At 39.0% G+C, this 105,033-nt stretch overlaps 6 protein-coding genes across 9 annotated transcripts; 4 read left to right on the top strand and 2 right to left on the bottom strand.

The window, feature by feature from the left end:
* Positions 1–6,474: 6,474 nt before the first annotated feature.
* LOC137274292 (probable G-protein coupled receptor 34) lies at positions 6,475–7,764 on the top strand. Its single transcript, XM_067807428.1, has one exon. The coding sequence runs from the start codon at positions 6,475–6,477 to the stop codon at positions 7,762–7,764; it is 1,290 nt and encodes a 429-aa protein (XP_067663529.1).
* Positions 7,765–26,568: 18,804 nt separating this feature from the next.
* On the top strand, positions 26,569–30,216 carry LOC137274288 (uncharacterized). The gene is made up of 6 exons (XM_067807415.1): positions 26,569–26,898; positions 27,085–27,166; positions 27,649–27,876; positions 28,094–28,340; positions 29,816–29,859; positions 30,203–30,216. Exons 1-6 carry the CDS (start codon positions 26,569–26,571, stop codon positions 30,214–30,216), a joined length of 945 nt encoding a protein of 314 aa, XP_067663516.1.
* An 18,726-nt stretch (positions 30,217–48,942) lies between these two features.
* On the top strand, positions 48,943–50,216 carry LOC137274278 (orexin receptor type 2-like). Its single transcript, XM_067807402.1, has one exon. It carries the CDS (start codon positions 48,981–48,983, stop codon positions 50,214–50,216), a length of 1,236 nt encoding a protein of 411 aa, XP_067663503.1. The 5' UTR covers positions 48,943–48,980.
* A 6,487-nt stretch (positions 50,217–56,703) lies between these two features.
* LOC137295762 (Golgi SNAP receptor complex member 1-like) lies at positions 56,704–72,936 on the bottom strand. Its single transcript, XM_067827302.1, has 8 exons — positions 72,891–72,936; positions 65,703–65,805; positions 63,598–63,682; positions 62,819–63,018; positions 61,632–61,703; positions 61,197–61,226; positions 60,476–60,558; positions 56,704–59,620 (listed from the first exon to the last, which is right to left on the bottom strand). Exons 1-8 carry the CDS (start codon positions 72,934–72,936, stop codon positions 59,496–59,498), a joined length of 744 nt encoding a protein of 247 aa, XP_067683403.1. The 3' UTR covers positions 56,704–59,495.
* A 1,572-nt stretch (positions 72,937–74,508) lies between these two features.
* Positions 74,509–87,353, top strand: LOC137295752 (uncharacterized). Its single transcript, XM_067827289.1, has 4 exons — positions 74,509–74,815; positions 80,836–81,035; positions 82,184–82,297; positions 83,165–87,353. The coding sequence occupies exons 1-4, from the start codon at positions 74,594–74,596 to the stop codon at positions 83,244–83,246; spliced, it is 618 nt and encodes a 205-aa protein (XP_067683390.1). The 5' UTR covers positions 74,509–74,593; the 3' UTR covers positions 83,247–87,353.
* Positions 87,354–89,279: 1,926 nt separating this feature from the next.
* On the bottom strand, positions 89,280–103,956 carry LOC137295735 (B-cell CLL/lymphoma 7 protein family member A-like). Of its 4 annotated transcripts, none has more exons than XR_010957598.1 (9): positions 103,771–103,956; positions 101,828–101,886; positions 100,819–100,841; positions 99,053–99,140; positions 97,109–97,297; positions 91,765–91,917; positions 90,927–90,980; positions 90,392–90,756; positions 89,280–90,349 (listed from the first exon to the last, which is right to left on the bottom strand). XR_010957598.1 is itself a non-coding variant. In XM_067827264.1 (8 exons), the coding sequence occupies exons 1-8, from the start codon at positions 103,860–103,862 to the stop codon at positions 90,674–90,676; spliced, it is 741 nt and encodes a 246-aa protein (XP_067683365.1). In that variant the 5' UTR covers positions 103,863–103,956; the 3' UTR covers positions 89,280–90,673. The 4 variants fall into 4 exon arrangements, 2 of the variants coding, with proteins under 2 accessions (XP_067683365.1, XP_067683375.1); XR_010957600.1 differs by having other exon boundaries at positions 97,220–97,297; positions 103,771–103,948; XM_067827264.1 differs by having other exon boundaries at positions 89,280–90,756.
* Positions 103,957–105,033: the final 1,077 nt, after the last annotated feature.

Below are 105,033 nucleotides of genomic sequence, written 5' to 3'. Positions count from 1 at the left end.
TGTGTGCCATAGGCTTCGCGTGATTTTGTACAAACAGTGTGGAACTGTGCACAGTGTAGTCTATTTTGTTTTATTGGTTTGACTTTACCCAAATGGGCCTGCAGATTTCATTCAGGGCCTGTAGGTTTTAAGGCCTGCAGATAGCCGCAGGTCCTGATGGCCGGCTGGTAAATTAAAGTATTGCAAACACTGCTTCCGTTGTATCACAGACGTTAAAATATGGCACTTGTTGTTCCTTGCTGGGGCTCGACAACAAGGGTACAACAAGGACTGGTCTGCTCGGAGTCTGTATAGAGTGACTGAGTAGGGTATTCATGCTTCACTGCGGCGTGGTATCTCAGTGGGCTAGCACTATGAAACTAGCTTAAGAATGGGCTAGTACAAGCTGCCACACAAATATACCCAAGTATACTCAAGATGCAAATATACCCAAGTATACTCAAGATGCAAATATACCCAAGTATACTCAAGATGCAAATATACCCAAGTATACTCAAGATGCAAATATACCCAAGTATACTCAAGATGCAAATACATGTATACCCAAGTATACTCAAGATGCAAATACATGTATACCCAAGTATACTCAAGATGCAAATACACCCAAGTACAACGTTCACCCCAATCTCACCTCACTTCATCGTTACATCACGGTGTATCTGTAAGGTGAGTTTACTTTCAGTCAAGAACCATTCAATAACATACATGAAACAAGATGTTTGGATCAATTTGACAAGAAACCATTGTATTTCTGAAAAAGAAACATTAATAATTAACAGTGTCACTAATTGTTTGTACTGATATTAGAAACCAGCGTATCCATCGGCAACATATTTATGAGATCGACATAAATATTTTTATGAGATCGACATAAATATTTTTATGAGATCGACATAAATATTTTTATGAGATCGTCCGAATAGAGGCAGACCAAAAATCAGCACACGACCAGCACGAGATCGATACATCCGGGTATTTCATGAATGTCATCGACATGCTTCCTCCACCGACTCAACAGGACATTGACTGGATGTTAAGTGGCGCAACAGTTATTAGTGGGTTGGGAGAGTAGGACAAAGATAGAAAACCGGGCTTGTTTTGTCCGTGTATTGATATGTTTGAATCAGTGACAGCATACATGACTAACATGGATCCTGATTTCCACATCTCCCGATCGATTGTTGTTTAACGCCGCACTCCAGCTATATCCCTGCTATAATGTCCGTAAATAATCGAGTCTCGACCAGACAATCCAATGATCAACCACATGAGCATCGATCTGCTTTGGTTGGCTGGTTGTTCAACGCCGCACGCTAGACATATTCCAGCTATATGGCGGAGGTCTGTCGCATGAACATCAGCCAGTCTGACCACCCGATCCCGTTAGTCGCCCCGGATCTGAAGCTGACAGACCAGCTGTGGGAATCTCACATTTTCTTGACAAACTCGCGACTCGACAAATATATTACGTTTCATAGCCTCTGTAACTGTTTGGGAATGTCACAATTTTCACGTGCATTCTTCTTTTAATTCCCCCTCCGTGGCGTGAAAGGCCTTGAGATATTCCTGTTTGAAGCAACACAATTTCATGATTACATCGGTTGATCAACTTCCTGGTGGTGGGGCGGTGGGGTTGCCTTGTGGTTAAAGCGACGGAGCGTCAGGTCGAGGACCCGGGTTTGATTCCACACATGGGTTCAATATGTGAAGCCCAATTCCCGTGTCCCCCGTCTTGATATTGCTGGAATATCGCTGTAAGATCATAAAACTAACACTCACACGTATTTGATGTTAAACGTTTCATGAATATAAAAATTCACATTTGTAGAATGCAGTTCTTTTCAGAGTAAATAAGATTTGTATTCTTTCTTAGTTTACTTATGAAATTAAAATTAGGTCTTCAAATTGGATTACTTTAAGAGTGGTGTTACTATCGAATATAGTACTACGGGGTGGTGTTTTCAACGAGTTAAAAATCTGTTCTTTTCGTGTATATATTTTTGAAGATTCGTTACATGTGATATATGTATGCCCAATTTATTGTACTTTTTTCAACTTAATCTATTCTATCTACGTACTTCAAAGCTAAGCACTAATCCTTTATACCCATTTAAAGATTGACACTAATTTAAGCTATGTGTTTACTGATTTCAAGATAAGCACTATTTAATCTATTTTTCTATTAATTTAAAGCTAGGCACCCCATTTAATCTATTTGTCTACTAATTTAAGCTCAGCACGTATTTAGTCTATTTTTATACAACTCTAAAGTTCAGCACAAATTTAATCTGTTTGTCTAAGAATTTAATCTATTTTTCTAAGAATTTAATCTATTTTTCTAAGAATTTAATCTATTTTTTGTATGAATTTAAAGTTGAGCTCCAACTTTAAGCCTACTAATTTTAAGCTAAGCACTAATTTAATCTAATTCATCTCCAATTTTAAAGCTAAGCAATGATTTACCGTCTTCATTATTACAATGCATTTTACAGCTTGGGCAACTTGAACAGATGATATCTTCTTACCAAATATTCAGCCATTTTATACATTTTAGTCATTATGCCAGAACGTATTTACTTCGAAATATTGTAACTTGTTTGCAGTATCTTTCTTTGTAACTTGTGGAACATATTCTTACTACCCTGTATAAGAAATTGAAACAAAAATAATATTTATACCGAGGAGCAAAAGAAGCGCAACTCTCGCTTGTCAAGTTTTTTAAATACAAGACATAAACATAAACGCTTACTTTTATGAGATTTCATTTTCCCGAAACTTGCGTTTCTTTTCCTGTTAACTATAATTACTTTTTTCAAACATTTAGTTTTAAGTGCGCTTTAACTGCACTTTCCACCTTCTCATAATCTGCCACTTTTTAAGAAGTATATGTATCTACTTTATAAACAGTACATGATTCTAGTTTGGCCAGTTGCCTGGTACTGAAATAAATATTACTTATATACTTCCTTCACCGTCTAATGTGGGAGATTTAAGATACTGCCAGGTTCCGGAGTTGTGTGCAGTGTAACTGCAGAATGGAACAGCGTCATGTTATCTGCCGCCCATAAGCATCTGTCAAGGAAAACAGTCCTCATGTTTTGATTTTGATAACAATTTCTCCGAACCTGACATCTTTAGTTGTACAGGGAAAGACCGTATCCAATACCAGATCTACTGGAATGGGGTGTGTGCTTCCTTTAGTCCATGACTCGCTGACTCACAACTAAGCAGACGACATCGTGGAATGCTCACTGTCGTATGCTCCAGACCTGTCGTCGTCCAGCTACAAGTCGAAGCGATAAACAGGTGAGAAATTTGCACACGAAATCATTCTAACATACACGAGTACAATATCAGTACGCTTTTGACGAAATGACGGATGTTAAGAACTGTTTGTGGTCCTGGACACTTGTATGCTCTAGTCGCCTTACGGTTATGACGAACTAAACTTAGCGGCTCCTTGGAGTTTGTTAAGTTGCAGTTTGCTTGATTCGAACTTGCGAATACGATTTTTCGTCGCCATGACGTGACAGGGAGGGACGCAACACCTGCTCATTGAGGACGAACCACTCCCCGGTCTAACCAGAGCTTGATTCTTTACAATAGTCCCAAACGAGCAGACTCCACAGTATTCACTAAACTGTACTTCAGTTCCGTCATTGTGCTGCACGTGGGAGGAAATCTCAAATAATTACGACTTAGGTAGGACCCAGAAGCTATTGCTCAGTGCGACGTTAAACAACAAACAACCAACAAATATCCTGAAATGCACATGGGACATTTTTAAGAATGGTTTACGAGTTGACTCGCCTTCAAAGATATAGTCTCCCAAAAACGAAACGCGTACTGATATATTAAATTAGTGTTTGATTGTTACAAATTCATTATTATAATGCTGTTTATGTAAACTGGACGAAAGGGCAGCGCAAAAACACACCTTTGGAAACTTTAATGCAGTTTTGCGTTCGAGATTGTCAACATGCATGAAGATATCATGAAGAATGAGCGGTCGGCATCTGGATGATGTGGAGTCTCGATCTGCAGTTTCCCGTCCTCTCAACCTTCACAAGAGAATCACGTTTATGGGATCGCAATCAACAAACCAGTTCTACGCAGGATCGATCTCTAAGTCGTAGGCCTCGGATTACTACCGCAGCGCTGGATCTATACATTCGGAAACTTAATTCCGGTATCGACCTGTCCCAGAAACTACAACTGCAATGCCTGGTTTGAGGAGAGGGCCAGCGCAAACCATTCCTAATCGTTTACGAGGAGCTGAACATCGAGCTAGAAAACCCTATGCTGGTAGTAACAGCGACGTCAACAGGTCCAGTCGTGCAAAAGCGTTCGATTCATAGAGGATACTAAACGACCTTCCGTGTAATACCATTTTTATTAAACGAGTTAATGATTTGGTGATACTAAACCTTTTTCAAGTCAAGCAGGGTCTAGTAAAATCGCGACATCAACATTAGCATTTTGACGTCACAACTTTGAACCATTTTGACGTCATACGTCAAGCGGTAATGCACTAGTGTAATATTGAAGTGAAAATATTACACTGCTGTATCTTCAACGGGCGAGTAATCATGGAATCTACAAAACTGGCGACTTATATAGTTCAGTGACGTTTTCTGCTTCAGTGCTGTGATAGATGCGTAATTTAAGATCTATGCGTTTCTTTCGGGGGAGAGTATATTTCAAGGACATCGGTTGCTCAACCGAATGGATGCAGATTGCTTTGATCTATACTTACGGGAAAAAGTAAGTAAGTAAGCTCTAAGTAAGCATGCAGCAAAGCACTTGGCATAAAATATGATGTCACGTATCGCTCGTGGCAAGTGCACTTTATGCACAGTGAGCTCTTTGCATCGTTTTTGACACCTGAAGTACTCACCTGATATTGAAATTTGAAGAAGGGTTTGTGGAAAATACGTTAATTTCAATCAGAACTGCTCGTACGTCATGTAACGGATTACATAAAATCAGCGTCTCGTCGCAGTCGGTATGCTGGAGACTGGAATGACCCAAAATGAAGTGGCCAGACAGTTTGGTATGGAAAAATTATCTTATGTTCATGGAGACGTTTTCAACATGATGGGAACACGAGGGACTTGCCTCGGATCGGTCGTCCACGCGTGACGTCACGTGAGCAAGGACACGACTCCAGACTGCCAGTTTGACTGTCTGGACCATTCCTTGCTTACGTCCAGTCAGGTCAAGGACTGTGCGTAACTGACTGAGGGAGCACAATATCCGGTCCCGACGGTCTGCAGTCCGTCCACTTTTGCTACAACGTCACCGACAGGCACGTCTTGCCTTGAGCAGACAGCATCAGGGGTACTGGAGACAACACTAGGATGGTATTTTGTTCACTGACGAGTCGAAATTCCATCGGGATAGGTCAGATGGCAGGTGCACAAGGGCGTACAGACGACGAGGTGAGCGGTATGTTGACGCATACGTTGTTCAACATCAACTACTTTGGTGGTGGGAGTGTTATGATGTGGGGGAGATCACATTTCGTGGTCGGATAAGTTGTTATTGTCAGTGGCAGTTTCACAGGTCAGCAATACAAGGATGAAACCATCGTGCCTCGTCTGCAACCGTTCCTTCAAGGACAGAGAAGTAAGTTCACGTTTCTGCAAGATAATGCCAGTCCACATGTCGCTTGTGTTGTGACAAATTTCCTGAGACAGCAGAACATTCCGGTCAGCCGCTGGTGAGCTATTTCACCAGACCTATCAACTACCGAGCAGGCTTGGGATGAAATGGAGCGACGTTTACATCAGGGACAGAATGAGCAATTGACATTTGCTGAATTGGGAGAAACATTGGTTCAGACACGTAAAGCTTTCTTCAATTGCTCGGTGTCGTCTGTGTGTCGTCGTTGTCAAGCCTGCATCAACGCAGGGGGACACACACGATATTGAATTTGTGACTTCCTATACCATCCTGTCAACAGTTAAACAGTGATTAAGTTTAGTTTTACGCCGCACTCAGCAACATATCAGCAATACGGCGGTGGTCGTAAATAATCGAGTCTGGACCGGACAATCCAGTGATCAACAATGCACAATTGGAAACCGATGACATGTGTCAACCAAGTCAGCGAGCCTGACCACCCGATCCCATTACAGTGATTAAGGAAAGCACCACAAATCATTAAAGTATCTTTTTGCATTACAAAATTGCATAACATCAAAAATGCACAGTTGCTCTATTCCTGTAGAATATAATGTTTCATAGCTAATATGATATTATACTTTATTTCATTTCCCTTAATTCCTTTGTTCTATAATTGTTTACAGTTGATGCATTGGCTTTTTCATTTTTTCCTCGTATTGTTCTATAAACGTTTATAACTAATGTAATATTAATTTTATTTTTCACATTTCTTGGGTTTGTTCTAAAAATATTTACAGTTAATGCAATATTATGAAAATATTTCTTTTCTTTTAACAGACTCCAGAAATGTCTCCAGATATCTTTCCTGAGTATTTAACCAACCGTAACTATGACTATGCAATCAAAGCTCTGCCTGCCATCTTCTTCCTCGGAATTATAATGCTGGTAGGATGCGTGGGCAACTTACTGGTCTGCTACGTGTATCTGTTCAAGATCGGACGAACCAACGCCTTCGCCAACTTTATCCTGGCTCTTGGGGTCTTTGATTTAGTCAACTGCATTACAAACATCCCTTTTGACATGTTTCATTTGTCGCACCGCTACACCATAGGCACGTACAAAGTGTGCTACGTCAAGGCAGTGACAAACAATTTGATTTCGCTGTCGTCAGCAATGATTCTGTTTCCAATGACTTTAGACAGATACAGACGGGTGTGTCGACCTTTACATAGACAAATGACAGCATATGGAGCCAAACTGTCCATAGGGATATGTTGTGTTGCCTCGTGCATCCTGTCTATCCCATGCGTGTTTATTTATGGACCAAGGACCATAGACTACGGAAGCGTGAACGTTTCACTGTGCAGTATATCCGATAAGGCTGGGGAACTGGCTCCCCTTTACTTTAACGGTGTCATTCTTGTGATTTTTGTTGTCGTGTTTATCACGGTGGTTGTAGTGTATTCCCTTATATGGTATCAACTGTCCAAACAAACAAGATTCAGGGCGGCATCCACCAGTGGATATATTCCTAATGAGGCCACCCTTGAGAAGGATCATACTGGGTGCGAGAAAGTAGGGAAATTGAAGCGGAAGAGGACAGCTTCTGAATCCGACGTGTTTTCAAGACGGAAGTCCATGACATCACACAAACGGAATGCAGTTCGACAGAGAACGGTCACGATGTTCCTCATCAGCCTCGTTTACCTTCTTAGTTTTGTGCCTCATTTTGGAATCATGATTGCCAGCAAGTATTCCAACTTATTCGACAACCTTCCAACAGCCCAGATTGCCTTAAACAACATACTGCTTAGATGCTACTTCATCAACAGTGCCTCCAATCCCATCATCTACAGCATCTGCGGACTCAATTTCCGGCGTGCTGTGAAGAAGTCGTTCTCCAGACGTGAGAGTAAAACGGCGAGCTCTCAAGACAGCAGCGAACAGAAGCGCATACAGTGTGGTTCGTCACAGTCCTCGCAGCACACACGGCCCAAACCAAACACAATCACTCCAGGCTATCCCGTCACTGACCAAGCTCATGGTACCACTCAAGTCACCAAGCATACAGATGATGACACTGCTCTTCACGTTACCAAGCATACAGATGATGACACCACTCTTCACGTCACCTAGTATACAGATGATGACTCCACCCTCACGTCACCAAGCATACAGATGGTGACTCCACCCCTTACGTCACCAAGCATACAGATGGTGACTCCCCCCCTCACGTCACCAAGCATACAGATGATGACTCCACCCCTCACGTCACCAAGCATACAGATGGTGACTCCAACCCTTACGTCACAAGCATACAGATGATGACACCACTCTTCACGTCACCTAGTATACAGATGATGACTCCACCCCTCACGTCACCAAGCATACAGATGATGACTCCACCCCTCACGTCACCAAGCATACAGATGATGACTCCACCCTCACGTCACCAAGCATACAGATGATGACACCACTCTTCACGTCACATAGTATACAGATGGTGACTCCACCCCTTACGTCACCTAGTATACAGATGATGACTCCACCCCTCACGTCACCAAGCATACAGATGATGACTCCACCCCTCACGTCACCAAGCATACAGATGGTGACTCCACCCCTTACGTCACCAAGCATACAGATGATGACTCCACCCCTTACGTCACCTAGTATACAGATGATGACTCCACCCCTCACGTCACCAAGCATACAGATGATGACTCCACCCCTTACGTCACCAAGCATACAGATGATGACACCACTCTTCACGTCACCTAGTATACAGATGGTGACTCCACCTCTTACGTCACCAAGCATACAGATGATGACTCCACCCCTTACGTCACCAAGCATACAGATGGTGACTCCACCCCTTACGTCACCAAGCATACAGATGATGACTCCACCCCTTACGTCACCAAGCATACAGATGATGACTCCACCCCTCACGTCACCAAGCATACAGATGATGACTCCACCCCTCACGTCACCAAGCATACAGATGGTGAATCCAACCCTTACGTCACCAAGCATACAGATAGTAACAACATTCCTCAAGTCACCTTGCATGCATACTGTCACCATCCCCTCACGTCACCAAACATATAGATAGTGACACCACTACTCAAGTCATAAAGCATACGTCACCATGACCCCACCCCTCAAGTTACCTTGCATACAAATACTCACTCCACGCCTAAGGTCACCTTGCAAACACATAGTGACAGAACTCCTCACGTCACCAAACATACAGATAGTGACACCACTCTTCGCGTCACCAAGCATACAGCTATTGCCTCCACCTCCTAACGTCACTAAGCATACCGAGAGTACCATCACTCACGTCACCAAGCATACAGATAGTGACACCACTCTTCACGTCCCCAAACATACAAATATTGACTACACCCCCTCACGTCACCAAGCATACAGATACTGACTCCACCCCTCACGTCACCTTACAAGTGATTGGTTGTTTGCCATGCACCCACAAAGTATGCTACATGTCAATTCTTTCCTGTCCATAGATCTGTATGCAACCCTGAAAGTTAATTTTGGTTCCGCAATAATATATTTGTACATTTCAATACAGTGTTTGAGTAATATGTGTCTGAAACCCTTCATCGTGATGTTGATATGTACTCGTAATGGATTTATAGGCCGCCTCTAACTGTTCTATAGTTTTGTAATATTTAATGTTTGATGGCTTTTAGCAAATAAATAAATCTGCTTCAGATTCTTCTTCCGCATTCAGCTTCCGTCATATTGCCAATGTCCGATCGTTAACTGTCATTAAAATCCTGCTCTCGCTCCCGCAAAACAAAGACGGGAGGAAATCCGGAAGACCGAGATCCAGGTTACAGTTAGGAGATAAACATCAAATGACGACCAATGCATTGAATATTTGAAGAACGGGAATTTATTTGGAACTGACGACGTTAGTAAACATAGTAAACACAAAAGTAAACCAAAATGTCCATCTATGGCATCATGAAAATGGTGGAAGCGAAAAAAGTATCGATTATTTGGACGTATTAATACGCAGCGACTAGTCTTGCACTTTCAGGTAATGGAATACCATTCGATCATATTTTTCAACCAATCAGATTAAAGAACACAGTGACTTTTGGATTACAATTGGTCTTCAGCAGCCAATCCTTGACAGAATAGGCGACTTTAGGAATCGGGTGGTCAGTGGTCAGACCCACTGATATGTCATCGTGACCCAGTTGTGTGGATCTATGCTCATGATATCATTCATTAGATTGTCTGGTACAGATTCGACTATTTACAGAAAGTCGCCATATAATTTCGATATGGCTGGATGTTATTGTAGCGTAATTCTGAGGTAACCTTATACGGACATTGATGGCCTACTCGTTATTCCGAGACAAGCCGAATTCCATGGAGGTTGTGGGAAGAGGTGAGTAGTGACGAAGGTGGTACTTCGTGACCCGTTAAATTCCGTTCGTGATCAACTCGTGTTATTAAGGGGCAAGCCGAATACATTGGATGTTACGGTAAAAATAGGAGTGGTGACGAACGTGGACATTCGTGCCCGCTCGTGTTATTCAGTGGCGGTGGGGTAGACTAGTGGTTAAAGCGTTCGCTCGTCAAGTCGGATGTGTGAAGAGCTTCAGTGTGTGAAGACCATTTCCTTTTGCCCGGCTGTAATGTTGCTGGAATATTGCTAAAAGCGGCATAAAACTAAACTCACTCACCCACTAATCCGGGACAAGCCGAAAACCGTGGAGGTTACGGAAAGAGGCGAGTGGCGACGAATATTGGAATGGTAGTGCTATCACATCTCCCGTTTAAAGCTTGCGAGATCTTTGATCTGAGTTCGATGGCATTGTTGCCACAAGATCACCAGTATATGCGAAAACGCATAATAATCATTTCAAAACATATTCCAGGTCTGTAAATGTGGGCCTCTCCAACCCGGATAGGGAGATGAAGGACATTGTCGCCGCAACACAGCTGTTTCTGAGCGGAGATGTTAGTGTGCAAGTACTAGTAGTCATTTTACGACCTCATCAACAAGGTCAGTCTGTGACAAAAAATATACTCCAGGTCTGTCAATGTGGGCCTCTCCAACCCGGATAGGGAGATGAAGGACATTGTCGCCGCAACACAGCTGTTTCTGAGCGGAGATGTTAGTGTGCAAGTACTAGTAGTCATTTTACGACCTCATCAACAAGGTCAGTCTGTGACACAAAATATACTCCAGGTCTGTCAATGTGGGCCTCTCCAACCCGGATAGGGAGATGAAGGACATTGTCGCCGCAACACAGCTGTTTCTGAGCGGAGATGTTAGTGTGCAAGTACTAGTAGTCATTTTACGACCTCATCAACAAGGTCAGTCTGTGACAAAAAATATACTCCAGGTCTGTCAATGTGGGCCTCTCCAACCCGGATAGGGAGATGAAGGACATTGTCGCCGCAACACAGCTGTTTCTGAGCGGAGATGTTAGTGTGCAAGTACTAGTAGTCATTTTACGACCTCATCAACAAGGTCAGTCTGTGACAAAAAATATACTCCAGGTCTGTCAATGTAGACTTCTCCAACCCGGATAGGGAGATGAAGGACATTGTCGCCGCAACACAGCTGTTTCTGAGCGGAGATGTTAGTGTGCAAGTACTAGTAGTCATTTTACGACCTCATCAACAAGGTCAGTCTGTGACAAAAAATATACTCCAGGTCTGTAAATGTAGACCTCTCCAACCCGGATAGGGAGATGAAGGACATTGTCGCCGCAACACAGCTGTTTCTGAGCGGAGATGTTAGTGTGCAAGTACTAGTAGTCATTTTACGACCTCATCAACAAGGTCAGTCTGTGACAAAAAATATACTCCAGGTCTGTCAATGTGGGCCTCTCCAACCCGGATAGGGAGATGAAGGACATTGTCGCCGCAACACAGCTGTTTCTGAGCGGAGATGTTAGTGTGCAAGTACTAGTAGTCATTTTACGACCTCATCAACAAGGTCAGTCTGTGACAAAAAATATACTCCAGGTCTGTAAATGTAGACCTCTCCAACCCGGATAGGGAGATGAAGGACACTCTCTCTCGCCTCTATCCAGCTGTTTCTGAGCGGAGATGTCAATGTGCAAGTACACCTCATTTTACGACCTTACAAACAGGGGAGACCTGTGTTTCAGTTAACGTCATGCTACGTAACCTATAAAATACAGATAGTTTAAAATGAAAATTTATTTGTAAATACGATTTTCTTGAGAAACAAGAAATTGGAATTTCATGTAACCATAGTTGTTTGCAGTGTCTCATTTCACATTCACACGAGAAAATTCTCATCGGCTGAATTTGGGTGTCCCACTTCTTCTGCATCAGATCGCGAGTGTAAGTTCTAATGCTAGCTTTGTAGTCAGAATAAAGAATAAGAAGTGATGCCACAGATTTGTTGTGCTGCCATGGCAGAAAGATCGGCCATTGCATTCCCAGAAATGTCAACGTAAACCAACGGTAACCAACAAAAAACGATGTCGTACTGGCCAGTATACATTATACAGTTCAATAATTTCTATTAAAAGTGGATGTTTACACGATAATTTTTTAACTGCCTGAAGACAAGAAAGAGTCTGAATAGATTATATATTCTTTATGTTTAGAATGTCTTTGAATGTATTTGAGAGCCGATAATATGGCTTTTGATTCAGCTGTAAAAACAGAACTGCTATCCGGTAATCTAGAAGATATTGCTCTGGATCCAATGACAGTGGCGCAGGCTACTGCGTGTTTTTATTGATTAGATTATTGTTTTTAACAAATGATTCCATACGCACTAAGTGATCGACAGTACTCCTGTTCTTACGGAAACCACATTGGATATCTGTAATAAGGTTATTTGTTTCCAAGTACCAGACAAGTCTGTTATTTATCATGCGTTCCATGGTTTTGCAAACACAGCTAGTTAGAGAAATAGGTCGATAATTTGACAGATCCGTATGATCATGTCCAGGATTAGGTAATGGTAACTACTATAGCATCTCTACCACATGGACAAAACTGATATAGTTGCAAACTAAAGAAAATGTGAGAAAAACGTATATTTACTTTTGGGCGACGTGTTCTTCTGTCGCTGCCCAGCTAGGAAATAGAGTTGCCTTTGGTGGCAAATCTACATTGGCAGCGTCCACCCTGTGTGAATCACACGTCACAATTTATTTCTCACTGGCCACTTTCTGAGAAAGGATTTGACAAAATTTCAGTACTCATGAAGAAACGACAAGGACGAAAGAATGAAAAGCTCATTTTGACTTAAATTGCCTGATTTACACCTATATTAAAATATGATGGTTCATGTTTTTAATGAATAAATGTTTACTAAAACTATCACGACACACAAAAGGACTAAATTTAATTTAATTCGGATGATTTAAATCGATATATATCGAAAAATAACTCATTATACGTGGTTTATTTTAATGATTTTTTTGAGGTTGTAAATAAATGAAACTATGTTTACAGTGAGTGAGTTTAGTTTTACGCCGCACTCAGCAATATTCCAGCAATATGGCGGCGGTCTGTAAACAACCCAGTGACCAACAACATGAGCATCGATCTGCGCAACTGCGAACCGATGACATATGTCAACCAAGTCAGCCAGTCTGACCACCCGATTCCGTTAGTCGCCTCTTACGACAAGCATAGTAGCCTTTCGTGGCAAGCATGGGTTTGCTGAAGGCATATTCTACCCCGGGACCTTCACGGGTAAACTATCATGACAAATAAAAAGCCATTTGGACTTAATATGACTAATTCAGAGCGTTATTTTGACACGAATATTTAATCTAGCTCAAAATACATGGTTTGTAATGTTTTTGAGGTTGTGGATGAATGAAAGGTAACTTCCCTCTATGGCACTTGGCTCTGTCACATATGCCACAGGATCAAATTGAATACCGTGTTAATGAAATAACACTTTATCAGACAAATACGAGTGTCCCTCGGGGACACACAAAACGACCGACCATATGGGCATCCTCCCATTTGTTACACATGCCAGTTGTTACATACCCCAATGCACATAAGGTCACAGACCACTACACACACTATTAGTGAAGACGTCGACAGCCTATACTCCTAGCAGAAACAGAAAGAGAGCGTAGTGAGTGAGTTTAGTTTTACAAGACAATCCAGTGATCAACAACATGAGCATCGATCTGTGCAATTGGGAACCGGTTGACATGTTGAGTCTGACCAATCGATCCCGTTAGTCGCCTCTTACGACAAGCATAGTCGCCTTTTGTGGCAAGCATGGGTTGCTGAAGGTGAAAGAGAGCGTAACATAACTGAGTAGCACCACATATCATTTTATTGCCTTTTCATACGCAACCTGACTGTGTAACAACTGGTACGCGTAACAAATGGGAGACAACCACCATAGGTCACAGCGGGAAATTTTATCCAGGTCAATTAAAATCTCACAGGCCACAGAGTGTAGAGTCATAGAGGTACTAAATCGGCCAAGGGCACTGTGGGTTTCCTTAACTACCTTTGAGTAGCATAATAGCAGATAATGAACCTGCACTGCGCTTAAGTGAAACTTTGTGTCATACTGGCATATATCCCCTACAGGAGAGACAAAGTTTTCATTATGAATCTTCATCCCTGAAACACGACTCAACTGATGACACTTGACAGCTGCACAGAAAATCATTATCACAAACATACAAACATCACAACTGTATCCTGTTACAGTTGTGACATGTACACTGCTTAGCTTCCTGTCTTATTTCCTGAAGCAGTTGGGTACCTTGTTACTTGATTCACAGGCAAACTGTAGTGCAAATGGGCTGCGCAGCATAGAGAAAATGAATAGTCTTCATGTCAAAAAATCTCGCTACCATCAAAGGTATACACCCATTACTTCACTGGGTTGTGCTCTCACTTTTCCAATCCCATGTTGAACAATTACTCATGTGAAATATTTTTATTCCACATTTTAAGCGCAACTCGTGGTAGATCAGACCGTTCTTCGCCTCCATTCCCCCTTCCATCTTCCGGGTCAACGGAGTGAAGGAACATTAGGGTCTCATTCTGTATGGAAAAGTTACAGTTACCTCCCCTGCATTATTCACCCATTACGCCAGAAGTGTTTTTATGTAGAATATATGTGACGAAAATTCTAAGAACGACAGATAAGACAAATAAACCCCAACAGGTTCACGACAAAATTAAGTAATATGGTATTTCTTTTTAATTTCTGCTCATTCATGTTCCGTCACTCCGTTCAACTGGAAGCTGGCAGGGGTAATGGAGGCGAAGAACGATCTGAATACCAGTAAATATCTTGGAGTCTAAGATAAAATCAGTCTTGACTTGGAACAAGCTTGTAGTGACCAAAATCACGTCTTTTCTTTGCATTACCAACCATTAGCATTTCTGCAGGAAATACATATTTATACAATACTTTTTTTAATTTAACCTTCATCATGCTACTATAGTCTGGTTCATAATTATTGAGAATTTTTCTTCTTACTTTGAGCTATCCTAACACCTCAACTGATTCACTGATACTTAAAACTAAGTAATGGTATAAGGGAGGTAACTCATCTTGGCCTACTGAGTATAGTACAATTAGAGTTACCTCCCCTGAATTTGTAGCAGACGTCATTTTCCTCAGCACTGTCAACAATGTCTGCTGAAGATAAAAGAAGGTTGATTTTTGAGTTGTGTAATCAAGGAATTGATGATGTAAATACGTTGGCAGAGAGAACAGGAACTCCTCTTTCTACTGTGTATAGGATTAGGAAAAATTTTAAAGAGGGAAAGGATTTGGGGCACCAGAAAGGAGCAGGGAGACCCAGAAAATTGGACTTCTCAGATCGCGTCCGGCTGGGAATTTTAGCGTCTAAAAAGCAAAGGGCAAGCATCTCCAACATCAGGTATGAAATGATAGAAAGGGGATCAACAGTTGTATCAAAATCTACAGTTAGAAGAAATTTGATTGATCTTGGATGGGAGAAAAAGACTGGAATTCCTTCTCCTCTCATGAAACAAGAACATAAAGACAGGCGTGTTGAGTGGTGTTTGGCACATGAAAACTTTGACTGGGAAAATGTGATTTTTACTGATGAAAGCTCAATATGGGTATATCCCAATAATGTGAAAATATGGACAAAGTCTGCATCAGCACCGTTGTATCAACGACCTAAATACAGCCCAAAGTTTCATGTATGGGGAGGGATATCCTTATTAGGAACGACCCCGCTGTGTGTGTTTGAGGGAAATCTGACAAGTCAACGCTACACTAACATATTAGATAATTTTCTCCTTCCAAGTGCACATGTGTTTTATGGAAATGACTGGATTTTGCAGCAAGATAATGATCCTAAACACATCGCAAAACATGCCAAGCAGTGCTTTCAGGAGAAAAATGTGACTGCATTACCATTTCCTGCATATAGTCCTGACTTAATCCCATTGAGAACATTTGGGGGATGATGAAGGAATGTGTGAATCAAAAGGGGTTGACAGAAATTGAAGACATGAAGAGAGAAGTGGTCCGATACTGTGACAGCATAACTCACGAAACACTAACCTCTCTGATAGGAAGTATGCCTACCCGTCTTAGACTGTGCCGTGAAGCTCAAGGAGACTTGATAAAATATTAAATTGTTACCTACACAACATGAAAAGGTCAGTTCACTTTCACAATACATTCAATTTTATCTGATTTGTTCTCGTTTAATAATATGAAATGCTTTAGCTATTCTCAATAATTTTGAACCATACTGTACATTCCAAATGGGAACGCGAGAAGGTTCGGATTAGAATGTAAGTCTTCAGTAACCCATGCTGGTCGTTAGAGGCGACTAACGGGATCGGCGGGTCAAGCTTGCTGACTTGGTTGACACATGTCATCGGTTCCCAATTGCGCATTTCGATGCTCGATTATTTACAGACGGCCGACATGAAGCTGGAATATTGCTGAGTGCGGCGTAAAACTGAACTCACTCAATCACTTCAAATGGGAATGTGTTTTGGACGCTTTAGATGTTTCGCCGAAAGAAAGGATGATTTGTGATCTTCCATTCAAACGTACTTGAATTACTGAACCTAGGGCGTTATAATGTATTATATACCTCAATCTTCATGTAACGTTATTTCAAGAGTTGTTTTCTCTCAAGAATATCCCGGAAAGAGGTAGCAGGGCCTTGCAGACCCAGATAACACCCTCCTATCAGGACATTATTCTACATAGCACCCTCCTAAGAAGATGTTATCAAGAATAATGCCCTGATAGAATGATATGTTGTCTATGAGGCCCTGTTATCGCTTCGGCCAAATAAAACTGAATGAAAGCAAATATTATTTTCATTTTAGTTATTTCTGACCCGTGAAGGTCCCGGGGTAGAATAGGCCTTCAGCAACCCATGCTTGCCAGAAAAGGCGACTATGCTTGTCGTAAGAGGCGACTAACAGGATCGGGTGGTCAGACTCGCTGACTTGGTTCCCAATTGCGCAGATCGATGCTCATTTTGTTGATCAATGGATTGTCTGGTCCAGACTCGATTATTTACAGACCGCCGCCATATAGCTGGAATATTGCTGAATGCGGTGTAAAACTAAACTCACTCACCTTATGTATTTCTAATTGAAATTAAAGACGATTACAAGACGTGATTTCATGCCGATGTTGGTAACATCGGTTTCTGCTGAACTCTCTCTGGTGATTTTGGAGACATCCTTCTTTATCGGATTTACTGCCGTTTTGGACATCTTGTGCACGTCTGTGTTTGCAGAGGTTTCTTGTTTACGGGATTTGGCGAGTATTTCTGAAACTGCAGCTTTCTTGTCGTCACTCGTTCTCTTGTAGATCCGAACCGCTTCGCTCCTGTGACCTGTGTGTTCGCAGATTGTTTGTTCATCAACGTTGGCTTGATACAGCCATGTGGCCGCAGTCGCCCGTAGCGAATGGTTGGTCTTCTTGCCACGTATACTAGCGGAAGTGCAGATACTTTTGACAGTTTCTTGCAGGGTGTTGTGTCCAACTGGGATACTGGTGAACCCGTTGCACGGTTTCTGGATCTTCAGTGATGTCAAATAAAATGCGTCCTTGGTGATATCCGGACAAAGTTCCGGACTGTGAATACAAATTGAATATCATTATCAACTAGGAGTGCTGTTGGAAATTAAAAGAAACAGGAATATTGGATATCAACATCTTTGTTTTCTTGACGAAAACAAAATTTCTGGATATTTCTGGTCTAGCCAGGTTTTCATACGCCCTTAGGTCTTTTGGAACAGCTTTGCGGTTTTTCAAACCTCCAGGGTTCGTTTTTGAGGCGTCTTCAACGTATCTTAGGTACCTTCGCCTAAAGTCATCAGTGTGTGTCCCAGGAATTTGCGGATTGTTGTGCGTCCGGAGGTTACGATGCTCTCTCCTGCCACGTAGTGCAATGTTTAGTCCTGAAAGAACGAAAGCGAAAGTATGCAGTACCTGTTGCCTCTAACATCTATTCTTAATATTAAACCTGTGCTTTACGCATGAGAAGTCACAAGATATTGTAAATGCAGTTTTGTCGTCCCCACTGACGAAAAGAAGGGTTTTTATTGTGATAATTTTGTAGCACTAAAATGAATTGTAATTTTACCGGTTAAACATAGAAGTTTTTGAGGGGAATCGTCTCCCAAGACTTGTGTTTCCCACAATGTCTCTTCTTCGGCGAAACTTATTGCTTCCCTCTGCTTTCTTGACGAAGCCCCCATTCCAGCAGCTGACCTTTCCTTCATCACGCAGTCAAGACATTTTCTAGCGTCGCTGAAACTATCATCCTAAAAAAATGAACTTCGAACATGAAGCTTTTAAGGCAGATGAGAAAGAAGAGAATATTGCATACAGCGAAGTTGAGGGGTAATGGCTTCCATCATTCTTCCTGACTTCACACAAGAAGTATTTCAAACATGTGTTCAATTCTCTTTGTTAAACAGCCTGAAGTAAGATAAATTTTGTCACTCACTGAACGCTGCATTCTCTCCCCTAAATAACGACAAGGCCCATTCGTTTTTCCCTTTTCGTACTTTTTGGCAGATTGTCATCCAATTTAGCTTGTACTATTTCTTCTGACAAAGGCTCACCGAAGCGGAATAAGAAATCGTCGTCGTCAGTTTGAGATTTTTCACAATGTTTCGCCTGTGTCAAAAACAACTCTTCACAGTCATTTTGATTGCCAATGAAACTGGCACGTGCAGCACGTGCGATCTCAGCACGCGCGCCAAAAGTTGTAACGATTCGTATTTCGCCGAATACTTCCGAAAACTTCCGAATTTAACGAGGCGTCAGTATGGAAACTTAGAACGTGAAACCAATCTTCGAAAATGAGTATTAGGTGATTTTTTTCGGTATATAAGTTGGATAACACCCTCATACTCGGGCGTTCTAGTAAAAAAGGCATTCTTGCTAAGGAACACCCGAGGGCGCATTAGGAAAGGCCTAGGGCAAAGGCCTTTCTTTGCTAGAACGTCCTCTTGTTAGTTAGTTAGTTAGTTAGTTAGTTAGTTAGTTAGTTAGTTAGTTAGTTAGTTAGTTAGTTACCTGATATATATCTACTTTTACCATACTTTCGTACATCTCAAATAACACGGTGACACATCGTTGATAAATCGGAAAGAGTAAACCTCAATGTTCTTACGATGACAGATGGTCCACACTCCCATCGGTAACGGATCTGTGGCACACCTTACGGCCACCCACCAGTGACCCTACAAGCACCTGCCACACCTCTACCCCCGTGTCCTGCGTCTCAGACGCAAATGATTCTAGTTGGGCGAGTGTTCGTGGACGCTAGCCTGTAATGAAACACTAATGTTATTTCTTGTGGAGACACACTATCACCAGTATCTACGAAGTATAAATGGATTGTAATATGTGCATTATCTAAGTCTCTTCGGTCGATCTACCTACTCCCATTCTCTTCCCACAGAAGTTTCTTTTGTCATCTTTTCCTACGTAAACTCTGTTCTAATACGGCGTCCTTTCATGGTGTGAGTGTTCTGGATTGATTGCAAGCAGATTTAGTTGTGCAATCAACGATGTTGTTTCAAAAGTGTTCATTCGCAAAGCCTTGGTTATCTCCATATGCTAGAACTTCTTCCTCAGCGCGATGCGCAAACGTTTCGTTTACACAAAACGCAGTCATGTAATCGCGGACCAATGGCGCCTCCACACCCCATCGTCGACAACGGACAAGAACGTCATTAAATGCCTTAACTGTCACTCCAACAATAAATATCTTGTCAATTGCTTCCTGCACTCTATATTCAGCTAGTTTCTGCTTTTCAGTTAAACATGAAATACCGAATCTATCCTCCGCACGTTAATTGATCGCTCCCTGGCGGCCGCCAAAATGGATCAAAGTCCATGTAACACGTGACCTGATACGGGAGATAATTCATGTTGCAATTGTTGGCCGCTAGGTGATTTTACGAGAAACGGGAAATATGGCCATATTAGAACAGAGGTTACATAGGAAGATATGACAATACGTGTCTAAAGAAATCCCTTTTCTTCCAAACGCCACAGATGATTGGACTTTGTCGTGTTATCATTTTAAATATGGCAGTCGGCATGCCGCCCAGAAAGATGGTAAAGCTGTGAAGTTCCCCCCCCAAAAAAACATTAACTTCTATAGATACAACTGAGATAAGTGAGTGCTCTACCGAGGAAACGGGCGATACTGTCAGAAAATAGGAAATTTAAGTTTGCTGAACTTGACTGAATACTCATTGATCATGACTGACAGGTAAGGCGATTTCATATTTTGTAAACTACGATCTGAAAATGGTAAACAAAGTTTTTTGACGCCAGATACTAAATGCCGAAAATTTCAAAATACAACTTTTAACCAGACATCTTTAGCATAATTACCACAAACTGTCCGCTCAGGCTCCAAAACTTCGCGATGATCTGCAGGTGGCAACTCAACGTAAGTATGAAAAACAAGCGGCCTTCGCCTTGATGAGATCTGTTTACTGGTTAGCTTTTGAAAACAGTTTAAAAGTTTTTGTTGACTTTTTTCCATTATGTTGAAACCGAAGACACTGAAATTCTCAAGAAAGCTAAAGCTCCAGCCAGTGATCTATTGACATCTATGTCTCGTGATAGACAGCATCGATCTATGTAATTGGGATACGGTAACATATGTCAACCAAGTCAATGAGTCTGACCACCAGATCCCGCTAGTCGCCTCTTACGACAAGCATGGGTTACTGAAAATCAATTCTAATCTTTCTTTTTTTTTAAATTTTGTGCATACAAAAATCCCTGATTTCAGAACGATCCTTGAAAGGTAATGAATATTTTCAAGAGGTGATATATACAATCATTGATTATTCAGCTATTTAGTCATTTGACTCTTGATTGTTAGTGGAGGTGAACGAGAAGGAATTAAATATATAATTCATAACCACTTGTCAAACAGTCATGTAGATGTTCATTCGCAAAGCCTTGGTTATCTCCATATGCTAGAACTTCTTCCTCAGCGCGATGCGCAAACGTTTCGTTTACACAAAACGCAGTCATGTAATCGCGGACCAATGGCGCCTCCACACCCCATCGTCGACAACGGACAAGAACGTCATTAAATGCCTTAACTGTCACTCCAACAATAAATATCTTGTCAATTGCTTCCTGCACTCTATATTCAGCTAGTTTCTGCTTTTCAGTTAAACATGAAATACCGAATCTATCCTCCGCACGTTAATTGATCGCTCCCTGGCGGCCGCCAAAATGGATCAAAGTCCATGTAACACGTGACCTGATACGGGAGATAATTCATGTTGCAATTGTTGGCCGCTAGGTGATTTTACGAGAAACGGGAAATATGGCCATATTAGAACAGAGGTTACATAGGAAGATATGACAATACGTGTCTAAAGAAATCCCTTTTCTTCCAAACGCCACAGATGATGGGACTTTGTCGTGTTATCATTTTAAATATGGCAGTCGGCATGCCGCCCAGAAAGATGGTAAAGCTGTGAAGTTCCCCCCAAAAAAAACATTAACTTCTATAGATACAACTGAGATAAGTGAGTGCTCTACCGAGGAAACGGGCGATACTGTCAGAAAATAGGAAATTTAAGTTTGCTGAACTTGACTGAATACTCATTGATCATGACTGACACGTAAGGCGATTTCATATTTTGTAAACTACGATCTGAAAATGGAAAACAAAGTTTTTTGACGCCAGATACTAAATGCCGAAAATTTCAAAATACAACTTTTAACCAGACATCTTTAGCATAATTACCACAAACTGTCCGCTCAGGCTCCCACACTTCGCGGTGATTTGCAGGTGGCAACTCAACGTAAGTATGAAAAACAAGCGGCCTTCGCCTTGATGGGATCTGTTTACTGGTTAGCTTTTGAAAACAGTTTAAAAGTTTTTGTTGACTTTTTTCCATTAAGTTGAAACCGAAGACATTGAAATTCTCAAGAAAGCTAAAGCTCCAACCAGTGATCTATTGACATCTATGTCTCGTGATAGACAGCATCGATCTATGTAATTGGGATACGGTAACATATGTCAACCAAGTCAATGAGTCTGACCACCAGATCCCGCTAGTCGCCTCTTACGACAAGCATGGGTTACTGAAAATCAGTTCTAATCTTTCTTTTTTTAAAAATTTTGTGCATATAAAAATCCCTGATTTCAGAACGATCCTTGAAAGGTAATGAATATTTTCAAGAGGTGATATATACAATCGTTGATTATTCAGCTATTTAGTCATTTGACTCTTGATTGTTAGTGGAGGTGAACGAGAAGGAATTAAATATATAATTCATAACCACTTGTCAAACAGTCATGTAGATGGCGTTTTGTCACTGTGAATTTTTATGGAGGGATAGGTGAAAAAATGTTGGGCAGGGCACGCAGGACTTTTCACGAACACCCGGTGTTCACTGTTTGACAGTGGTTAATATGTAATCGAAATTATACAATTCACTTGACATTTCTTGTTGATGTGGAAATAGCTTTGTCGCTGTTGTTTACACAGCCACACAATTGTTTACCACAACAGAAACAAACACATATGCATCTTCACATGCCCGATTTTAGGGCCGCTGTGTTGGACACACGACGATTTGGAGGCATCGCTGTTTTTAACTCTCCACTTGACACCAACGAAGAAGGATGAGAAAAAGGATGTGAGCTTTGTCAAAATGAAAGGGTTTAGGATGAATTTCATTTCATGTTCTCGTGTAATGAGTGCATTTATCGATTTGAGACACGTATGTCCTCTAAACGTTCTTAAAACTCCAATGCTTCATTATTTCATTATGTTAATGGCATCAAACATGGATGATATACTTCAGAACATAGCTCAGTATATTTGTCATGCATTTATGCTTAGAACATCTTGTACAATGACTGGTACCGCCTGCGCACTGTTGTTTACACAAATCGTCCTTATGTCACTTGTTGTTATGGGCCGGTGGCTTGAAGCAGCAATTAATAATGACGCTGATGGCATACAAAGCCCTATGAGTCTGAACCGGGCTGTTTCATATGAATACACAATGCCATTTAGAAAGTGGTCAAAAGTAAATGTGGAAGTCGCGGTGACTGAGTGGGTTAGACGGCTGACGTATTGTTCTGGTAATTAGGTGCCTGACTCTGAGGGTGTGGGTTCGAATCCCGCATGTGACCCAACCCAACAAAAGTATCAGAATCTCTACTTTAATAACGAAAGTGTAATCCCAAATATAACAAGAGCTGTATGCTCCTTAGGAGTTGTAACTCATGGTCGACCTGAACGCTGAGGATCCTTGACGTCATTAGAATGTTAATTTTCTCGATAATCGGCTGATGGATGACAACCATCATCTCTTGCAATAGCCCTCAAAGACATGCCAGCGTTCAAAAACACCAATACGTATCATCTTTGAGCATACGTCAGTGTAATCAATAAATTTATTTCAAGAACAGTTTACATCTTTTCATCGTAGCGTGTCTAAAATTGGTGTATGTTTACACCCAAAATTTTATGCAAACAAACATCATTATGATGTGAATATAATTAGCTATATGGGAGGTAAAATCAAAGCTGTTTTTATGTCTTTACACGTTTAAACACATTTGAAGTAGCTGAAAAACAAAATCCAATTAAGAACGAATGCAGCATACATTTTGCCTAGCAAAGGCAAACTAGAACTGAATAGCCGAATAATCTTGTTTAGTGATGTTTTAATGCAAACCGTTTTCTCTTGTTTGTTACGTCCGGATTACAAAGCATTGTTGACATAGCAAATTGTTGGCCCGGTCTGTTATTTTAGTTTGCAATCTGAAAAATGAGAGAGTCCGGATTATAAAGCAAGCTGTAACGGTAAAATAAGAACAATTTTACCATGACTCAATGTGTGGTCCGGATAATGAAGAAAACCGGTTTACAAGGAGTGAGACAGAATCCATGGTTTACAAGGTTCATTACTACAAATGATATGGCTATTGACCTCACAAGTACTTCTGGGCCCCGTTTCACAAAACTCTCGTAAGCCTAAGATCTCGTAACTTTTCTCGTAGCATTTGTACCTGGCATACTGTAACATAGGAGGTGCAAATGCTACGAGGAAAGTTACGAGATCTTAGGCTTACGAGAGTTTTGTGAAACGGGGCCCTGGACTGTTGCTAAGGACGGACGGAATACATGCAACAGTGCATCATCATAAACCAGCAGGATTTTCAGTCTCTGAGTAAGACTATAGTGCAGTAGTCAGGCACAACGAAGCGCATGATGACAACAGCTTAAACAGGCAACCGGTGGAAGACAGCAGCACAGATGGAGCAAACACATTCATCACGACATTAAACATTAACAGTCGTTGCTAGGTAGACATTAAACAACTGCTCTTTAAAATCATTACACCAGTTTTAGAACAGCCGTGACATTATAGTATTCTTATTAATTCAACAATGTGAGAGAGTGAAAAATATACGTGTCTCCGATGGAATCATTAAAGGTCCACCCACATGTAACATAAAACACATCTTTGAAGATACTGATGCCTTTCGATATGTACTTACAGAAACAAATCATCAAAAATGCCAGTTTGGCATATAAGTTGAAATAACGCGATGAAAAAAGTCAACGAGATCGGAGTTCAACCCATTCAATAATTTCCCCCCAGCGTTGGGGACAAAAAGTGGTTTGAACAGCAATGCTGCATTGCGCCCATAACGCACGCGCAGTGAAGAGAATCGCGGAGCTTCAAACAGTATGCCTGCCTGGAGTATGAGGTCATGAGCGGTAGTCGAATCTTGGTTGTGTAAGCAAACAAATAATCCACTAGGTACAAAAAACATGTTCATTGTGATAAGCAGACTCTGTCATAGAGAAAACTCAGTATCTGGTTTATTCACACCTGTCTTCTAATGACAATATGCAGTGCACAACTTCAATCATTGACCACAGCCACTTTCGAAATTAATCGGTCGTATACGCCATAAACAAAGGGCCGGCTAAGCGTATCGGCAAATGAACCAGTGGCCAAGGAAACGGCTTCGTTACACTTGAGCGCACATCCCACGGCTCTGACTAGGTTCGGTATCGCGGTTGCTTCGTTTCAAGGGAGGTAAAATATTGCAAATATAAGCGATTATACGCTTATAATTTTTTTTTCTTAATCAGCAGTGCATTTTAAATATCATGAATAGGTGATAACTGTGTTATAATTATGTTTGGTTTTTGGTTGCGAGTAACCTTTAATCACCCAAGCCTCTGTAAGCTAAAAAAAACTCAAATCGATATACACAAATATACAATGGGATGATATAAAGTGAGATAAAGGCGAAAACCTTATTTAAAATGGCTTGAGTTCGCCGTGTATCTGGTTTCCGTGGCAATGACGTATTTTGGTTGGTAGTTTAGGCATGATGAATGACTTCTGTCAATCTCGCGAACACCTGATGACATCAGTGGTTTTCTTTCATATAAACGACGGTGGTGTAGCCTAGTGGGACAAGCGTCTGCTTGTTACAGATAACACGAGTTCGATTTCCCACATGGGTACAGTGCATGAAGCACATGTCTGTTGTCCCTGTCCGTGATAGTGCTCGAATATTGGACGAATGTGCTTTTAAACAGAACTCACTCACTCACACGTTTCCGAACAGTGAAGAAACAGACACTGAATTTCGTCACTAGTGCGTTCCAGTTTCCAGGATGATAGAATAACAGACATTTATTTCATCACCAACAGTGAAAGAGTCCATTAAAGAAGAAGCCCTCAAAATAATGCTGATCAAGATAATCAACCAATGGTGATAATTAGACAATACACATGCAGTAAACAATTAAGAAACTGTCTCAACTGGTTTTTCTATGTCAATCGCGAACTCATAAAGAAATGCACTTCCACTTGCGTTTTGTTGCGGTGTGAGCACTGTTGCAAGAACCTCCTATTGCTGATGTATTAACACTTTATGGTAACACACTTTACAAACGCTCATCGTCGGTCCTACTATTGATTTTTTAGGAAATGGCAGCGTATCACAAAGTCTGGTATAGAGAGCAAACTGATGTCAGAATAAGTAATGGTGCTTAACCATTCGTCTAGGTATTTTAGGATGGGAAAGGCAATATCGATTCCTTGTTCTTAATGGTATTTGACTGACAGACAAATTCGTCACATTTCCTTGTGGAACTCATCACCAATGAAACAGACTGATGCTATCTTTCTAATCCTCGTGGAAAAGGAACTCATCATCCATAACACAAACTGGTGTTATCTTTGGAATCTTCGTCGAAAAGACATTACGCAACCCATAGCACTTCATAAGCTTATCTAGGAATATATAATACATTTATGAGCTTGACTTAGGTACATACCCGGAACACACTGGAACAAGAAGAGATTAGGCTTTTCATTTCATTTGAAAGGTTCTGTGCAACACAAACGTTCATACTGGAAGCATGAGTTCCATAACGTTGAGCAGCTTTATGCAGTTTGAAGTAATTGGTATTCGTTGTCTGATACTGACATACTTTGCGCGGTTAACAAATGCTTGTGAGCTGGATCTGCAATATGCCAAACGCCAAACAGGATCAACCTTTAAAATTTCCACGTCGTCATCTCTGTTCTCCTGTGCGGCTGAATGTGTTTCATATAGAGGATGCAAATCCTTCAATTTGGATGTGGCACGAAGGATGTGTCACCTGAATGGTTGTGATGACCTACAGTGTGTGGAAGGGTCAAAGAAAGAGACCGACTTCATATACAGTTCCATCATCAACTGGAACAAGGTAATGGAATTTGTAACAACCGTTGAGTAAAATTATGACTGATTTACATATACGGTTTAATACAATGCTTATGCAACACGACTTGATATTTCATTTATAGTCACCATGACAATGCCAAAAATTATTTAAAAGTGGGGTAAAAGCCAACTCCCTCACTCACTCACTGTTATATAGTCCATGTTCCAGACCGCACTTGGGCGTTGTCAGGACAAGCCATGTACATTTAGGCAGAGATGCAACATACAGAGGCATGGTGCCATACGCTGTGGTAAGCCTGTATTTGTGAGTTAAGTGCTTCAGATTGTACATTAATTTCATGAAGGTTCAAATTTGCATTGGTAGAATACTGCAAGCGTAAAAGGAATGTGTGTCATGAATCCGTCTACAACATGATCTGTTAATTTAAGGCGATCTTGTCATTTCTGAAAACCTTACAAATTCAACTTTAAGTTCAACAGAATTTGTGCATCCATACAACCGTATATATGTGATTTATTCAGATTTAATGTATGTCTGTGTGTGTCTGGGTCTGTGTCTGTGTCTGTGTGTGTGTGTCTGTCTCTGTGTGTGTCTGTCTGTCTGTCTGTCTGTGTTCTGTCTGTGTGTGTGTGTCTGTGTGTCTGTGTGTCTGTGTGTGTGTGTATGTAGGTATGTTCACATGCTCATAATATAGCTGTAATCGTAAGATCGGCTCTGACAGAGATCTCTTGTCGAAAAGAAAAGAGTTTTTCTCGCTTTTATTTCTTACAGACGACGAACTGTCTAACATTGCCGAGAATAAGACAGCGTATGCAAGCAGTACGTATACCCGACGTGTTCGGGCCGACGCGGCAGTCGACGGGAAAGGCACAGCCATTTGGTCTAGCGGATCCTGTTTTGCCGTTGCCAGTGGTGATATGTCACCTTGGTGGCTCGTGGACCTAGCAGACGTCTACATCATCGTGGAAGTTGATGTCACAAGCAGAAAAGACTGTTGTCGTAATATTAACATTCATTCTTAAAAGGGTCGTTACCAAATGCACGTATTCAAAATTCGACACATTTGGAAGATTTGCCTCCGATCCCAATCCCTACTGGTAGACTCTCCGGATCGATGTGTGTGTGTGTTGGGGTGTGGGGTGTGGTGTGGGTGTGTGGGGGTGTGTGTATAAAATTAGGTTATTATATATTAAAAACATTTTAATATTGTTTTCAGCCGACCGTCTTCACGATTTTGCACTGGATGTGTTAGAAGCCGACCCTCGCTACCATCCAAAGGTCACAAGACAGTTGTGTTACATGTACAATGGTGCAGTCAAAGAACCCGGCAAGACAGTTACCATACACTGTGTTTCACTTGTGGCTGGTCGTTATCTGAGAGTTAGCGGAAAGAAAAAAAACCGTCGAACTGATGTTCTGCAGTTTTGTGAGGTGCAGGTGTTTGGCTATAAGATTATATACTGGTATGTACAGTTTGTTACCTTGAATTGTTTATTGTTTATTGTTTATTGCTTGACGCCACACTTAGTAATATTCCAACTGTATGGCGTGGTCTGTATATAATCGACTCATGCCATACAATACAGGGATCAACACAACACCAATCTCCGGAGTTACGATAGTATGACACGTGCCAACCATATGAGGATCCTATCTCCGTTAGTGCCTCTGTGACAATCATGGGATGCTGGAGATCAGTTCTAAGCCAGATTTTCTTGGTATGTTCAAATGGCGCGAACAAAGATTATTTGATGAAAACACAACAGGAACATATTTCTCTTTAATGCGTGGAATACATGTTTGGTATTTAAATTACATATTTATGATGACATTAGGATCCAGGATTGTTGTTGGTGTTTAATTTTGAACTCCGACTGGTATGCAAGTTAAATTTTATTTTTGTAGTTAAATTTGGGGTGTTGAAACTTGTTGCTTAACGCTGCACTCGGCAAGATTCCAGCTATATAGCGGCGGTCTGTGAATAATCAAGTCGGGGGTGATAATCCAATGGTCAGCAGTATGAACATCAATCTACGCAATGAAGATGACATGAGTCAACCAAGCCAGTGCGCGGGCAATAAAGTGATTGATATCATGAACATCTGTCTAACCATTTGGGACATATGGTTAAATGTGTATAATGTGTCAACCATAGCTGACCCCCATACGATCAAGTTAGTCGCCTCTTACAGACATTGACGAATCACTTAATACAGATGTACAGATATATACTGTATGTTACCCACGTGGTCAACGTATCGGTAGTTGCATACTAAGCTCGTACGTCACACCAATGTCGTATCGTGCTGACCTGTGTCGTAACGACTTTTGACCTGAGATCCTAACGATTTGGTTGGTTAACCGATGACCTCTCATTTACGGAAGTGCCTTTTCATTCATAACAAACACGTGAATGCATTCATTCTTATAGCTTCAAATTATATGCACCGTGGAAATGTAAACATTACTGACGTTGCCGAGTAACTGTTTAATTATGAGTGGAACTATAATATAATATCCGTCGAAAAACATAAAGGCAATGTTTCCACCATTGATGTTAGCTGAGTAAAACAAGTGCAATCCAAGTGCAAACAACTGACATGCATCGTGACGCCGGTTACCAAGGGGGCAGACGTTGTGGCGTCATTTCAGTGTGACGTCATGCAAAAGAGTACATCAGTACAACATTCTTCCGCAACGCCTTTGTAAATCCGGTTTCGGTTTGAAACCATGAAAATAACAAAATACGCTATTTTGTTAGTTTAATGCATGTAAAACGTTTGTAACAAATAAAATACCACACTGGGTCTTATTGCATACAAATTATATCGTGACCATCCCATGGTATGGCTTTCGATAAGTCAGATATCACAGCTAGGACACTCGTTTCCTACAATTCGTATGTAATGAGACCTCATGTAGTATTCACTATGTCTAGTTACTACAGTAACGCATACATCCGCAAGATAGATCTGTTGGAAAGTGAAAGAAAATATCATTTTTTTCGCTATTTTCTTGAAAGCATTTTAATAGTCTTATGAAAAGACCTTTTAATGTGATAAAGGGCCTCGACGTTATTGTTTTAATGGCAAACAATCATTTATCCGTCGTTTGTGACACTTCAAAACAGCCTTAGAATGAAAGGAGGAGGTTGGTAAGGTACATTCTTGTGGAGATTGGTAATTTGTATCCCAGTGAAGGTTGGTGAGGTGTATTCAAATGGAGGTTAGTAAGGAATATTCAAGTGGAGGTTAGTAAGGAATATTCAAGTGGAGGTTATGTATGTACTGAGACATATATTGACGTGATTTGTTTTGTCTTTCAGAATACTCTCTTTGAGCAGGACAAGTTCCAAACACGTCACAGAACCTTCTTGGGGCACGGAGACGTGTGCTGCAACCATATGTGCAACTTCAAATCTTACAAATCCATACACGTGTACATAAATGTCACTGCAAAGTCCTGATTCTCCTCGGAAATAAATTCCGTTACGTGTAAAGATCAAGATAACTTTAAGATAAGTTTATAAATAATAAACGAAAATGAAGACACGAAGCGTTTGAAAGGGATAATACCTTCCTTGCTCGCTAATAAAGGGACAATATATACATCACAACCTCTGAAATATGAGCAACACGACCATCACCATAGCAACAAGATCATGTATTAAAAAAACTCCTGTTCCTCGTGTTGCTTGAGTTAGCATCCATCAATGGAGTTTCATGCGTCTCAACTCGAAATGCCAAAGAAATTCTATCGCCTTGGCTTTATACGTGTTTTAGTATGACTATTGATTATATATTAATTAAGGCTTATTAAGGCCGTTGAAAGGGTACGTATGTGCAATGTATTTTCAGCAATTGTAGAAATAGAATCTTTTGGTTTGGGCTCTACTGAATTATCCGAAAAGATACACAAGGAGTATTCGTGATTAAATTCAGTGCCGGAACAAACGTATCGACAATATTTTAATGTTATAAAATACCTACAAAGACGTATTTAAACTAAGGAACAACGTTGGCGTTGGGATACGCACTATGACAATTAGGTGATTGTTTAATATACGCATGTGGCTTTAAACAAACTCAATGGCAAGGAGTGTTTTCTACAAGTTACATGGACATGTCAGTGAAGCCGAAAGGCAACAACAACTACAGCTGTATGAGTGATCAGGCTTCCGGTGGCGCTGTGTTCTTGATTGCACGCTATTTTACTCGGCTCTCGATACATCCAGAAATTAAGGAGATATGTCGAACTCAAGGAGAGAGAATAGGGGTAAGAATCTCTCTGTAGGTATTCCCCCCCCCCCCCCCCCCCCCCCCCCCCCCCCCCCCCCCCACCGGACAGACAAGACGCCGTATTTCAGCAAAAGCCTAGACTGGACCCAAATACTTCACTCAACCTGGTGAACACACGGAAGGCAGATGGGCATTGCTCAGGGCGATCCCAAGAGATCAGACCTCAAGCAGTGAGTCGCCCTCGCCTTGAAAGAACAAACTACTGAAATAATAAGTAAGATGGACACTGTTACGAGAGTGTGTATTCTGTAAATTGTATTATTAATCAAGTAATAATTATTATTGGGTCACAACGTGTAGTGTTTTGAATGATACTTATTATGGGTCACATTCCGTATCAGAAATGTCAGTACTTTTCGTATTTTGGCAGCAGGCTTTAAGGAAGTGCTCTAGAGTTGCCTCCATTGATTAACTGTTTACTTCCGGCTACTGTTTTAGAGCATTCTACGTTGATGGAGATGGTCCTATGTGCTCGACCTTTAAGGAAACGACTGTGTGTATAGAGGCTAGTTGCCGTGTTGTAGACACGGATACCCACAGATTTACTGGAGTATATATCGGCCGATCTCCGTAAACGCTTGACCTACATAACCGCTGCCTGACCGCTCGCTGTGTTACATTCTGCACAGGTGGGTTTACATTATATTTGTGACCCATTAGTTTAGACTTGACTTAGTTGCATTGTACATGAAACCTCTGTTGTGATTCTCTATATTTTTGCCTTCGTTTGCTCAATATAAAGTGTCATTGAAAATATCAAACCTGTCAGTGTTATGTTTTGCCGGTTCTGAGGGGATATCTCACGCCTTTTATCACGGCAAATTTATAACCGTAACAACAATATGGGAAACGAAATCAAAGAACTGAACGCTGATAAGAATAGGATATTTTGGCCTCAGTTCAGTTCATCACGGAACAAATAGAACAGAACACAAGCAATATAACCAGCTGTAGTCAGATATGAAAGAAAAGAAGCCAGACTTCGAAAAGAAGCTATTAAGTCATGAACTATATTTCCGCAAGAACAATTTATTTATATACGCTCTCCCGGCGATAATGATTCCGACTTGCCAAGTAGAAACAAACATCGGCTCTAAAAGAATTAAATTAAAGATGCAGAGGAGATGTTGCTTGGCAACGTGCGCGGGTTACCTCGTAAGAGCACGGATCCTGATCATTTCAGAGCATCGATACCCAACCCGTATCTTGTAAAGTTTGTAAGAGTGGAGGACAGGCAAACTGTTTTAAGCTGCTCTGGGAAACTTTACTTCACGAAAAATTAAGAAATTTACCATCTAAAGGGACCGAGTGCTTCCTAAAGAACAAAGAGGTGGACTTGCTAATCGCGTCTTCCAGCTGCGAAAGAAATATAGTGTACAAGCTAGGATCCTCGAAATGGAAACTGAGGACGGCAGACATTGATGAGCCACCCTAGTTCACTCAGTTTCATTTAGTGTGTAGGTTTGACCATGATAATGACGGACATGCATTTGATGTGCTCCAAATGTGCAACCATTTTGAACAATCAGAAAGTATGTTTATAGCAGTGATCATGATGTATTCACAGCAGACTGTATGCATAACACTGACACGAGTTTTGCTATTTCAAGAACACATTCGCTCGAGACTATTAACCCGCTAGTATGAGGTCGTCAACCAGCGTGAGCGACATATGCAGTGTTGATGTTCTTCTGATTATATTGAAATAGATATAAACACGTACGTTTTGAGAACATTAGTGTTCTATTTCCCAGACGTATACTAGCTTTGCAAAGAGTGAATTTTATTCCTCAAAGCCTTGTAGTTCTACCGAATACTGTGTTGTTCCTTCTTAGAAGATAAAGCTACTCTGTTTTCACTTTTGCGGTCCTTTATCCTTGACCTCTAAACGCTGATTTGTTCATTTTTTTTAAATTACACTTAGCAATCGTAAATTAACGCAAAATTGAATGCAGAGTAGCTTTCATTCAGTACGACTGATAAGCGTTTTAGTACCAACCAATAAAAGCGATTTGAAACTATGATCTTTTGTTTAAGAACTTTTATCCTAAATTGAATAAAATGCTGAGATTTAAATGCTCAGTGGACAGTGTAAAATTATGAGGATGCGCAAGCTTTATTACACTTTTTTTTTCATTTTTTCTTTTTTTTTTCTTTGAACCCTCGTTTGAAGGGATGCTGTTTGTTTGGGATGCTGACGTATTTTCCTGCTACGAAGTAGCCCCTCGCTGTTTTCTTAAAAAACACCAAAGGTGCTGACGGTGGATAATTTTTTTTAACAAAAGATGGGTTCAACGAGTGCGTTGCATTCACTTCAATCGGTCACTTTAATTAGCGGCCCTGTCGTTTAAGTACGGTTTTGATGAACCCTCAGCCAATAGGAATCGAGAGTCAATTTAAATTATATATACACCTGGAAATTAATCAAGCAACACCCCAATTTTTTCTATTGGAGCAACTTTGAAGTGTTCTGACAATCAAAATATGCCGGGTTGATATAGTTTGACACTTTTTTATTCAACAGACGATCTCTGACAAACAACTTAAAGGGAAAAAGTATCAAGACTTTGCTTTATTGCAACGAAATCCAAATTCTTAAAACTGTCTTAAATTCATGAAAAAATGGACACAATTTACTATTCATCCACAGACGTTGTTGTCAGGTGTATTAACACAAATGTCACATGGAAAGAAAGAACAGTCATCTGAGAGTCTGCACACCGACTTTCATCAATATCTAGTGTGTCCTCCCTGCGCACGCACCACCGATTCCAGACGCCTCCTCATTCCTTGGATGAGTCTCCGGATCTGATTCTGGGGGATCCTGTTCCACTCCTCATGCAGGGCAGCCGTCAATTCGTTGAGATTATGGACTGGTGGGTCTCTCTGCCTCACACGACGGCCAATAAAGTCCCACAAATGTTCAATGGGGTTGAGGTCAGGGCTCATGGCAGGCCATGGAATTCTGTCAATTGCATTTTGCCGCAAAAAATCATTTACAGCATGCGCCCTGTGAGGTCTAGCATTGTCGTCCATAAATATGGGTCTCGTTGCCAGAGGATGGTTCTCAAAATGAGGTACCACAGCCCTGTCAAGAACCTCCTGTTGGTAACGAACACCGTTAAGGTTGCCACGGATGGTAATGATATCCAACTTGCAGTTCATGGAAATGCACCCCCATACCATAACGGAACCTCCCCCAAAGGCCACAGTCTCCTGGATGTTCCGTGGAGCCATTGCTGTGTTCCTCTGCCTCCAGACCCGAGTACGACCGTCCACCATGTGCAGCAAGAACCGGCTCTCATCTGAGAAATGGACCTTCCTCCAAGAGGCAATGTTCCAGTGCAAACGGTCATTACACCAGGCCAGTCGGGCTGCCTTATGGGCTGGAGACAGTCTGGGTCGCTTGATTGGCCTCCTTGCCCGGTATCCTGCAGCTTTCAGACGATTCCGAACAGTCCTGTTCGAGATGGGTCTCCCTGGAAGCCACTCCTGTCTCAACCGAGAGCTCGAGTCGAAGGACCTGCGCCGTACAAGTCTCAGTAAAGCTCTGTCCTCCCGGACTGTGGTCTTCCTGGGTCTTCCTGGTCTAGGCAGGTCTTTAACTTCATTAGTGGCCCGGTATTTTTTCAAAAGTTTTGAAATTATGGAATGATGTCGTCCGATTTGAGTCCCGATTTGTCTTAGAGACATACCAGCATTCCTCATGCCGATTATTTGCCAACGAGTGGCCTCTGATAATTTCCTACGTGCCATGACATTGAAATGAATGAAAAACCGAATGCAATCGACAACCTGCGCTTGTAAACACCCCAGGGAAAAAGTGCATTTTTCGAAAGTTGAGGTTAAAGCAATGCACGTGCGCTGTGCAAGCTTCACGCGCGTCATATCAACCCATGAAAAGCTCATGCTGTATGTCAATACATCAAAATTGAATAATCAATCATCAAAATTACTTCGTTAAACTTTGTTAAGTTTTTATGTGTCTTTGAATTTGGTGTTGCTTAATTAATTTCCATATGTATATAATCGGACCTCGTTGTATCTCGGCATTCATGGTATCACGGCAAATCGGTAATTCCGGTTTTGCGCGCTAGACATGGCCCTTAGAGGTGATTTTGTATGTAAATCGACAGCCTAGCGTCAGTGGTTTGTTTACTTTTTTTAAACCGACGGCATTCATCAAATCTCCGTAAGCTTTTTCCAGCAGAATTATTAACATTATAATCTGGAATCTGTCTCGTCCCATCCATGAAATACCTGCTGTAACATTTACGTTTCATATATGACCCTTCCCACTCCATCTGAACTAAGTCGTCTGCATATCCATGTTGCCAAAAATATAGCGGAAGTGATGTCATGAGCTATATTTATCTCCTGCGGAATGAAGTTGTTTGTTTACCGCGATACGATGGAGTTTGGTAAATATTAATAGGCTCCGTTCGTCTAATGGCTTTCGCTGAAATAATATCAACATTAGAATAATAGTTTTTTTCACAAATGTGTTGATCAAATGTCATGTTAATCGGATTTCCCACTAAAATAGGCCGCATAAGTTCAGAATTTTATTTCCGATTTAGGATATGTCAAGTACCGCGAAACAAGAAGGTCGCAGGCTACTAGTAGTTTCCTAAGACAATAAATGTCGAAAGATATGATTTAAGCAAACTGTAGAGGACTAGGGAATAAAAACAAAAGAAGGGGAAGTTAGGAATGCGTGTATTTATGTGTTTAGAAAAGTGTTACTCGGTTATCTGTTTACAAGATATCCAATTAACTGAAGACAGCATCAATATTATGAGAAATGAATAGAGACTTCAAAGAATCATATCTTATGCCGTGGGAGAGGCATTACTCTTCAGTAATCATGTAAATCTAACAATGGGAGCGGCATTACGCTTCAGCAATTATGTAGATCTAACAATGGGAGTCGCATTACTCTTCAGTAACGATGTAGATCTAACTATGGGAGCGGCATTACTCTTCAGTAATGATGTAGATCTAACTATGGGAACGGCATTACTCTTCAGTAATGTTGTAGATCTAACTATGGGAGAGGCATTACTCTTCAGTAATGATGTAGATCTAACTATGGGAACGGCATTACTCTTCAGTAATGATGTGGACCTAACTACGGGAGCGGCATTACTCTTCAGTAATGATGTAGATCTAACTATGGGAGCAGCATTACTCTTCGGTAATGATGTAGATCTAACTATGGGAGTGACATTACGCTTCAGTAATGTTGTAGATCTAACTATGGGAGCAGCATTACTCTTCAGTAATCATGTGGACCTAACTACAGGAGCGGCATTACTCTTCAGTAATGATGTAGATCTAACTATGGGAACGGCATTACTCTTCAGTAAAGATGTAGATCTAACTATGGGAGCACCATTACTCTTCAGTAATGATGTAGATCTAACTATGGGAGTGACATTACGCTTCAGTATTGATGTAGATCTAACTATGGGAGCAGCATTACTCTTCGGTAATGATGTAGATCTAACTATGGGAGTGACATTACTCTTCAGTAATGATGTAGATCTAACTATGGGAGCAGTATTACTCTTCAGTAATGATGTAGATCTAACTATGGGAACGGCATTACGCTTCAGTAATGTTGTAGATCTAACTATGGGAGTGGCATTACTCTTCAGTAATGATGTAGATCTAACTACGGGAGCGGCATTACTCTTCAGTAATGATGTGGACCTAACTACGGGAGCGGCATTACTCTTCAGTAATGATGTAGATCTAACTATGGGCGCAGCATTACTCTTCAGTAATGATGTAGATCTAACTATGGGAGTGACATTACTCTTCAGTAATGTTGTAGATCTAACTATGGGAGCAGCATTACTCTTCAGTAATGATGTAGATCTAACTATGGGAGCAGCATTACTCTTCAGTAATGATGTAGATCTAACTACGGGAGCGGCATTACTCTTCAGTAATGATGTAGATCTAACTACGGGAGCGGCATTACGCTTCAGTAATGATGTAGATCTAACTACGGGAGCGGCATTACTCTTCAGTAATGATGTAGATCTAACTATGGGAGAGGCATTACTCTTCAGTAATGATGTAGATCTAACTATGGGAGAGGCATTACTCTTCAGTGTTGATGTATATCTAACTACGGGAGCGGCAATACTCTTCAGTAATGATGTAGATCTAACTATGGGAGTGGCATTACTCTTCAGTAATGTTGTAGATCTAACTATGGGAGTGACATTACGCTTCAGTAATGACGTAGATCTTACTATCCACAGGACCACTGAAGATGAAAATTGCAATTTAATTTCCGTAGACATTATTCTTGAAGAAAAGAAATTACATTGAGAAACTTGAATAAACCTATCAATGATGATCCTAACTTCTATATCAAGCTAAAGAAATATAGATAAGAGACTGTGAGACAACATAAGGACAGGTTTTAAATGTAGATTAGGCCTTGCTTTCAGAACCTACAAAATAAAATGGAATTACAACAGAAAAAGGAAGAGGTATTAAAAGGTATTCAGATCAGAAATAGAATTTTATAGCACGAAGAAGGGGAAAAACCAACCAAATGCTTATGTAATCTTGAAAAAAGAATTATTACTGACAAAACTTAGGAGAATTTAGGTAGCATGTATATCTTGAAGGAGCTGATCATGACTGAGACCATTTTATTAGATGCTCTATTCCTGCAATAGCAACTTGGAAGAAAATGTTGATTTTCATAATGTTGAAACCCCTACATTGAATGATGAATTCAGAGAGCAAAAAGATACTGATTATAAATGAATTCAGTTTGATATAAAAGCAGTAAAAGTCCTAATACTGATGAATTCCCTTTTGATTTCTTTAATTCTTTTCTAGAATGACCTTAAAATTTGGATTTCCGATTAATTATGCTTCTATTAAGACTGAATTATCATTGCCAATGAAGAAAGGGGTTATAACATTCATATCCAAAGCAAACATAGATAGAACTAAGATGAAATATTGAGAAATGTTCTTCTTGAATGCTCTTTATTAAAATACCCATGCGTGGATTTTACAAATGACTTATTTATGCATGAAAAGGGAGGAATTCACTTATACATAAAACCCAAAGAGGTTCTATTCCAGGTAGAAATATTAACGAAAATGCCAGATTATTATATCACATCATATTTGAAGAGAAAAGGATAAAAAGAAAGAAAAATATGCCAGAATTATTTATTCTAATTGCATGTCACACAATTTCTTGCGTGATACAAAATGGCCACTCACCTGACGTCTTTGAAAATGGCAGGTTGTAGACAGGGTGATTCCTCATCACCACATTTATTTCTCTGTGTAGCTGAAGTCATGGGATTTAATGAGTGAATGAGGTTTTTTTTCACATCGCCTTTAGCAATATTCCAGAAATACCACGGCGGGGACACCAGAAATGGACCTCACACATTGTACCCATGTAGGGAATCGAACCCGAGTCCTCGGCTAAATTAGAGAACGTCTGAATCACTAGGCTACCCCACCGATAAAATTAAAGGCATTGTTACACATGATAAAGAATACAAGTTAGGCCAATATGCTGATAACACCGAAATATTTCTTGATGGTACAGATGAGAGACTTTATGCAGCTATTGAAACAATCAATACATTTTATAACAATCCAGGTCTGAAAATGAATACAAATACGACTAAAGCAATCTGGATTGGCTCAAGGGCAGGCAGAGAAGTAATATTATGTAAAATTTTAATGCTGAATGACATAATGGGGAGTTGGGAGTACTGGAAATCAAATTTATCCCAAACCTAGCTGATCTATGGGTGATTAAAAGCAGATGAGGACTATTAATATTAACAGTATGGAGAAAAAGCCATTTGACACTGACGGGAAACATTGCTGTCGTTTTAACATTAGCCCTCTCAAATTAGTATATATTTTTAGCTCATTTGTCAATCCTCCTGATGACTTTATTCTACCCTTTGAAAAGATATGTTCAAATTCATTTGGAATGGTAAAAATGATAAAATGAAAAAGAATCACAATGAAAATATTAAAGCCTGAAGAGGGATTGGGTATAGTTGAAACAATAACATTTATTGAAGCTCTAAAATTATCCACTCTTAGACCCTCCTGTAAAAAACACAATGCAATAGCCTGGCAATATTCCGTATAATGATATCTTCAAGTATGGAGCAGATATTGTCAAAAAACACAACACTGAAAACATTATCAGAAAGATGTTTTAACCAATGGAACAATTATTGCAAAAGGGTTCGTGTTGGTTCCGACAATATTGATCACATTCGTGCAGAACCATTATGACTCATTCATAATTATAAAACACTTGCCTCCAGACACTGGGCTGATAAGGGTTTATTGAAAGTGATAAACATGGACTTATCTCTCTTGAGAAGTTGATGTTAAAATTCAAAATAAGAGCCACACTGTTAGACTACGGCTATCTACTCCATATCTTAGCTGATATTTGAATAAATGTTGCTTAGAGCACCAAGATCATTCCGTCCTACAACAGTATTTACAAAAAAAACCTCTGCATTGACAAGCTGATGTCTGGAAATGATAAACTTGAGGTTTGCACTAAATACACGTAATTTGACTGGCTCATTTTTGTGTTCAATGTCTATACACATGGATTAAAAGGTGTTAAATGTTATGATTTTCACGAAAAAGATTTTGCAAAGAATTATTTCTACTAAAAAAACAATTATTGAAAATGTACCTGTTTGCAAATGAGCTGTGGATTTTGGTTTACAATGATGTTTGTGAGGGTTACCACCCATAGTGCCTACATTCTCAGTCTGCCTACACCCCAATCTACCTACATTGTAGGCACTCTGGGAATTTTCTTTTGCCCTGTGAAGTAATGGAACAGCCCAGTTATCAATGTATGAAGGGTGTGTCGATTGGAGTAAGGATCTCTTTTTCAATGTTGTAACTAATTTGTTTGTATTGTAATATTCAAAACAAGATTATATTAATCCTAATCGTTGAGTAGGCTTCAATTAAGTATGTTTTTAAAAGGCACCTTTCACATCATTGTGTTAAAGGTGAGGTCATATCTGAGAATATAGTAGGGAAAACATTGTTGAGAACATCCTATCTTCACAATTAATTTACCGCTTTATAAATAAGGAAGTGACCCAACTGCATCCATCACAAAGTATCAAACTGTATCCATGTGTACATGCACTACTGCCTAGTCGTACTAAGGATACTTATGTCAGACTCTTCACATTGCTGAATGCTGTAGCTATGGACAGAGTAGGAGAAGTTGCCCCAAGTGAAATCCAGACAGGCATCACCCATTAGGGCAGTGGAAGAAGTGTATGGGGGTTGTGAAGTACGTGGATGCTTCTTTCATTATACGTGGCCATGTGGAGAAACGTCGCTGAGAAGGGACTGGCGAAAGACTACAAGGACAATCCACAAGTTCAAACTCACATGTCAGGAGAGCAGCCACCCTCGATGTTGGATTCCTCCGACTTTAGGAACACCTCCAGAGTGGCAGAAAATCACATCTTCAATATCTAGATGCTGCAGTGAACTCTGAAATAAGTGTAACAGCTATTGACCAGTGGAGAAACAAAGCTGAGAATGGACTGGCGAAAAACTACAAGGGCAACCCACAAGTTGAAACTCATGTCTGGAGTGCAGCCACCCTCGATGTTAGACTCCTGCGACCTTCGAAACACCTCCAGAGAGGCAGAAAATCACCTCTTCAATATCTAGATGTTGCAGGACATCTTATCAAGTTGTCATTAAAGTGAACTCAGAAACCAGTGTAACAGTTATTGACCAGGGGAGAAACAAGGCTGAGAAGGGACTGGCAAAAGACTACAAGGACAACCCACAAGGAGAGCAGCCACCCTTCCATTACTTCCTCGAGACATGGTGCAGGACACTTGGATTGCTGCCATGGAAGAACACCCAGAGTCAGACAAGGTCAGGAACTTCAATGACTGTGTCACGAGTACATGAGCTGACTACCAAGTGCGCTTTCCCGTACGGATCTGGACGCAGTGTGAAAACATAGGACAAAGGACAAACAACCACTTAGAAGGATGGCACCTGAAACTGAAGAACCTCATCACCAAAGCCCGCCCACACATCTACCTCTTTATCACAAACATAAAGAGGATAGAAGCAGAATACAAAGCCAAGCATGCCCAACTTGACTGTGATGCCCTTCCTAAGTCTCGGAAGCGTGTTTATAGAGAACTCAATGCTGGACTCCTGCGACTTAAGGAATACCCCCAGAGCGGCAGAAAATCACCTCTGCAATATCTGGATGCTGCAGGACGTCTTATGAAGTTGGCTATTTGAAGTACTATCCTAGTGAACTCTGAAACCAGTGTAACAGCTATTGACCAGTGTTAAAAATGAAAGAGTGAAAATTGCTATACTACATCATTATTATTTATATCATTTTTAATATGTATTATCACTGTTTCCATGTCTGTAAACACATGAAATTCTCTGAACACTAAAAAAACTTTGTCATTTGTTGGACCTTTGTAGGCAGAGTTGGAGTATGCCCAAGAAGTTACACGGGTAGGTTCATTCAGCAACTAAGTAGTCAACTCCTTTTTAACAGGGGTAGAACAGGTCAGCCCATTAACCACACGTCCTGACCACAGGACCATATCATGTTCTTTTAAACTGTAGTCAGATTGGGACTGCAGGCACTTTGGGAAGACGCCGTTTCTGAGAGCATTTGTCATGGCCATTTGGAATAATCTAGAAATATGGATTAACGACTATTTTCCATAAAAAATAACATTATTAAATATTTGATTTGGTTTGGTTCATTACATGATAATTTATTAAAAAATCAAATCTCTATCTCTGCAAAAAAAAACCAACTCAATACCAAAATTTAAGAATTATTAAACGGTATTGAAAGAGATACTCTCTGAAGAAAACAATCATGCTTAAAGCGTTCGCTCTTCTCGCTAGTCTCGGGCAGTGATGTTGCTGGAATATTGCTGAGACTCGTTTCACTCACTCACCCACTAACTATTTTACAACCTCTGTAGCGTCTTTCAGTTATATCAGAGTGCATCGATATTCGAGGAAACTCCACAAGTTCCAATTTTATTCCATAACAACAGAAACAGTACAGGCATAATCAAGCAGATATCCTACTTTGTAGGATTACAGGGTGCCGCACAGAGACAATGTACAATGCTTGTGGTAGCGTTGTATGTTCAGATACCATATTGATTAAGTCTCCATGTTCACCAACTCACAATGAATTTCAGCAGCATGCCAACACGCGCATAAAGCGTTGTGGGGAGGTGGGGTAGCCTAGTGGTAAAAGCGTTAACTCATCACGCAGAAGTCCCGGGTTCGATTCCCAATACGGACACAATGAGTGAAGCCAATTTCTAGTGTCTCTGTAGTATCGGTGGAGTATTGATAAAAGCGGCGTAAAACTACTCACTCAATCACTTATGATCTCTAACCACCAAATTCAAGCATTTCCTGCTAACTAGAAAAGAACCCCAAGAAGGTATCGAAGTTACTGGGCGATGCTAGTGAATATGGAATACAGGACATTGTGTTGCTGTTGGTATGTTTGATACTGAAAACAGCACAAGAAGCCAGATAACTTTAAGACAACACAGGGGAGCAGAGCCCAATTCAATCGACAGTAAACTTCAATTGTTGGTGGTTGTATCCTCGCAGGGGTTAAAGTACTGTAAAATTATTGTCCTCGTGAGAGGGTACGTAAGTCCCTAAACATTCAAAGTACATCAAAACTTTACACATTTATTACACATTCAAGTCTGAACAGTAAAGCACACACACAAAAAGTTTCCCTACTTTGATAGTTTAAAAAGCACAGATTATATTCCATGATATTGGAATGTCAAAATGATTAACATAAATATATAACGTATAACAAATCAGACAGCAAAAAGCAAAACTGCAAGCTCATGTATGAAGGCCGAACGGCGAGGAGAACATACGCAAACATCGAGGGTACATCAACCCCGGGGCTCCGAGGGACCAGTGAACAACGAATTTATCTTACCGAACACCTATTTGTTAATTTTAAGCTGTTTGGAGCATGGGTGTCGGACCGTACACTTTAGCCAACCTGTGTGATTCAAATGACTCGAATCTTGCATCTTGCTGGTTTCCCCGAAGGCATTGTCCCACTTCTTAATATACACCGGGACTACATTTGAACGTCTTGTGAAAATTTATTTACTAGAATGCGAGACAAATCTTTTTGTAGCCATCGCTAGATTTTGCAGTCGACACAACAAAAACAAATTTAGAGTTACCTCCCTTCTATCGATTAGCATTCGCAAAATATCGATAATTTCCGTGCATCATGCGTGATTCACTGTTATTTGAGATAACGACGTACTACCACGAAGTACCGAATGAGTTGCAATTGACAGCCGCTTTTAACATGGGTACATTGAAAATGTAAGACGAGCGCTTAGCCAATCAGAAAACGTCATTAATGAGTGAGGTAAGATAAAATCTACTGTCAAAACGATATCTTCTAATTGCAATTAAGCTATCGTCTGATCTCAGATAAGCGATATCTCCTGTGGAACAGTGTTTTGGATGATAATGTAAATGCAGAGTTGATCGTTCTTGTATTTTAACACCGCTTTGAACGTGTGTAAATCTGACAGCCAGATGATACGTAAATTTCAAACGTTCTTTATATAGCTGCCGGATGGCACGTACATTTACGAATGTTAGTAAATATGGGTAATACGGTCATTTTGTTATGATAAATTACACTATATTTAAAACTTGAACATTAATACACAGTAATAGCTAATTAGACAAAAATGGTTAATTACTTCTCAGAATGAATATATGATTGACTTCACATGTTTCAAATGTCCATTACCGTGTCGTCTGTACACCCGGATTCTACCATTCCTACCAAAAACACACAATCTGCTCTCGTCTGTGAAAAGGACTCTGGCCGTTCCCTTACTTTCCATTGTCGCACTTGTCTTAAGACAAGCATGAGTTACTGAAAATCAAAGACTGGTGGTAAATTGTTACATTGTTTTGCCGTATTAAACCTATTTATCATGAATGGTCGATGTGGACTCGACGCTGGCTTGGACGACTTCATAAGCCATCGTGTAAAAGCGTTGTTGACTGCATTATTGCATCCCCCGCTGTCTTCAGTGTTTGTCAACACTTCAACATCTTCTCCCGGCCATGTACCTCTAATATGTCAATTTCAGTCACGTGATCAGCCCGTACAGCAAGCCCAGGATGGTGATTTATCGAACAACCGAGACATCTACCTCAAGGTATGGTGTGACGTCAACAAATGTTTGATGAATGCTTAGATCTCTTGATACTCTTAAAGATTATTTAAGGGTACAAAAATAGATTTACCTTCCATGTATTATCGGTACACTTATATGTTATGATGATTCACTGTTATTACTATTGACTGTTGATTTATTGATATACGTACATGAAAAACAATAACTTTTTTTTCACTTAACTTTCACGTTTTGCTTGTTTGATCCAGTTAACCGGATGTCTCGCTATCCGGACGAGTTTCGAGTGAAACCAAAGCGTCCGGATAAACGGAGTTCGACTGTATCTAGGAGTTCTTTCTACACAATGCCCGTCGTGGCATAAACATTTCGATAATTCCTTTTTAACGGTCCAGAAAGGCCCTGTATAGTATCATAAGGTATTTGTCGAAGTTGACGCCGTCGGTTCCAAATGCATTCCCGTGCTTCAAATACTCAATAACACCTGGAAATTGGCCAACACATGATGTTTATCTCCTAAATATATCACACTATTACTCGCCCGTGGAAGATACTGCAGTCTAATATTTTTACGTCAATATTATGACGTCACAATGCTAGTGCCGCAGTCGCAGAGGTACTGGACCTTGTTTGACTTGAGGAAAACTGGGAGTCCTCACATTGCAGTCGCAGTTTCTACCAATTTGTGTTGGAAATAATAAACAGAATGCTAAACTCGCTTCCGTAAAATACCATTTTCATTAAACTCGAGAAAGATTTAGTATCAAATTCGTTTTCGCTCGTCTGATACCAAATAATTCACTCGTTGAATGAAAATGGTATTACACGGAAGGTCGTTTAGTATCCTCTATGTACTATATTATACTGACTTTAATAGTGTTTTAGCTACAAATACAAGGGCGGGTACAGCTTTTTGAGAAGAATGGGGTGCACACTTCATTTTCACCTTTCATCACGCGAGTTTCAATATCTTTCTTTAAATTGAGACAGTCGGGGTGGGGAGATGCGCAGCCCTGCAAAACACACACGCACGCACGCGAACACGCACGCGAACGCACACGCACACACACACACGCGCACGCACGCACGCACGCACGCACTCACTCACACCTCCCCCTCCCTCTGGATCCGCCTATGCATACATTCTGCATTTTAAGAATCAGTATGAGTAAGGTCCAAAACAAATCTGTTACATGTGGCAAACAGAGGTTATGACGCACAGCCATTGGCGATCATGAATGTATATTCTTTTTTTCTTTTACTCTTTTTTAGTGACGAATTGGGCAATATTCAGCCCATGTACGAGCGATCCCGTAAATAATGGGGGTCCAGACCAGACAATACCGTGATTGACATCATGAACATCATTCTGACAAGCATGTGTATCTAACATTGGTAAAATATTTTATACCGACATGTTCAGTATGAAGAAATACCATTTTTATGCTAAACAGACAATGCAGTATACAATAAGAAACACAGGAACAGTTTCTGATAAAGGGAAATCAAACAACATTATCCATTTAAACACTCATCCATTATATCTTAATACCACAGAATCTTCAATACAAATAGAATAGGAACAAAAAAAAGTACTGGTTTTTTTTATCAGGACTCCGGGGATAATTTTCCTCCGGGGTATTTTATTCCTTTAAATGAAATTTATGAGTAAACTACTAAATACCAAAAGCATTTCACAGATGGCATGGTTTTAATACCGTCACAGGGACGTTGGGGGACATTTTTTCAACGTTTGGGGATCTGATTGTCGATTTCTGGATTGTAGTTCCTTCACTGACCCACAGTGTTTTCATTTTGAACTGCTCACAAATCAAACATCTAAATCTCACAACAAATATCATCTTGCGCCACATGCAACCACAGGAACCTTGACTCCTAACCATGAATCGTTTTGTCAGTGACGCTATTCCATTGGTGTGTCTTCCCAACACAGACCTCAGCTACATCGTCAATCAAATCGTTAGTAAAAAGCAAGATTTATGAATGTCAACTTCCTGGTTGTGGATAATACAACGTTTTAGAGTATTTGCTTGCGACTTCACTAGGGAAGCATTCACTCCAAAATGTCGTATTATTCACAGTAAAGAAGTCAGCTGATGAAGGAGCAAGCAGTGCAAGAAACACTACTGGAATGCAATTGCTAAACAGACCGAGCAAATCGATTAACATCATAAAATAATTTAAAGACTGATACTAAATGATCGATTTTTGAGATGTCATAAAAATAACGTTGTGAAAACATTTTGTTCGCCTGCCCAAGCCCTTGTCACGCAAGAAGTGTGTGAGTTAACATTTTACGACACAACGGCATTATTTGAGTCGAAACCAAATCTACATTTACACACTCTCTCTCGCTCACCTGCGCACAGAGAGACACACATAGACACAATAAGACACGGATGGCGTTATCAAAAAAGATATCAACACAGATGTTACCAGTAAAACGTACATACGTACATACAATTTCTCCATAAATCAAAACGGAATACATCGTTAAATGACAATTAGTTCTTCTGCAAGGAGTCAGTTCCGTCCGTGTTTCATTCATTGTTATAGACTAGATTCCCCCAAAACACCCAAGGTTGTGACACTGACAATCCATATCCTGGTTACTATGATAATAGCCATCCTGCGGCAGACGCTTACATCTCTGCAGTGGCCCGGAGACCACACATTAGCGACAGAGCAACTATCACGAGTGAGTCTAATACATTTTCCTGTTATCATGTTTCCCTACCTGAAATACATTTCTGTCTGTCTTTTTGTAAATTTGTTCATTCCCGAGTTTAGTTTGTTTTTGTTTTGTTTTTGTTTTTTTGTTTTTGTTGTTGTTGTTTGTTTTTGTTTTTGTTTGTTTGTTTGTTTGTTTTTGGGGTTGTTTGTTTGTTTGTTTTTGTTGGGTTTTTTGTTTTGTTTTTTTTGTGGGGGTTGTTTTGTTTGCTTTGTTTGGGTGGGGGGATAGTTTTTTAGTCTGACGCACAAAAAATGAGTCAAAATGAGGGACGGGAATTAAATTTGCTGATTGTGCCTGTAAATCATTTTATATGGAGACGCCCCAAGTGATACGGATGATAGTGAATGAGCTTAGTTCTACGCTACTGTCAGCAATATCCCTGTACTATCTCGGTGTTGAACACTAGATATGGGCTTCACACTTTGTGCCCATGTGGAGAATCGAACACGTGACGCGCCAACGCTTTACCGCTAGGCTAACCCACTGGCCCAATAGATGCCGACATCGTGGGCATGGTAGTGGCGGGTGAATACAGATTTAGATCTTTGAATGCTCAAGGGGTGCAACTGATCTCTACGCTTTAGACCGTTGTTGAAAAATTGGATATACTGTTTGTGGAAAGTTTCGGGTAAAAAACACAGAAACAAATCTTCAACGAAACGTTAAACATAATGCAATTGACTTACAGACCAATCTTATTGCCAAATAGAAGCTTTTCAGAAATAACACCCACACTCGACCTCTACAGTTTTAGACAACGGGCCCACACACGGCAGTGGCCTGTAAATAAACCATACAGTGATCAATAACATGAGCATCGACCTGTACAACTGGGATAAGATGGCATGTGTCACCCAAGTCAGCGAGCCAAACCACTCGATTCTGTTAGTCGCCTCTTCACAAGCATAACTAAAATGTGCTTGAGAAAATAGTTATGCAGCCTCAATGTGCGTTGGAAGGTGGTCGCTGCTAAATACAAAATTACCTCTACTTACTTTTGAGATTTTCCTCCCTTGTGGATGTCAGGATCCTATAGATGTGAACTCGGATCAGATCATATAATAATTATGATTAGACTTTCTTCATATTCCAGTCTTATGGACAGTGTATCAAACTGTGACGCCAATCAGTTTTATCGTTTGGAATTGAAAGCAATACGTCGGCAGTTAGATTTAGTATTTGCCGCAAGACATTCATTATGGTAACATTCGACCGACATCGTCACTTTCCATAACTGCAAATATCCGATCATTTTCAGCGTAATGTAAATCAGACTTTAGCTGGTTTTATAGTGCTAGTACACCGAGATACCATGCCGCAGTTAAGCATGATTGCCCCAGTCAAACATTATACTGACTCCGAGTCGACCAGTCCTTGTACCCACTAATGCCGAGCGCCAGGCAGGGAACAACAGGGATCAACAAGTACCATATTTTCACGTCTTTCGATGTGACGCGCCCGAGGACCGAACCTGCAACCTTCCGCACTCCCGTGGATGTTCTAACCAGTACACCACGGAGACGGTCAACTGTGTACAGACTTGCCACCCGACCTGTATGCTTTCAAAGGGCGATTGCACACCAGTCAGATTCTTTAGAGAGTAATGAAACTACTGAAGGCGACCCGATATTTAACTCCTAATTAGTCTGCTCGTTCTTTTCAAAGGATAGCATCGAGTAAGTCCCAGCAGTGTTTGTCCAATTCTATTTCTTGTCAATAAACTGTAAAGTAAACAAACAATGATTCTTGTTCCAGACGCCTTGAACAATGCCCCTCAACTTAACGGAAAACGACATTTCGGATGTCCTACGGCGTCACGACAACGCCTACGCCATACAAACTTTACCCGCCATCTTGTACCTCGCCATACTGATGATTCTTGGCTTTGTCGGCAACTCGATTGTCTGCTATATCTATCTTTTCAAGTTTCAAAGTGTCACAACCACATCATATTTCGTAGTGGCACTGGCAGTGCTAGATCTCTTGAACTGCATCACAAACATCCCCTTTGAAATCGTCGACCTCAGACACAATTTCACGCTCGGAACGTCAGTCGTCTGCAGGATTATGCCGGTGACCGTGACCTTTGTATCTCTTGCGTCAGGAATTGTTTTGATAGCCGTTGCAGTGGACAGGTACCGGAAGGTGTGTCATGCGTTTAGCAAACAGTTGACGAATTCGACAGCAAAGTTAGCTATTCTGGTTTGTTGTTTATTGGCTGCCTGTATGTCCGCACCGAGTGTGTTTCTATTCGGGCCAAGGACGGTCGTACTTGGGGGAGACGTTAACGGATCCGAATGCGGCGTATCGGAATCCTTTGAAGGGGGTGTGTTCCCTGTTGTTTACAACGGAGTTCAGTTTCTCGAGTTTGTCGTTGCTACAGTGACTATCGTCGTGCTGTATGTATTAATATGGTGTCGGATAACAAGACAGCAAAAATACGTCAGCACGGTAACCACGAGCACAAATCCTGGACGAGCCACTGGGGTTCACGTTGCCCGCAGCAGCGAGGACGAGGACACGTCAATGTCAACGGGACATCTGTATATTTCGTCCTCAAATGACAGCGAACAGGGTAAAGGTATCTCAATAATCAGCAAGTCAGATGACTCGACCTTTTCTGGGAAGGACCAGGTTACAGCTTTACAACGACACACAAACCTTGAAAACGCACGGCAGCAATCTCAGTCTGACGAAACAGGCACAATGAAGATGAAAGACACGTCAAGGTCACAACGTGAAATACAGGTACGGAAGACTACATTAATGCTGTTCCTCATCAGCCTCGTTTTCATCCTCAGCTTCCTGCCTCATCTAGGCATCATGACGGCCACCGTTATCAATAAGCACCTGTACGATAATCTCCACGGAGCCCAGATCGCCGCATACAACATCTGCCAGAGATCCTACTTTATCAACAGCGCCTCCAACCCTATTATCTACAGCTTCTGCAGCGTCAACTTCCGTCGAGCTGCCAGGGATATGATAGTAAGGAAGAGATGAACAGACTCAGAAACTTATAGCACGTTGGCCTAAACACACTCGTGATAAAATTAACTTATGTAACGCAATATTTAGGTACTATTATTTCTGTTTACTGCAATAGAAGTCTTTAGGAATCAAAATAATTGTAGTAGGGGAAAAATATGAGTCCAGATATTGTATTCTCGTATTTGTGTCTGATTTTGTTTTCTTACCTTAATAAACTTGTATTAACGGAAATTACCATGATCGTGTCATGCTTTCAAAACCGGTCTCGCGAAAGCTTGACTGGCTAATGTGTATCTTTGAGTGATACTTTTGATAAAAAAAAAATTCTACTGTTTCAGTTGATGCTAGGATGAAAGCAGAATTTGGCATCCCATGGCCCTTGCCATGTCTGAAATATTGATCCGAAGAAAGAAATTTCCTGATTTGCCAAGATCTGTCTACAAAACACATCATTTATTTAATATTCATATCAATTATCTTTTCTTAAGACAAATGCGAAATCATTCTTTGATTACTGGCAAAGTGATACTACAGCACGTTTTGTACAACATCACTAACGTTTGATATTATCAGCTGAAAATCTAAAACAAGATAAAATCAAGATGTTTAGTTTCTTTTGCTCGTGAGTATAGCATTTAGTCAACGTCGCTTCATGGTATCTGAGCGTGGACATGACACTCACCAGAGGGTCCTAACAGATGATATGTTCTTCCTTCAGGCAATCCTCTGGAATAACTCTACAGTGCCCCGATAGATGGCCGTTGTTATCAGACAGGAGGCTCGAACAAGACTTGGAATGTGTCAGATCAGCAAGCAGCAGCAGCAGCAGCAGCAGCAGCAGCATCACTTATTCTTTGAAAATCGTACCCTAGCTAGGGGCGGATATATTTTGAGGAAAGGGTGTGCTCAGTTCATTTTCATGTTTCCGCGACAATTTCAGGACTAAAGGTGGGTGCGCAATCTTGCACGCACGCACGAGCGCGCGCACATGCACACTGGATCCACCTATATCTAATGTGCATTTCGCTTTGGAAAATATAGTTGTCATTATTATCATTATGTTTTTCATAATTCCTAACCCACTGTACACGTTTTGTGTAAATATCTTCATGGTCGTCATCACCCTCCTCGTCCCTCTTCCATAACTTGTAACCTATTTAGTATGTGTTTTGTTTACGGTCAATTTCATCGGGGTGGGTGGTGGGTCTGGATTTCAGTATGAAATTGCTGATATTTTCTGGACAATCCAGACAGCCGGAAATTTGTAGCCAGACTGCTTTGGCGTGCTCGTTCCCAAATATTGGACAACCCGTACCAACGCGAGTAGTATACACAATGATGGAACAGGACGCATCAACCGTTTATAATCTGGAAAATTCGTTCAGTACATTGAGCCGCTTCTGATGATTAAACGGGTTAAACAATATTTTCAGCTTATATTCTTCTCAAATTAGATAACATGGTTGGGTCACGATGACCTAGTTGTATAGGGCATATGAGTCATAATTAAAGCGCCCTAGTAACCACCATTGCCCAGACCAGTGAGAGCACGAGTTGGATTTTAGCTTTTAGCAATGTTCCAGCAATATCAGGGCAGGGAACACCAGAAAATGGACTTAGCACATCGTACCCACCTGGGGAATGGAGTGAGTGAGTGAGTTGAGTTTTACGCCGCACTCAGCAATATTACAGCTATATGGCGGCGGTCTGTAAACAATCGAGTCTGGACCAGACAATCCAGTGATCAACAACATGAGCATCGATCTGCGCAATTGGGAACCGATGACATGCGTCAACCAAGTCAGCGAGCCTGACCACCCGATCCCGTTAGTCGCCTCTTACGACAAGCTGAGTCGCCTTTTATGGCAAGCATGGGTTGCTGAAGGCCTATTCTACCCCGGGACCTTCACGGGTTCCTGGGGAATGGAACCCTGTCCTTGAGCGTGACAGCCAAGGCTTCTACCACTAGGCTACCCCACCGCCCCTAAAGTAATAATAAAGCGCCATAGTAACCACAATTGTCCATAACAGATAAGTCCTTACTCACATTGTAATTTTGCCCATAGTCCATGAACAACTTTAGTTTCCCCTGTCAAGTCCATTCTGAAAATCTGAGGCCTACATGAAGCAAGTCAAGATTTCCCCAGGTTCTGAATCTACTTCATCACTGGCTATTTTTTAAATTTAAGAGTATTTGTTTCTGTTACAATATGTTCCGAGAAAAAGCGTTAGTTTGGTGCATAGTGTTTGTAAGAAAAGAAAGTTTACTTTAGTGCTGCTCAAATTATTTCTGCATTAGCTTTCTGTAAAAAGAAAGCCAAATGTGATGCAAATGTCAACTGTCTAACACATCAATAATTGTTCAAAAAGGATGAGAACTTCTCAGGCTTTCTTGTGGTCACTTATTTGGTACCAATATACAATGGTGTAAGATTCACATGAAACCAGGCGTTTTGTGATATAACAGTTTATTTCCATTTCTTCATATGTACATCTTGTATTCACAAACATTTACATTTGTACAACCCACAGATTCAACCACACAATGTTCATAAATAAAACCCAATAATTACAGTTAAGCTTGAAAGTATTTAACCATTAACAGTCAAGAGTTGTTTCCCTTGGCCTGATCCAAGATGACAGCCACTTGGATTACAAGCAAGCTGCATCTGTCATGCTGGAACCATTCTGAAGATATCACCAGATGCTGATTAATTTAGTACCTTGCTCCTTGGTGTCCCTTCATTACAAACCATTATATATGTCAATGAAAATTTTTCGACAAACTGACTGATTTTGTCACAACACTGTCCTGCTCATTAAAATGGGAGTATCTAAATCTCATTGAAATCAAGTCTCACATCTTGTTACATTTTAATCAGATTGGGAAATATGTATGATAAGGGGTTGAAATATTCTGACATATTACATAACAGTATTGTTAACCATGAAATCTAAACACTATCTTGCCCACTGAAAATATGTTTGCCACAATCAGAGTTGAGTAACTTTCCTTCTTTCGTATCAAAAATTGATTCTAATACATAACACATGTCAAAATATTTTAGCCTCTTTCTCAATATTTATACTCCCTTTCAAATTAATGGTAATTCTGTCTGTCCTTTGTTTATTCATGTGAAGAGGTTACATCTTCCAATACACCTCTAAGATGTCAATCAGTGACTGATTCAAGAATAAAGCATACATCAAAATATGTCTATTTCTCCATATTCATACTCCCTTTCAACAACAACTCTAACTGGCTGCGTTATTATATGTGTGGAGGGTATATCATCTACTACACCTCCAAGATGTGAAATGAAGCAGAGTGAAGACCTCACCATCAGTAGTAGCCTGAGAGATTCCTCCACCTGACCGTCCCTCTACTCTGACTGCTGAAGTGTCCATGTTGACTAGAGGCGTAATGATGTGGTTAGACCGCAATATGATACACAGCCCGATAATAAGCACACAATATGATTCATAACCCTATACAATATTTTGAACTCCAAAGTTCATATTCTCTCCCTTTTTGCAAGTGAATAGTAACCTTGAATAATTTGTCTCCAAATTTCAGACAGGACACATAGCAACAAAATATGAACATGTATTCAATTTCTGTCAACTACAATTAATTTTGACCTAAGTTACAAACATTGGAGGATAAACTTTTGTAACTCAATATGGAGTTGTTGACACTACTTCCAGTCACTGATCATAAGGAAAACATAAGCGAAGGTTGAAGGGTCAGCTTATCTAGAGAACATACCTTTTCCATACTGATGTTAAGGGTCAAGTCAGGACCTCGACTCATTTATAGTAGCATAAGTCTTGTGACACTGAGCATTTTGTTATTTGTAACCAAACAGGAAATACCTGAGAACCCGCATAAAATGAAACTAGAAACTAGAGTGTGTTGTTCTTCACATTCTTAAATCAATACAACTTGCACTGGATTGTATGTAATGCAATACTGGAGTTGAAAATGGATCTGAAAAGTTTGGAAAAGATAGCATCTTTTTGCCAGATTGCCCTGTGAAGCCACTCTGATAATTTAGAATACTAAAGAAATCACTCATCTTTGGAGAAACCCATTAGTAGAGGTAAGATGTCAACAAACTAAAAATGAAATCATAAAAAGAATTGCCAAGCTGCCATCAGGTAATTCAGACTTCAGACAATGCAGGCCCTTGATAAAATCTTCAGGGCATCACTGCAGCATATTTACAGCAGCCAGAAAAGACCATACAACGTTGGAACTGAGGGCCCATACAAAATCCACCTGCCTCGGGTTTACAAGCTGTCATTCATTTCCTACACTGATCAGACTGAAACATCCACTGTGAAAAACAAAACTTACATCACAGTTGTAGCACAAAACTCACCTGGTGGTACAGGGACTAGAGTTTTCACCAAGTTACCAGTACTTAAATTCATGCTCCCACTTGTAACAAAACCAATGATCAAAGGCTTTACCTGAGCTTTCGAAGACATGATAACCAAGTCAGATGGCAGTCGATAGTCTGTGGCCTCTGCTCTACCTTGAGCGAAAAAGCATAAGTCAAAGTAAGTCAAGTTTGAAGACATACTGACATAAATATGGTTCCGACGATTGGCCACTTTTGTATGTGGGTTACACCTGCCTCAAGTTTGGAGAGTATTCAGGTTACATAACTGGGTGTCACTTGGATGCAAGAGGAAACAATAAAATATTGCAGGTCATGGGCATTTACTATTTTGGGTAATGTATTGGAAGAAATATGTTGCTCACAAACCAAAACATAATCATAGGCTTCCTACATGTCCAAGAGACCCACTCCCTCCCAAAATTGTGTTTGTGAAATAACACCATGTTAACAATATTTCTGTTCTGTATGTCAAACTAATGTGGCTGACCTACACCAAAGTGGCAGGTCTCATATGTTTACATATTTGTTGAAAATCATCAGCAGGATTAGAGTGCCAACAAACCAAGCATCATGATCGATGTATCCTGCCCTGACTAAAGGAAGCAACCCTGTAGAGTGAACTGTAATGTTCAGACCATGCCTGAAAATTTCAATGAGGCAACAGTCTGTCTACATCTTGCTTAATGTCTCCATGAATCAAGCAGGTATTTAGAAAGAGACATGATAAAATGGTATGATAACTTGGCAAGATTCATGGAAACCGATCAGACAATAACATAGGAGCTACAAGGAATCAGAGATTATTCCTCAAGGATGATCTAACATCGTACATATAATGACAATAATCAAGTGAAACAACCAACCAGGGCCCGGTTCCTCAAAGCAATTGTAGTGCTACAACAGTCGTAACTCCCATATTTTAACACAGACTTATGACTGTCGTAGTGCCATGTTCATCTTGAGGCAAGGGGCCCAGGTTAATAATCATAGAGCAAATCATTGTCCTTTACACTGACGGACAAAACCCTTCTTTGATCCAGTTCCATAAATTTGTTGCAGCGCCAAGGTGGTTGTACATCACATACTTTAACAAAGAGATACGACTGCTGCTGACTTAAAATGTTGTGCTACGACCATTTTGTGGAACTTGACATTAAATGGCTGAAGGTCAGTACTTGCCTAGGTCAGTACTTGCCTAAGAGCTCCATGTAATTACAACAAGAACCAATTATGGAAGCAATTGTAGCATTTCCCACAGAGCAGATACAAGGAATTTCATCCCACCAGGGCAATAACATATCATAATGGGGCATGTCCCCATAGGGGAAATCTCCAGTTACAAGATTACTGTTTATCCTTTGTCACCATCACAACAAAGTGGTTAATGCAAAAGTATCAGCTCTGTATAGTGAACTCATTAGGCTAAACAAAAAAGTGAAATGTTTCTCGGGCATCGACGCGTCACATTTATTTGTGCGCCTGATAATTTTTTATTGCTATTTGAAAAAAATAAATTTGACTTGGCCGCATCCTGATCATCTAATTTGTCCACTACAAGAATGAGTGTCTGTAAGAACGAGTGTGACTGAATCTATAACTCATAACACATGCTAAACTTCCTAAGCTGTATTTCTCAGAGAAAAAAATAGAAATGTGTTCCTCACACATAACTCTTTTTCTGTCACAAGTTTAATGTGTGTACCGCCCTCGTCACTTTTGGAAAAAAAATGTGCCCGAGAAACATTTATTTTTTTTATGAAGACTTATTTTACTGCACTAGGGAGTTAACTCTAACCATAAAGACTGAACTGTGATATTGACCGGGTTCATTATAATTACATAAATTATTCACTTCTGGACTGCACCAATAAATTTAATATCTCCATGTTTTGGTCCATTAGACAACTTGTTAAATCAAACCAGTCTAATTATCTAAGTGAAAAGTTTTACATAGATTCAGACAGACAGTTGTTGTGATGTTGATAGCTTGGTTAAGTGACAGGGGTGCCAAACCTCAAAAATACAATTCTACTTCTGTTTACTATATGTTTGCTATATTTTCAAATTCTAACACAAAATTATTTTTCCCATTTCTTTCTGAAACTTATCTTCATATTAAACCTAGATCCCTTCCCTGGAACCGAAGAAGAATGACAAATGATCTGACAATTGGAAGAAGCAAAATTATGCAAAATTAAGTAATGTCAAAATTACAAACTATATTCATGAATAAATACAATAAAAATGCTGGCATCAAGTCATTAACAGTCACAATAGTTAAACAATCACAAATTACTCCAAGTAAATACATGCTTCCAATGCTAAGATCTAATGATAAGATCCAATGCTAAGATCCAAGCATGGATACTTCAGCTGTTGTAACAGCTCCTCATACTTTACTTAACAAGCACCTGCAGTAACTGTATCTCTGTGCTGCTCCCCTATAAACTACTTCCAAATTGACTTATTGAGTCAGTGAGTGAATTAAAACATATGCCACACTCAGCAATATGGCAATGAGTCTGTAAACAATTGAGTCTGGACCAGACAATCCAGTGATCAACTGCATCAGCATCAATCTACACAACTGGGATACGATGACTTGTGTCGACCATGTGAGTGAGTCAGACCACTTGATAGCGTTAGTCGCCTCTTACGACAAGCATAGATTACTGACGATTGATTCTAACCTGCATCTTCATGGATGCTACTCATTGTTACTCATAGCTTGGGGCTGTCCATAATTAGGAACATAATGAACTCACAATCCTGCCATAAAAATATTAATCATGATCCCATAAACATTGCAACACTCTTTCCATCATAAAAATGTTTGCCTTCAAATACATGAAACTTTTGATCATGAAATTTTGTACTTTGGGTTGGAAACATCGAAAAGGGAACAATATTTGGCCATGGACAGTATCTTCATTAACAGATAAGAAAGTCATTACCTCATAACCAATGTTTGCTATAAATATGTTGTTCCATGATTCATAAGTACTCATGACAAACCCCACAAGAAGTGAATAGTGTTGCATTAGTCATTAGATCACGACAGACAATTTATATACAACACGTCACTGGTTTGCGTCAGGATGCAATGGGACAGTCCACAGCTGTGTGTGGTGACAACTCAGAATCATGATCAGTGAGCAGGACAGAGATTCAGTTATCATAGCTCCTCCACAATATACACAGCAAATGTCTGTGATTCCAATCATCAGGAAACTGTCCTGGTCTGCTCCCGTGGAAGAATGTCTTCAGTCATCCCTAGTATCACACAGTATAGCCTATACACACAGGGTTGGGAGACATCGGACAGTTCACCATGGTGGATATACCACCAAATATCACATAGTCAAACAGTCACCAGCCTCATTAACAGTCACAGTCACAACATAGCTCAGATACCTGACATCAGTTACCTCCCTTATGTTTCCCATCACTGAAGTCCCTTGATGTACGCATCAGTCATCTTCCTTTTTGCACACATAAGTTATCTCCCTTGTTTTTCCTCAGCCAAAATGTTCTTTTTTCACATTCCCATAATAATATCTAATTCATTAATAATATCCTTGTCTTATGAAAGTTATATATCCTCTTATTTCATGTGAATAGTGCATACATTTGGCTTGAAATAAATCACAATTTGCAACACAATGGACTCCAAATCAGTGGGAGTGAGAGAGTATGGTTTTAAGCTGCTTTTAGCAATATTCCAGCAATATCATTACAGAAATGGGCTTCACATATTTGATCCATGTGGGAAATTGAACGCGGTTCTTTGGCATGATGAGTAAAGGCTTTAACCCCTTGGCTGTCCCACTGCCCCTTTAGAATCAGAAAATACCTTAATTGTGAATCAGGCAGAAAAAGAAAAATTCCTTATCACATATAACTATCTCAATCCTTGAAATTCTGTTTCCTCAGGTACATGTATTCAACCATCCATATTGTCCACAATATTGTCATGGGATTTATGAATACTTTGAAAGCCGAGGATCATGCACAACAATGGATGCAACTCTGCTGTGATTTGCAGAGCCCTAGATGAAAAGGCCCCCTTTTTACTGACCGTGAGTTTCTTAACTGCTGGTCAGTAAAACAAAGAAGACGCCTTTTTCCAAATTTCAGTGGATTATTTACCATTTTTGTTGTAAATACCAGATAACGATTCTCAGAAGAAGAAATGATGTAGTCTGACTCTCTGAAACATGAACCAAAGTGACCACCAGTACGTTCCACAGTATGTAACCTAATGATTGAAAGAATATACAAGAGCAATACCCTTGGCATAAACCCAGTTTAACCTTGTTACCTCTTTCAGAGATGAGGTATGATGTACAAGGATTTCACATTATACTTACTATCTTTTCAATACATTCCCATCTATTTAAAAAAAACATTTTCAATGCTGTTTTAAATCACTCGGATCTAAAAATGCTGCAGCTTCGTAGCTGTATTTCATAATTGGATGTGACAGCCATTATCTTGAAATCAGATCAACAGGTACAAATACAAGCTGAACAATTCACTATATGCAGCTTCCGGAATCCAGCAACAAGTCACAAAAAGCTACATGTGTCCAGCATTACATCATACACTGTACTTGATCATGGGTGATGAACTGGACTAAACAAAATCAGATGCGACACACATTTTCTCCAGTTGTGAACGATGGTTAGACCACTCAGTGATGCAGACTGGCTGACACAACACTGACCGACTGACCGGAACAACACTGACTGACAACTGTTGTCCTCAGTCAGGGACGATGAGTCGAAGACATATTGATATCCATCATGTGTGTCAGCCATTGTTCCTGCAACCTTGTCACGAGTCGAACAGTATCTGCGTGTGCTGTGATGTGAGCAGGACGCTAATGGAAGGCGTAGAGTAGTAGCAGAAAGATGCAGACAGCAATGACACCACCAAGGATGATGGAATCTCGTCGTTTCCGCAGATTAATCCGCTGCATAAGGCTGTTGAGCAATGGGAAGCGATCTGGTAAAGGTTAAGGCCAAACAAAGAGAAATTGTTCACACTCTATGTCATTAAAATGTATACAGAATTAAGGAGACTTGGAATCCAGGAGGTTTGTCTGATAGTATTTAAAGCCATCTAAAACTTTCAACACTATGTTAATGGCAAACATCTCACGACCTTTATATATATTCTTCAGATATCATTTGAAACAGTTATTTCAAAAAGACTGTTGCAATAAATTGAGTACAACTTATCAGTAATCAAGTGCGTTGAGTCGTTATCAAAGGCATTTATCATTTCATGAGCTCCCTGAGTACAGGTATGCACGAGAAGGACCATGCTTCAGTTGACTTGAACCCATGTTTAGCAGATCCTAAACACAGGAGGGATGAAACTCTGTATGGCAAGTAACAAAACTTTCTAAAAATGCACTGTCAAAATTTAGATGGGAAATTTTAAGTTAGCAGTTAAAACATGAAGATACAATAAAGTTAAGTACAACAGCAAATTATGCTTAGTTCGTAAATTGAAAGACAAAAATGTTACTGAAGATGAATTTCAATACCTCCCTCCTTAATTGTGAACATTTTTTCTGATTCAGGGTTAAGATAAATTCAGAAATAATTAACTATTTTGATCCAAATGCCAATTTTATTAACATAATTAAAACAAATAATGACTGTATCATAAACGATGTTAGTATTTTTCGGCATCATATTCATGACTGTATGATGGGCCTGTGGCCTTCTACTGAATAAACTTATCTGCTTGTCTCACTGACAGCTGATCCACGCTGCTGGTAAGGACTGTTTTATACTATATATGTGTTGCATAAAACATGATACTACATGACACAATGGTTGAAAAGGATACTCGCTAATGAGTTCATTTTCTGTGTAATTGTGCCCAACATCTTCTTCTGTGATGAAAGATTTTCCTTTGTTGCAATAGCAATGCTGTAATGAGGAAAATATGATAGAATGATAATCAATTGGAACTCAATTCTACGTCTGTGTTAAAATGGTTCCTTGCTGTGCAATACAGTAACTTAACACTGTCAAAAGATCAATCAACAATTACCTCCCCTGGATCAACAGCATTCGTGACCAACGTGTGGTATTCTAGGACAAGCTGAATAGCAACTAGTTTCCCTCTCGAAGGATTTCATATTGACATAGGAACATAGGAACTACTAGTACTTCAAAACAGGAACGATAACTCTATTACTGTTTGATTCCAATGGTACTTAATATCACCAAACTACTTATACACTGTATTGCTGTTTTTGTTTTAGCTATTTATTTTACAGAAAAAAAAACTGAGCATCGATCGGTCTGTCATGAATGGATATACAGCAGTTATCTCCCCTAAGCCGAAAACACCTCTTCCTCTTGCCCACACCTTCATCTATTGCAATTAGCCTAAGTTGCTTGGGATGTGTTCAAAACCAGAGTATCTACAATATTGATTACTACTACTAGCATTGGATGTGAGGGCCCTATTCACATCTAAAATACATACAATGTTGATTGTCTGAAGCCAAAAATTAAAAAACAAACTCACACATAAAGGATGGAAATGCAGTAATACTCACCTAATCTGGTCATCTACTAATCTCTCTGAGCTGAGAAAATGAAGAAAACAATCATTACTTATGCAAGCAGTTGCTAACAGCATCAATACTAGCTTCAAAAGACTTTTGCTTATCAGGTTTTTCATCAAAAGGAGATGAAAAATGACATGATGCAACCTTTAGCCATCAAGTAAGGACAGTATAGCTAGTTAGCTGAACTTTACAATCAGCTACTCGAGCTGTACAACAGTAAATGGCTGGAAAAAGTCATCGTTTATCCTTCCAAATCAGAAGCGGCTTGAACATGGCGATCTTAGTGCTAAGATTATCGTGAGTTTATGCGACTAATGGTCATCATATTGCTAAAATCGCTTTGTGCAAATGGCCCTATGATCATAACATACTGAGAGCAAGTACACATTTCAGCCCAACTGTTGTACAATTATTGGCACTTACTTTCTTATGTGGTCGTTTTCCTTTAAATATAGATCTGTTCTTCTGTTTAAACCAGAGGAATTTTTATATGCACTGAAAAAGGAAGAAAAAAATATGAGTGCAGTGGAACTGCAAGTAGACTCAAATCGCTGATTTGGCAACATATATCTAGACATGAGGTGAAATTCTTTCCACAATACTCAAATATTCACATTTCTTGACCTACTTTTTTCATAGCAGGTCTTACAAAATACCCTTCCAAAGAACCTACAGTTCCTTAGACAAGCCACTTTCACAGTCATTTAACATAAAGGCTAAACCTCCTATTTAGGCGGGCTGTCACAGTGTACATAAAAACCACTCTATAAGTATATCTGATCCACTATCAAGGTCTGAAGCAACTTCCACAGCTCTTCATCTTAACATACAGATACCAACAGTCTACAGTTTATCAGTTTTACTTAGGCATCAACCATTTTCACTGACAGTACAAACTCTCATCCCACTATATTTTGACCTGGACTGATGCAACCAACCCTCCACCTTTCTCACTGGTGAATAACCTAAAGTCCATCACATTGACTGAAAACATTAACCCACAGGCTTGTCAGAAACAACTAACCCCCATAATCTCTGTAGACCCACTAGACCAACTCAATAAATACTTATCCCCTATACTCCTAACCTTCACCTTCCTTCACCTACATAAATGCCATAATCCCAGTAAACCCAGTCCCACCCTCACTTTCAGCACCTGCCCACATACCTCCATGACCAACAACACCCATTCTCGTTCTGACTGATCACTTACACATGGCCTTCACCTTCATTCAGTCAATACACCACCACTGGAAACGTTACATCAATCCCATAATCTCAATACACCCACAGTCCTAACCTCACTTTCAGCACCTGCCCACATACCTCCATGACCAACAACACCCATTCTCGTTCTGACTGATCACTTACACATGGCCTTCACCTTCATTCAGTCAATACACCACCACTGGAAACGTTACATCAATCCCGTAATCCCAGTAAATCCAGTCCCACCCTCACTTCCAGTACCCACCCACCATCATGACCACACAACACCAACCCAACCTCATTCTCATCACGGACCACCTCCTCACAGGCACAACCATCACCTCCCCTCAACCAACATCCCACTACAGACACCCCACACCATCCAGAAAGTGTGTCCTCACTTGATGTCTCTGTGTACAGAACCCAACAGATCCTCCCTCTCACGCAGTGATGTGATGTTGGCCTCTGTCTTCTGGAACTCGTGTGTGTAGTCCTGGAGGATGTCGCGATGTCGCTGCAGCGTGTGCAGGAGGGCAGCGCTGGGCGAACTCATGCTGATGTTCTGTGTGTACTCCACCATCCGTTCATTCACTCCTGATAACTGCAGCAGGAAATATCCAATCTTAGAATCAGAAGTTGGAAACCGAGAAGACATGAGTCAGTGAGTATGGTTTTAAGCCTCTTTTAGCAATACTGCAGCAATGTCATGGCAGGGGACTGCAGAAATGGATGTCACACATTGTACATGTTTGGGAATCAACCTGGGTCTTTGCTGAGACAAGTGAACGCTTTTACCAAGAGGCGACCCCACTACCCCATTAACAACATTATAGTTACTGTCAGAAGAAGATTTTACAGATTTTTAAGTTTCATAATGTCCTTTTGAGGACAGAGTATGTAAGAATGGTTCCATGCCAAGCCTAGCAATATTCCAGAAATACAACAGTGATAAGAAACAGCTTTGCAGATTAGGGATTCGAACTCAGTTTTGGGCAAGACAAGTGAACACTATCGTTTTGGTTACTATACCACCCCATGTGTCTTTAGGAAGAGCTTATAACAATGGGGTAGTTTAGAGTATCTGCAAAAAGTAACACAGTTTACAGTAATTTCAGTTTGCTAGGTAGACTTAGGCTTCAGGACAATGACTAAAATCACACATGTCCAGTTCATAACTTACCTTTGCCAACAGTTGCTTAATCTCCATAGCCATTGTGTCAAACATGTGCTCACTGCTCGTCTTGTTTAAAAGGGGCGCTGTGTCACTGAAACCATAGCAACTGACACATGGATATCACACACATCACATAGAAGCTAGCATGCAGGTGTCACATGTACCATGGCAACTGGTGGACTGATATCAGACAAACATGCAGGTGTCACATGTCTCAAAGCACCTGACTGATATCAGACACACATGCAGGTGTCGCATGTTCTGCAGCAAATGATGGACTGATATCAAACAAACAATCAGGTGTCACATGTACAATAGCAACTGGTGGACTGATTTCAGACAAATATGCAGGTGTCACAAAGACTCACATGTATCATAGCAACTGACTGACTGATATCAGACATACAGCAGGGCAACAAACTTTCGGCTGTCAAGTATATCATTGCAACCGATCGATGGACATCACATCTTAGCTACCAAGCTGACCTGTAGGTATCCAGGTACCATAGCAACTGACAGAGATATCATTAATAAAAAAATGCATGCATGCTTGCATACTGATGGCAACATATATTCATGGCAACATGCACACATACAAACAACAAACAGGTAATGGACTGCACAGGTCATTTATCATATTCATGACAGGTTTCTACTGAGAACTTCAACAGAGCTGGTAACTAGTTTGTATTTTCCAACACATATGGTGAAGAGAATGTTAACAATAACAAACATTTCAAATTATCCAAACTGTCTGTCTGTTGTTTCACACAGAATTCAGCTATATTCCAACTATATGACAGCAGTCTGTAAATAATCATGTCTGGACAAGACAATCCAGTGATCAACAGCACGAGCACTGAACTACACATCTGGGATACAAATGTGTTAACCAAATAGGCAAGAGAGTCCGACCACCCGATCCCATTAGTCGCCTCCAACAAGAAGCAAAAGAGTGATCCTAACCCAGATGTTCGACCACATAGTAGTTGTGTATAGTCACAGGTGAGCCCTTGAAGTAATAACCATGGAAACATTTAATGTACCAAAGATGAAAATATGGAAACCCCCACACCATGAAGCAAAGCATGATTCATCCTGACACATGAAACATCCTCCTGAGGCAAGGGAGGTAACTCTTTACTTAAGTCCAATTTCAGCTCTTGCTGACCTGGCTGGAATTATGCTTTACGCAGACGTACATGCGTTCTTCACGCAAAAAATAATAAAACCACGAAAAAAATATTGTGCATGCATTTTGGATGCATAGATTCTGATCTGCATGATTTTAAAAAGTACCTTAAAACCACAACATACAGACACACAAAAAATTTTAACATGATTTAGGATTGTGCTGAAAATTTCACACGCAAAAGATTTGGACTACATATTTATCATTTTATTTCTGCACGCACTTGTACAAAACCTACCGTGAGAATTGATAAAATCATGTTACAATATCTACAGCTGGTTTGCAAAACAACATGGCACTTGAAAAGCAGAGAAAGTTCTATGGATACACAACTTCTTTATTTCTATGTATCGATGTATCAGTGTTGATGAACAGCATTCACAAGTAAGTGTACCATCAAATTGGTGTCAACAGCTATTTTCAAGTGATTTTAGAGATAGAATCTGATCAGACAGCAGTATGGACACAAATCATAATATCCACTTATGGCACTGTGGTCGGACCATACACTCTAGGCTTGTTAGCAGAGGATTGAAACTGGACTGTTATATATAGTAAACTCCCTTCCTCCAGGACAATGCAATGAAACATGTCACAGTGATATTACTAACAACAGAGAAATATCCAGATCCATTCCCCCTGATAGAACTTAACAACATTACCTCTTTTCATCACTTGCTGGTGGGCTGGTTAAACAAATCATCAATATATTAACAGACCTTGAGGCAAATGTTACATTAAAATGTCACATCATCAAGATTAAAATATAAGTACCAGGGCAAAAAATACTTTCACTTTTCAGTTTCAGATTTTACGTTTCATGAAAGCCCACCCACTTTTATCAAACAAATCATGAAGTGAACAGACTTAAATGTCACTAAAATGAATTATGATAATATGAAACTTCAAAATAGGTTACCTTTCATAGTCTCTCTGAGAGGAATAACTGGTGCCAAGTTTGCTGAAAGACACCAGCTTAAGGTCAATTTCATTTTCAAGTTGTCGGGCCTGTTTTCGTAAATCTGAAAAACCAAGTACAGTATGAGCATCTGTCTGCACAAATGGGAAGCAATGTCAACCAAGTCAGAGAGTCTGAGTACCCGATCCCTTTAGTCGCCTCATACGACAAGCACAGTCACCTTTTGTGGCAAACAGGTGTTGCTGAAGACCTATTCTACCCCGATCTTAACGGGTCTCCATGCAAATGAAGTTTACCATTATTAATACACCATTTCATAATATCATTGGTGTAGTGATCACTTATATGTAAAAGTGTCATTATCACACAATCAGATCCAGAATTCCCCAAGACTCCCTGCCTGAAGTTGATTCAATGCATCATCTACAGAAGAGTGCAATGTAATTTGGTATTGGTTAATTGATAGGACCACAATGATCAAATCTGACACCTCAGTTTTGATTTTCGATAATTCAATTTTGTATATCTATCTAAATTATTTCCAGACAGCGAGAACATAATTCTGACTCCAACTCAAGCAGTTTCAAGGCTGACATAAGGCTGAACATGACTGGTTTGACATCAGGCTAATTATCAAATGAGAATTGTTGTTGGTAGACATTGCCAAGTTGACAAAGGATTTCATGCTAAAAAGCTGACTCGCTTGACCTCCGAGAGCTAAATTAACTTGGTGTTTTCACTTGTATGAAGAATCGAATACAAAATGATAAATCAAATACACTTGAGGTCTGGGGGAATCATTGCAGCCCTATTAGTTGGTTGTTTGTTTAACACCACACTCAGCAATATTCCAGCTGTATGGTAGAGGTATTTAAATAGCTGAGCCTGGCCCGAACATTACAGTGATCAACATCATGAGCATCAATCTGGGCAAACTCAGATATCATGACACGAGTCAACCAAGTCAGTGAGTCTGACTACCAGATCCTATTAATAACCTGTTGCGACAAGCATGAATTACTGAAGATCAATTCTAACCCAGATCTTCTAAGGTCTGTACTTTTGGGGACGACTATTGGCTGTATACTCTCATTAATCAAGCTTTAGTGAATCAGCTGGTATTTGCCTCAGACAAGTGTCATCTTTACTGAAGGGCTATCAGAAGCTGATCATGTATTCATAAAAAAAATTAATATCTTTCCATACATCAGCATGAATATGTAATACACATGAACATCAAAGGTATTTGGTTTCCAACATATATACAGAAATATGTCATAATGAATACATACACACTCATAAATGTTGTCACAGAATAAATATTTGATTTGTTGATCTGTGCAATAACAAATGTGTGCATTTTGTTTCAAAAGATATATTGCAGTCTATCTCTGCTTGTAAACTTCAAAAAGGTCAGACAAGCCTAGAATTAATGAATCATGTTAACAATACAACAATGTCTGTTGAACTAATGCAGGACTAGCAACATTCCAGCATTATGGTAGGAGTCCAAGCCAGAGAAGCCAGTGATTGATGTCATGAACATTCAACTATACAATGACATGCGTTCACAAGTCATCAAACCTGTCAACTTAATCCTGCTACCCCTCCTCAACAAGCATATGCTGGTTTCAATTTCTAACCCAGATCTTCAAAGGCAATGTGTCCATGAAAAGGTACACATCAACTTGTCTGCAAAACAAAGCTGTCAACTTAAGAGTGTCAAAATGTATACTACTGGTCCAAATCATTCAACACAATACCATTCAATGTTTTAGGTGAGTGATTTCAGTTTTATGCCATATTATACCAGCAATAACAAAATCGTAATGTGTTTCACACATAGTAACCATGTGGGGAATTGAACCTCGGTCTTCAGTATGAAACCACTACATTACTCCTTCGACCCCCAGGGCTCTGACCTCATGTCAACTTGTGTAGAGAATAAACCTTATGTTGATATCAAACTTTGTTTTTGAAAACAGATACTGTTTGCTGATGCATATTCAAAATCATCGCTGGACGAATAATCTATGAACTTGACACTGACAAACTGATGGTGATACTTTGCAGATGAGTTTATATGTCAGAGTGGCCAACCTTTAGACATCCAGGATGAGAAAAATATTGCTAAAGGTGGCATAAAACTAAACTCAGTCACTCAGACTTGGACACCTAAACCATCTTTGATACTTCCAGATTATATTGCATGTCCATCACCTTTACACAGTGACAAATTGCCAGATTCAATCAGGAATAAACATGTACTGACCAGGTATAATGAGGAATATTTAGCTATTTATACATCCTCATGTTACGGGTTTTCAGATGCTTAAGAAAATGCCTGCTCAATCATTGTATAAACAACTGGAAAACATATCAGAAGACAACCATATCTAAACCATATATAAACCACAATATATTTACAATGCCTTGCCTTGTTATATCGAGAATAATTACAACTTCTGAAAACATAAAATCTGACAAACATACTGTGCACTAATCAGTGTGACAGGAATACAAAACTTCCAAAGATTCTTAAAAATACTGATTTCCCCTGAAATATATACAATAAGATCTGACTACAAGAGCTGATGACTAATGAAGTGAAGTACCTCCACTTACCCAACTGTTCTAAGGTTGTGAAAGAGTACAATCTGGCCATAACATCAGTCAGGTTGGGGAAGCCTACTGATCTGCCTATAACAGGCCGAAAGGGATATTATAGGCTCATCTGCCTTTTTTGCTATAGGCCAATCGGACTGTAGTCAGACTTATTACTAATTATTTCACAAACCGTCAAATTGGTTTTATTTGATCAAAGACATGAAAAGACAATGGACCTCCTCAGCTTCAAAGAAAAATGTTTTTGGACAAAACTGAAACGTATATAATGTTCAGGAACAGATGTGTCATTAAGAGCACAATTTTCCATAGATGTCCCTTCTGACAACAAAAACTGAATATCTATGTCATTGATTTTCAGTGAAAATTGTCAAAAATATCAAACACATATTTTATCAGGGATTTCAAAACTCCTTTATTATGTGATGAAAATTGTCAAAAAGGGTTTGAATGAAAAACTTCGGACATTAAAACTTGAATGACATTAATATCCTCATGCAGAAATGCACCACTTCAGATGTATTTTTTTTTTGTAAACATATTGTTATTAATGAACATAAATAACATGAATATGGATTGGCACAACAAGCCAAAGGCTTATGTAAGTGCCTCTCCATTAACTATAATATAATGCAATCAAAAATTTACACAGTACAGAGGCAATGAATTATTTCAGAAAATAAAAAGCAAAAGAAACAGTTATATCCACAAAGGCATTAGATCATTAACATTCGGGAAATACGTCTACACAAGTTGCATTAAAAGGGTTCATAGTAGTTGTAGTCTAGAAGAATTTGAATCTATTTGAAAGCAGTATGTATTTATGAACAGAGTCAAGAATAAGTTGATTAATTCTGTTGCTTGAAGTTTGATTACCTTGAAGAACTGAATTTAAGTCAAAGCCATTAGTGTAGAAAAATTGATCTGATCTTATTGAGTCGTAATAAGGGCAGGAAAAGAAGTAGTGGAGAAAGTCTTCCCATGGATACCCACATGCAGAATTTGGATTATCTGAAATATGTCTATCAAAGCGATGAGCGTTAAAGTCACTACACCCCAATCCGAGACGAGAATGAATTATTTGACAAAAAATCTAGATCCAAAGTTTTGGTCAAAGAGAACATGTCTTTCTTTGGTCTATCGTTTATTGAATGAATTTACTGATTGTGATTAATTATATCAAGTGGTAAATTGTTCCATAAGAGTATGGTGTTTGGTAAAAAGGACCGAGCATACAACTCTGTGTGGCAACGAATTGTGCGAAAACTATCAGTATTTCTCAGATTGTAGGAACTTAAGACTGATACATGTTCTGGAATTAAATCTGATAAGTAGGCTGGAGTAAGATTATTATTCATTTTGTAGAATAAAGTAAGTTTCTTGATTTCTCTACGTTTAACTAATGGTACGAAGTTTGTCTCGTAGATTTTTTCATGACTGGTTCCTCTCATGGCTCCACAAATCGTTCTTAGAGCATCTATTTGTAAATTTTCTAACATAATAGATTGTTCTGTCATACAGTTGTCCCATTTGTGGCAACAATAATCGAAATGTGAAAGTATATAATAAGTATACATACATTCTAATGTATGCCTAATTAATCTATATTTAAAGCTTCTTAAACAGTTTACCATAGGACTTACAACTTTTACTATCTCTTCAATTTGTTTTTTCCAATAACAATCTTTTTGAAGATAAATACCTAAATGTTTATGGAAATATACTTCATTTACTTGAGTTCCTTTCATTTCGATGGGTGAACATACAGAGGGATTTACTTTGCGAGAGAATAAAATCGTTTCAGTTTTTGTTGGATTAAAATTCACTTGCCACATATCGGTTTAAGTTATTATTAAAAATCCTTGTTCCTTTGTCTGGATCTTCTACAATTACATATACTGAAGTGTCATCAGCAAAGAGTCGAATGTTGCTATTGATGCCATCTACAATATCATTTATAAACACTAAGAACAGTAACGGCCCTAAGACTGATCCCTGGGGGACCCCTGCCGATATTTGTTTTAAGTCCAATGATCGGCCATCTATGACTACTCTTTGTACTCTATCACAAAGATAACTGTGATACCATTCATTTAAACTGCCACGTATTCCATAGGCCCCTAATTTAAACAGTATACCCTTGTGCCATACTTTGTCAAAAGCTTTACTAATGTCACAGAAAACGGCGACTACTTCTTTTCCATGATCTAAAGCATTTGCTATAAAGTCATATAGATATGTAAGTTGATAAGCATTGCAATCTCCCGCTATAAATCCGGACTGCAAATTTGTTAAGACATTATTGTCCCGAAGAAAATTGAAAACATATTTGAATACGCATTTTTCAAATACCTTCCCAATACAGCTAGTAAGTGCAACGGGCCTGTAATTTTGACATTCATTTACACTACCCTTCTTATGCAACGGAAATACTGACGCTTCTTTCCATATAGTAGGAAAAATACATTCATGCAATGACTTATTAAATATATAGGTGAGGGGTAAAGAAAGTGATTCTGCAGTCAACTTAATAAACTTATTACTTATTTTGTTAGGGCCACTTGCCTTGTTTATGTCAACTGATAAAAGAATATCTTTAACTTCATTTTGATTCAAATCAATTTCACTCAATGAATTTTCATTTCTATATTTTATATCTGGTAGTTGTTTGTCTGGGAAGTCAATTTTGGCTTGATCAATAAAAAAATCATTAAATATGTTTGCTATCTCATTTGCATCTTCATAAATGATACCATTGTGATGCAGAGGGGTAAATTGTCTCTATTGTTATTACTTCTCTTTTTCAGGTAATTGTTAACTAATTTCCACCATAGTTTTAAATTATTATTGCTATTTAATTTGCCATCAAGTTTAGAAAAATAATCTCATTTAGCTTTCCTTACTGCTGATGTCACCTTATGTCTAAGTTTCCTAAATTTTGCCCAATCATTATCTTTATTTCTACATTTGGCCATTTTGTGTTGGTAATTTCTTTGCCTTATTAGTCTGCGAGTCGAATTATTCATCCATGGTGAGTCGCGCGATCTTATAGTTACAACCTTATTTGGAATAAAGGTGTCACAAAGATGAACAATATTTTCCATTACTAATTCAGTTGCAATGTTGATTTCATTTGAAAGGAGGTTTAAACAGTCTGTATTTTGAAAACTTATATTCAAACCATCAATGTCCGCTAAGTCGTAACAGTATATTTTTCTTTCAAAACATCACTGACTCAGCATTGCATCATGGATAGTAACGAAAACTGGACAATGGTCACTGCAAACAGGATCAAGTACACCCAAGTTCAAAACAGAATCAGAATTTGTAACAAAGATTAAATCAATCAGTGTCTATGAGATGTTTGAGTAATCCTAGCAGGTTCTGTAATAAGCTGTTTCATACCATACATTTGTTCGATATCACTTACTTTCTCACTAACTTTGTTCAATGTATCGTTATTGAAATCAACAACAACAATGCTATCCATATTCATGTCAATAGCGTTTCCAATTGACTGACAAACTAGATTCCAGTATTCCTCACTTTTGTCTGATCTATAAAAAGTCACCAACAGAAAATTTTTCTTTTTTAGTTTAATCTGAATCCATATCGCCTCAAGACTGGGTGGACTTAGATAGTCTAAACATGTTGCATATAGCTGTTTCTTTATATAGACTGCCACTCCACCACCCCTTGTTGCCCTATCTTTTCTGAAAGGTAACTGAAATCCTGGAATTTCCAAATCAGAACTTTTTGTTGAATCATTTAACAAACTTTCTGAAATACAAATAGCGTCATAATCGTTTAATTCACTTTCAATTAAGTCAAGTTTTTCTCTTAGACTACAAACATTTATATGGACAATTTTCAGATCTCCACTTATTTGTATTTGATAAATATCATAATTATAAATATCATAATTATAGGCTGATCGGCCCATAGCAACATATAGTCTATTATATCCTGTTTGGTCTATGGGCCAATCGGTAGGTTTCCCCGACATGCAAGTACTTTTGACTGCAGGGAAAGAGGTCCTTTCATTCCCCCATATTCTTTCTTCCGCAGATTAACAGAGCCGACACTAATTGTTGTGTTAGGTCTTGTTAATAATTCTAATATATATCAATGTACAAATATTATTTGTGATGGGGGAAGGGGAGGAACTCTTACCGACTAAGGTCCTCAAATAAAATATGTACACATCTACATCTTCGAAGTGAGTGAGAACCCCCTTGTTTCTTTATTCAACAGAGTAAAAAGTCTATCTGCCCCTTTATTCTAGCACACGTCTATGGAAAAAAACATCAGGTTCGATGCTATATGACGTATTGTTGGCCGAAACCCTCACTGATACCAAAGCAACCGAAATCTTGTCAAAATCGATCGGATTTGACATCTGAGCAAGATAAGTATTTTCGACTTATATCAATCAGCGTAGGAGTGTTACATATGGCATTCGTTTCTCTGTTTAAAACATTTCAATCACATCAATCTGCAACATCGCCGATTAGTGTGAAACCTGTAAGTATGTCATTTTGTCAAGTTCGTGTCTGTGTTTACCTTCCCACAAGTTCCCCATGTCGGCCATGTTACTCATAAGAGTCATGTTGGCAAGTTCTCGCGAGATCGAGAATATTTTTCCAAACAATATATTTTCTTCTAAAATGGGTAATAAATAATTCTATTTGAATCAATATTAACATCCAGGGTTAATAATCGTGAAAACATTCTAGCATAGATGGGCCACTAAACGTTACATATTTAAATTTCCTAACAACTAATATTATGTGGAACATAAGACATCAAGTGAAATGAATATTGACATTGAGAATTTTGAAAGCATTCCCTTTACACTGATGAAACATTCTGAAATTTTAACTCTTAAACATAGTCACCAAAATTATTTAAATAACTATGTAAGACCCGTGTAATTTCATGGTATCATAAATCTTTAAAGCGAGAATGTCATATTATGTACACCTTCATCACCCATGAAAAATCTAAATAAGTAGCTTGAATTGAGGTATAACTACGCCATTATGTTTGACTATTAACCACTTTTATAAACAAATATACACATTTCTGACATCTTGTTAAATTATGCAACAGCAGGTACAAGCTAATAAACAAAGCCGGTTTAGCAATCAAATTATAATTATCTCAAGTACTTCTATGCCATTAGTGGTGAGAGCATGATGATGACATCAGAAAATACACACATGACACACGCTGTTTAGCCAGACGGCCATATATACATACTTAGACTGGACGTAGTCAGATCCTCGTTATTGTGTAATCTATCATCATTTATTCATCACAGTTATGTATCCGAGATCCATATCGTCAAGTAGTATTTTCCGAAACTTCTATTAGCATAACTATAAAGACACAGGCAAGTATTTTATGCATGTCAGCTTTATGTGCATCACTTCTAAATATTGTTGAAAAAAAGACTGTACAAAAATGTAAATAATTACGGTGACATCGACGACTGAACGGGAGGGGTTAAAATTATAAACATGTGTAAGTGTCGGTGGTCTTTTTTCGTTTGTTTGTTTTTGCATGCTTGCTTGATGTTTTTTGTTGTTGTTTTTTTTTTTTGTTTGTTTGTTCGTTTGTTTTTTTGTATGTTGAGGGTGGGTATTGTTTGCTTGGAGTTTTTTTGTGCGCACGTGCGTGCATGTGTGTTTACATATAACCTATCTACATTACCAATCTCCAAGTCTTTTAGATTTTAGTCTGTTACATTGTATGTATCTAACATAGACACATTACTCTATGGTAATGTATATTTGTGAAATTAGCACAAACGCATTGTATGCAACACCTTTCGTTAATTGGTGTTTCAAGAAATATACATTACTACTTAGGCCGGGTTAAATATTTTAGACAAGTTAATTTGAACGTGCCTTACCACACAAATCAGATTGAACAGTATAATGAGCTAAACAGATTGCCATATATACATGGTCGTTAATTAATTTGTAAGCACGTCACACCTGACACTTATGTACACAGTTCTAAATACACAGTCATTATGCTAATTACATCCGGTGTGATTGGACAATCAGCAAGTCTACGACTGCCGCATTGCCTACCGTGGACATATAAAAGGAGTCGTAGGCATACTGTACTTCCGTCAATAACAGAATCACGTGACAAACATCCTATCGCCATACATGTGCAAGTGACCTGACTGTCTTGGCGGTTGTTTTGAAAGTAGTGGGATTTTTGTACGACGTGTTTTCAGCGATCATAGAGAAATGGCGACGATTAAGAAAGCACTGCGAATGTCGATTCGTGGAAAACGGTACAGTGTTCTTGATGGAACTCAAACAGACTATTTCAGTACTCCAAAATACGCAAAGCGACGAAACTCCGACGGTGACTCGCCCAACAGTGATGACCGCGGAGAAGTGAGACTCCCAAGACGGGGATCAAAAGTAACCCAGTCAGTCAGAGATGCAGTTGGGAACATTAGACAGGTAAGACGCAATATTTCTTTCATTACTGTTGACTGCAGATTTCTGAAATGTGTAAACCAGCCCTAACTGACTGCGATCTCCGTTGCTACATTTTCTAGTGTATTTATTCCCTTCTGCTGGCTCAGTTGTTTGGGATTTTTACGAATTTAGACTTGTAATGTTAACTATTCTTCGACTATTGTTATTTTTATATATCACTAGCAATGCACCTTACTTTGAAGATCAGAACTGTGATGGGATAAGTAATTGAGTACAATAAAATCTGCTCCTAAGTGAAAAAATTCAAACATGATCCATACTTTCAAGGAAAGTTTCATGTTTGTGGTGAAACAACTTCACCTTCCTACGTTCATATTGATGTTGTGGGTGTGGCTGAAGCATTAGGTCGGTTTGGAACTAGAAACCAAGTGAACAAATAACAGCTTAAACCAGCTGATACTCTCCTATAGACAGAAGATTTAACTTCCTGTTTTTCAGTTATCACTTCACTTGTGTTATGTGTGATGAATAACATCCACATTTGAATTTGAAACAAATAAATTGTTACAGACTGCCGTTGATATGATTAATTATGAAAACATGGGAAGCTTACAGGCATGACAGGAGCCATTTGACTCTGGTCTTCCTGGCTCACTGTGACTGTAATCAGGGTAACATGACCCTTTAGCATCCTGCCTCTTTATAACACTAACTAGATGTGTTATTGTTTAAGTACTCTTTTACAAACTGGAAAATGACTTGTGGGCTAGAAGTCTGTCTTTTTGAATTTCTAGCATGAAACTCATTTTGATGTTAAGTTTGGGGAAATAACTCACTGAAATAAGACAATAGCGGTATATTGAGGTATACTGGGAGACAGGATGGGCCATTCAGCTTTGCATCCCAACTCATCATAGGTTTAAGGCTGTAACAATGTACTGACATTACATTCCAATTGGCTATTGTCACCAGGGCGCACTTTTCAAACTGCTTTAATAACTTGCATTTCATCCTCTGTATCAGGAGGACATTCTGGTTATCCCACAGGGCTCATGATTGATTGACCCTAATTAAAATAAGACTGTCTCTTGCTAGATTCTAAGGCAAATAAATCTATGACACTGAAATTGAGCACTTTGTATTTTCTGATTTAAAAGCTCATGGACATGTTGTGATATTTTTGAATATGGTATAAGTATTGATGCTATATAAAAAAAATCAGACTACTTTGGTGCTTTTCATTGACAGCATGGAATAGTTATGGAAAATTTTTCATTTATAATATATTTATGTACAGTGGTTTCCACTTTATTGTAAATCTTTGTCAGCTTACAAACAGGTTCACTTGAAAATTTGAATTCAGTATTTGGGCTAGAAGTTATTGTTCATGGATGACTGCACATGTGTTACGATTTCCAAATGTACTTGTTCTCTAGGCAAATGGCATCCTGTGACCCAGTTTCACATTAATCTGAATGAGTCACCATCCTGGGGATATGTTTTACGAATTAGTAACAGCTGCTTTCATACTAGGTCAGGCTGAAATGAGGTAACAGAGTGTTCATGAATAAAACATTATTTACCTGCAATGAAAATTGTGACTTTAGTTTGATATGTTTTTGCTGTTCAAATACATCAGCTGGAATTGATTGAAAATCAGAAAAGAAATGAATTTATATTTGTCATACCAATATCATGTTGTATTTATTGCCTTTTAGAAAAAAAGGTTCGATATAATGTTTGATGTTGAACCAGTGTAGAATCTAGTAGATTTTCTCAAAACCAGTGGAATAAATCAAATAATGTTTTTTCATGGTCAAGTACTATTTGTACTCACTGGAAAGTACATGTTCTATTTGACCACTTTGTGGCATTGTGTATTCAATAACTGGAAAGGTAAATTATTGTTTTTGAATGAAGAACTTTGCAAAAAGATGGTACTTGTTATTTCCATGCCTGGTGCTTATGGTATTAGAGTGTAAAACAAGGGCTTGTGAGTTTTATACAGTGTGGCATATCCATTAAACCTTAGTGCGGTAACCATTGGCCAATCACATAAAAGTGATAGTAGTCCCTTTTAGATGTATTACAAATAGAAACAATGTATGAATGTATCTTGGACTGTTAGGTCAATGATATTGGATGCATCATTAAAATTCTATCTCATCTGACCTCATCACTAATTTAGTGAGATCAGATGATGATGATGATGATGATGATGATGATGATGATGATGTACATTTATTGTGGTCAAGCAAGAACTGGGAATTCACAAGACCAAAGATTGTGAAGACTCACGTAGATGGTGTGTTCCCCTGAAAACAACATGTAAATATTGTTTTGTACACACAAATGAGCCCTTCAACCACCCTCCAAGATTTAATGCATTTGTAAACACTGACTTAATCCAGCTAATTAGGATAAGCCCAAGCACACAGATCAGCTATGAACAAAGAGATAACGATGTGGTCAGGTGGGCTTGTAACAGCATGGCCAGGTGAGAATTGACATGGAAACAGGTGTGAAATGACAATCGCCATGTGATTTTAAGGTTTCCTGAAAAAAATATGCATGTCACAGCTGTGAGAAGCGTACTTTTGAAATGTGATTTCAAGCATTCTTGAGATAAAAGTGCCACTGCTTGGTTGCTGATTTGTTTGGGTAAGAAGAATTATATGTGGCACAGGCTCAACTATATGGCAAATGTAGTTGTGATTGTTATTGCAACTTGTAGTAAGAACAAACAATCAGCAATATAATCATAGGAGCTGCCGTTGGCCTTGCTTCTAGGATGTACTGAATAATGAGCCATGTATGTACAGTAATTTTATCCTTTAAAGAGGCAAGTCTAGATAAGCTGTTCTTTATATTTTTCAGAAATTTTCATTTAAACCACTGATTATTACAATGGAGACTTGTCCAAGTCTAGGCTACTATGAATCCATGATAAAAATGTGATACATGTCACAAATATTTGGCAATGAATGCTAAACATTTGGCAAAAAAAGTCATCTGGCATTTTGACAGTCCTAATTTATCAGGACAATGACCAGTAACCACAATACTGTCAAATTAACTATATAAGAATGATGGCTATCATCCTGGCTTAGATGTATTCTGTCTCATTTTGATGCATGATTTATAAAGGTGTTTTCTTTGCAGAAAGGGCTTTTAGTACTTTTTCAATTATATTTTTATGAAAAGCTATATTCCCATGAGAGTTTTTATTCCCATCTTTGTGTTTATCTCTCTCAAACCTGATCTATTTTAACAGATATCTGCTTTTTTAAATTGATAGGTGTTATTGTGCTTAAAAAAAAAGCTCATGGTCTTATCCTACAATGTACAATGACTGAAAATACCACTTGAAATGTCCACTGGGAAGATCCTCGTAAGAATTGATCTTCATGAACCCATCACTACCAGTGGTCAGTCTCAGTGACTTATTAATGCCTGTCACAGTAAGACAACTTCATCGATCAATGTTCTTAATGTTAATCACTTGATTGTTTAGTTCAGACTCTATCATTTGCCACTGTCATAGTATTTCTGTGTCACTGGCAGATGAAATAACTACCATGGCTTAAGTAAAATCTCTTTCCATGATAATTTTCCCAGTGTGACGGTAAACGAAGAGAGATATTTATTGACGTGCATGATGTCAACAAAAAATGATATTAATTTTTAACAAGCCTTTACTACATGACCTCTTTAAACCAACTCTTCATGAAGTAACCAATTTCAATACCTGGTACTTAAAAGTGATCCATTTCACAATGATTGACAGATTTATGACACAGAGTTATGTAATTACATCCAAGACAATCTAATTGCACAACATGTAGCCAGCAATATTTGCACATGGCTTGAGTCTAAAATTAAATACGCTTTGCACAATAGAAGTCTGGCAACAAATTGGCTCCACTTAAACAGACACACTTATCAATGTCTACTTACATTAAACATATTTGCCCAGCCTTTGAAGTTGGTCTCAATTCTACCATTGTTCATGCCTAACTTTAATTACTAACATTCCCCCCCTACTTCCAGTATAAACACAGATGTAATCCTTAAATTGGCTATTCGTCCATACATCATGCTAAACAGATACACACTATTCAGAGCAACACATGGTCTGTCTGTCTGGCCTGTCTGTGGACAGGTCCACCCAGATGGATTGTTGACCCCACTGTGTGACTGGAGATTACACTGTCCACACTGCCCTAGGATAGGTCATCCTTTGTCTAAGAAGGCCATACTGGCCCTTTTATCAGAGTCCTTGTCTTGGTGCCCTGGGGCTATCTCTTTCCCTCCACCAACTCCACACCCCCCTGGGAGCTGTTTAAGTTGTAATGAGTGCTTGAGATGGGTTGCATCAGAAGGTGTTAAATTTTTGATGCACTGGCCATGTGGTTGTCCTGTGAAGAAAGGGCAGGGGTTTATCAGGTGTTTCAGACTGAGCATTCTTGTCAGGCCAGCTTGGGAATGTAATTCTCAAATCTTAATAAAGATTCTTTAACATTTGTCTATAGTGCATAGACCTGTCTCTTGTTTATATATACCTGTATGTCAGATCTGAAAAACTAAAGTACACTTTTCGTATATATTTTTTCATCTTTGGCAGTACATAAAACTGATTCTCATGTTCCTGTGAGTAAATATTTAAATACATTAGAGTCATATCTCGTCATATCCATCAAAAGTTTCAAGGGTCAAAATTAACGGGTTCTAAGCAGCTAAATGCGTTTACAAATTCATAATAGCATTCAAAACTGTTTGTGTAAAGCAGTCCTGTTCAAAATTAGAATTTTGTGGAACTTGAGTTTAAAGGTGTTTTACCGTTTCTTTTAATGTGGTAATGTAAAACTATGCAGGAAATTCTCTTTGTTAGGCGTTCACTTGTCATATCAGTGAAATACAAGTCACCCCTTCAAGCCCCCCTTAAATGCCATCACATTTATAACTAGCATAAAGATGAGTTGGTAGATTCTTGATCATAATTTGTGAAGTTTTACTGACACTTGTGGCAGGCTTAGGAGCTATTATTGTTGGCCATGCAGATGGTTTAGATAAATCCTCAGGGGGGTAACCTGATATGTGAAGAGGGTTATGCTGACAGTGATCAGAGGCCACTTGATGCATCAGTGTCAATCATTTCACATCAAGTCAACATGCCAGGGATTTATTCAGGATTTTCATCCAAGTACCACCAGAATCCACCTTTAAGGCAAAATGGTCATATTTTTTTTTAATCATTATTTTCGTAAATTCCCATGAATTATCATGATTATAGTAGTGTTAAACTATTATTAAAGTTTTATCAGCTGTAAAATAAAGTGCCTTTTTCCAAACTCAAACGTGCTCATTAAAAGCGGAAATTATCCTTGTATTGTGTCCCAGTGTGTGTTTTCAGATGCTTAAAACATTCCTTTTATGTTTCCAACTATAAAACATCGAATTTATAAAACGCTCATTTATAAAATGAACAATGTCCATCTGAGGCAACATCCCTCATTATAGAGAAAGAGCAGCAATCCGAAAATGTGTGATGTCCAAAAATATGAAATATAGTTCCGATTCAAGAATTTTTCCAACATCTTGTACATCTTGGTCCTGGGGCCCAATTCACAAATCTTTAGCGCTACAGCATTCATAAGCATATGATAAAGTATAAAGTTATGACAAGTTGTTATGATTCAAACGCGTTGTAGATCAGGACTGCTCTGTATGAAGCATGTCTATCTCTGATTCGGTTAGTGGGTTTTAGTTTTAGTTTAGCAATATTCTAGCAATATCATGCTGGGAACACCAGAAATGGACTTCACACATTATACCTATGTTGGGAATCAAACCTGATTATTTGACGAGCAAACACTTTAACCACTAGGCTACCCCACCACCACTCACTCGGTCAGATTCTGACTTCTGTTTCCCCGTTACTCCATTTAGTTAAATGTAGTTGCATGGTTTTGTGTTTTGAGAAACTACACGTTTTTTATTCTAAAGGTGCCCACTGTAATGATCCATTAAATCTTTCACAGAAATTCCGCATGTCGACCCGCAGGAAGATGAGACTGAAGGAGAAGAAAGGTCTGTCACCCCGGACACCCACCCGAGCTGGGAAGAGAACCGTTGGAAAGACCCCTCCATACCGAAACACCAAGATCTACTCCCCCTTCTACATAGAGACCCCTAAGGAGCTTGTGAAGGCACCCAGAAATGGACCCCGTATGGGCAAAGGGTAGGCCTTGTTTCAATTATCACAGGCCGTGCTTGTGATTAGACTGGATTGGGGGTATCTGGGCAGGAACTTGGGACATTTGATGGCAGAAATGGAGTGCAGTTGTTCATAATATCAATTACGGTGTTCACGATATTGCCAAAATCTGGGTGTTTCATGCACATAAATCTACATTTTACGCATGAAATTCTCTACCTGCATATTGTGTTCTGGAATCAAATAACCATAAAACCGAGGAAACAACAAAATAAAAAAAGTTTCTCTCAGCAAACTTGACTTGCAAATGATGATGCAAGCAAATGACATCTAGAATTCAAAGCTTAATGGGAGGCCTTGGTCGTGGAGACCTCACCACTCTCAGCCTGGAGCACAATATTCTTGGTGCTATGCGTTTTAGGAAGGCAAAGCTTAATTTCTTATGGCAAACACTGAATCACTGAATTTCTCAGAAAGAATTATTTATATTTAGCTCTCACATGAATGGAATATTTCTTAGTTTGCCATTGTACAACAAACACACACCCTTCAAGTATGGAGTTGTCATTAGATTATTGAAGTGATGGCAATTTTAAAAAAATACTTTCATACGCATTAACACACTGGCAACCATGGTGACTTTTAGAGGTCTTTGTGGAACTGGACGAGACATTCTAGACAACTCCTCTCGGTAATCTCAATTTGTCACTTTGTGCCCAAGATATTCTGAGCATGTAGTAAAATATTGGTACTAGCTCTGTCGTGATCAGAATTTTTGTACTAAGTGCAGTCTTTGAGTTTAACGACTAGGCCAAAGTCTGGAGCCAAGTGACTTTCTGTTTGGTCTTATAAGAGAAACTAAGAATAGTCCACATGATGCCAATAAAAGCAAAAGGCATGGATCAGTGTCTTCTGGTTTGTGGTGCACAGATGCTCAAATTCAACCATGTATTGGAAAGACACCAGGATACCAATCCACAAAACCTGTATAGTGCCATGTCATTCATAAGCCATTGATAAACTATACCATTATGAAAGGTCATAATGATACGATCACTTTGTGGATTGGGACCCAGATGGTTCAAATTGCAGGGGAAAACTTGAGGATCCTAGAGTAAGTTTTCATGAGATGTGTATGTCTGTGAATCAGTGAGACGTATGTTGTGTTGCAGACAGATGGTGGAGACTCCGACTCGCCTGAGGCGGGAGGTGGAGGCGCTGACAGCCAACATGCAGGCTCTAGCTGCTCTCACACCCACCACACTCCGAGACCGAGCAAAAACCAGGTAACACGCCATTCAGGATCTCAGATCACAAGAAGTTTCATTATTGCATTGACCAAATGTAAAGACAGACCATATCATGGCCCATTTGTGAGTGCCCTCGTAGTTTGGATTACCACTGTTCCAAATCAGCTACCATGGTTACACAATCCCCTTGGATTTTTGGACTTGTGACATTTGTATACAATTTTTAAAATGAAGGAAATTTATGCTTTGGGCTAGGCATGGTCACTAGTTGATTACCAGGACATGTGAAGGTCCAGGGTAGAATAGGCCTTCAGCAACCCTGGCTTGCCATAAGAGGCAACTAACAGGATCAGGTGGTCAGGCTCACTGACTTGGTTGTGAGTTCCCACTTGTGAAGATCGACGCTCATGTTGTTGATCACTGGATTGTTTGGTCCAAACTCGATCGTTTACATACCGCCGTCATATAGCTGGAATATTGCCAAGTGTGATGTACAACTAAACTCACTCACTGTTAATTCCCAGAGACTAGTAAGAGTCTGGCTTAGTAGTTTTTCGATCCACAAGTCAAGTTAATTTGTTTGCATAGCTGGTCTAAAATGAGCTAGAAATGAATCCCATAATGCTTTTTTAGAGCAAGTTGTCAGGCTCGCTGACTTGGTTGACTCATTTCATCATATCCCAATTGAATGTTAGATCCATTCTCATGCTGTTGACTGGATTGTCTGGTCTGGAATTGATTAAATACAGATTGCTGCCATATAGCTGGAATACTGATGAGTGCAGTGTTAACAACCAACCATGATGGTTTTGTTCAATTCTTTTTAGGAGTCTGAAGATGGGGATGAAATACTACACCTCGCATTGTAGATCGGTCATTCATTTAACCACTTGTATTTTCCAGGCGACCAGCCTCACCCATCACAAATGGCAGCCTGAAAGTTCGAACTCAAGCACGGAGAAGAATCGAGACTACCGTGTACTAAAGTGCTAAACCTTGTGCTGTTGTAGTGTTGTGATGTGTCATGACCCCTTTGCTATGACGATGCATCATAGAAAATCAGTATTCATGATATTACCCATGTCTGTAGACAAGTCACGCTGTGTCTCTTCAGTTTGACACATTGTACACTAGTTGTGTATCTATAGTACCTGTGATCTGTTTGTTTCATTCACACACATTCATTTACTTTCTAAATGGCATTTGAAATACTTAAGTTTTACTGCTTTAGCTATGATTTTATTTCATCTTCACTAAGGGTTTTTAAAATTTGCTGTTATTAAGCATTTTGTTAACGTTGTGATATTATATTTTTCACCATTTGCTAACGCCTCTGACGATTGAAATATTTTATTTCATAATTTTTTAAACTTTTTCTGTTATTGCTGATAAGAAGAAAGTGACAGTGTTGGTATGCATTTTCTTTTCGTAGTCATTATCTGAACATATACTACTCAAATGAAAGATTAACTTAATATGAAAGAATAAGGTGTTCTTTAACATTGGTAGAATAATGGATTAAGCTTTCTAATTACATATAAATATATCCATATATCACTGATATAAGCAAGTATCTATGGAAAAGTGTATATCAGTAATGCCTGGCGAGAATGTTGATGAATATCGAAATGGTAGACATGTCAGTATCTCATTTTTACAGGGATAGATATCAAATTTTTTTTTCAACTTAGGACGGTAAACATAAAGAAAATGTGTCAAATCTTTTTTAAATTCTATCAGTTGTTTTGACACTTGACTTAACCGTCTTCAGTTTATGCCATTAGAGACCAGGTTTAGTAAATGTCTTTCAGTCAGTTAAGCTTTGCTAATAGAAGTCAGTCCGTTTATACTAAGATTTGCTGAAGCAATGTCTAGAGACAGAATCTGGGTAGGCGACTACAATGATTTTGGCACAGACTAGTGTTGGCAGATTTGCTCAGATTAACGTTAATTTCTGTTTCTGGTTTGACAACATCAAATGTGTATTCACTTAACCTTAGTTGTCAGGTTCCTAAGGCATACAATTGCTCATTGTATCTATTCCACGAAGGTTAAGCCCAGTCTGCCTTACATTCATTCCAGTTTACATGTAGGACTAACATGCTCACAGATTCGAGGAGTGGCTTCTTGGAACACTAAAAGTATTACGATGAACAGGCTGACATGAAAGAAGGGATCCATTCGTGTTGCTCAGTAGATTAGAGGAAAAATGTCAAATGTCAATTCGGTGTTGAAATGATATATTTATGGTTAGAAGCTAGCTCAAATAACCCTGGCTTTGTATATTATTTTACCCATATTCTTAGATAACATTTCTTCATTGATCATCATCGTTCATCTTCGCTTGTAGATTTCACAGAATGTGGCCACTGTGCTTCCAGAATTTGTTTTAAGCTACACATTTACAATATCTCTCTCTAATATTTTCCCCTATTAAAAAGGGAAGATTTGTCACTCTTTTCCACTCTCACCTGCATAATAAGTTAAGTATGAGGACTGAGTGAAAGTCAAAACTTTATCTTTAGCAGATTGCTTCAAGCAAGATCCTCTGTATTCCCCTATATATTTGAATCGTTTTGGGGTAAAGTTGTAATTTTGTATGATAAATAGTGAAGGTCCAGGGGTACTTTTCATTGTCATTGTGGTAAAGGTAACTATTGAGTCTCCATATTCAAATATTTTAGGAAACAAGGACCACCACACCCCTTAAATTCTGGACATTGTCTTATGTACAAAGTTAGGCACCGTTCTCATTGTGAATGTGAAAGTGCATTGTATGCACAGTGTATCTATCTGTAACCTATCTATTGCACAAGTTGCTGCCATGTGTATACTTACAGATGTATTCAGCATTGATGTATATATTTCATATGTGCTGCTTTAGTGCTAGTCCCACAGGGACATCCTGTACCTTAGACCATCCTCACCAGTCAAGGGTCATCACTAGGGGTTAGGTAGTAGATACCTGCATGTTGTCCTTAACAGTGGTCTTTCTTGAATTATTCATGAGTTCCCTCCATGGTGACACCCTGTGTATACTTTGTGTCAAATGGAAGGTATTTCTGAAGTTTCAGCAGTCAAACCTGATTTATCTGGAATGATTTGTATCTGGAACTGGTAATGAATGAACAGATATGAATCTGGATTATTGCATTTACTTGTCATCAAGATGACTGTCACAAGAAAATTAGCTGTTCTCAACTCTCAATAAACAGTTGCATTTCGGCACAATATTTGGTCAATATATAAGTGATCAATCACTGTGTTAGCCGATCGACCAAATATTTCGAGAAAGTCATTGGTGTCATCTGGTTCAAGATAAGGATGTTTGACTGTAGTCCAGTATCATACAGCTCTCAAGGTGGCTTTACCCAACAAACTCATGTCATAAGTTTTGTGTGTGTGAACTCTGCAAGAACAATTTGACGTTTGACAGAAAAGGAATCAGTTTTTATACTAATTTTTTTTACCTACATTTTAGTGTTCTACTTGTTGAATTGTGACGTCTGAATGGTTGTCAGACTCCACGGTCTCCTAACAACCAGTCAGATGATAGACGTAACATGAGAACAACAGGCATCTGCTATAAAATTGGTTAAATTTGTGTGTAAAAACACAAGTTGGAGTTGGCCACCCTGTGTTTGCACACTTGGATTACCCCTGGGAAGCCACCCTCAGAGGACATCCTTTATGCTAGACCACCAATAGCATTTGTTTATAACACTTCACTGAGCATGAAATGCTTTATCATGGAACAAACATACTTGGTTCTATGTCTAAGATTTAGCAGCAATATATATATATTGCTGCTAAATCTCTGTGTGTTTGTGTGTGTGTGTATACATGCATAGACAACCCAGTAGGCATCAGGCAACTTGGTACTTTTCATATTATACATGGCTTCCAGAAATGTTTTTAGGGTATCCTAGCCTTGTGGAGCACAGTTCCATGGGTAATAGCGATGAAGAATTGATCCTACCTTATTCCCTTGACTGGCGAGGATGGTAAAGTTTCACCATCACCATCATCTGTACAGCTTGCATTTCTTCGTCTGTTCTCATCGTCTTGTCCGTATCTCTTCACTGTCATACAGTTGTTCAGTTTTATGTGAAACAGATGAGTTAGCACCATTAGTATTTGACACAGCGGATTCTGTAAGCTTTTAGTCTGAAGCAGAGGAACCTGTTACAGTTCTACATAATCATCACTTAACATGTTGCCTGCCTATCACAAGTACATCGACCAGAATTGACGTTACGAGTGTACTGGTGATAGGCAGTCAGCAATGTCTCTCTTGAATGGACATTGGGGTCCTTACATATATATATGTATAAAAATGATAAATACTTCACAGGGGCTTGTATCAAAAGTGTATTAAACCTGCCTGCATGACAGCAGTATTAACTAGCCTTTATATTTTCATTGTGTTTATGAAGTACTTTTATGAAGCACCTTATTATACATCACAGAAGGCGTTTTAGTTTTTATTGAGAAGAGTTTTAATAATTGGTTATAAAATTTTGTTTTCTATCCAATTTGTTAAACTGCACCTTCTCCTGACATTAGTTGACAAGACAAAAATGTTCTTGTCATGTTAGTGTCACATTATTAATATGTCATCTAAGGAATATTGTAATGACCCTCGAGTCAAATATCCATGGCGTGAAATCTCAAATATTGTCGTTTACAAATGTTTGGAATTTCAATCTTTTTTCCATTTTAGACCAGTACATTATGTTATTATAGTTGATTGAGAACCAGGAAGTCCCTGGGTATTCTGATAATGCATTTTTAAAATGTAAGCATCTTATCAAAAATTATAGACAAATTATATGTCACTATAACTTTAAGTGATAAAAATCACTCTGCCCTATTAATTCTGCTTGCAGAAACAGGATGTGAATCACTTCCAACATACATAACATGTTCAAGACAACTGTCAGTATTATGACAATAATGTGTAAAGGAACAAGTGTATTGCTGTTTCTTCATCTTATCTCTGCTGTCAACTCTCCTGTAAATCCTATTGTTTCTGATCTGTTATAGTAATGTCACTCATAGCTTAATAGGCAATAAAGCCATTTTGTTTACATACATCTGATTTTTTTGTTTTCTCAGAGTGAGTGGGTTTAGTTTAATGCCAGTGTTCTGGTTGTATCATGACGGGGGACACCAGAAATGGGCCTCTTACTTTCTTGCCATGTGGGGAATATGAACCCAGTCTTCAGAGAGAAGATTTTGCAGCCCCATATCATGATAACACTATCAAATGTTCAGTATTCCAGCAATATTACTTTGAGGGACACCAGAAATGGGCTTCACACATTGTACCCATGTTGGGAATAGAACCTGGGTCTTCAGAATGGTAAGCAAACACTGTAACCACTACCCCACTGCCTCTGGTTTTGCTATTGGCTGAATCACCAGTGAACCTGTATAAGTGGGAGTGTGGACACCAAAAGGATTACTTTCAGCATACTCCAAACTGAAACAGCTACATGTTATTATTGAGATTAAACTTTCTCAGTAAAACACAGAGAGTCCCATCCAGGATTCTAACCCATACCCTCAAAATAAGGCACGTAACTGCTACAAACACAGCAATTTAACCACCGTAGCCATAAACACCCAACACAGAAGTCTGACAACTGGTAATCAAGGCTATACATTGGTGTACCCCTTTGACAAGTGTAAACTGACAGCTCCCACAGTAGAAGATATGGGTGCACAATGCCATACACTGGTGTACCCCTTTGACAAGTGTAAACTGACAGCTCCCACAGTAGAAGATATAGGTGCACAATGCCATACACTGGTGTACCCCTTTGACAAGTGTAAACTGACAGCTCCCACAGTAGAAGATATAGGTGCACAATGCCATACACTGGTGTACCCCTTTGACAAGTGTAAACTGACAGCTCCCACAGTAGAAGATATAGGTGCACAATGCCATACATTGGTGTACCCCTTAGACAAGTGTAAACTGACAGCTCCCACAGTAGAAGATATAGGTGCACAATGCCATACATTGGTGTACCCCTTTGACAAGTGTAAACTGACAGCTCCCACAGTTGAAATTATGGAAATTATGGATGCACAATGCCATACACTGGTGTACCCCTTTGACAAGTGTAAACTGACAGCTCCCACAGTAGAAGATATGGGTGCACAATACCATACACTGGTGTACCCCTTTGACAAGTGTAAACTGACAGCTCCCACTGTAGAAGATGTGGATGCACAATGCCAGACATTGGTGTACCCCTTTGACAAGTGTAAACTAACAGCTCCAACAGTAGAAGATATGGGTGCACAATGCCATACATTGGTGTACCCCTTTGACAAGTGTAAACTGACAGCTCCAACAGTAGAAGATATGGATGCACAATGCCATACATTGGTGTACCCCTTTGACAAGTGTAAACTGACAGCTCCCACAGTAGAAGATATGGGTGCACAATGCCATACATTGGTGTACCCCTTTGACAATTGTAAACTAACAGCTCCCACAGTTGAAATTATGGATGCACAATGCCATTTAGAACGTGATCAATTGTTACATGTTTTATTTAAGACTGGGGATTCCAACTATACTAAACAGCAAAAGACATAGACATGAATTCTACCTTTACAGATTTCATTTTTTCAAAACTTGTGCTTCTTTTGCCATTCATTATATGTGACAACAGTTTATAAATAATCAAGTCTGGACCAAACAATCTGTCAATAGTGTTAAGTAAGAACAACAATCCACATCATCAGGCTTCAGTGACCTGTAATCAACATATGTTGGAATGCCCAATCCCCACTGGTCAGTAGTGACCAGCATAGATTGTTGGAGACCAATTCTGATCAAGAGTCAATCCTAAAGGGCATAACTGTCACGTCTGAAACTTGATTGGGAACATCTTTGCCATCATTAGACCATTATGACTGAATTACTAATAGGGTGCCTGTCAGCAATATTTCTACCATTAATTTTATTTACCATCTATCTTCCTAAATACAACAACACAGGTTACAATTTCAGCTTTTATTTTCTCACGTGTTTGCATTCCTTCCTTTCATAATTTGACACAGATGTTGAAAAGTTAATGCCCACAGATGACACGACAATATGGCGAAATGTAATACAAGTATGAGCAGAGTCTGGACATATACCACAGAATCATCATATGTACTTCACACATGTAGAGCTTTTACAAACATCTGGAAAAAGTTTCATAAGACCAGACCAATTTTATTTCTTGTTTTATGGATCCGCCTGCCATATCTTTTAAAGAATCAGAAAAAAAAAAAAAATTAATTTTCCCCGCTCAAGAAATAAAATCCTAATGTTTTCATTGGCTAAAAATGTAACCTCACTAGAACAAACTTTTCAGGTTGTTCTTCACTTCACTTCACTTTTTATTCACTTCATAAATTGCCAAAAGTAAAATACTTTGACTATTCAGAAGGAATATTACTTTGACTGGAAATTTTATTTTTATTTATTTTCCCGCCTGCCTTCAGGTTTTCAGAGGACAAATATCCATAAAACAAGAAATAAAATTGGTCTGGCCTAAAGTATCAGAGTTCTTACAAGTTACTTCTCCTTGAATTTCTCATATCATAAGGTGACTCAACATCTATTTATCAGAATGTCAACTTGAACATACATGTTTGACATCATTAAGTGATTTCGAAAAATAAACTGACCTGGTAGGTTTCCTATCAAAATGTATAGCGTGGAAAAATCCCTTACTGCATGAAAATATTAACTGCAACAAACCAGTATGTCAGTAAGATGTACGTACAAAACTACCTTAGTCTGTTGAGTCTCAGGTACATACAAAACTACCTCCAAACCTGTCCGGACAGTCACAGGTAGATACAAAACTACACCCACACCTGTCCTGACAGTCACAGGTACATACAAAACTATCCCCACACCTGTCTGGACAGTCACAGGTACACATGTAACTACCCCTATAGCTGTCCAGACAGTCACAGGTACATACAAAACTACCCCTACACCTGTTCGGACAGTCACAGATAGATGCTAAAATACCTTCACACCAGTCCAGACAGTCACAGGTACATACAAAACTACCTTCACACCTGTCTGGACTGTTTCAGGTACATACAAACCTGTTCCATTCATTCAGGTGAGACAATGACAGTGTAATGTCTAAAGTAAGCAATGACAAACTAAATCTCTTCATTGAACGAATAAAAATGTGCAGGCCATTGAGATTAGCAATGAATGATCTTGTTGCCCTCATTGTAGTGAACTAACCCTGTTTCATCCATTAAAGACTGAACAGACCACTGATAACAGTTCACTTATTGATCCATAAATGCTAACAAGACAATGACAAGGCAATTGATGATAATGTGACAATGTCTATTCACAATGAGAAGATAACGTCATCAGCTGGTAGTGGGTGTGTCCGAGCGGGAGCGCTTGCTGGGGGGTGGGTCAAGCTCTGGCTCCAAGACAGGTGGTTCTGAATCTGCAATATATAAAAGACGGAGTAAGTGAATGAGTGATCAATCATTACCTTCCAAGCAATTAAGAAAAGTTCATGACTTGAATATGCCTCCTGGAAAATGAATACTTTATGGCCAAGCAAAAAGTTGATAAATTAAACATGGAGTAACATACTAGTTTCCTAAAACCTACCATTAGTTTCGTCTCCTTTCAGGGACTTGTCCTCGTCTCGACCCAGACTCATGGCTGATACAATAAAGAGAAGAACATCAGTATCCAGACAACAGGACTTGATTAGAAGTCCACGACACATTCATTATCATTTAACCATTCCCATCCATCACAGAAGCAAACATCCAGCCTCAGACCAATCTATACTTTAAAACTGTTTACGGTTTACTATAAATCTATGACTATCATGGGCCATTCATTTCTGTTTCAAAATGTCGCCTCAATAAAAGAAATGCAAGATGATATACTGAATATAAATTCCAGTGTGATCTGATGAGTCCAGATCGTCTCCGTTCTATCTTAAGCATTGTTCTGGACACCAGCTGGATTTTACCTTTAACTTCTGTGCCTAAATGTTGTCAAATTATTGTCCTACTGTATAAGTACCTACACATAACACTGCTATGTATGTTTCCTCTTTTCATAGCTTGTTAAAGCATGCCAGACACTCACCTACGGCACAAAGCAAAACCCAAAGATCCACTTACACACCCCAACCTGAGATCTAAACCAAAGGTTCACTCACACAACCCCAATCTGAGATCTAGACCAAAGGTCCACTTACACACCCCAATCTGAGATCTAAACCAAAGGTTCACTCACACAACCCCAATCTGAGATCTAGACCAAAGGTCCACTTACACACCCCAATCTGAGATCTAGACCAAAGGTCCACTTACACAACCCCACTCTGAGACCTGGATCTAAGACCACTGTTACACAGCCCCCTATGAGGTCTGGATCGAAGAGCACACTTACACAACCCCAACCTGAGATCAGGATCTAAGTGCACACTTACACAATCCCACTCTGAGATCAGGATCAACATCATTGCTGTCCTGGGAGAAGTCTGGGACAGAGTGATCCGGAAAGGACATGTTTGAGTCCTCGTTCATGTTCTCGCTATCATTGAAGGATTGCTGGGTGCTGTCTTCACCAAACATAGCTGATGCTGAAATACAAACACAACATCCTGCAACTGTCTAATGCTCACCTGGCTCCAAACCCTTCGTCCTAAATCATCACTGTACCTATAAACATTCAACAAAATAGACTGCCATAAAAGCCAAGTTCCTATAGACAATTAACACTATGAAGAGACAGGGGTGTAACACTAGGGTATAAAATAAGTCAAAGCACTGTCACAAGTTCACTATTTACAAAGTGGAGAAAACATTGGTTAGATTTCTCTAAGATCTATTGAAGATTCAAAAACAAACTCTCCTTCAGTTTCAACTGGAAAAATATTTTTTGGAATTTCAGTTTTTCTTATTTTCAGAGGCATTTAAAACTGTAATTTAATATTCAATTCAAGGAATTGATATTCAACTGTGCATTTAAGCATCTTCTTTACTGGTCATGGGATCAGTGATGTGCAAGTCAGATTTGAATACCCAACACCAGGTACACAACCCCAGTTTGAAAGTGGTCAGGTTTAACACACGTCCTATTAGGCGTCACACTTTCTCAGTAAATTACAGATTCTAGCACTGTAGTACCAGGGCTCAACTTTTAAAAAAAGTACTAGTATCTGTACTTTACTGAAAAAGTGTAATCCAAAAAATAACATCTTACAAGTCATCTTTGAAAGGCATTAACATCAGACATAAGTACAACAAAATGAATTTGGCAAATCAGTTTGAATCGGACCTTGTTCAGCCGTCTGCTGTAAACATGGGTTACATATTGGTCTTTGTGCAGGTATGGATAAATCCATAGACATTTAGAACGGTTGGAAAGGAGTTCTGTGAACTTGTGACATCATTTATTCTTCAGCCTACACTAGCTCTCCAGGCATTTCTAGAACTTCATGCGCAATATCTGATCAGTAAATAATGGTGTACTGTAATCAAGCTTGGTAACTAAAGAGTATATGTATCTCATCATGCAAATTAAAGCAAATAATTAACAAGCATTAGACTTCCTTTTGAACTGACTCATAGCAGGGTTGGTGTTTGATAACATGCCAATGACCCACAACGACACACACACTGTCAAACATGGTGTATCAAACATCCGTGTATACACAGATAACAGAGTTACGCATGTGTATATATTTGTGTGAACACCCGTGAACCAGACAATAGTGCTGACAGGTTGTTATAAGAAAACACCCCCTAAAGCTTCAGTTCTGCTAGTTGTCACTACTCTTATAATTGCAAATTGTACCGAAGAAGTACTGAAAGTTTCACAGTTTTGTAAGCTGATTTCACTAAAATTAACTCTGGATCAAAATTATAAAAATACATTGATAAAATGATGTTGAGCAAATATAGTCTGCAAAATAGATAAACAATTTAACTTGGTGACGGAAAACAATACTTATAGGGAATAGATAGAAAAAGACGAACAGAAATTGACTTTTATGAAAAACAATGCCTTTTTCACTTCAACAAGTCTGTTTCCTCAAATGCAATAACCATGAGAATAAAGAATTTTTTTTAACAAATTCCACATTTACCTTGCAAATAAAAACATGGTTATAAGTGTATCTATTAAGATTCAATCTTTTGTATCATAAAAGTACCATTTTAAACCATTCCCAACACATCATGCTGAAACTCTTTCTTAACTCATGAGCCCTCACCGTGAAATATATATTAGTAACAACCATTTCTATCTGTACCACTAATGGCCTCTCCTTGGCAAGGGAGATAACTGTGCTCACATCAACAAGCTAAGGAGAGTGATGCATGCTGGGAAGAGTGGGACACACTGTGGAATGTTCAACAAGACAACACTTGTTAGTACTGTTTACATGCATTAGGATGTGACTGAAGGTTGTGTTAGTCTGTGACCAGTCATGTTATATAACACTGTGCATAAGTGAATGTTATTTTATGCCAGACTAAATATAAAATCACAATTATCCTAGTGGAATTCATATAACAATGTTTGAGCCCTGTTCCACAAAACAATCTTAGCACTGAGGTAATTGTTAATCCCACAGGGCAACACAGACTTGCAATAGTTGTGGCGCTACAATCATTAGATCATTTGTGGAACTGGGCCTAGTACACGGAGAAAAAAGTTCATGTTTGAGTGTGACAACACAATTGCTTAGGTTACCATGGTTACATATTAACACCAAACTTGATTTTCATCAGCTCTTATGCAAAGGTTGGTACTAGGTACCAGTACACCCCTTGAATCATTGATGGTGAAAACATCTAAATTATCTCTTACACACCAAAAATAACATAAATACCACCAATCCTTGACCACCTGTCCTTGCATATTTGGCCTTCAACAAAGCATTCATTTTCCTGGAATTATTTTCATTTGATTCCTCTCTACACAAAATTATCACTTGTAAACATAGTAAGAAACAATATAGAAATGGTTCCATAACTAATGGTAAAAGTTTAGTCGCAATTGATTTACTGTTAGAAGAATTTGTTCTCGTTTGTCTGAGGTTTTTTATTTGTGATATGGCAGATTCTAGCTTCACTACATAAGAAGAGAACTCAGAATTTATCTTTTGTAGAGATCATAAGGCTAAATACAAAAAGTGAAATGTTTCTTGGGCATCAGTGCATCATTTTTATTTGTGCACATAACAATTTTTTATTGCCATTTTACAAAAATAATTTTGACTTTGCTGCGTCCTGATCATCCATTTGTCCACTATAGGAATCAATGTCTGTAAGAAAGAGTGTGGCTGAATCTACAACTGATTAACATGCGCTAAACTTTCCAAGCTGTATTTCTGAGAGGAAAAAAATAAAAATGTGTTCCTCCCTCACCACTTTTATTAAATCAAAAATTGAAAAAAAGACAAAACCTAAAATTTCCAGTCACAAATGCCATACAAAACTGACGGGCATGTCCATGCTTTACATTAGTTGTGTCTATCTTAGAGTGGTACTGAGTAGCAAAACGTTTGGGCAAATATCCATACAAAATTTGGTGCCTAAATTTGAAGTATATCTAATCACAATCACTGATAATCAGTCAAATTACATATCAATCGCTACTGATCGCAATGAGGTTAATACTCTGATAGTCTCCATCAAACTCATTAAAATAGATCTTTCACCCTGATGTGTTACCTCTTTGCATTAAGATTAAGGACAGCGCCATAAAAGTTCTGTCTGACGGATCATAAGTGAAATGTAACTTCACAATCTAACTGAAAGTGAGTTAGTGAGTATGGTTCTTACAACACTTTTTGCAATATTGCAATAAAACTATTCCAGGAAACACACGAGAAATGTTTCACACTCTGTACCTATGCGATTAATTAAAGCTGTTATTTTTAACTGTGAAACTACACTAATATCCTTCTTTTTGAAGCATATGTGGGTTCTTGGACAATCAGAAGTCAGCTTTCTAAAACAATTTAACTTCACCATTTAAATTGTAAAATCCAGATTTGTGCAAATGAAAATCCACACAGAACAAAACTATATCTGAAAGAGTATGCCCATTTGAGTGTAAATGCCACAGTGTTCCAAAGCAAGGAGTTCTTCATATCCAAAATAATATAATGGCATTGCTTTATTCATTGGCAGTGGGAACTTCAGATTTGTTTCATTCAGAGGATATAGAAGGCAGATATGCATGCCTGAATGTTTAGATAAAAATACCAAGAATTTTGTTTCCTTGGGAGGTGCATTTGTATCTTTATGCAGAGAGGCACTGCAAGCAGAAGAACTGATTTATATGACAGTGAGTTTCCTCAGGCCAAACATGCAAGCTGCATGAAGAAACAGCACACAACAGACAGGACCTATATCCAACAACAACCAAACACAGGACTTCAACACATAAACAACCAGGTAGAAGAACATGCAGGTGCAAGAGGAGAATTGGATCTATAAGGCAAGGATCTATCAATCAGTAATGGGTCTATCAGGCTAGGTGTCTCAAAAAGTTGAGGATCTATCTGTTCAGGATCTATCAACCAGTCAAGGATCTATCCATCAGTCATGGATCTATTAGACAAGGGTCTATCAATCTGTCTCAGATCTATCAGGCAAAGATTTATTGATCAGTCTTGTATCTATTAGACAAGGGTTTATCAATCAGTCTTGGATCTATCAGACAAGGATCTATTGATCAGTCATGGATCTTTTAGACAAGGGTTTCTCAATCAGTCTCGGATCTATCACATAGGAATATATCAATCAGTCTTGGATACAGCAGACAAGGGTTTGTCAATCAGTCTTGGATCTCTCACACAAGGATCTATCAATCAGTCTTGGATACATTAGACAAGGGTCCATCCATCAGTCTCAGATCTATCAGACAAGGATCTATTGATCAGTCATGGATCTTTTAGACAACTGTTTCTCAATCAGTCTCGGATCTATCACATAGGAATATATCAATCAGTCTTGGATACAGCAGACAAGGGTTTGTCAATCAGTCTTGGATCTCTCACACAAGGATCTATCAATCAGTCTTGGATACATTAGACAAGGGTCCATCCATCAGTCTCAGATCTATCAGACAAGGATCTATCAGTCTGTCATACGTCTACCAGGTCAGGGACTGTCAAACAGTCAAGGATCTATCAATCCATCAAGGATCTATCGGACAAGGATCAGTCTTGGATCTATCTACCAGGATCTTGTAATCAGTCATGGAGCTATCAGACAAAAATCTATGAAACAGACATAAATCTATATCTCAACTCAGGACACGTTGGTTAAGGATCTATCAGTCAAAGATAATTCAGTCGTGTTTCAAACAATAACTTGGATAGATACTTCTCCACAATCCGCAATAAATCACAAGTATACTGATGAAAGAAAATACTGGATGAGAAATACTGCTGGTAAATATTTATTTCTGCGTGTAATATTTGTATTAAATATGTTCATTAGAATATCCAGTTTTACCAAGTTTACCATTGTAAATACAGCATTCTGCACCAAACATTTCCATTGTAAGATGTTCCTAGATTTCTCATCATCAGCATAGTTCATCAAGCAAGTCCATGTGATTTATTGAATGCACAAGTGCAGTGTTCGAAACTAAGGTGATGCAAGGTTCCTGAGCTTAACCTATGGACCTCAATGACTTTTGTGGGACATTAAGGACCTCATGACAATCATCCTTATTTTCGAGCACTGGTGTAACTTGAAGCAGAACAGTGAGAACGGATGCAACAAAAACAGCAGAACAGAAAAGCAAACCTAGACTAGATTGACTTTTAGCGAGAACTGGTTTATCAGCAGGTGACGAGGACGAAGATGACGTGGGAGCCAACTGGTGACCCCGCCCACTGACAGCGGGAGCCGACTTACTAGAGCTACGACTCTTGGACGATGGAGTCCCGCCCTTAGGCAGGTGGTTACCATGGTTACTAAACTGAGAGGAGGAATCTGGGAGAAATAAATAAAAATGGCAGCAACCAATTAGCAAACAGAGACAACAGGGGCCGGTCAAGCACAGACTGATGCCATAACAGGCAGGTATAAGGCAAACTAAACTAGAATATCATTCTATAAATTATTGAAACATGTCAAACAGAATTAGCAGCATACACAGCCCTATTACACAGCTACCATCATCGTGACCATCATGGCATCACATGGGCACTTTGGGGAGTTATTGAGGAATGGATTCTTTCTATGTTTTATGCTGAGATAATGGTGAAGAAATAATTATGAAGCACATAATGAAAATGTGTCATTTACAAAATATGTCAACAGTGAAACGATAATATTAGGGGTGTCAAGAAGCACCTACACTGAAGATACTTCAGTTTTGATACAAAATATTGTTGAATGTGCAACAGTTTTAGATGAAGAAATTCATTCAATGGATTACAAGACCAAATTTACGTTACCTGGTTTGTGTCAAACGTAAATGACTGGTTCACTTCGAGAGTGTTGCAAAACATAGTATTCAGTCTAAATATATTTTTTCAAAATAAAAAACTAGTCTGACTAGATATTGTAAATATTACTATTTTTGGAAACCAAAAAAGATAACCTGAATTATTTATGGATAATAAGCAGGGTTTGCTCAATATAACTGGTTTACCAATATTTCCGGTTCAGACATAAAAGCAAAACACATTGCGATACGCACTGGTATTTTGACATGTATTTGGAAAACTTCATAACACACGTAAATCTTTGGAGATTTCTGTTTTTTTAAATTGTTCCATTCCTTTTTCCATTTGTGCCAAATATTATCTACATTTTTATTTTGTCATGATAGAAAGTTTCTATTTAATCTTAATCAAGCATTTTCATTTTATTGTGTTTTTGCTTTATTAATCAAGCAATAATTCAGCTGAAAGTAGGTTTTCATTTAAAAAAACTTCTTGCAATATGTTACAATACATATGGCAACATATGCTTTTGTGTCAATATATATTGCAATACGAAAAGTCTGTGTAATACTCACCCCTAATAACAACTAAAACAACTGATAACAACTAAAAATGATGTTATGCATAACAGTTCAGCATCTTTGTATATGTTCAAAATATTCTTTTTCTTATCAACAACCATTTAAACTATTATTCAATAGGTGATAAGGCATTTGATTTATCACAATGTAAGACATAAATCTGCAATTCACTGACTTCTCTGTCTGTGAGTTCTGACACCCCTATAAAATGTACAAAATAAATCAAGTTATATGAATAATGGTATCTGAAAAGAACAAAGCAATTTACTGAAACCAAAAGACAAAAACATCATTTTTATTAATATTTAAAAAAAACATAATCATAATGGACATTTTTCCTATTAAACATTGAATTTATCATTTTTATGTTAATGAAATAGATATTAATTTCCTGTTAACATTAAGTACTGTATGAATATTCTTCAAATGTTTGTTTTGAAAAGGACAGAATGAAATGGTTAGGCATCAAGTAGCGTGAGTGAGTGAGTGAGCAAGCATGCATGGTTTTACTCTTTTTTTTTCAGTAAAAATGAAGTACAGGACACCAGAAACTGGTTTCACAATTGCACTCATGTAGGGAATCAAACCTGGGTCTTCAGAAAGAGGAGGAAACATTATAACCATCAGACCACTCTGTTGGGACCTGTCATGAAGATATCTCTATCAAATATTTATTATGACAGGTAAACAAGGAGAAGAAGCACACAGTATTTTACCATTAGATAATTCTTTCATGTTCTCCTTATCTCCTGCAGACTTCCCTCCTTTCTGTTTGTATAAACCCTTCTGGGCTGATCGGGATGACTGTGACAAAACATGAAAAAAAACACACAATATTCACACAATTTGTTTACAACTCATGTTATCTTTGCAGTGAAAATCTTTCATTATTTTCCAACCCAATTACATCATTGAAATAAAAACAAACCCCCAAATCACAATAATATAATTTGTTTGAGTGGCATTTTAGAAGTTGGGACATAAAAAATATGCTTGAGAACTGTGAGTGAGTGAGTTTGGTTTTACACCGCTTTTAGCAATATTGCAGCGATATCACGACGGGGAACACCAGAAAATGGGCCTCACACATTGTACCCATGTGGGGAATTGAACCCGGGTCTTCGGCGTGACGAGCAAATGCTTTAACCACTAGACTACCCCACCGCCCCCTTGACAACTGTCGCACTGTTATCCATATAGTTTGTTCAAAATATATAATTACAATAAAAAAAAAGGATTCACTCTCCTGAGGTTAGTCATGGTATACAAATCAAAAGTAACTATTTCTGGCAGACACAACAGTAAATAGCCCTTGATTTTATTAACCCAAGTCATGTTGCAACTGGTCAATATCTGATGAATACCACTTTTCAGCTATTCGTAGCAACATGCCAGCAATATTAAGGTGGTGGGAGACACCAGAAATGGGCTTGACTTACTGTACCCATATGGGAAACCAAACCCAGGTGTTCAGCATGACAAGCCAACAGTTCAACCACTAGGCCACCCCAGAAAATGGAAATAATGATGACTCATTGTTAGTTCTAAATTAGTCACATGATCTGTCAGCCACCGTTTAAAGCTCATCTGAACACATGTAGAACACTAGACAAATGATCCAAACTTTCATAATCGCATAAGGTCAGCAATAATCCTGGAGCAACCTTTACTATGGTTAACCTTAACTCCCATTCTTTAACGCTGCACTAATGTTACCTTATGATCACCTTAGTGTTTTTTGACATGTACCCCTGCTATATCAGCGGCGTAGTAAATAAATCAAGTGTGGACTTGGGTCTAGATTTTCAAATCGTTCTTAGCGCTAAGATAGTGGTAAGTCAATGATAATGTATGGCACTTACAACTATCTTAGAGCTAAGAGAGCTTCGAAAATCATGGCCCTGGACAGTCTGCTGATTCACATGAAGAACATCTGTTTACATACGACTGCTCTGATTAGTATTCTAGAAGTTCAGGAGACGGAGAATGAGGACAATTTGTGGATATACAACTTCTTTATTCTGTATAAACAACATTTGCACATAGATTCTAATGTTGTTGTCAAGCAAGTGGTACATAGTAGGAATACAAAGTAATGCATCATCCAGGACTGACAGCCTGACCACCCAATCCCCTTAGTTGATCAAGCATTGGCAGTGATGTATATCCTCCAGTTATGTGAATGTGTGTCCTTTATACATACTCAGTCATTTCCCAAATGCCCTTGAATAAGTCTCCCGGAAGTAAACACATACAAAACTAAGAGCAGATAAATTTCCGGAAAACCAGAATCCTAAAAGTGCTGACCATCTATTAAACAAAATGTGACCCATCATAATTATTACTGAAATAATAACAAAATATACAGAAAATACACGCTCATAACACCACCTAATCCCCTTAGTTGCCTTTAGCGACAAGCATGGTTTGATAAGACACATCTAACATGAATTTTCACAGGAGGAACTTTGATAACACTTACTTGTGGGGATCCCTGGTTGGCAACTGAAACAACAAAAACATCTTGATTAATTACCATGACAACATCCAAAAATGACAACCAAGGTAACCAAGAGTTTAATCTCATGATAATACACAGTTTTAGAAATGTCATTATTGCACAAGACTCAAGATGAAAAACATCAAACATCAATAGAAACATGTGTCACTGACTTCAAAGGATTCATGGTCTACAGGTCCGATGCCATAATGAGTGAGTGCAGTGTTGCATCTAAGAATAAACAAATGTGGGTTATACAACTCATCAACTTTTCAAATGTGGGTATGTAGGGAGTTGTAAGAATCTTAACGAAAACAGAGCTTTTTACTACCTCACAATCTTTTACACTTCCATTTTCGATCGGAACATGCAAGCATTTCTGTAATGCATCGTTTCTAAGGCTCACACATCGTTGCTATTGAGAAAACATTCAAAGTCACACGTATTGAAACTTTCTGTAATATTTTTAACTATGCTAAATTTAACCATATTTCCTGGTGATAACATAAATACATAGTTTACACTTAATTAGTCCTAAACTGCGTACATAATATCAATTTTGCGTGACGTGTGACAAATCAAAAATTAAAAAAGCGTTTTGTTTAACTGAAACTGAGCAAAATATGCAATTACGCTGTCCAGATGTGAGTGAGTGAGTGAGTTAAGCTTTGGGTTGCTTTTAGCAGCAATACTACAGTGGGAGAAATGGGCTTCATACATAGTGCCCATGTGGGGAATCAAACCTAGGGATTTGGCATGACAAGCAAACACTTTAACCACCATGCTACCACTCTGTCATAATGAAAAACAATGTTTGAGCATTTAATGAGATGTTTCTATTTATGGCAACATACTGATCAGTCATGCACCTCTGCTCAGAAATTAACAGACATTAATGTTGCTTCTTGCAATTATTTTTAGGCAGTTCCTACATTTTACAAATGACTCTGACATTACAGGAATCAGGAATCTCTTGGTCAAAATGACCCACCTGGTACCCATTTATAGATCCTCATGGTGGTATCGCCAATTGTCACCCATTTCTTCTCCCTGAAAAAGACAATAATGTTAGACTTAGTCAAAAAGCATTATCAGTTCCTCATACTGTTGACAAACATACATGATATATTCAAATGACAAAAAGAAACATATTATGTAAATTGTGTTGGTAGTTCATATGAATAAACTTGTATTCCAGCCAAAACCTACTTCATGTTTAGACGGCGAGTGCATTTTCTTTGACGGACCTTTCCGCAAGAAATTTGAGCGGAACTTACCTCCAATAAAATACACTCATTTTATTTTTGGCAAGTCTTGAAACATATATGCCCCCCTTGACTGTTGGTTTACATGTTTCTAGATGTTTTTGGTGTTGGATAGGTGTGCATAGTGTTCTTATTATCCAAATGTGAAAGGTTTTTTTTTCAGACACGAGTTCAAGTTTGGAATGATATTTGCATGGGTACCAAGTTGCTTGAAGACACCAGCCATGAAGAGAGATTCTGTATGTCTCACTACACATCATACGTAAACTCCATTAAATACTGAATTATTATAAAGAAGGCATAGTGTTACTAATACCAACTTAATGCATGCAGAAAGGTGTCAACCCGAACATGGTACATGTAAGAAGTCTCTTTACATTCACATTAGTTATTGAATGGTACGATGAAGATCCTTGCGAACTAAACATACACATGCACATGCACGCGTGCGCATACACACACACACAAACACATTGTTTAATCCATTACGCATCACTGATGCATCAGCTAACAAATCGCTGAATGTATTTTGAAGATAAGAAAAACTTTATGACAGACTCTCTTGGGGTAGTACTAAAAAAAGTCTTCGCCCCGAATAATTTGTTAAATTTTCATATGCTAGCATATTCATTTCAACTCCCCCTCTCTCAAATTTAACAGAGGACCTCCCAGGCCATAACCAACAACTGACTTGACAAAACTAATGCAACAAAAAAAGTTTCTAATTATGTTTCACTAAATACAAGCCGGAGATGGTTAAGCAAGGACATGATACATGCAAGATGTCTCTTAAAGACCACATACAGTTTCACGAAACAACGTAAACATCATACCTTCACATCCACACATATAGGTCTATAAACATAATATCAAGTACTGTGAATCATTTGAGCACTAATTACACATTACTCTACATTCTTAGATTCGTGTCCATACATATAACTATATAACATAATCATGAATACGTCTTTTTTTGGTGTCATGTAACTTGCATAATGGTGCCACTTTAGTACTGAAGGATAAGAACCGTATGGTGTAGAAATGTAGAAGAAAGAAGAAATGAAACATTGAATGAATAAATGACGAAATAATAAGTAGGAAATATGTCAACTTTACTAAGTGCATGAAAGTGAAAACTACCATCTCCTAAGACCCATTATGTACACTGCATGCACACTGCCATTATGATAATGGTGTAGAATAATAATTACTTACAGTGATTCATTTCGTTTTAGAGTAATCAATGTAATGTTAAGAGTTCAGTGCACACTGGCAGACAATAAATGCCAATTCATAGCCACAAGGAGAGGAGAAGGGATAGTGTAACTTCACACAAGCAGATGACCGGTTAGATAAGGTGTCTGAAGATACACTGGAAGGTGAAGGTACCCATATCCTGTCGATATCTTCAAATTCATTTGTAAACATTGGCCATCTTTACCATTTTGACTCAAGTCTCTTTCTCACTCGAGCAATAACTTATGGGTTTAATGAGGTTTAAAACTAAATCATTATAGTATCTATTTATCATTTCCATGGAATACAGAAATGTGAATCTGAATCTAGAGTAAAAGTGGCATTCTACTGTCCTGTACAAATGTGTGGCTTTTGTCGGACAGCAATCTTTTGACTGAGAATCTGAAAATACCACCGGTTCAAATATACTCACCATTTTCTCACTTTATCGATAGCATTAATAACTCTCTTGATATCTTCTTTAGCTCGACTTCGAGTTTCAGCTCGGACAGACCTTGAAAGCATAGCTGCTAGTGATTTATATCAGTGTGGTAAAATTCACATGCAAACAAAGTAAATTTAGATGCTGTTTATAGCGGAAGTGACGGTTTCTCCTCACACCGACAAAGATTCACGCGCTGCATAGAGTTTGCAGCCTTTTTCTGGGCCCAGGGGAGTTAACTCTATCATGGCTGTCCCACATGTTATCCTCATGACAGGGACAAAACAGTACTGCCTCACACCAAGCAGTCAGTTGAGTTGTATGCTCTAACCATGAAAAGAACCGCAACCACCAAAGAGAAGGGCTACAAACTAGTGACGATTTGGGAACACAAGAACTGAAAAATAAACCTGAGCTGAAAATGTTCGTGTCCACCTTAGATCTTCAGGAACGATTAGATCCAAGAGATTCATTTTTCGGCGGACGTACCAGTGCTTCCAAGTTGTGTTATGGGGCAGGAGTTGATTGACACATTCTCTATTACGATTTCACCTCACTGTACCCATGGGTGAACAAATATGGACAGTATCCCGTTGGGCATCCTCAAATCATTACCACAAACTTCAAATCCTGCACCCCCGCGTTGACTGTACCATCCCGTTTTACCTTTGAAGTCTCAAGACAAACTCAGATTTGCATTGTGTCACACGTGTGCTGAAACAGAACAACAAGAACCAAGAACCATCCAGCACACAGATGAAGAACATAGCTTCATTGGGACATGGTGCACGCCAGAGTTAACCAAAGGTGTTGAAAAGGATTACAAAATTCAGAAAATGTATGAAGTTAATCACTGGGCAGAAATCACCCAGTATGACAAAGCGGGTGCCAGTCAAATCGCCCCAGCAAAATTGGTCAAAATGCCCCCGAATTTTGGTCAAATCATCCCAAGGGGGTAGTCAAAATGCCCCAGTTTACTTAATATGGTTTGATAGTTTTTGTCAACGTCCATATAAAATTCTTCACATATGAATTGGAGGGAGACCCTATTGCGATTTTTTTGTTCAAGAGGGCCAAAGAATTATGTTTACGAAACCCATTCTTGTAAACAACCATGCAAAGTAAGGGGATTTACATTGAATTATGTCAACTCACAAAAGATCAATTTTGAGTCTGGTACTCAAAGATCAAATTTGTTACTTTCCCACAAGAAAGAAGAAAATGATACAGTTATAGAAGTCACCAGCTCTTCCA

This window comes from Haliotis asinina, chromosome 1 (genome assembly GCF_037392515.1).
Source record: "Haliotis asinina isolate JCU_RB_2024 chromosome 1, JCU_Hal_asi_v2, whole genome shotgun sequence".
In the NCBI taxonomy this organism is placed as follows: domain Eukaryota; kingdom Metazoa; phylum Mollusca; class Gastropoda; order Lepetellida; family Haliotidae; genus Haliotis; species Haliotis asinina.
Note: the sequence above shows the minus strand (reverse complement) of the source record. Positions and strands in the feature narration are given on the sequence as shown.

Excerpts from the sequence above, each read along its gene's own strand:
- LOC137274292 (XM_067807428.1), top strand. The coding sequence starts at position 6,475 with ATGTCTCCAGATATCTTTCCTGAGTATTTAACCAACCGTAACTATGAC.
- LOC137274288 (XM_067807415.1), top strand. The coding sequence starts at position 26,569 with ATGAGTTCCATAACGTTGAGCAGCTTTATGCAGTTTGAAGTAATTGGT. Across the intron at positions 27,167-27,648 it reads GCATGGTGCCATACGCTGTG|ACGACGAACTGTCTAACATT; the intron begins GTAAGCCTGTAT and ends TATTTCTTACAG. Across the intron at positions 28,341-29,815 it reads GGCTATAAGATTATATACTG|TTACTACAGTAACGCATACA; the intron begins GTATGTACAGTT and ends CACTATGTCTAG.
- LOC137274278 (XM_067807402.1), top strand. The coding sequence starts at position 48,981 with ATGCCCCTCAACTTAACGGAAAACGACATTTCGGATGTCCTACGGCGT.
- LOC137295762 (XM_067827302.1), bottom strand. The coding sequence starts at position 72,936 with ATGACTCTTATGAGTAACATGGCCGACATGGGGAACTTGTGGGAAG. Across the intron at positions 65,806-72,890 it reads CATGGGGAACTTGTGGGAAG|ATTTACGAAAACAGGCCCGA; the intron begins GTAAACACAGAC and ends TTGGTTTTTCAG. Across the intron at positions 61,227-61,631 it reads GAAAACGACCACATAAGAAA|CTCAGAGAGATTAGTAGATG; the intron begins GTAAGTGCCAAT and ends TCATTTTCTCAG.
- LOC137295752 (XM_067827289.1), top strand. The coding sequence starts at position 74,594 with ATGGCGACGATTAAGAAAGCACTGCGAATGTCGATTCGTGGAAAACGG. Across the intron at positions 74,816-80,835 it reads CAGTTGGGAACATTAGACAG|AAATTCCGCATGTCGACCCG; the intron begins GTAAGACGCAAT and ends AATCTTTCACAG. Across the intron at positions 81,036-82,183 it reads GGACCCCGTATGGGCAAAGG|ACAGATGGTGGAGACTCCGA; the intron begins GTAGGCCTTGTT and ends GTTGTGTTGCAG.
- LOC137295735 (XM_067827264.1), bottom strand. The coding sequence starts at position 103,862 with ATGCTTTCAAGGTCTGTCCGAGCTGAAACTCGAAGTCGAGCTAAAGAA. Across the intron at positions 101,887-103,770 it reads ATCGATAAAGTGAGAAAATG|GGAGAAGAAATGGGTGACAA; the intron begins GTGAGTATATTT and ends TGTCTTTTTCAG. Across the intron at positions 90,981-91,764 it reads TGATCTCAGAGTGGGATTGT|CCATGAGTCTGGGTCGAGAC; the intron begins GTAAGTGTGCAC and ends TTATTGTATCAG.